This window comes from Medicago truncatula, chromosome 3 (assembly GCF_003473485.1).
Source record: "Medicago truncatula cultivar Jemalong A17 chromosome 3, MtrunA17r5.0-ANR, whole genome shotgun sequence".
Classification (NCBI taxonomy): Eukaryota; Viridiplantae; Streptophyta; class Magnoliopsida; order Fabales; family Fabaceae; genus Medicago; species Medicago truncatula.
The window spans coordinates 52859405-52984330 of NC_053044.1; the positions used below are offsets into that span (position 1 = coordinate 52859405).

The 124926-nt window shown below is 32.9% G+C and overlaps 13 protein-coding genes across 18 annotated transcripts; 5 read left to right on the forward strand and 8 right to left on the reverse strand.

Moving 5' to 3' along the window:
• Nucleotides 1-3617: 3617 nt before the first annotated feature.
• On the reverse strand, nucleotides 3618-5259 carry LOC11433520 (glycosyltransferase BC10). Its single transcript, XM_003603333.3, has one exon. The coding sequence runs from the start codon at nucleotides 5010-5012 to the stop codon at nucleotides 3879-3881; it is 1134 nt and encodes a 377-aa protein (XP_003603381.1). The 5' UTR covers nucleotides 5013-5259; the 3' UTR covers nucleotides 3618-3878.
• Nucleotides 5260-20002: 14743 nt separating this feature from the next.
• LOC120579622 (F-box/FBD/LRR-repeat protein At5g22660) lies at nucleotides 20003-28899 on the reverse strand. The gene is made up of 4 exons (XM_039832113.1): nucleotides 28473-28899; nucleotides 20614-21389; nucleotides 20370-20507; nucleotides 20003-20287 (listed from the first exon to the last, which is right to left on the reverse strand). The coding sequence occupies exons 1-4, from the start codon at nucleotides 28897-28899 to the stop codon at nucleotides 20003-20005; spliced, it is 1626 nt and encodes a 541-aa protein (XP_039688047.1).
• A 2298-nt stretch (nucleotides 28900-31197) lies between these two features.
• LOC11431961 (uncharacterized) lies at nucleotides 31198-41029 on the reverse strand. The gene is made up of 9 exons (XM_039832114.1): nucleotides 40684-41029; nucleotides 39553-40325; nucleotides 39268-39405; nucleotides 38843-39179; nucleotides 35655-35720; nucleotides 35151-35189; nucleotides 32035-32825; nucleotides 31760-31897; nucleotides 31198-31672 (listed from the first exon to the last, which is right to left on the reverse strand). Exons 2-9 carry the CDS (start codon nucleotides 40297-40299, stop codon nucleotides 31376-31378), a joined length of 2553 nt encoding a protein of 850 aa, XP_039688048.1. The 5' UTR covers nucleotides 40300-40325; nucleotides 40684-41029; the 3' UTR covers nucleotides 31198-31375.
• A 1342-nt stretch (nucleotides 41030-42371) lies between these two features.
• Nucleotides 42372-46099, reverse strand: LOC11431960 (uncharacterized). 2 transcript variants are annotated; one of them, XM_024779940.2, is made up of 4 exons: nucleotides 45473-46099; nucleotides 45234-45386; nucleotides 44345-44740; nucleotides 42372-43505 (listed from the first exon to the last, which is right to left on the reverse strand). In XM_024779940.2, exons 1-4 carry the CDS (start codon nucleotides 45830-45832, stop codon nucleotides 42561-42563), a joined length of 1854 nt encoding a protein of 617 aa, XP_024635708.1. In that variant the 5' UTR covers nucleotides 45833-46099; the 3' UTR covers nucleotides 42372-42560. The 2 variants fall into 2 exon arrangements, with proteins under 2 accessions (XP_024635708.1, XP_003603391.1); XM_003603343.4 differs by having other exon boundaries at nucleotides 45234-45392; nucleotides 45473-46097.
• Nucleotides 46100-49625: 3526 nt separating this feature from the next.
• On the forward strand, nucleotides 49626-50630 carry LOC112420282 (uncharacterized). Its single transcript, XM_024779065.1, has one exon. The coding sequence runs from the start codon at nucleotides 49626-49628 to the stop codon at nucleotides 50628-50630; it is 1005 nt and encodes a 334-aa protein (XP_024634833.1).
• Nucleotides 50631-55387: 4757 nt separating this feature from the next.
• On the forward strand, nucleotides 55388-58339 carry LOC11442261 (G-type lectin S-receptor-like serine/threonine-protein kinase SD2-5). Its single transcript, XM_003603342.4, has one exon. It carries the CDS (start codon nucleotides 55697-55699, stop codon nucleotides 58148-58150), a length of 2454 nt encoding a protein of 817 aa, XP_003603390.3. The 5' UTR covers nucleotides 55388-55696; the 3' UTR covers nucleotides 58151-58339.
• A 401-nt stretch (nucleotides 58340-58740) lies between these two features.
• On the forward strand, nucleotides 58741-63647 carry LOC11436614 (putative L-ascorbate peroxidase 6). The gene is made up of 10 exons (XM_003603341.4): nucleotides 58741-58911; nucleotides 59011-59119; nucleotides 59882-60009; nucleotides 60798-60868; nucleotides 61045-61087; nucleotides 61170-61266; nucleotides 61552-61635; nucleotides 62016-62137; nucleotides 62267-62333; nucleotides 63356-63647. Exons 1-10 carry the CDS (start codon nucleotides 58773-58775, stop codon nucleotides 63456-63458), a joined length of 963 nt encoding a protein of 320 aa, XP_003603389.1. The 5' UTR covers nucleotides 58741-58772; the 3' UTR covers nucleotides 63459-63647.
• Nucleotides 63648-65542: 1895 nt separating this feature from the next.
• LOC11428820 (protein WVD2-like 6) lies at nucleotides 65543-70161 on the forward strand. The gene is made up of 9 exons (XM_003603339.4): nucleotides 65543-65895; nucleotides 66114-66337; nucleotides 66429-66680; nucleotides 66822-66862; nucleotides 66954-67025; nucleotides 67514-67610; nucleotides 67708-67779; nucleotides 67863-67973; nucleotides 69183-70161. Exons 2-9 carry the CDS (start codon nucleotides 66128-66130, stop codon nucleotides 69687-69689), a joined length of 1362 nt encoding a protein of 453 aa, XP_003603387.2. The 5' UTR covers nucleotides 65543-65895; nucleotides 66114-66127; the 3' UTR covers nucleotides 69690-70161.
• A 7324-nt stretch (nucleotides 70162-77485) lies between these two features.
• LOC11421031 (EIN3-binding F-box protein 1) lies at nucleotides 77486-81008 on the reverse strand. The gene is made up of 2 exons (XM_003603350.4): nucleotides 80755-81008; nucleotides 77486-80172 (listed from the first exon to the last, which is right to left on the reverse strand). Exons 1-2 carry the CDS (start codon nucleotides 80777-80779, stop codon nucleotides 78272-78274), a joined length of 1926 nt encoding a protein of 641 aa, XP_003603398.2. The 5' UTR covers nucleotides 80780-81008; the 3' UTR covers nucleotides 77486-78271.
• Nucleotides 81009-97201: 16193 nt separating this feature from the next.
• On the reverse strand, nucleotides 97202-100472 carry LOC11436056 (uncharacterized). Of its 4 annotated transcripts, none has more exons than XM_003603352.4 (6): nucleotides 100255-100472; nucleotides 100067-100143; nucleotides 98974-99236; nucleotides 98608-98695; nucleotides 97545-97611; nucleotides 97202-97450 (listed from the first exon to the last, which is right to left on the reverse strand). In XM_003603352.4, exons 2-6 carry the CDS (start codon nucleotides 100123-100125, stop codon nucleotides 97397-97399), a joined length of 531 nt encoding a protein of 176 aa, XP_003603400.2. In that variant the 5' UTR covers nucleotides 100126-100143; nucleotides 100255-100472; the 3' UTR covers nucleotides 97202-97396. The 4 variants fall into 4 exon arrangements, with proteins under 4 accessions (XP_003603400.2, XP_024635638.1, XP_003603401.1 ...); XM_024779870.2 differs by having other exon boundaries at nucleotides 100067-100149; nucleotides 100255-100470; XM_003603353.4 differs by having other exon boundaries at nucleotides 98974-99241; nucleotides 100255-100467.
• A 2589-nt stretch (nucleotides 100473-103061) lies between these two features.
• LOC11426765 (phospholipase D alpha 1) lies at nucleotides 103062-106853 on the reverse strand. Its single transcript, XM_024777776.2, has 6 exons — nucleotides 106637-106853; nucleotides 106418-106548; nucleotides 106107-106187; nucleotides 104934-105963; nucleotides 103913-104740; nucleotides 103062-103676 (listed from the first exon to the last, which is right to left on the reverse strand). The coding sequence occupies exons 2-6, from the start codon at nucleotides 106511-106513 to the stop codon at nucleotides 103231-103233; spliced, it is 2481 nt and encodes an 826-aa protein (XP_024633544.2). The 5' UTR covers nucleotides 106514-106548; nucleotides 106637-106853; the 3' UTR covers nucleotides 103062-103230.
• Nucleotides 106854-107214: 361 nt separating this feature from the next.
• Nucleotides 107215-113741, forward strand: LOC11436057 (uncharacterized). 2 transcript variants are annotated; one of them, XR_003010306.2, is made up of 6 exons: nucleotides 107215-107980; nucleotides 108081-108158; nucleotides 108713-108869; nucleotides 108945-109073; nucleotides 112141-112830; nucleotides 113259-113741. XR_003010306.2 is itself a non-coding variant. In XM_039831831.1 (2 exons), the coding sequence occupies exons 1-2, from the start codon at nucleotides 112562-112564 to the stop codon at nucleotides 113521-113523; spliced, it is 534 nt and encodes a 177-aa protein (XP_039687765.1). In that variant the 5' UTR covers nucleotides 111784-112561; the 3' UTR covers nucleotides 113524-113741. The 2 variants fall into 2 exon arrangements, 1 of the variants encoding a protein (XP_039687765.1); XM_039831831.1 differs by lacking the exons at nucleotides 107215-107980; nucleotides 108081-108158; nucleotides 108713-108869; nucleotides 108945-109073 and having other exon boundaries at nucleotides 111784-112830.
• A 630-nt stretch (nucleotides 113742-114371) lies between these two features.
• Nucleotides 114372-117532, reverse strand: LOC11436615 (phospholipase D alpha 1). The gene is made up of 4 exons (XM_003603359.4): nucleotides 117339-117532; nucleotides 117028-117093; nucleotides 115059-116925; nucleotides 114372-114948 (listed from the first exon to the last, which is right to left on the reverse strand). Exons 1-4 carry the CDS (start codon nucleotides 117426-117428, stop codon nucleotides 114503-114505), a joined length of 2469 nt encoding a protein of 822 aa, XP_003603407.1. The 5' UTR covers nucleotides 117429-117532; the 3' UTR covers nucleotides 114372-114502.
• Nucleotides 117533-124926: the final 7394 nt, after the last annotated feature.

Consider the following 124926-nt stretch of genomic DNA (forward strand, 5'->3'; position numbering starts at 1 on the left):
TTTAAATAATAATTTTAGATTCATGATGAACCAAGTACTGGTGTGGACTACATCCTGTTGGTATTTGGCCGTTATGCTTCGTGTGATGAAAAATTCTTGCAATTTCCTTCATGTTCTATATTGTGGGATCTAATCTTTTAGGGAAGAAAGGAGGCAGGGTTTCAATACGAGCAAAGCAAAATATGCAAGTGTTGGCTAGACTTTTGATTTCCCTTTCTTTTTCTTATTTCATCATCAATGGTGTCATAAAAGACCATTTACAATGGCCTATTGAATGCCATTTTCAACATATTGAAACCATTGGAGCGGGGTATTGAAAATGAGAGAAGAGGAAAGAGGTGATGAAAGGGTTAAACATGTTGAAATTCTGACAGGAGAGGCCACGTGGCACGCTCGTATTGGACCAACCATGGCGCGTGGCATGTACGCGCTGACAGGGCGCGTGGGAGCAGGCTTCCGCAGAGAGATAAAGAGAAATGGATTAAATTAGTGACACGTGGCGCGTTTCGATTGACTGCATAGATTTTTATCATCTTAATAATTTGAACTCAATTATTTCATTGCAAATAATTTTTTTAAAATTTTTCTTTTTACCAAAATTCATAAAAAAAATTTCTCTATAAATAGAGACTGGACACAAAAAAAAAAATCAAGTTTTTCACCCTCTTAATCTTATTATTAGCTTTTCTTTTGAAGTTTTAGTCTTTATTTAGTGAAATGGATCTAATAATAATCAATTCTAACACCCAAAATTCTTCTGTATTGCATTTTAAGTTGAGAAAATAAAAATAAATTATTTTACAAAATTTTGTTTTTCCAAAAAAACTAAAAACTAAATAGTTAATTGTATTATTTTAATTTAATTATAATCGATAATTTTATGTAATTATAAAAACAAAAATTAAATAAGAATAAGAAATAAAAAGTGGTGGGGTAGGGTGTTGAATGAAAAACCATTGAAGAAGGTAAAAGTTGAATGAGTATTGAATAAAAGAGAGAAAATAAGGTGAAGTGTTCGAAATTGAAAAAGTGGATGTTGAAAGAAAAAAACCATTATAAATGGTCTAAGAGAATTGGTGTTGAGGGGACGTTAGTGCCTTTTTAATAAATAGAGGGTGTGTGTTACATTTTAACAAACCTTAAGAGAGGTCAATATAATTATCCCAATATAAAAAGGTATATAAGAAAGCCTAAACTAATATTTTTTTTGGTTGGTTAACGAAATTTATAACTATATATATATTTTTTTTTTGTAGATAGACAAAATGACAAAATCATTATAAACTTTCACACACATAAGTGGAGGTGTCGGGGTTTAAACCTTGAACATGACATCCGACCTAACAATTTTGACAATTTTTGCCAATTGGAATAGGACTCGTGGTTTTGTAGAAACTAAACATATTTAACCCTATATTATTTAGGCTTAATTACACTTTTGGTCCTCGCATTTTGACCAGCTCACGAAAATGGTCATGCCTCTTTCAAATAGAACAAAACCGTCCCTAAACTTTATGTTTTGTACAGTTTTAGTCATACCTCCTATTTTCAACTCCAAAAACGCAGAGAAATGACAATTTTAGACCTACCCCCTATGCTAAACCATGAAATAAACAAGGAATAAAACATGTGGGTACAAGGAATCCACTTTATTCAACACACTAAACAGAAAACCCTAATTTCTAAGACATGTTTCAAATTAAGGTTTTTTTTTGTTAGTGTGCTGAATAGAGTAGATTCTTTGTACCCACATGCTTTATTGCTTGTTTATTTCATGGTTGAGCATAGGTGTAGGTCTAAAACTGCCATTTCTTTGCGTTTCTGGAGTTGAAAATGAGGTAGGACTAAAACTGCAAAAAAACATGATAGTTTAGGACAGTTTTGTTCGATTTGAAAGAGACACAACCATTTTCGTGAGATGGTCAAAATGCGAGTACCAAAAGTGTAATTAAGCGTATTATTTATTAGCTTTGACTTTATTTACCTTCCGGTCGAACTCTAATCACAATGATCCTATTACCCTAAGAACCGAAGAGTTAACAAAAAAAAGGGTTAAATATGTTTTTGGTCCCTATAAATATACCAACTTTTCATTTTAGTCCCTCTAAATATTTACTTCAACTTTTAGTCCCTATAAAATTTTCAATCACTACTTTTAGTCCCTATTATTAAGTAAATTTTTATATTTTTTAATGAAATTATGCAGAAATGTGTAGAATACTTAACAAGAACACTTAAAACTATTTTTCTCTTTCCTTCATTTATAAATTATTCTTAATATGTATGAAATGAGCAAATGGTTCAATTAATCCAGGACGGAGAGAATAATGGAGATGCACTTATTTTTTATTTTATTTTATTTTTATCACGAAATAACAATATAAAATAGTTTTACCTCTATCCCCGTGAGCTTAGCTCAGCTGGTAGGGATATCGCATATTATATGCAGGAGTCGGGGTTCGAACCTCGGGCATTCCACTTCTCCAAAATTAAATTTTGTGAGCTCTAGCCACTGGGCTATTTGACAAAACAAAAAAGAATAGTTATACCTCTAAAAGAAAAAACTTTATATTGTCAAATTAAAATCCCATATTAGATGACATACGATATAAACAACATCATACATACATCATCGGTGTTGTCAAGTTAAGACTCGCACCCTTTTTTTTGAAGAAATATGATTTGAAATAAGACTCACATTCGATTCGATGAATAAGGTTTGAATATAGTATGTCTTAAAGAAGGGTTATGTTTCATAAACATCCCTAGGTGGCATCAAACTGATGTACACCCCCAGACTGTAACATTTTTTTGAATAAAAGTCAAAATAATAATAAAATAAAATAAAATTAAAGAAAATAAAAGTAAAACAACCACTCTCTCCTCTCACCTTCCTGCCTCCTCTGTGTCTCCCCTGTTCCTCTTCCTTCTCTCCAAAAACGCCACCAACAACAATATTTTCAACCACCCAAAAATCAAGTGAAAAACTTGTCTTATGTTTTTCTCTTCACGCATTCGGTGCTCCGTCATCGTCGTCTTCGCCGACCTTTCAATTTGATTCAAATCTTTCCTTTCTCAAGCACAATCAATGGCCCCTCCTCTTCTGATGCAAAACGTGGGTGGGACTTGTGGGTGTCTGTGATGGAGGATACGGTGAAAGCTTAACTTAACAATTTTGGTAGACCAGATGAACAAGGTCAGGACAGAAGATCGCGAGGAAGACGCTGGTACAAAGCTGATGAATTAATACAGTCATGATCGGAGATCGTGAGAAAAACGGTTGCCGCCGGTTGAGTGGGTTGTGAGGAGGTGGAGGAGAGAACACGACGGGGAGGGAGGAAGAGAGAGGCTTTCACGGTTCTTTCTTTTTTTCCTGTTTTTTTTTTTGTTTGTTTAACAGTTCATTGTTCACATACCAAAAAAATACCACGTGTCGCACATTGGTGTGGGTGTAGAAAAAGTGTGTACAAATGAAGTGTGTCGATGTATCAGTACTTAAAGAATTTCTTTTTCGGACACAGTATATGTCTTAAGATAAGCTCATATATATATGATGACTAGTTTTAACAAAAAAAAAAAAACAAATCAAATACTCAATATAAGCTCATATATATATCTATATTAATAAAATGAGGAGTTTTAAAGAAATGTCCTGAGCTCGATTGTGAAAATTAACATAACCACTAAAAAAGAGAAGATATTTACACTTTCCATTTACCCTCATCGATAACATTTTTCCTTAAGATCACCTAATTTCTTAATCAAGACTACGACTACAGCACCATAGGGGTCTAATTCCCTTTTTAGATTATTGCCAAACCTCTCCAATGGTTCTCCAACCTAAAACACTAGAAAGCCGCCATTGAGATTGCTACTCTCTAGTCCTTAAATATCACGCCATCAGCTATCTCCGTCAACAGTTGTAAACACTCAGCTGAAAATTTCCTTGCAAACAAAAACGGATCACGCCGTCTCCATCCACCGTTATCATCATCATCACCATATCTTGGTCTATCTCTTCTCAAAGACCAAATTAGTTCAGGACAAACTTCATCTGCCACGTAAGTCCGAGGATGTCCATCGTCTCTTCCTTCCCAATCCACGTGTGTGAGTGTAGCATGCACACAACCCTTCGGGTCCCACATGTTAATAAGGGTAGAAAAGTAATTCTCCTCCGGATAACACGAGTCCAAACGTATGCATGGTTTGTTGAATTTCGACCAAATTTTTCTATCGCTGACAACTAGTCTTGCATGCTTACGTGTCAGCGCCCAAAACTGCGATCCAATGCGAAAATCCTCAATTTTTACAGTGGGGAGCATTGCTTGTTCTCCACGCGCCGCCCAGCGGTCGTAAGAACTAGGTTCATTGTTGAGGATTTCGATGAAGCTTTTGTTTGAGTTAATAAGAGTGTGGTAAGTGAAATTGAAGGAGTGAAGAGGAATGCAAGAAGAGGATAGAAGGATGAAAATGTAATTTGAACGATCGTCGATGAGAGCCCGTGCGACTAATCGACGCGCCGCTGAGGTGAGAGTGGGGGAGAATCTAGCTGTTGGTTTTGAAGGAATGATACGGTTTGAGAAAACACCAGAAAAAGGAGGGTCGTAAGAGAATGTTGGGTCAGCATGAATGTAGATATTGTACAATTTTTTTGGGATTTGGTTGAAGTAAGATTCCCATAATGAAGCAAATGGAAGAGGAGTTGTTGTTAAGAACATGAATGCTAATTTTCTTGGCCATGTTGCTTTTCGCTTTGTATGGTTGGCTACAATGAACAACGTTTCCTCTTCTTTGTATTCGTCTATTGTTGTTGGTTTGTTTGATTGGTTGTTGTGTTGAGTATTTATACTTAAGAAAGTGGTTGTGAGGTTTGGGTTTGATTTTTTAGGGATGTGCATGGTGGAGGAGGAAGTGGTTGTTGTTGTAGTTGTGATTGTGATGGTGAAAAGAATGGCTAGGGGTAAGCATAGAAGTAGTGCACATAAAAGAGAAAGTGGGTTTGGTGATAGCATCGTTGGAGATGAGAGATGCTTTTAGAAGGAAGCTAGGGATGATGCAAAGATAATGCTATAAATTGATGTTGAAGGAAGATAAAATATCATATTATTAGCCAAAGCACTCATAATCTTAATCATTTTGTGATTTCTAGCTATTTACATTATGTGGTTTCGGGTTTGCATGCTTGATTTTTGTTTCCCTTTTCTAAGATTCAGAGGTACTATGGCCTCATTCAGAGGTACTAAGGGTGAAGTTGGAGCTGAAGTTTAAGCACGTACGTATCATGTGTTAAGACAATTGGACTGTTTAGACACGTGGCACCCAAGCTAATTTGTCAGTCTGCATGCCCCTGATAGGATAACACGTCACTTGGAAAGTCAAACTAAAACAATTATTTTTATGAGATTAATACATAACAACTTTGTTTTTGTCTCCACTAAATTTCCACCATGTCTTAACATTGCACATTCAAAATCTTAACTTTGATCAAATCGAAGGAGTTTAATTTTAGGGTGTGGTTGAATTGATTCTAATAGACAATCAATAAATAAAAATTTATAAAAGTATTCTAAAAATACTACTGTAAAAAATAAAAAATGATGGTTGAAACAGAAGCAGAATTTGTCAAGTCTAGTCAATCCAATTCAACCATATACAATGTTGTAGTAATCAGATCAAACCAACTGTAAACCTACTGATTTTCTGTTCAACCAGCTGAATTAGTCAGTGGCCAATCCAATTTTTAAAATGTTGATTAGAGCTAAAGTTTTGCAAACAAAAAAAAATCAATTGAAAAATGGTGCGACTATTAGAGATATTGCAATTTAATCATTTCAAATATCGCATTTGTTTAACATCGATCGACATAAAAACACCGGTTTTTGTTTGAAAAAATTAAGAAAATAAAATACACCCTCCAATCATTATTATAAGCAAAAACCTTATATTTTAAGTTTATTCAATTAATGATGTACATAATCTTTATTATAGACCAACCCTTTCTGACAAAAAAATGTAACGCAATTTTGAGCCTGAAGTGGGTTATTCTCGCGCTTATCCGGACTTTCCAACATGTTTTTGTATTTTTGAACTTGTCTCAACTAATTTCAGCTTTCATCAAACAAAGTTTTATCCTTACTAAATTTAGGAACGTTGTTAATTTTGATAAGTCTACATAACATATCAAATAGTCTTGGTTCTTATGATTTAAATTTCCTCGAGCGGGTGCCACTACCAAAGAGTATATGAATTTTTTTTTTCCTGAGTAAATATGAGTTATATTAAACCATTAAAAAGAAAGAGTAAGTATATTAAAGTTTGAAAATTATTGGATTTACATATTTATGAAACGTATTTTTTTTTATATATGTAGCAAATATTTATAAACAACACTATTGAGTCAAAAAAAAAATCACTTTGTTTCAAAGTATGACATAATTTTGACAAAGATATTTTTCTTTTTTAAAACTTGATATATGGCTAAAGATCGACTAATTCGATGACCAATCCCAGTGTACATTAGCGTAGTCCTAATTGAAGGCAGAGCAAAATCCATGTAATGGATCAATCCCAATGTATATTTATTAGAAAACAATTATCTTAAAGGTCATATTATTTTCTTAGAGTACTTCAAATTTTCCTCCAATGATAATAGCAGCAGCCGTAGGTTTTGGATGCGTGTTGTTCTGATGTGTTTTGGTTATACTGAACTATGGGGATGTGAATGCAATATAATTGCATGTTAAATAATTTCTAAGACTTTGTTTGTGAGTTTGAAGGTGAAGGCAGAGGAGAAGGTTTTAAAAAAAGAAGGAGCGGGTGAAAAAAATAGAGAACATCGGAAAGGGAGGACTTTGGAGGGTTTATTTTTCTTTATAATGCAAAACTCTTCATTTGGAAAACTAAAAGATTGCATTGGAGGAGTTTTGGGAGATTTGGAAGGATTTACATAAATTATTGAAATTTAATCTATGTTGTTATAGTATTGTTAAAACTAAAAATATATTAATCATAAGCATTAATTTAACATTCTTTAAAAAAAACACTCTTTCAACTTTTTTGAAAGATTTCTCCCTTTCCCTTATATTTTCCACCCCTAAAATTCTCCATTTCCCCTTCAAACTCCCAAACAAACAAAGCTTAAAGGCTAAATCGATGAGTCATGAGAGTTGGTTAAAAGTGAGCTTGATATCTGTGGCTTGACTGCACTAAGTTGCAACATGACAGTGAAAATGTGCAATGTGAAATCGTAAGTGTTAGCATAGGAAATGCTATCCTCTTGAAAGTTGAGTCTATCAACCATCTCATGAAAACCATCACAGAACATAAGTCACCTTAAGCGACATTCCAGCAGCACCATAGCCATCAACCTTCTCTAAATTCCCCCTCCTGCTTGTCATTTTTCCTCTTGACTATACTTCAACCGGTAATTCTGTTGTGTTTTGAAAGCAACAAAAGTAATAATCTAGGAGCTATAAAAACAGAGATGCAATGGAGAAGGGAGATTTCATTTCATCATCAACTTAGTAACTTAATAGAAAAACTTATCAACAACTGATGAAAATTTTAGCTGTTTGATGCATATCTTTCTCAAAAAGGAAAAAGGCCTGAAAATGGATAATTGGTGAACATTTAATTAAACTTATTTTTAAGAAAGTTTCGGCATTGTTGGTTTTCGATGTTATTCTTAACTACTTCAGTTGCCAACAAGCAAGTAATGCTGCATAAAGCAAAAAGATCAAATGCGGTTATTCACTAATTTCCACTCTATGTCGAACTAATTAACACATCATGTCTCAAATACTTTGAAGTAAATCACAGCTTGAATATCATTACACAACAACAATATTCAATTATACAACATCACCACCTAAAGGACATATGACATGTTAGGGTACTACAAACTTTCTTCCAATGACAATAGTAGTAGCTGTAGGTTTTGGATGGGATGTGATAGAATTGTATGTTAAACAGACGCTGTTACTTGCTAAAGGCTAAAGATTGATATTTGGCTAAGTTCAAGTGAGCTTGATATTTATGGGTTTTATTTATTTACAAAATTCTTTGCTTGACAGCATCAAGATGAAATATGACAGTGCAAATGTGCAATGTAAAAAATCTTAAGTGTTAGCAAACATTGTGACATTGTAATTGGCCAATGTCACCCAACTCTATGTCACCCAAGTGCTACCCCTACTGTGACTCTGCCGATGAATCCGAGTGAAGAAAAATAACTGGTTTTCTTCGCTGAACTACACAACATCATTTACGCGCTGTAAATGGAAAAAGAGTCGTCGAATGAATCTAGGTATTGTCTCTTTCGATTGTGCAATATGCTTGCTTTGAGTTGTGTGTTTATGTACAAAACTTTACAGAATTACTTGTATTTTGGTTGTTATGCATTTTGCAGAAAATTCAAGTCAGAAATGTCATCAACTGCGGCGGGTGATGATAATGATGTGATTAGCAGTTTACCAGATGCTGTCCTATGCCATATTCTCTCGTTTCTCCCAACCATTGTTTCAAAGAGGTGGACTTGATTGACGTGGAGTTGGATGACCAACAAGCCTATTTTCGCTTTAATGAGTTAGTGGACTCTGTTTTACTCGCACATAATATTCCGATCAAGAGTTCCATCCTCGACATTTCGTATGATCTTGCAGATCTTGGTTTTTCTAATGTCATCAAATGTATCGATGCATGCGTGTGTTTGATGATGAACTTATTGATGATGTTGACTTTCCTTTTCGCATACGCGAAGTTGACTTTCCTGTTAGCATTTTTAGTTGCAAGACTTTTGTTGTTCTCAACTTATATGGGCTCTTTGTCACGAGTTTTACTTCCGTTGGACTCCCCCTCCCTCAAAATCCTTCGTTTAGAACATTGTATATTTCTAAATGCTTGAAGAGTTATATGCATTTCGTTTAGAGTTCTATACTCCTGAGGAGGAATCTCTGTCATATCAAGAGTATGAAAGCTTAGACTTAAGGAAATTGACCATAGCGTGTATGCCTTCCACTTTTTGTCATTTTCCATTGAAAGCACTTCATAATGTGAAGGAACTGTACATAGAAATAAATCAGGTTTGAAATTTATTATTGCTATATGAATAGAATGATGTTGATGAAATACAAGATAAGAGTATTTTTGAGAATTTTAACCTTATCTTTTATAATAATATATGTTGTTCATTTATTCTTAGGTTTGAAATTCATTATCAAAATGATGCTACTTGATTTGTATTTTTGTTTTAGCAAATTTTACCTTAATTCTTACCGTATATCTTTATGTGTTTTGTGTTTTGATTTTTTAGGTGTATCGGGGTTTTATGAGATTCCCACTTTTCTTTCATAATTTGACCAACTTGGGACTTTACTCTATAAACTCTAATTGGCATTTGTTGGCACAAGTGCTCAACCACTGCCCCAGCCTTCAAAATGTTGAGCTTAGTGAGGTTTGTTAAGTTTAGGGGTCATATCTGATTTATCATTTCTTAACATGCCTTTGTGATTTATTTTATTTTATCTATTTTAAATTTTAATAGGGCACCGCCAATGGAATAAGGGAAGATGTCCATGAAAATTGGGAGGACCACCCAATATTTGTTCCACAAAGTCTTTCATTACAACTTAAAACTTGCAAACTTCTGAACTTCTTAGGCGAAGAAGGCGAGCTTCTATTGGCAAGATACATTTTGAAGAATGCTAGAGTTTTGCAAACCATGAAAATACATTGCAGCGATGACCCCAAAATCGGAAGAGAATTACTCTTGTGCCCAAGGGCCGGGCCTCTCCTACATGTGAAATTATTATTAAATGTGAATAAACTGTGTAAGTATCAGTTCTTCTATTAACTTTAACTTTACAAATGCTAGGTTTGAATTGTGAACCTTGATGGTCCTGATCTTTGACTTGGTGCACGGGTTTTAGGATAATATCAAACCTGTAGAGCTGTTTGTTTTAACTTGTTCGTGACATCCCATCAACTAAATCTATGTTATCCATTTTTTGGTTAGTTAGTTTAGTTGTATGCTAAGCTCTGATTAAATGCATGACCACTTGTAGGAGAGTCAAAGTTGTACATTAGTGTTTCTCATGTGTTAAATTCTGATATGATGCATGGACTATTTTCATCATGAATAGACCTAACTTAAACTGATAAGGTGAATCTAGTAAGGCTGATGGATTTGGTGCAGCTTGGATGACACTTACAGAGACTTCCGCTTCGTGGTGGTTTCATGAACGGAGTGATTATCCAGATTACCATTGATACGTTTGTATCAACTGCCACACTGAATGTATGGAGCCATTGAACTTTGGCACCAATTGCTCCTTCAACACTCAGCATGCATGTGAGAACTGAGTACTCACTTCTAATAAGTCTAATAAAGTTTTAAAAAATACTGCAATGAGAATGACAAGGGAGCTTTTGAAGTTTAAAAAAGGTTATTCAAGAGGAAAAATGGTGGGAAGTTCTTCTATCCTCCAATATCTCACTGCGTTTTTTTCTCTAAAATGAACATAATCTCTCATGGAAAAATATGATCTAATTGTTTCTTTCTTCCTACAGTCCATAGTCAAACTTTTTTTATAATTGTTAAACTCTGTTGTACTTATAAAACTTGAACTTGCATTTCTTGTTGTGGCTATTTTTAAAGAACCTATATTTTTCTGCTCAGATTTCATCCTTGTACAATACTCCAAGTTGTTACAGATTTGGTACTAGTTTTCCATCATTGATGGTACAAGTTAAATTGTTTTCCTCCTTCTCTTGACTATATCAATATTTAGTACCATGGTTGACCTATAAATGATATCCTTACCTTTTTTTTTCTTTTCCAACTAAAGTTGAAAATTCCTATACACACAGAGTTTTATGGTCTTTCCTTGTATCTTATAGTGTATTCTTGTTTGTCATAACACAGTTTGATGGAACACAGAACGAGTTCCAAGATGTAATTATTATTTATGGGGAAAATTGTGTTGACCTTCCCTAAGTTTTGGTGGACACTGAAATGTCATACACACCTTCTCTAGTTTTTAAGTTGACACTAATTAACCACCCTTATTTGTGTGACAGGTTAACCATTCCAGCCCTCTCTCCATGTCTCTTTGTTGACAGAAATGGATTAGTTATGAGAGGGCTAAGTAGTTGTGCTGTACCCGACTAATGTTTTTATTTGTAAAAATTATATATTTTGAAGAAGAGAAATGATATTTGAACATCTATTTTATGACAACTTTTGTGACAACTTTCTCTCTCATACTCACATTATTTTTTATTTTATCTCTCTATTGCTATGGTTTCCGTGCCAATACTACTTTTTCTTTGTAAATTTTGGTTGTTAAATAAGTTGTCACAAAATTGGTTGTTCAAATAACACTACTCTTTGAAGAATTGTCATACAAGAGTTGTGAGAATGTCAATTGGTGTAGCTGTTGCAAAACAAGCCAAGAAGACGATGTTTATTTTAGAATAGTTTGTCAAAATGGTTGGTGTGCATTGTTTGTAATCTAGATACCAAGTTCGATTACTACTCATAAAGAAAAGAAATCGTTACATGTCCAAGTCACAGAGTGATGCTTCTTTTAATATGAATGAAAATGGTTCTGCTTTAATTATGCGGTTTTATTTATTATTATGAAGTTTGTTAAGAACTAATTAGAAATTAAAAAATCATGTTATTTTTTGGGTTAATATTAGCGGTTTCTGTTTCTTTGTACAAATTTTTATTTAGATTTCAATATTGTAATTTAAAGAATCTTTGATGTTGGATCTTTATGAATTTTTTTGACCATACAAAATCGAATATATGATAGAGGTAAACTGAAATTCTTTCAACGCGCAAGTATTTTTTAAATTCCTTAACAAATAATAACATTTTCTAAAAAATTAAAGGATTAATTAAGCAAATGGTCCATAAGTATCCATTATTTTGTTTTTAATCCATAACAAAAATCGTACTTTTTAGTCCTTGTAACATTTATTTTTAGCGTAAAATTTTTGATGGAAAATTTACAAAACTAAAATATTATATATATTATGAGAAGTGCAAGCAACACTCTCTTTTGAACATTCTCTCTAGTATTCACTCTCTTATTGATTTAAATTTATTATGGGTCTAAACGTTGGAAATATAACCCACACAACATCGATGTTATCCAATAAAAGAGTGAATACTAAGAGAGTATTCAAAATTGAGTGTTGTTAGATGAATCCGAGTTAGTAGGGTTTCACCGGTCAGCCCGGTTTTCATTGATTTAGATTTTAGACACGTCCACGATGAAAGAGGACCAAAAACGAAAAACTCCATTGGAATGTGGTAGCACTTGGGTGACATAGAGTTGGGTGATATTGGTCAATCACAATGTCATAATATTTGTGAAAGAGAGAGAAACACAAGCATTATGATATTATAATTGACCAATGTCACCCAAGTGTTATTCCATAGTAGAAGAAGAAGATAAGATAGGATTCCTGAGCCAAAGGAAAATGACAAGTTGCAAGAATATTTTTTCTTATACCTAGGGAACAGAAAGAGAGTGAACGATGCTCCTTAGCTTTGTTTGGTCAACTTAAAAAAGGTTAAGAAGGAAAGTTTTAAGTGGGGTCCACTCAATATTCTTTCCTGGCTCAGTTGGAATGAAGTAGAGAAGGCCATTATTTTAAGAAACAATTTTGTTAACTGGTGCCATAAATAGAATTTTCTGTATTAGAAATATAAATTGTCACTTTTTATTAACTAATAATTACATAACTTTTTAATAAAATTGATTTTACTTGGTGTTTAACGAATGCCCTAGGAGCATCGGTTAACATTCTCCTTGCCACAAAAAGTTTGCCATCATTTTATGGATGTTAGTACATACCACCAAATACTTCAAAATGGATGACGTATCGTATCCCTTGCGTATCCTGCATCGATACCTGGGCTTGACCCAATGACAATCAACAACTGTCAAAATGGGTCAGGCCTACTGGGCTGGCCAATCGGCTCTCTATTTTTTTGTGAGTCGGGAACTTTAAAAGACACGAAAAATGACCATACCTTTTTGGGTCAGCCTATCGGGCCTGTATTTTACATGGGTTGGCATGGATTGGACCATTGGACTTGCGGGCCGGCCCTTTAAGAACACTAAAAAAAATATAGTTTATAAAATAGTCTTATTATGTAAGATCGAATTATTTTATTATGTAAAACTAAATTTTTATAGTCTTCAAAGTTGCATTTTGTGAATTGTGATCAATACTCTCTACTTTTGCATTGATGTTTTTGTGTCATTTACCTTTTCGGATGTTGATTTAATAGATGTTTCATACATCATTTGACTAAGTTTACAAACACAATTATTTATTTGACAGATAATAATTTATGCAATATGTTTCTAATAAAAAAAGTGATGGGAAGTTTTTTTTTAAGGAAAAAAGTGATAGGTAGTTGTATTGTTTTTTGCATCTTTATTTTTTATTTTTATAAAAAAATAAAAGAATACATTTTGAAATACAATATGGGCTGGTCCATCGGGCCATGTAGCCCACTACTAATTAGGTTGGGAAATTTTACTTGGTACCCCTACACTTATACCTTCATCCATACAAATATTTAAAAATGCCAATTTTATCCTTTTACACCCATACATTAGATTTAACATGAGTTCACCCCACATAAGTTTTTCCAACAAACTTCATAGAAGATTTCCGGTTTAAGAAATATTTGTCCGAAAAACATCAATGTGACATTTGCAAAGTTCTTCATCTCGATCAAAATCGTGACTCAAGTTTAAGATCTTTGAAAAAATCAAAACTAGATTGGAGAAACTCATCCAAATAAAAATGTCAGCGTGTTATTCACATGATAAATCTACCACTATTATGTCATTGTAACACAAAATCAAAATTTTGGTTTATGATTTTTGTTTATTCAAATTAAAGAGATGGGTGAAGATTGTTGGGTTCCTTGATTTTCTTCTAACCCATGAAAGCCACCTCCCATGGCTATGGATCGAATAGCTTTTATCCCTTAATTTTGGGATTTTAATTTATGTTTTTGATTGTGTTTTCTTTAAAATAACAGAGAATTCAATTTAATAATAGATCAATCAAAAGTCAAAACTCTAAATTAAAAACAAAAACAAAAAATCCTAAATGTGTCTCAACATCATCCATGGCAACTTTCATCATTTCCTTCCTCTACTTCAATAAACCCATTTTTATATCTATCGATTTTGATGTGTTGTAAGATAATAAAGTTGGATCATTATTTGAATGGAGATGAAGAACTTCTGATTTTGTATTTAGAAACTGAATCTCCATTTCTTTCCGTAAAACTTTCAAAAATGTGAGAAACTAAAGGAAAATGATTTTAGTTTGTTTCTGAGGGTAAAATGGACAATTAATGCAAAATGTAGGGGTGAAGGTATAATTGATAGGGTGCAAGGTAAAACCTTCATTAGGTTGGCTCAATTTTGGTAGTACATGAATCAAGTGGATCGACCCTCTCTGACCCATTTATATGAGCTAGCCCACCAAACCGAGGCAAACTGCGTCAGATCGGCCTAATTGACAACTCTAACTAATGTGTATGCCTTTTCGCTTTTATTAAGAATAACGATATATTGCTAAAAAAAATTATTTAAGTTAAGGGTAAAATTTAAAAAAAAAATGTTACATTAAAACACAATGTTTTTTGTATTAGATCAAAATAAGATTTTTCAAAGTGTCAAATATTATTCTTGTCGTTGTTCGTAAACTTATTTTATTTTTTTATAAAAAAAGATGCAATGAACAATACAGCTACATGTCACATTTGTTTAATGAAAAATGCTACCGTGCACGACAAATTATGTCGTCAAATATGCATGAATCACTATATAATTGTTTTTTGATGTTTATCTTAATTTTAATTTGATTCAAGTTGGCCAAATATGTCTTTAAAGTGTAAAAACACGTTTTCATGTTGTGTGTTTTCCAAATCATGCATGTCTTTGCACCACCTCATCATTGATACGTGGAAAGGTGGATATTATTAGAAGTGTATGATATCTCTTTGCTCACCTTTTTCTTTTTTTTACTATATATAAGAACACAAAAACACCAATAAGTTAGCCAATAAATCTAATAATAAAGTAAATTGCACGTGGTTTAACAAGTCGTGCGACTTCGTGCATTGAGGGCCTCGTGCTTTAGCATCGCTCTTTTTTAATAGAAATATATCGCATAAATTATAATCCATCAAATAAATTATTGTATTCGTAAACTTAGTCAAATGATGTATAAAACATCTATTAAATCAACATCCATCACATAAATCACTGTGTTTACATAAATCAAAATAATTTTAATCAAAATTTTATAAAAACTACATTTTATAATTTATACACATTTCCGAAATAAAAAGAGTGGACAATGGGTTGAAAAAAAAAACATTTCATAAAATAAAGAGCATTACAATTTAAGAGCTAATGATCCTTCAAAAAAATAAAATTACGAGCTAATGTTAAAATTAAAGGGGATTCCCCAACAAGTTAAAAGAGTAAATACTACAAAGATAATCTAATAAATCATGATGTAAATTAAAGTGGTTATTAAGGTGACAGCTCAATTAAATCCCCCATCGATGAAGCAAAAAAAAATACACCTTAAGATTTAATTGATGGTCTAAATTTATAGAAATAAAAATGATAGTAGAAACACATCTCCACACACAATTCAACCCTTTTTTTCTATCCAGTTACAGATCATTCTTATGCATCATACGCATTTCGACTATAATTGGTCTCAAGTTTGTTCATTTTGTCGCTCTTGATGAAAACCAATGGATGAAAGGCAAAGGTGATGAAGTCGGGAGCATCCTTAAAAAGAACCGCACACCATATGTGATTCCTAACATCAAAACTCGGTTGAGATTCACCCTTAAAACAAACTAGGGTTAATTAAGTTTTTAGTGCCTATAAATATTCACAGTTTTGTTTTTAATCCCTACAAAATAAAATCACATTTTTTAGTCCTTATAAAATTTTCCATCGGCATTTTTAGTCCCTATAAATTTTTCCATCAGCACTTTTAGTCCCTGTCAAAAATTTTCATCAATAGTTTTGGTCCCTAAAATGCTTAAGGAAAATGTCACAGGGACTAAAAAGTGTGATTTTATTTTGTAAGGACTAAAAACAAAACTGTGAATATTTATAGGGACTAAAAACTTATTTAACCCAACAAACTAACCTTAAACCCAAATACAACACAATAAAATTGAATTTCTCTATTTTATAATCCTTCTAAGAGGTTCTCATAAGGCCTGTGCTACAAGGTAAGGTGTGGGAAGTAGAAAACCAACACATATGAGTAGGGTGGGAATAATGGGGAACTTAATTGCAGCATAACATAATGCCTACATGGTAGTGATAATTGGCACTAAAATAAATGTTAGAGAAGAATGAGTATAAGGATGAAATCATTCATGGAATCAAAGCAGGAAAATATAGTTTCTTCAAAGATAGCCACATCAAGAAATGTCAGTTCAAATTTTATCAATACTTCAGATGTTCAACCAAGATATAAAGTTTGACAACAGCCTGTAGGAAGAAAGAAACGTTTAGTTCATATTTTTTCGGGCATGAGATTAAGTTCATATTTTAAAGGAAAAACAGCAGGTTATTGACTGATAGAAGAACTTTCTACCCTTCCTCCTCTTGAACAGCCTTTTCTTAAGCTTCACTTAATCGCTCCCTATACAGTATGCCATAGGGAGTATTTTAATCACTAGCTTCTACTCAATCCTAAGTCATACATCTTCCTGCATTTCGCGGAGCACTAGAATTTTGAAAGGGAACTACCTCGGATAATTACCGATTCCTTATGACTTAACTGCCCAGTGACGACTCACATTTCTCGATTCCTTTTAGAAATCAAATATTTGTTTAATTTTGTCCATTCTTCTGTGCCAAAAAGAAAAGATAGCACATGACAAAGATGAGAAAAACTAATATGCAACGTTTACCCTCAAAAAACATGGATCTAGGTAATTGAAATCATAAGGAAGAATAAAGAGGTTGACAAGTTTTAAGGATAATTTTTTTTCTTAACATATACAAGGAGACAAGGTTAGCAGTTCAATCCATCAAACCTAGCAGCTGCATGGTAGAACAAGTAAAACAGAGGATAGATGAACCATTATTTAAACTCAGCGGGCAAAAATCAATTGATGGAAATAGTTTGGGAGATCAACTACTCGTTTAATCTTTGTCCATGCTGTAAATCGAGTCATGGCAGTTAGAAAGGCTTCTGTGAGCTTGGTGTTTGTGTGTCTGTTGCTTTTATATTTCATGAAATAATTTGCTCGAGTGCATGAAGTTGTAACGTGATATTGCAAATCTGTAATGGCCGAAATTGTACGAGCATAAAAAATGTTATCCCTAATGTCTTGAAAGTTGAATCTATCAACCATCTCCAACTTTAAGTTTAAAATGAAGGTTGAACAATTGAATTAAAACACTGAACAAGCTTCCCCAAATGGCTTGTTAAGACAGTTCAAAAGCTTGATTCTCATTCCATTATTTTTTGAATTTATTAGACCTATAAGACGTGAGTTTCTCGGTTCTCCACAGGCATACTAAGTATTCAAGGAGCAGTTGATACAAACCTGTCATTAGTAATCTGGATAATCGCTCCATTCATGAAACCACCATGGAACGGAAGTCTCCGTAAGCGCCATCCAAGTTGCACCAGAACCACGAGCCTTGCTAGATTCATCTTTTGATTTGAAGTCTATTCATGATGATTCCCTTAGTTTATGATTAGTAATTTAGTAGTCTTTAAAAATATAATTCCAACTAATTTACATAAATTCCTTTGATGAATTCTCTGTGTCTAGATCGGTTATTTCCCTGCACACGACTAATGTTAAATATAAATTCTGTGTCTAGATCGGTTATTTCACACTGGTGACAATTTTAAAATTAAAACTACCCTTTGAGTTTGCACTTATTCTTTGGATAGTTGGTCCTCTATTTGAGGTTGAAAATAACTCAAGGATAACAACATACTTGATTTTTTAAAACTAATTTATTTTCCAGTGGTCCTGTGTTTGATTTGATTAAAAAAAAAAACTATCTGGCTTCTAAAATATGAACATCGTCTTCTTCGCTTGTTTTGCAATGGATACACTGCACCTATTGACATTCTCAAACTCTTGAACGTATCATAACAATCTTCAAATAATTTTTGTTTACGAATAAAAACACATTATTTTCATCAGATTTGTCTTCAATAAAACTAACTGTTCTGCCAGATTCATTCAGAAATGGGGTTAATGTCATTGACGATACAACCACAAATTTTAATAAAAAGAACAACCCCAAATATTTTCACTCAGGTGGCCCTCAAACAGTAGTATTGGTTCAGTGTTGCATCAAACCAGTTTTCCACAAACAAAAATGCAATATACTTCCTTTTCTACAGCAAGCATCTATCATGAACACAATCAACTAATGCCAACCGTAATTCAGTGCTCTATCATCTTGCTCGGGAAATCATAATCCTTCTACCAAAATAAATCAGCTCTTCCACCAAAGGATATAAGATGTGAGGAACACATCATAAATCTCACAATGTGTATAGGAGTTTTCAACTTCAGTTGGAAAAGAAAAAAAGGTAAGGATATCATAGGTCAACCATTTGGCGATGAAACCTGATATAGCCAAAAAAGGAAAAAAATAAGTTTGAGGCATCAATGATGGAAGATAGTAGTATATTTAGAAAAATCTAAAATTAACATGCAACCATAATTTTAATTACTTTGAAAAATATTAGTGCCAAATCTGTAACAACTTCAGCATGGTACAAGGATCAAATCAGAGCAGGAAAACATAGGTTCTTTGAATATAGCGGTGAGATGTTGGAGGATGTTAGAACTTTCTCCTCTTGAAGAACCTTTTCCTAAGTTCTTAATCACTCCCCGTCCTAGTGGTACTTACTTACATACTTAATAAACCAAATCTTCCGGAAAAAAACATTTAGTCTATAAGTCCTTTTGTAATGGAGCAATCAAAACATTAGTACAATCAAAATAAAGACAAATACAGATTCCTTTGAGAAATAAAATATTTGTTTAATCTTTGTCCATGCTTCTGTGTTAAAGAGAAAAGACAACATATGACAAAGATGAAAACATAAGTTAGCATAGAACTACAAAAAACATCGATCTGGCTTATTGAAGTCATTTGAGAGTCCAAGTCATAAACAAGCAAAAAGAGGTTGATGAGTTTTAAGTATAATATTTTCTTAACATGTGTACAAGCTAAGGTTCACAGTTCAATCCACCAAACCCAGCAGTTGCATGTTAGAAAATCAATTGATGAACAACTACTCGAATTCAAAGGGCAAAAAAATCAATTGATGAAAAATGTTTGAGATATCAACTACTCGTTTAATGGAAGTAAGTTAAGTTTTTATGAGCTTGGTGTTTGTGGCTTTTATGTTTTATGAAATAATTTGCTCGAGTACATGAAGTTGTAACATGACATTGCCAATATGAATTGGCGAAATCTTAAGAGCGTAAGAAATGCTATCCCTAATGTCTTGAAAGTTGAAACTATGAACCATCTCATACATTTAGTTTAAACTAGAGGTTGAACTATTGAATTGAAAAGCTGAACAAGTTTCCCCAAATGATTCATTAAGACAGTTCAAAAGCTCCCTTCTCATTCTCATAGCAGTATTTTTCAAAACTTATCAGACATTTTAGAAGTCAGTTCTCAGTTCTCACACATTTTACTCTCCTATCATGTGGTCATTCATGGAATCAGAATTTAGCATACAACTAACAAAAAAAAAATGGATAACATAGATTTTGTTGAAGTAATGAACAAGTAAAAAAAAAAGGTCTAAAGTTAAAGGATAATTTTTCTTAAACTTGTGAACTGATACAAAATTCAAGAGCATCAAGGTTCACTATTCAAACCATCAAACCTAACAGTTGCAAAGTAGAAGTGAATAGAAGAACTGCTACTTACATAGAACCTCGCTTGCAATCGATCACAACTTCACATATAGGGGAGGCCCTTGGGCATAATAATAACTCTCTATATGTTTTGAGTTCTTTACCACAATTGATTTTCATGGTTTGCAAAACTCTTGCATTCTTTAGAATATGTTTTGCCAATAGAAGCTCACTTTCTTGGCCCAAGAATTTCAAAATTGAGCAAGTTTGAAGTTTTAATGAAAGACAATGAGGAACAGATATTGGGTCCTCCCAATTTTCTTCGACTCCTTCTATTATCTCATTGTGGGTTCCCTATTAATATAGAAAAATTAAATAAATCAAAAAGGCATTCTAGGAAATGATAAATCAGATATGATCCCTATACCAAACAAACCTGACTGAGTTCAATATTTTGAAGGTTAGGGCAATGATTGAGCACTTGTGCCAACAAATGCCAGTTAGAGTTTATAGAGTAAAGTGCAAGGGTTGTCAAATTGTGAAAGGTAGGAATCTCATCACAACCTCGATACACCTAAACAAATAAACAACATGGAAAGGTATACCATGAAAAATAAGGTCAAAATTCCCAAAACAAAATTGCAAATCAAGTAGCATCATGTTCATAATAAAATTCAAACCTTATTTATTTCTATGAACAAAAGTTTCACATTATGAAGTGCTTTCAGTGGAAAGTGGCAATAAGTGCCCCACATTTTTGCTTTCGTCAATTTGTTTAAGCTTAAGCTTTGTAGCTCTTGATAGGTAAGAGAGTCTTCAGAGTGGAACTCTAGAAAAGTTGCACGTAAATTCTCAAGATTCGGACATCCTGCTAGAAGTAATATTAAATCTTGATAATTTAAGAAGTTAGTTTCTTCAAAATGAAGGATCTTGAGGGAGGGGAGTGTAATGGAAGAAAAATCCTTCACAATGAACTTATAGAAATCTAGATGAACAAGGGTCTTGCAAGTGAGGATGCTAATAGGGAATTTGAAAGGATGATCATCGTGCATGTTAGTGGAAATTTCAAGGTGCTCAACTCCACGTTGCACCACATGATTAATCCATTTGATGAAATTTCGAAAGCCAATATGGGAAAGATCATCATTATGATACCAAATGTCCATAATGCAACTCTTGTACTTGACGGAATCACGTGCTAGCAAAACAGAGTAGACGAACTCATTAAAGCAAAAAAGGGCTTCTCGGTGTTTCAAGTCCACATCCAATCTGAGAGTGGGGACAGAGAGCCAGAGATGCGTCCATCTCTTCGAAAGGACACTAGTGGCAACCGCCTGTTCGGTTGGGAGAAAAGAGATAATATGACAGATGACACGGTCTGGTAAATCGCTGATCACATCACGACGATCATCCCCGGTTGATGACATTTCTTCTAGCGTAAGAGAACTTGAATTTTCTACATAACATACAACATACTAACATTAACATTAGACCACAAAGGAAACTGATTATTGTTGAAGTGATAATTCCAAACCAACGAAAGAGACAAGTACACAAAGCAAAATACATCATCCAATATTTAGATCAATTAACGATGCCGTATAAATATATGAAGCTTTGTCGTCTTTGTTTGAAATTGATACAAATACTGACCACATGACAGGTACTAATATAATTGAATCATATTCATTGAATAAACGAAAATATGTTATGAATTTGTAAAGAGATGGAAAAGGAGACATACATACCTTGATTTGATTCGTACGAATACCAGCAGCAAGAGGGGGTCGTATTCCTATTTATATATATGTTGTAGCTTCCCTACTTCTACACCGGTGTGAACACTAACTTTTGAAAATTATTAAATGTGTTTTTTTTATGAAATTTTATTAAAACTAATAATATAAATGGTTGTTGCTCTCTAGTTATAACAAACCAAATTAAACATGATTATCTATTTCAATAACATCAACAACAATCTTTATTGTAGAAAAAGTTGTTTAAGGTATTAAAAAATTAAGTATAAATATACTCATTTAATTTGTTATACTTTTTAAATGATAAAGAAAAAAACCGACATATATCAATTCATATCGTGTTTGTTACATTTTTTAATATTTAAATTTATTCTTTTCAATTTGTTACATGTGTTGTTTATATTGAAAATTGAGGGCGTTTTTGAAAAGAAAAATCCAACTCAAAAGTGCTGAAAGAGATAGTTTTCTTTATATATAGGTATAGATAGTATAGATATATATAAATAAATTTTCGTATAACAATGTTATAATGTTATATTGTTGCTGTTATTAAAAAAGATAAGAATTTTTCTTATATTTGTTATATTATTGTTGTCATTAATAATGATAAATATTTGTTGAGTTTGTTACATTTGAAGGTCACAAATATCTATACTTTTTGTTTGACTAAAGATATCTATACTTATAATTTTAATTTATATAATTTTTTTAAATAAAACTAGCGAAAAGAGAGGCATTCACGTGTCTGTCGTTTCACTCTTTTTATTGCGCTAATATTTGAAAATTATGAACGGTATTTTTTTTTATAATAATTTTGATTTTGATTAAAAGTACAAATATAAATGCGTTTTGCTTTCAAATTATAACAAATCAAACCAACCACGATTGTTTATTTCATCTAGCGAAAAGACGGGCATTCACGTGCTCGTCTTTCCGCTTTTTTTTTATTGCGCTTACGTTTGAAAATTATGAATTGTGTTTTTTTTATGAATGTTTTTTTCCGAGCATAAATGTTTTTTTCAGAGCATAAAAATATAATTAAACCATGATTATCTATTTCAATTAAACCAATAATAGAATAAAAAAATATAATCTAAATTCTTAATTTTTTAATGACACCAACAACAATCTTTATTATAGACAAGGTTTTTGTTTTAGGGTATAATTGAAATAATAAAAAATGTAAGTATAAATACACTAATCTAGTTTGTTACATTTTTTAAATGATAAAGGAAAAATGTGGACATTTATGTTTGTTACACCCTTTCAAAAAAAAATGTTTGTTACACTTTTATTTTAATATTTCAATTTATTTTTATCTATTTATTAGATGTGTTGTTTATATTGAAAATTGAGAGCATTTTTGGAAAGAGAAAAAGTCAGCCCAAAAGGTCCCCATGAGCTTAACTCATTTGGTAAGGGATAATGCATTTGTATGCAGGGACCAGGGTTCGAACCCCGGACACCCCACTTATTCACCTTTAAGGTGAATTTCTCTAGCCGCTAAGCTATTTGACCAAAAAAAAAAAAGTCAGCCCAAAAGAGCTGAAAGGGGTTGTTTTCTTTATATATAGTATAAATATAAATGACATCAACACTATAACAAAAAAATATAATCTAAATTCTATTTTTTTTAATGACACCAACAATCTTTATTATAGAAAAAGTTGTTTAAGGGTATAATTGAGATAATGAAAAAGTAAGTATAAATATACTCATCCAGTTTGTTACACTTTTTAAAGGATAAATGAAAATAATTGGACTAACACACACACTCGTATCGTGTTTGTTACACTTTTATTTTAATTTTGAATTAACTTTATCTATTTGTTATATGTACTATTTCTATTGAAAGTTAAGGGTAATTTTAGAAAAAGAAAAAGTCGGCCTAAAATAGCCGAAACATCTTTATTATCATCAACTTTCAATACAAATATCATATATAACAAATACATAAGAGTAAATTCATAAATTTAACATAAAAATGTAACAAACACGATATGAGTATATATATATATATATATATATATATATATATATATATATATATATATATATATATATATATATATATATATATATATGTTCAGTTTTTTCTCTATCCTTTAAAAAGTATAACAAACTAGATGAATATATTTATACTTACTTTCCCATTATCCAAATTATGATCTTAAGTAACTTTTCCTGTTGGTATCATTAAAATAAAATAAGAATTTAGATTTTATTTTTTTTGGTATATCGTTGGTGTCATTAAAGTAGATAATCATAGTTAGTTTGATTTTTTATAATTTGAAAGCAAAAAACATTTATATTTATATTTTTAATCAAAATCAAAATTTCATAAAAAAATATCGTTCATAATTTCCAAACGTTAGTACAATGAAAAGAGCGGAAAAACAGACACGTAAGTGCCCGTGTTTTCGTTAATATTACATAAAATTTATGGCGTACAATCAGGGGCGGATCTAGAGAGTTGATATTGGTGTGACAAAATTTGTAAAGAAACTATATATATTAACAAAGTAAAGCTTTGACAACTTATAAACTACATCAAAGTGGTTTGGGTGAGAGCATTATATCATGGTGTTACAGATTCGATTCCCTGCAACTGGTGTGGCAACTGCCACACCATGTTTCAAAGTGGATCCGCCCCTGCGTACAATTTGAGTTTTGTGGAATATGGTTAAAAGCAACTAGGGTGTTTTTGAAATTTTGTGAAAATGTAGAATGGAAGGACCAATTATGTGGGCATGATAAAATCTTTCAAATATCAAAACTATGTTGACAAAATGTGCTCACTGTATTTTGTGCGTACTAATCCCCACTACAAAGTGGACAATACCATATGATGTGTAGAGGTGTTAAAAGAATCAAATCTGTTTAATCCATTATTTTAGGTGGGTCAAGTTGAAATTTTAAGCTCGACCGTTAAAGTTGGCATGTCACCTTTTGATCGGTTAGTCGTAAGGCGGTTTAAAATGGGGCGGACTGAGTCGTTTTCAATCCCTAATGAACAAGATATCATAAAGTAATATAAATGTTCTTACAAGGGAGTGAGAAACCATAATTTTTTATTGTCTCATGATAAACCAAACATATAATCAGGACAACTTAAAATCAAATTACAATGGAAAATGATACTACCTACTTCTGAGTGATTAATAAAAGAATGGACTTTTATATATACTTAGAACATGAATACCACAAAGTGATGAGTTTCTTTCACAAACCAGTTTCATTAATGTGAAAATTCAATCAAAACGAAATAAATTGGTTTAAAGTTCAAATCAAATTGAGCAGCACAAGATTAAGAACAAGTTAATTATACCGGCAAGTTTAATTAAGAATGCTACTCTCACTCCTTCCTCTTTGAAGCACCCAATTCCTCTTCAGCCTTTTGCCTCTGGCCTCGCACAAAATAATAATATCAAAGATAAATCCAACATCTTAAATGTTACTATTTTGTCGTTATATATTAATAGAAAAATATGATAAAAGTATGTAATTTGAATAGTGCATATTGTCAAACTAGATATCTTATTTTGGGACGAAGGTAGTAGGATGTTTCATATTCTTATGATACTTAATTTATGCGGATAAGTGAAATATTATTTACTCTGATGTTTCACTTTCTTATGATACTTGGCCTTTCTTCTTTTACTAAATTTTGGCATAACATAATGCCTACATGGTAGTGATAATTGGCACTAAAATAAATGTTAGAGAAGGGTGAGTTGGAATTATGTAGGAGTAGGAAGTTCTGTGAAAACTTTAGCACACTAGGGCAGGGGAGGTTGACAAACTCTCAATGGTCTTCAAATGTTACTATATTTTCTGTTTCAATAGTGAAGTCAGAATTTTATAAGTTAGCAGGAAAACTAATTGAAGTCATAAGCAAGCAAAAAGAAGTTGACAAGTTTTAAGGATAAATTTTTTCTTAACACGTACCAGGAGCTGCAATTGATGAAAATTGTTTGGGAGATCAACTACTCGTTTATTTTTTGTACATGCTTTAAATGAGTCATGGCAGTTAGATAGGATTCTGCAGCTTCGTGTTTGTGGCTTTTAAGCGTCATCCAATTCCAATCTGCAATGGAGCCATCGGCCGACCTAGATTCACCAGCCTTCTTACTAGATTCACCTTTTGAGTTTAAGTTAGGTCTATCAATGATTATTCCCTTAGTTTATGTTAGGTAGTTAATAAAATATAAATGCAATTAATTTTCACCAATTCATTTGAGAAAGTAACTACTCGATTCATCTATGGCCATGCTTTTGTGTCAAATAGGCCATGCTTCAAGGTAAAAAATCATAATTTAGCACATGAAAAACACTAATGTACAACTTTCACTATCCTACCATGTGGTCATGCATTCTATCCGAATTTAGCATACAACTAACAAAAAAATGGATAACATAGATTTAGTTGATGAGATGTTATGAACAAGTTAAAAAAACAGCTCTACAAATTTAAGGATAATTTTTCCTGGACTTGTGCACCGATACAAAGTTCAAGAACATCAAGGTTCACAACTCAAACTGTCGAACCTAACAGTTGCAAAGTAGAAGTTAATAGAAGAACTGCTATACTTACATAGGCTGTTTGCATTTAATAAGTAATAACTTCACATATAGGAGAAGCCCTATGGCATAAGAGTAACTCTCTTAATATTTCGAAGTCTTTACCACAATGGATTTTCATGGTTTACAAAACTCTTGAATTCTTTAGAATATATCTTGCCAATAGAAGCTCACTTTCTTGGCTGGAGAAATTAAGAATTTCGCATGTTTTAAGTTGATATGAAAAGCGATGCGGGACAAACATTGGCTCCACCCAATTTTCCAGGACACCTTCCATCATCCTATTGCCGGGCACTAAAAGAAATATTAGATTTTTCTACAAAATTTTACGACGAAGTTTCCTAGAAAGTAGTTTCCTACGAATTAGCGACGAAGTTTTCGTCGGAAAGCACTTGTCAGTAAAAAAGGACCATTATGCACAGAAAAGTGGGGCGTGGCAGCTTGTGATTGGCTGCCTTTACCGAGGAATACTTTCCTAGGAAAGCGGCGGCCCCACATGCAGAAAAAGAGCGCGTGAAAGCATGGGATTGGCCTACTTTACCGACGAATATTTTCCTAGGAAAGCTACGGCCCCACATGCAGAAAGCCGTTGAATAAAGGGTGTGTGGCTGGTTGTGATTGGTGGACATTACCTACGAAAATTTCGTCGGAAAACACGGGACCCACATGCTAACTAGCCGTTTGTTACGTTGCATCATCTCTGAGTATAAATATACAACTCTTTTCTCACATTTTCTTCACTCTATTTTCTTCCTTGCTGTCTTCACTCTATTCTCACTCAAAATTTTTTAATATCACTCAAATTTTATTCTCCATCATTTTATTATCATTGTTGAAGTTTCTAACAAAGGTAATTATTGATATTTTCTTATAATTGATTTCAATTTTACATGTGTTTGAATTTATAAATATTTAATTTAGTTATATATTAAAATAAGTTACATATTTTTTTTTTTTATAGTTATGTTGGTTCTGATCCATTTTGAGGTTGGTGTTGTTGTTCGTTGATGACAGTCCGTCATATCACATTTTTGGAATCTTTTTAATTAAGTTTTTAGTCTATTTTATTAGTCTAGTATTTCATTTAGAGTCATTTTAAATAAATTGTTGTTTTATTTATTAATTGAGTCAATTAGTATATTTTATTATTATTATTATTATAGTTAGTAGTCATAGGAGCAAAGAAATAAAACTTAATTGTGCTTCTATATATTTTATTTATGTGCCACTTGCCTTTAAATCATGGGTTGGTGTGAATAAGCAAATAAGGAGGTGCAACCACAAATAAGGGGCAATGGATTATTATGTGACAATTGGACTTTGGCCAAGAAACTATCTAGCTGACCCAAAAATGAAATGGAGAGGATTAAGGAGCTAGGAAAAAAAGGAAGCTGCGCAACACATGGGGAGGGAATGATGTTTTGGAACAACAAGCAGTAACATCATCTTTTGGAGATTTTTGGTTTATGAGAGAAAGATACTATTTCTAGAGAGAAACACAAAGCAAGGTGTTAGGAGTAGATTCTACCCAAGATTTGTTGAGATATTATGAGTTTAGGTATGTAATCTTTATCTTTCTTTCATCCTTTGCCAAGCTTGCATAGACATATGTAGCTACATTTATCTTGTGCGTTTTGAGGTATTCAAACAAGCTATTATGTAAACTCTTCATCTTTTAATATATAGTTCTAACTTATTTATTTAATATTGTTGTTATTCTTGTGTTTAATGTTTTATTGAGATTTAAAATGATATTGACAAATACTTTTGGGTCTAAGAAATAGAATAACAATCTATCTTAAGTTTACATTCTAGACATAGATGTTAATATTTGATAATCACTTTTAATCTAGAACTTAATGCTTTTGGGTCATTTAATCGGTTGGGAAATCGTCGATTAAACGATCCAATCGACTTTGTGATTATTTAAATGTTTGAGAAATCGACATTTAAACAATCCCTTAAAAATAACGATATCATTTGGACACGAATGATATTGTCGAGTGATTGTGATAATATCGTTTAAAAAGCTAGAACTATATAGGTTAGAGAGTCTTGAGAGAGGAACTCTATACCACGTGTATGTAAATCTTCTAGAATTGGACATCCAGCCAAAAGCAATACTAAATCTCTAGCATTTAGAAACGAACAAAGTTCTAAATAAAGGATTTTGAGGGAGGGAAGTCTAACAGAGGAAAAACCTTTCACATTAAATGAAAACAAGTGGAGCTCCACAAGGGTTTTGCAGTTCAAAATGCTAACGGGCAATTTCATATCAACGCCAGAGAAAAGAGTGAGAAGAATTCTCTCAACACCGCGTTTTACAACATGGTTGAGCCATTTAACTACGCTAGGAAAGCCAAGGTATGCAAGATCAGAACCATTATATCCAACCTTGAGCCAGAAACTCTTGATGGAATCTAGCTTGAACAAAACAGAGTACACAAACTCGTTGAAGCGAAAAAGGGTAGATTGATCATCCAATTCAATAGCATCGGTTTGCTGTACGTCTTGGTCGTCGGTTAAGTCGATATCAGGAACTGAGTGCCAGAGATCCGTCCACCTGTTTGGTTGGGAGAAAAGAGAGAATATGGCAGAGAATGGCATCTGGTAAACTACTGATGACATCATAACTCCTTGTTCTTGATGACATTTTAGGGTGTATCAAAGATTGAAATTCTACACAACAAAAATTGCATATTATGAAGAATAGAAGAGTGGTTAAAGAACAACAAGGTTAATTAAGGATGTTGTAACTTTCCTCTTTAAAGAACCGTAAACCTCGTATGTCTTTCGTATGTTTTTTCTTTGGAGTCGCACAGCACAGACACGAAAACACGAGAGAAGAGAGAAAAGAAAAGCAAGCTCTGCGGCTGTTGATTGCCTTTTTCTTTGAGTTAGGGTTTATTTATTTGTTACGAATATTACAAGTGCCATACTGTTGATACTATTTAGCCCATACATATTATTTTGCTTGTTTCCCAATTAATTGTATTTGAAAATTGCTCTTCCCCAAACCGTTTTGCTCATTCGCACACCAGATTTACATAAATAACCTCAACGTGAGTTAATTCACGCTGTGTTTTGACATGCTAATAGAACAACATTTGATGCTTCTAACCAAGCCATAAATAACTTGTAATCTATACACTCATAATTGATCTAAATTACACCAATTCAACAACAAGATTCACTCTTAATATGCATTATAACATAATCATTCATAATTGATCTAAATTATACAAATTCGTCATTACACACACAATCCACGAAGGATTGAATTTCGTTAAAAGGGCATCATTAAGGGTTTTTTCCGAACATATTACACGTCAATACATATTGCAGTTCAATGGAGGAGACACAAAGATGTAAGATATTGTTTTCAACCATCAGCCTAAACATGTAATCAACGTCGTCATCATCATGGATAACTTTTAGAAAATAAACGGTATTCCAACTGTCTTCATCTTTATCTGTCGTCGGATTCACGCATGACACCTATACAAATACATGAGATGTTCTTTGATTTTTACCAAGATTGACAAAATATATGTTAAGTTGTGCCTTCAACTTATCCAACTTATCGATGGGGGTTAAAAAAAACCTTAATTGTCCTCTTGAAGGCAGAGTATCGAACATGAGCTTCAACTTTAACTTGTGCATCTTTAGACATGTTTCACTTCACAAAAGTTTTTGGAATAACAAGTATAAGAATAAATCCAAATGAAAGATAAAATAAATAGTTGAATAATTAGATACATATATTTTTATTTGTTCAAAAAAAGATACATATATTTTTATAAAATGCGAGCAATAATAATAATAACAAATAAAATTGTTGATGCTTTGTCCATCACAAAAATGTCATATATTTATATAATCTATATAATTTTAGTTGCATATTGGCCACAAATATTAGCGTTACATAATCGACCACAAAAAAAAAATTGTTGGTGTAATACCGACAAAAAAAAATGTCATAGCCTATAGCTAGTGATAGGATCGCAACGTAAGTTAACCCACACTGACTTTTAACGTGAGTTAACTCACGCTCGATAGAACCAACATGAGTTAACTCACGTTGAGGTTACTTTAAGAAATTTGAGGTGGGAATGACCAAATTTGTTTGGGAGAAGAGCAAATTTCCAACAGGTGTCTACTACAAAAGTATCAAGAAAAGAAAAAAAACAATAATTTCTTTTTCCATCCTCTACTCTTACGCACTCTCCAAAATCTTAATTTCACTCCATATAAAATTTATAGTCTTACGCGGGTTTTGACTTTTTCAGATTATAAAATCCAAAATCATTTCGAACATGAAAAACATGCTATTAAATCACTAGAGAAATTCAACTATGAAGTTCTTCAATTAACTTTTCTAATGAAGCTACACTGAAGACAGTAAACATGCACCATGTTATTAAATGATGCCATGTCATCCTCAATGTACCCAATCCTGACAAGTGCACTAACACTGACGGGTTCCAACTAAGCTTTCCGATCTATATTATATTGCTAATAACAATTAACATATACTGGATCGAGCTCATTAGATACCTACTGATTCATAAGAAAGCAAAGGATTAGTATTCTGATAAGCTTTACTTGATATTATTTATTATGATGAAGGATTATCTTATGGTTTCTCTCGTATCAACGAACAATATAGAGTGTATTTTCTTGAACTCAAAAAACAGAGCTGTGGACCGATGAGCTAACCAAGGGTAAAAAACTATTTTAAAACATAAAGATCTTTCAAATGGAAGATCTTATTGAGATAGAATTCAAAGTTGCATATGTGTAGTTTATAAATGATCCTAAGACTATACATGATCATCCCCTTTGTTTTACCTCTAACAAATGGATAAAGTCATACACAAGGTCAACAAATTTAATTGAAGTATGATAAATGGATTCAACAAATTTATAAACCAAAAAATGGAAAGTTGTAGACTTAATTTCGGTAACAAACAAGTTTATAAAAAAAATGTCTACAAGTTTACGGGATAATTTTTCCTTCACTTGTGCACCAACACAAATTTCATGACAATCAAGGTTTCACATTACAAACCAACAAACCTAGCAGCTGCATCATAAAAGCAAATTAAAGTGAACTGTCTGGGGAGAACCTATATGCATTTAGTATAACTTCACATATAGGAGAGACCCTTGGGCATAAGGATAATTCTCTTTCAACTTCGAGAGCTTTAACACCACAGATTGACATTGTTTGCAAAACTCTTGCATTCTTCAGAATATATATTGTTGACATAAGCTCACCCTGTTGGCCTATGAAATTCTGAAATATGCAAGTTTTGAGGTGTAGTGAAAGGCATTGCGGAACAAATTTTGGGTCCTTCCAATTTTTCTGGACATGTAGTCTTCTATCAATAGTCGAGCCCTATTAATTAATATAGACAAAATAAATTAAATCATAAAATCATGTAAGATAGAATAAAATAACATATGATCCCTAAACTTAACAAACCTCATCTAGCTCAAGGTTTTCAAGCTTAGGGCAATGATTGAGCACTTGCACCAACAAATTCCAATTAGAGTTGATAGAGTGAAGTTTCAACTTGGTCAGATTATGAAAGGTAGGAATCTCATCAAAACTTCGATACATCTAAAAACAAGTAAACAACATAGAAATATATACCATCACTCATCAGAAATAAGGTCAACATTTTCAAAAGAAAAGCAAAAACAAAATCAACACATTTCACCATCAGTGTATTCATATAGCAATAATAAATTTCAAACCTTATTTAGTTCTATGTGCAGTTTCTCCACATTATGAAGTGCTTTCAACGGAAAATGACAATAAGTGTAAGGCATTTCTGCTTTAGTCAACTTGCTTAAGCTTAAGGTTTCACCCTCTTGATGGGTAAAAGAGTCCTTAAGCGAGAACTTTAAATGTTCTGTATGCAAATCTTCAAGAATTGGACATCCAGCCAGAAGCAACACTAAATCTCGATCATTTAGAAATGAACAAAGTTCTAAGCGAAGGATTTTGAGGGAGGGGAGTCTAACAGAAGAAAAATCCTTCGCATTAAATGAAAACAAGTCGAGCACAACAAGGGTTTTGCAGTTCAAAATGCTAACGGGCAATTTCATATCACTGTAAGTGAAAGGAAAGAGACGAAGGCTCTCAACACCATGGTGTACAACATGATCAACCCATTTGACCACACTGGGAAAGCCACGGGATCCAAGAGAAGAACTACCATATCCAACCTTGAGGTGAAAACTCTTGATGGAATCTAGCTTGAGCAGAATGGAGTACACAAACTCGTTAAAGCTATCAAGGGCATATTGAGTATTCAATGTTATTTCCTCGCAATACTCTCCATATTCTTTGCATATGCTGTTGGTTAAGTTGATATCGAAAACTGAGCGCCATTGATGCTTCCATCTCTTGGATAGGACGCTAGTGGCAACAACCTGTTTGGTTGGGAGAAAAGAGAGAATATGGCTGAGATCGGCATCTGGTAAACTGCTGATGACATCATAATTCCTTGTTCTTGCTGACATGTGTATCAAAACTTGAAATTCTGCACAACAAAAATAAACCAAAATGTCAAGTCTCAACTTCAACAAAAAAAAAAAAAAAAGATTGGTAATACACCAAATGGCAAATGTGTTGTGCAAAATATCAAACTTAAACACCACAAGTAATAGCATACTCCACATTCATGTTTACACCATAAAGAAAACTGGTCATCGTAAGTGCTGCAAAATTGTTAACATAAACGCATCAACTAAAAGGAGATTAGACCAAGGATAAATTATTGTATTAAAATAAACCATCGATTTAATGAGATGAAAACTTTGTTGTCAATGAGGTGCGGCCAACCCAAAAGTTGGGGCGGAGCAGAAGCGGGGAGCGGTATGGACACTATTTCAGCCATGCAAACACTAAAACTAACGAAAGTATGAAAAGTTACAGATGATTAATTGTTTTAGTATTAAAAATATAATGCATTTGGTGTAGCTTCGTGGCTATAAATTCATTTTTTGAAAGTGAATGAATAAAGTGTCCGGGGTTTAAACCACAATCTCTGCATATATTATCTAATGTCCATGTCAATTGAGTTAAGCTCACGAGGACAAAAATGAAAGGTATAATATAAATGAAACATATATTATTAATATGATTGAAAAATATATTTTTATTAATATTTGGTACTAATACCATTGATAGTTCCTTATTTAAATTAATTGATTTCATATAACAAAACAATAAAATAAAAAAACTATTACTTTTCCCACCCTATGCCTTTTTTAGCGCGCCCTATGTTTTAATTTACGTTAAATATGTTCATTTATTCGATAAAATAACCAAAGATGTGATTTCCAGATTAGGAAATCCAGATTTGCCTAGGGCGTATGTGTGTTCCGGAAAACGAAATCTGGAATACCTCAGCATAGGATTCTTTTATATGGACCACATTGCAACAATTTATGTTATCTACCTTTGTTCAATTTTTTTCCAAGGCATTTGCAACGAAAACGATCCAAACAAAAGGGTCTGATGCAATTCGGACTTTAAAATCCGGAATAGCTTCATGCATTCCGGATTATAAAATTCGGAAACCCTTAGTAACATTTTGGCCGGCGACATTTCACCAAAGGTTATGCCGGTTAGTGGAGTTTTAATACGTTTTTTTGAACGGTTTTGAATGAAAAACAAGTTTTCCTTGACTTCCAAATTACCTATGACTTGTTTTAGCCTATAATAAGGCTTGGATCTTCAACATTTTCCTTCATTCTTCTTCACCCTCATTTCTTACATTTTCTTCAAAACAAATTAGTTTTTTAGGTAGATTTTAGGAGTGTTAGTGGTGTCATGCTCATTGTTGGCCGCTCATACGACCCCTGCAATTGCATTGCAGCTTATGCGGGGGTCGTATAACGATCAACAGAGACCCTTGACATCAAAGAAAGACACAAAATATTCATATCGTATTTGTCCGGATTATATATTCCGGATACACTAACAATCTGGTCCGGATTACGTAATCCGGACCAGAGGTATTTATGAAATTTTTGCAGGGCGCGCGAGAAGGCAACAGGGTGGAAAAAGTAATAGTAAAAAAAAATGGTAACAACAAGAGGGCCCAATCTGTTAGCTTAGGTCATTGGACCTAGTCCAATCCAATCATCTACCCTAGTTTCTTTCTCTCTCCCATCGGCCGCCACAAATTCAGAATCCATCTTCATTCTTCTTCCTTTTTTCACGATTTGCTTTCCCGATTTCTTTATGAATGATTTGCATGTTAGCGACAAAAATAAATCCACCTTCTTCCTTTTTTCACGATTTGCTTTCCCCATTTTTTTGCACATTTTTCTTGTCTGTGACAGAAACAAATGCATGTAAATCAAAATCATCTCCATCGTACTTATACAGAGATATTCACTCCTTCTTTCACTTCTTCTTCACTTTGAGTGTGAAAAATGATCTACAGGTCGATATGACCAACGTCGCTCCCAAACGATCTTGGCAATAGCGGCCACTCCCACCACATCACCTGTTTGTGCCGCACTGACGTGATTGGGAGTGGGGGCTTTATTTCCCGCATTGCACCCCTATATCGTCCGGAGCGAACGCTTTTGACAACAGAGGTTGAAAATTGCTGATTTTTTTTAACTACAACACTCAAGAGATCAAAACCTAAGCTAGAATAACCAAGGGAACTCTAGATCTGGCTCGTTGAAAATCTTGTCATAAAACCCAAACCCTGAGGCATAAAATCTATCCAAAAAAACAGTACAAAGCAGACAAAAACATAAACAACAAAGAGAACCCTTGAAAAGGATGAAAAAGGAAGATTATGCAAGAATGAAAGAGTGATTAAGCACAAGTTATTTATACTCACCTTCCTCTTTAATTAAGGATTCTGAGAAAGTGTTCCGTTCTTGAAGGATTCACTGTAATCCATGGAATAAGATTCGTCAATGATAGAACGAAGGGGGTGTACCTACAAAAGACACTTCAACGCTCAAGTCAGCATGTTAATAAGAAGGGTGAGAGGTTTTGTGTGGATGAATAGACATACCTCGGTTATTCTTGGTGTGTTCTTTATATATGCATAAGATAGAATATTGGGCTTGACACCGTTGGTCATTACCTTATAAATGAAGTACTATCTTGTGGGTTGGGCCTATAGCCAGTCCAGGACAACAATCGAATGAAGCATAAATATAAAAGGCTATTATTTTCCCACCCTATGCGTTACTCATGCACCATATTTTTCTTTTTAAAATTACCCTTTGCTCAGCAAATATAATTTGAACCATATTTCGGATTATATAAGCTGAAACCTTATATTCCCATAATTGCAAGACATCACAACTGATTGATATCAAATGTCTCTGCTAACCATCGTACAATATCCACATAAACTGCAAAGCAATTGCAGGGATTGTATGAATGGGCAATAGTGACCCTGATATCATAAACCACTCAAAACTATAAAAAAAATGAATAGATGATAAGTGAAGAATGAATGAAAAGGTTGAAGGATACAAAGCTATTTATAGCGATAAAATGTCCAAGGAAACATGTTAACAATTTTAAACTCATTTAACACACCGCAAACCGTCTAAACCTTTGGTGTAACATCATCGTCCATATTCATATTATATATGTCAAATAGCTCTTAAAAATTTCAGTTTGTATAATCTAAATTGTCCCAAACTGTATTTAACCTTCATCTTTGGAGGCTTTTCATGGTGAATAACACGGAAAAAAGTAAACGACATAATTCAACAACGTAAAACAACATAATAAGAGAAGTGGTGATGAAAGGAAGGTAATCTAAGAGGTCTTTTTGAGCTTGATCATGATGTCTTGTCAACTGACATATTTCTATTGTCAGGGCAATGAGATCAAATTCAAAACAACCTCTTGGTGTTCAGATCTGCCGGATGATATTTCATAGTTCTTTGTTGTGCATTGTTGACCTCATAGACTGATGGTGCAATGTGGACCACAAAAAATCTTGTTTTGAACTAGTTCAGATTATATAATCTGAATACCCCTCACCCTATAATGAACGAATTTAACAAGGTCTTGAAACAATTTAGATTATATAAACTGAACAATTTTGTGAATAGTTTGGATTATATAATCTTAAATAGTTTAGAGTCTGGACCATTACTTGCTTAGTAAGAGTTACTCATTAAATACGTTTTTTCTTTAGTATTGACTGGTCAGACAACGTTTTACCAGTAATGATTTTATAAAATTACACAAACTATCACAAAATTTAACTCACCTCTTTGCAGAACTACCTAAAGAAGAGTGCGTGGAATGATCTCATTTGAGGGCTGAATGTATTATTTTTGAACGATTTTAATGTGTTATCATTTAAATACAATATTATTAAACTTCAAACATGTATAAGTTCGATTGTGTTTTTTTACAAGAGTAGTTATGTTTTTTTACAAGAGTAGTTATGTATATCATTATCCAGAAGTCTTAGCTCAATTGACAAAATGTCAAAATTTCAACTGATAAAATGTCGAAATTGTTAGGCATGATGTAATGACTGGAGTTCGAACCCCGGTACCTCCACTTATGTGTGAGTTTATAATGGCATTACCATTTCGTCTGTCTACCAAAAAAATTTATGTATATCATTAATAATCAAAACTGCAATATAATTCTATAAATATATATACACTATTCACTCCTACTGAAACATGATTAACTACGTAAACTTCCCTATTAAAAAGCTTAATCGTGTTTTCTTTTTTTTTGTCTAGTAGCCTAGTGGCTAGAGCTCACACATTTAAATGTGGAGAAGTGGGGTGTCCGGGGTTCGAACTCCGGCCCCTGCATAAATTATGCAATGTCCCTGCCAATTGAGCTAAACTCATGGGGACTTAATCGTGTTTTCTAATCATTCAGATTTTAGAAGTTACGTGAAACTGCCTTGAAGTCTCCATTTAAACATAAGATATTAAAAAATATATGAATAAACTCATGTATAAATAACACCACATTCATGACAGCATATCCATTTCCTAATAAGTGCAACATGGTTTTAATTTCAACAAGTAATGGGTTGTTCTTACTTGTACAAGATAAAATCTAAAAAAACATCAAGCATGTTGCAAAATCTATCTGGAGTTCATTTTCACTTCATCCCCTCTTCATACATACGTTCATAACATTAGTTGCCAGCTTACTTCTCATATAACAAACGTCAAACAATGCACTACATACACAGAACTTGAGAGGGCATCGTCGTGCATATACATATATCCCAAACTATTCTCTCAACAAAAAATAAACATTACTTACTTCCATACTTCCCTACACTATTAATACGAGAAAAATAAACACTACTTGAACATAGCACCACTGGAACATAGCCTTCCATTAAGCCCAGATGAAATCAAATTCCACTATGAAATACACTGCATCTCACAATCATTTTTCTCCCTGTTCTCTGAAATCATTAAAAAAGTTAAGTAAAAAACCAAGTAGAAATTTCATGTCTTTCTTTTTAATGCCAAGAACCATAAAAATTTTAGTTGTGGAACTCATGATAAACACCACCGACTTCCTGTTTATCAGTTTATCAAGGCAGGAAGAAAATTAAATTAAATCACAAGTTATGGCCTGGCTGCTGCGCAAACAGGAAAAATAATACCTTAGTATTGACTTGTTTCATCAAACCATTATATCACAAACCAGAATATACTATACATCTATTTTGACAGCATCGATTATGAACACAACCAACCAATAGTAAAGTCAACAGTAAAGGGAATAAACATTGTCCTAACAGTACCACGAGAACAAATCAATCCCTCCACCAGGATGCTAATACCATGGCCTTACCTCTTGGGATATTAGACCCTTTAAACAGACACATCATGTGGCTTGGCGTGGCGTGGCGTGGCATGGCATGGGCTTACCTTATGCCTGGGTATTAAATTTCTCTATCAAGTGGATCAAAGATTACAAACTTCCATTGCAAAAAGAGTAAAAGATCATGCATCTATTGCATTTTGTGGAGCAGTAGAATTTTGACAGCTTATCTGCCTAGTTAACTACCCCTTATAACTACTAATTCCATAAAGCTCTGCTTAGTGAAGTGACCCATGTCAAATAAACTAAAATATTTTAAAAAGATCATTTGGATATAAGTCCTCTACAAGGGGACAATCAAAAATTAATAAACAGAGACAAATAAAGATACCTTTGAAAAATCAACTATTTGTTTAGGCTTTGTCCATACTTCTGTGTCAAAGAGAAACACTAATTTGCAACTTTCACCCTCAAGCCATGAGGTTATGCATCAAATCATAATTTAACATACAACCACCCAAAAAAGGATAGACATAAATCTAGCTAATTGAATTCATAAACAAGTCAGAGAAACAGGCTGCCAGGGTGGCGAGTCTTAAGGAACAAATTTCCTAAACTTCTGCACTGACATAAAGTTCATGACCATAACGGTTCACAGTTTAAGCCACCAGTCCCAACAGTTGCCACAGTAGAAGTTAACAAACTGACAAACATAAGAGAGAAACTACCAGTTATTTATACCTTAACTATTCTCGAGAAACTCATAGTTGACATTCTCAATTGAAAGTTGACATGTAGCAGAGGCCCTTGGGAACGAGGATAATTCTCTTTCAATATACTGAAAATCGACATGTAGCATGGGCCCGGGAGGAAGAAGATAATCACAAGGCGAAGGTCCAGTGATTGTCATGGTTTGCAAAACTCTTGCATTCTTCAAAATATATTTTGCCATCAGAAGCTCACCATGCAGGCCTTTGAACCTCAAAAGAGTACAAGTTCTAAGGTTTAATGAAATGCAGTGTGGAACAAACTCTGGGTCAACCCAATTTTCCTGGACATCAGGTATCATACAATCTTCGGTGGCCTATTAATAATGATAAAATAAAATTAAACAAACCACAAAGGCATCTTAGGAAATAATAAATCACATACAATCCCTAAACTAAACAAACCTCACTAAGGTCAAGTTTTTGAAGCTTTGGGCAGTGACACAACACATGTACTAACAGCTTCCAGTTATAGTTGAGAGAGAGAAGCTTCAAGTGGGCCAAATTATGAAAGATGGGAATCTCGTCATGAGGGCGATACATCTAAACAACAATGTAGAAAGACAAACACTCAGAAATAAGGGAAAATTACCAAAACAAGGCATAATCGAAAATACACACCAATCAGGTTTTTCATCTCCTTTCGATTAGTGTTTTTCCGTAGCAACATATTCATAGTAAAATTCAAACCTCGTCTATTTGTATGCAGAGAAACTCCACATTACAGAGTGCCTTCAACGGAAAATCACAATAAAAGCAAACCATATTTGCTCTGGTCAACTTGCTTAAACTTAAGCTTGAGCTATTACGCTCTTGATATGTAATAGAATCCTCAGATCTGAAACCTATATGATGTGCTTGTAATTCTTCAAGAATTGGACATCCAGTCAAAAGCAACATGAAATCTTGAATATTAAAAAACCCAGATTCGCTGAGATGAAGGATTTTGAGGCAGGGAAGTCTAATGGAAGTAAAGCCCTTCACAGAGAAACGCTGAAATTTGAGAACAACAAGAGTCTTGCAGCTGAGAATGCTAATAGGCAATTTAGGACCACCACCAAACATAGTATCCACAAGGAGATCAATGGTCTCAACTCCGCTTTGTACAACATGGTTGACCCATTTGACGACATGGGGAAAGCCAATGATGCCCTCCTCACCATATGTAATGCCAAGGCAAAAACTTTTGATGGAATTACGTGAAAGCAAAACAGAATACACAGACTCGCTGAAGCGAAAACAGGCTTCTTGGTGATATAGCTCTGTGTTGCTGAAGTTGATAGCGAGAACTGAGCACCATAGATGTATCCACCTCTTTGCAAGGACACTAGTGGCAACAGCTTGTTTGGTAGGGAGAAAAGAGAGAATATGACAGATGAGAGTCTCCGGTAAATTGCTGATCCTATCATCGTCGTCGTTATCCGCAATTGATGACATTTCTGATGTAAGAAAACTTGAATTTTCTGCAGAATGCAAACAACCAAAATGTTATGTTTCAGCACATAACAACTAATACAGAAAATTTGTGATGGAAGATTTTGCACAGAAGTAAAAGCAGATTAGATATTTATCATTCCAAAAAATGAATAGTAAATCTAACAACTAACTGGTAACATTTGTCACTAAAAAAAAAAAATAATCTAACTGGATTGAGCTAAGTTAGAGGTCTTTGATCCAAACTCATACAAAAAGAGAAAATATTAATCTTAACCACTAACATTTTCCATTAATAATAATTAAACATGAATGTTGTTGAGAGAGAGAGAGAATTGGTGAGTACACAGAATGAAGTGATTAAGAAGAACAAGTTATATAACTTACTGAGTGGGTTGGTTAAGGATGCTGTATTTTTGCTACTTCAACTCCAATCTCTTCATCTTTCAGAAAACCCTATTATATTACTCTTCTTCGCATCCATTTACTGTACTACCTACCTGATCCCCGTGAGTATAGCTCAGTTGGTAGGGATATTGCATATTATATGCAGGAGCCGGGGTTCGAACCCCGGACACTCCACTTCTCCACAATTAAATTGTGTGACTTGACAAAAAAAACTGTACTACCTACCCAATTCTCGAGATCTGCGTCAGATATCTCTACTATCTAGTGTTCTCTTCTTAATTTTCTTAAGAATCAAGTACTAGCAGTAGTGCAACGGATATCATTTATAATGACATGGAAAAATATTTCTAAATTTCTGTTTTCTTTGTTAAATAGCAAAAGAGTGTGCGTCAAAAAACTAGTAAAAGAGTGAAAATATTGATTTTTATAGAATTCTCTTTATTACACGTTTTTTTGGTCAAGCTCTTTGTTAAACATTTAATAATTATTATTAATTTTTTTTGGGTAGTGTTAATTTGTGTCACATGTTAAGAAACTCAAAAGAAAAAATGTTCTTTAAAATATTGTGTATTCAATGCATTTAAAAGTTAAAGACTAAATAAAATGCACACATTCCAATAATTTATTTTTATATTTGAATCATTAATTTGTGTCTTAAAGGCACGAGTTAACATTTTTTTTTTTTTCAATGAGTAATTCTTCTAATTTACTCCATCTATCTCAAACTATTAGTCGTTTAATGTTTGTGTACGATAATTAACGAAATGATTAATTGTGTTGATTTCAACGAAAATAATATTATTTACCAAAATACCCTTATTAATTGTAGTTAGTAGAATAGTTAAATTTGATGAAATTTAATAAATAAGGGTATAATAGTAGAAAAAAATATATAAATAGTGCATTGATTTTCTAAAGTGACAGCTATTTTGAAACAGAGAAAAAATGTTAAAGGAACAATTATTATGAGACGGATGAAGTATATGAAACAGGGTAAATTATAGTTTAGTCGTTTAGTGTATGTGATGTTTCTACTTAATAAGAGTACTAGCAACTTTTTCTTTTCAACACTTACATTTTTCTTGGATGTAATCCACGTCGATCTGACCATTTTATATGAGACTCATTTCTAAAGTATGGGACCCACACAAATTTTAATCTATAAAAGAGTACATGTTAAAGAGAATGTTGAAAATGGGTACTCCTCATCTACTTGGCCGTGAAAGTTTGATTTTGTAGTTTCAAGTCACTTAATATTGTAGTTTGATTTTGTAGTGTCTCTGAATAATTTATTTTTCTCTTATTTTAGAAAAATATAAATTAATAATAGTTTAATAAAGTGTACAATATTTTTTAATAAACCTAACTTATAATATGAGGTAGATGAACCAATTGCGATTAAAACATGTGATTAAACATTTCACTCACACTCAAGTGCCTTGAATTTAACTTCACAGAATTGTACAATTAACATGTTATGATGCATAAATTCTATTGTGAATCTTTAATAATATTTTTTTTTCCTGAACAATAGTATTTGGCTTTTGATAAAATTAAAATTAATGCATCTCAAGATTTGGCTTTTCATAAACTTCTATAAATTTGCCTCAAAAAGAAATACACTTCTATCAACATTTATTAAGTTACAAAAGTTAAGGACAATTATATAGTAAGTGAAAAATCTTAAACTTAATTTAAAAGAAAAACTCTCACAATATTAAAATTGGACAATATTAAAATTCCAAAACATAGTTTAGAGATTATTTTATAAAGTCGTAATACAAGTTATTCAATCTTCATCCAACGGTCAAAATTCCTTAAATGTGTGACTGAGTTTTTCCTTCCTAGTCCAGTGGTTAGGCCTCTAGATGTTCATTTGTTAAGAAATACAACATAGAAGATGTTGAAAATGATAATGGAGAGCTAAAATGAAAATCAATCTGCAATTGCCGGTGAAGATAAGGATTTGAAACACTCCATTTCTTCTCCTCTTTCTCAAGTTGTCTTACGGATATTGCAGCAAGAAATCTTTTGATAAACTCTTTACAACACTCTTTTCCACGACAAACTATTTCAAAACTTTCCTCACCTCTTGAACTACTCTTTGTACCCACATCCTTATTAACTTCTTCTTCATTTTTATCTACTTTCCCATACATCACACATGAATCATCAAACTTCAACACAAATGCCCTTTGACACCCTTCAAAAAGTCTCTCACCCAATGAATCAATGATATAGTAAGCATCAACCTCTACCTTCAAAATAAAGAAATGATCATTCCAACTAACTATGTAAATTCTTGGTTCAAAATCAACCACCGTGTTCTTGTTGTTGATGTTGTTTATCTCATTCCATATTTCATCAAAAGACATGGCTCCTTCTAAGCAATGAAACTTCTCAGGGGAGAAAAAACCAGTGTATGATTTCTGAGGCAGAACAACTAAAGGTCTCAAATTGGCATCAATGACTGTCTCTAAATCAAAATGTTTATCTGGAAAATGTTTTGAGTAGTAATCATTTTTGCATAATTTTCTCCATTCAGATGAACCTTGTGTGATGAGGTTGTCAAATTGAGTTCTTGTTGGTATACCTTGATTTGAATGGAGCCAGTGAGATATTAGTGCAACTAAAACTGTGCATGCACTCTCACCAGAGGCCTTTTCACTTCGTTGATCAAAGGAAGCAAAAAACACATTAGTTTTGAGCTTTGATTGGCCATCTCTGCTTAAAATGTATTTCATTTCCCATTTACTTGAATTGCCTTGAAGGTTTGATCGTAGAGAAAGTTCATCTGATTTCTGCAAAATGAGAGGACCATCAATTTCCGTCATGCACTTCTTTTTTAAAACCCCCTAAACTAAATCAAGTAATTTTTTTTAAAAAAAAAAAAATAGTAATATTATTAAATTTGTTAGTAATTGATATTTTCTTTTAAAATTTTTTTGCTCATGTCTAACTTAATATTTACAAAATTAACTATTAAGGTGAGTACTATCCTCGCTTATAAAGACATGTTTAAGTATTATCTCATCGGATTATTAACACGTTCCTTCAAACCTATCTAACATTGATTTGGAGTGTGATTCGAGTAGTTCATAGTGGGTTATCCAATACATCTTTGATAGACCATATTAAAATTGAAGTGCGTCTAACTCAACTTTAAGAAATCCAATTTATAAGATAGAAACTGTCACATTTATAAACTATGTTCACGTATCTTATCTCATTGAATGTGCATGTACAACTCTTGATAATATTATACTTACGAGTTTAAGTTGTATTTACAAAAAAGATGTATAATAATTATGGAAATATTAAAAAAAAAACATAATTAATAAAGTTAAAATTTTATTTACAAAATTCAATATTTAAGGACATAAGTAGTACTAATAGTTTCTTCTTTTTTTTTTATTTATAAAGTACTAATAGCTCTTAGTCACTTCTTGGCTGCGGTTATGGTGCATAAGGAAATTATTATGCACCCAGCATATATTTCTGTAAGCTGTACTCTAAAATCATTTCTGAATTTATGCAGGGTGCATAAGGTTCCTTATGCACCATAAAAGTACCTTCACTACTTTGGAGTACAAATGAACAGTACATTAGAGTATATAGTGTTAGATTAGAATTGACATACCGTGAAAGGAGTTTGATGGATCGTAGAAGTTTCTAATTGAGCGGTTCCTGTCTTAAAGTCCCACCCCTTGAACCTTCTATTGCTATCCAAACTTGTCTTTATCCCTGAACTTGGAAAATTAACTCTTGACTCTGTGGGGCTATTGCTACTACTACTGGAACTGCCACCGCTTGTTGTGGATTCGTTCGATGACTCATCAGAGTCAAACACAGGGGACCCATCTGACTCATATGGATGTTCATCAAACTTCCCATTCTTTTTCTTTATCAAGCATGTCAAATACTTTCCTTTTTCTATAGTCCCGAGTTTCTTATCTGACTTTACCGTGTTTTCAAAGGTTATTGCCGAGTCATAATCAGAATTATTCCTAAGCTTCAATAACAACCTTAGACAAACCTGTAATAAAGTATTACTCGCCTTTGTTAAAAATTAATTAATTAATTTATGGGTGTTGGTTTCCACCTTGGTTTGCAAACAATTGATTTTTGGTGGATAAAAAGAGTTAATATGATTTCATTAACAATTTAAGATTTAATCACTAACGCAATTACTCAAATCTCTTAAAACTACACAAATCTTGGTGGTTTTGCTAAGAATTTAAGCTACAAATATTCATGTTATAGTTAAAAAGAAAAACAAAAGACAAGTCTTTCTGCCATTGATCCGATAAATATATGGAAAATCTTAAGATCCGACCACATATCATTTATGTCCATAAATCAAGTCTAATAATATTAGTCGTGAAGTGATGTGTTAAGTCGAATAGGAGATGACCTAAGAATGTATTTATAGTAATGAAGTGAGCTTGTGAAATGGGTTTGACCAATTAATAAAAAGCAATTAAAATTACATAATTAATTTTAGTAATGAAGAAAACAATGGAGCGTACCAAAAGGGTAGCTTCGATGATTAATCCATTGACCTTCAACCGTATAGGAAGCTTCCTTTGAACATTGGATTCGGTCTTCATCTCCTCCATCGCTAGAGTCATACAAACTTTTCCGACCACCACCATTTTACCTTTTGATTCTTCCCCACCACCCTGTCCCTATACACACATCAACTAAATAAACAAAATATTATATAGAAAAATGAAGTTAGAAACAGAACAAGATGTTCCTATCTTACATATAAGACATTAAATGTGACATGGCAGATATCTTTGAGACCAAGGTTGAAGGCACAGAGGTCATGATTGTCCCAAACGTGAGAAGGAGTTTTCCCAGCAGCGACGAATCTACGACAGGGAGTGATATGACTGCAGGGTGGTTTTAAGGTACGATGAAAGGGAATCATACAAGAAAAAGAAGAAGAAGAATTTTCATTGCATTTCTTAATCCATGTTATTTCAATGGCTAATTTGTCATTTACAGTAGTGGCCACGTTGACTCCAAAAAGTCCTAACTCAAGCTTTAATTGGTTCACCTTCACTGTGTGCTTGTTGCTTTGATTTGAGGCCAACCACCACTTCTTCATCATCATCGCCATGGCTCCTTCTTCTTCTTATTCTTCTTGCTAGCACAAGCTAGCTAGGGTAATAGTATTATATAAATTTGATTTGATGAACAAGTCATGGATTAATAATATATTTGATGAGTACAAAAACATTTAGGAATGAATTGACAAGCGTTCCAATGAATCTTACTTTGGCTATTCGCTGCTACGATCGCGTTTATAACTTATAGTCTATGTTATGTGTTTTTTTCTTCTTGTTTTTCTAACGAGTAAAAATTAAAAAATTAGAGAATGCAATGGTTTGTACACTCGCATTCAAATGGAATCAGTCACAGTTTTTTGGTTTTCCATATTTCCGTGTAAGAGGACCGCTACGGCCCCCACCCATCACATACGCACACGCTTACATTTTTATTTTTTTTTAAGAAACAATTAAAATATGGTCTTGTTAACCAGTGTCCCGGGGCATTGGTTAAAGAATCTAAATGTAGAAAAATTGTTTTGAAAATATAAACTGTTATTTTGACTAACTAATTATTACATCATTTTTTAATAAATTCTTACCTCTTTTAACTGCTTAACCAATGCTTCGGGGACACTGATTAACATTGTCCTTAAAATATATATTCATTCAAAAAACATTATTATACAAACATCAATTTTAATTTAATTTTTCAATAAAAAAAATATTTTAATTTAATTTAAAATCAATCTTACGAGTTGGAGTCAATTTTAATTTAATTTAACTCATTTGGGTTGCCCTAGTGGTATAGGCTTGGGAGTGTGCTCCTCCTCAAGGTCTCAGGTTCAATCCCTCTAGTGTCAATTTGGATGGGCTAATTTAACTTCTTCAAAAAAAAAATTAATTTAATTTTTCAATTAAAAAATTATTATAATATAATTTAAAATCAATCTTAGGAGTTGGACGGTTGAAATCGATCATACTTCATCTCAAGAAATTTCGTTATATTCTCATTTTTGTAATATTATTACAAGCGAGTCATTTATTTGTTTGGTGTTAAGCATTTCTTTGTGTTAATCTTTTTGTTAAGGGTTTGCCTTAATCATTTGATCTCTGATAATTTTATAACTTAAACTAGACCATCGACCTGTGCTATCGCGCGGGACATATTGAAGGTAATATTTTATAGTAATATGTAGCAAAATAGTTTAGTTAAATGTCATAATTGTTCTAATTAAATTCATAATATTAATTATCATAGACATTGGTATTGTATCATATCATATTATGTCCATGATATCGACCTTGATATTGTAACATGACATCGACCCGACACAGATTTTGATCTTTTAATTGGAATGAACTATAAATGCAATTATCATTGAAATTAGGAACATAATTTGACAAACTCAATAGCGAGACAGGTTAAGCTTTAAGTAATAGCGAGATGGGTTAAGCTTTATTAATAAGAGATTAATAAGAGATAGGGATAAAATAGTAAAATTAATAAGATAAATTAGGGCAAATCTATGGCAAAATATTACTTACGAGTTAACTTTAAGTAACAAGAGATAAGAGATAATATAAGAGATAGGGTTAATATAGTAAAATTAAGCAGAGAAATTCGGGTAAATCTAGGAAAAAATATTGTTTACGGGTTAACTTTAAGTAATAAGCGATAATAGAAGAGATAGGGTTAATATAGTAAAATTAAGCAGAGAAATTAGGGTAAATCTAGGAAAAAATATTGCTTACGGGTTAACTTTAAGTAATAAGAGATAATAGAAGAGATAGTGTTAATATAGTAAAATTAAACAGAGAAATTAGGATAAATTTAGGACAAAATATTGTTTACGGGTTAACTTTAAGTAATAAGAGATATTTACTATAATCAATTTGACATTCGTAAAAATTTATCAACCACTTGATTTTATATTTCCTATTATATTGAACAAATTTACAATAATAATTCTGTGTTATGTATAATTTTTTTATTAGTTTGGATTAATTACAATTTTTTTAATTGATATGGTCTTGGTGGGTTTAAAATGGGAAAGTGAAGTTTTTTCCCATCATGAAAAAGTTGATGTTTTAACCATTGATATATTAATATTGGCTGATTGGGAAGTAGATCTTCGGAAAACGAAGTTTGTCGAGTTGTGGAGAATCCTTAAGGCAAAAGATGCTTTGATAGCCCAAAGGTCAAGGTCTAAATGGCTTAAGGAGAGTCATGCAAATTCGAAGTTTTTTCACAAATGCATTAAGTTAAGGAAGAGTAGAAACTCCATCAAGGCTCTTAGGGAGAATGACGGTTGGTTGGTGTCCCCTTTTGAGGTTCGTAGAAAGGTGGTGAATTATTTCACATCTCATGTAGCGGAGGATAGGTGGGATCAACCGAAGATGGATGGGGTGGAGTTTGATAATCTAAGTGAGGCCGACAATGCTTTTTTGGTGGCTCCTTTCTCCTTATTGGAAATGGAGGCGGTGGTGAGAGATAGTGATGGTGGTAAAAGCCCGGGTCCGGATGCTTTTAATTTTGCTTTTATTAAAGAATTTTGGTACTTGATAAAAGATGAGGTTAGAATCATGTTCGATCAATTTTATGCTAATGAGGTCTTGCCGAAAAGTTTGTTGGTTTTTTTTTGTGACTTTAATTCCTAAAGTGTCATCCCTGTTGGAGTTGAAGGATTTTTGGCCAATATCTTTGCTAGGATGTCTTTACAAATTACTAGCTAAGGTTTTGGCAAGAAGGTTAGCTTGTGTGATGAATTCTATTATTTTCCTTCTCAATTGGCGTTCCTTAAGGGTAGACACTTGGTGGATGGAGTGTTGGTGATTAATGAATTGGTGTATTATGCGAAGAAAGCGAACAAAGAGTGTCTTATTTTTAAGTTGGACTTTGAGAAGGCTTATGATTCAGTCGATTGGGGCTTTTTGGTGTATATGATGAGAAGGGTGGGTATGTGTGAGAAGTGGGTGAATTGGATGAAGGCTTATGTGTGTGGAGGAAGTATGTCTATTCTTGTTAATGGGTCTCCAACGGAGGAAATTAGTATACAACGGGGTCTTAAACAAGGGGATCCATTAGCTCCGTTTTTGTTTTTGTTGGTGGCGGAAGGTTTTAGTGGGTTGATGAGAAATGCGGTGGAGCGTAATTTGTTTGAGGGCTTCACTTTCGATGGTAATGGGTTAATGGTGTCACACTTACAATATGCCGATGATACTCTTTGCATTGGGAAACCTATGGTGAACAATCTTTGGGCGATGAAATCCGTTCTTAGAGGTTTCGAGATGGTGTCGGGTCTAAAGATTAATTTCTATAAGAGCTAGTTGATAGGGGTTAATGTCCCTAGTGATTTTATGGCAATGGCTTGTAATTTTTTGAATTGTAGTGAGGGGTGTATTCCTTTCAAGTACTTGGGCCTTCCGGTAGGTGCTAATCCCAATAGTTTGTCAACTTGGGAGCCGTTGGTGGAGAGTATAAGTGGAAAGTTGAATTTGTGGGGACACAAGTATATTAGTTTTGGAGGTAGAATTGTTCTTTTGAATTCGGTGCTTAATGCTATTCCTATATTTTATTTGTCTTTTTTTAAGCTTCCGATGCAAGTTTGGAAGAGGATGGTGCGGATGCAAAGAGAATTCTTATGGGGTGGATTAGAAGGGGGTAAGAAGATTTGTTGGCTGAAGCGGGAGTCGGTTTGCCAAAGTAAAAGGAATGGGGGTTTGAGGGTGAATGATATCCGAGTAATGAATGTTAGTCTTTTGGCTAAATGGTGTTGGAGGTTGCTAGTTGGGGAAGATGCGTTATAGAAATATGTGTTGTTGGCTAAATATGGCGCTAGTGTGGGGGGATTGGTGTACGGAATGTCTAGTGGGGTGCCGAGATTATCTTCTCTTTCGTGGAAGGAGCTAATTAAGCTTGGTGATTTTGGTGAACTTAATTGGTTTAATTCCGGGCTTGAGCGGAAAATGGGCAATGGCCTCAATTCTAGTTTTTGGAGTGATACTTGGAGAGGGGAAAGAAGCTTCCGAAGTAAGTATCCTAGGCTTTTTTCTATCTCGGCCCAAATGGAGGCCTCGGTTGGAGAGGTGGGGGTGGAGCCGGAGTTAGGTACGGAGTGGAAATTCTTGTGGAAAAGACATCTTTTCATGTGGGAAGAGGAGGTGCTTTTGAGCCTTAAGGAGGACTTCGAAGGGGTGAGGTTGAATAATCAACCGGATAAGTGGAAGTGGAAGTTGGAAGATTCCAGTGTTTTTTCGATGAACTCGGCATACAAGAGGTTAGTGGGTAGTGTCCTTAATGAAGTGGCGTGGAGGGAGGATGAAAAGGGTGTTTTCGAGATGTTGTGGAAGTCTCCGGCACCGTCAAAGGTGGTGGCTTTCGCTTGGAGAGCATTCCTCAACCGGGTCCCTACCAAGGAAAATCTTGTTTTGAGAAATGTTCTAGCACCGGAGGAACAACCTTTTTGTGGTTTGTGTAATAGGATGGGTGAATCCACATTACATCTTTTCCTCCATTGCGATGTTGCTTGTGCGGTTTGGCTTAAGTTAATGCGGTGGTTAGATCAAATTTTTAATTCTCCGCCAAACCTTTTTATTCATTGGGAGTGTTGGCTTGGAAGAGAAAGAGATAAGAACATCAAAAATGGCAAGGGGATAATTTGGTTAGCAATAATTTGGGTGTTGTGGAAAACGCGGAATGACAAAATTTTCAATGACAATAACTTTGAGGTGGACGACATTGTGGAGGAGGTGAAAGTGTTGGCGTGGAAGTGGACAATGAGTAGAATGCACATTCCAACTTGTTTGTATTTTGAGTGGTGTTGGAACCCACAATGGTGTCTTAACCAAGCCCCTTTCAGGAGGTAATTGTCTAGAGCTGTTTTGGTGTTGTTTTTACTGTGTTTGGCAGCAGCTGTTCCTGTGGTTTGGCAGTAGTTTTTTGCGCTTCTGTTATGGTCCAGTAAGGGGCGTTGTTGTTGGCTTCAGGTGTGTGGGTTAGCAGCTTGGTGGTGGGGTTTTTCCTACGGTTTTGGTTGTGAGGCAGGGGTATGCCTGCGTTTTTGTACCGCACGTATATGTCAGCCTCAAGACCTGCCTCTTTTGTAAGGGGTGTTGTGGGGGTTTAGGTGTTTTGTATATTTGCGGCATCTCTTTTGTATGTTTATCCTTTTCACCGGGAGTTTTCTTAATGCTTCTTGCGTTAACTCGACGAGAATAAATTTGCTATTAAAAAAAATTCCTAAGAGTGTGTTTGGATGGGGGAATGTTTTGAGGGAATGTAATGTTTTGAGGGAATTCAACCACTTTAAGGTGAATTCTATTGGCGAAATTTATATATCATTTATTTCAAATGGCGAAATTTATTAATCAAACAATAGAAACTAGCTTGTGCATGATGCAAGTCTCAATTGTTCATCGTATAATTGAGAGTAAATTATATCTTGTTTATAAGGGTTTTGTTTAAGAGAAATGATATTTGTACAACCACTTTTTGACAACATTGATGCAACTTTCTCTCTCATATTCACATTATATTTTTACTCCCTCTCTTCATTTTTCTCTCTCCATTGTTTTTGACCAATGAAAAGAGAGAAAAATGAGGTTGTCATAGAAGTTATTAGCAAATGTTTGTTCAAATATCATTGCTCTTTGTCCAACATGTACAAATAAGATGATCTTGCATCATGCACAAATGTATTTTTTATTATTTGATCCAAAAACCAAATCTTATTTCATTTAATATAATGATAAGATTTATTAATTTAATGGTAAAAACCAACTTGCTTATGATGTAAGATTTGTTTAAGTCATTCACCATAGAATCGGTCGTTTTTAAGTTGTTTGAAAAATTTGTCTGTTAATTTCGGGTCTATTTGTGTCGAACTCATGAAACTTTTTTTTTTGTCCAAGCCTCGTTTGGTTTAGACCGTGAGCTAAGAATCAATGGACCTAAATGGTTCAGTAATAAGTGGACGATACTAGAAGATAGACAGTTCACATCAAGCCAACATCAATGATTGACTTAATGTTAACGATAATCACATTATTTAAAGTAAAAAGGGTACGAGTTTGCTGCACTAATGACCGGTAAAATATTAAGATTATGATATCTACCAATTTGTTATCGCACACTTGATGAATGACATATTTTTTACGGCAATAACAGCAAGTAGCTCAGCATTGAATTGAAAATGTTGGGCTGAATCTAGAACAGGTTGTATAGGTTTAAATGTTCTGCAAATCGAATATTAACTCTTCGAGTTTACGTGTTTAGGTATCAAAATTGTGTTAACTCTGAAGTAAACTCGATTTCTGGTAAAATCGGAAGGTTTGACGAGTTTGACCAAATTAACACTCAGTAAACTCGTGTAAACTCGACCGAGTTTTACGAGTTTACATCTAAAGAAAAATGAAAATTGGCCCTTTTTTTGGTCCATTTTTTTCAAAACCAAATTCATTTTCTACAAGTCCAAAGACTGAAACGTTTAATGAATAGTTACATTTACATTAACACGTTGTTTCTAAAATGAAACATTTCTTTTTCTTTCCTCTCTGAGTTCTCAAACCATGAAAATGGAAGCACATACCAGTTAGGGTTGCCGACGGTGGAAATTCATATATCGACGTCGGTGATTGCGTCGCCGGTTAGGGTTGTGGTGGTAGTGTTTGTTGACCTTTTGAAGAAATTAACTAGTTTATTTTTTAGATAGTTTTATTAACAACTTTAGGAACTTGTGAAACTTGATTTTTTGGATGGTTTTATGGATGACTTAAACTTAGAGACTTATGAAATTTATGATTTTGTGCGTTAATTTTTGTATTTTGATGCTAAGTTGAGCATAATGTTTTACTATGGTAGTTTGATATAATTTCCCTTTGTAATTAAGTCATATTTTGCACTATTGACCTATTTACAATATTATATTAGCTTATATATATGGCTTGCATATAATAAATTTTATATAATTTTAATTTTAGGTAAACTCGTACGAATTCTCGAGTCAAGTTTACGAGTCAAATTTACCTAGACGAAACGAGTTGAGGTAAACTCTCGAGTTGCAAAACCTTGATATTAAGTTTGATATTTGACAACCCAAAAAGCTTAACGACGTGCTAAGTTTCACAAGAGACAGAAGTGGCATAAATATATTGTTAATAGTAATTATTATGCTGTCAAAAAAACAATGTATGTTAATAATTACTATATACATCGGTCATTTAATTTGAAGAAAGTATCAATGGGTGTATCTAGAGCAATCTTTAAGGACCTTAAATGACAATGAGTATATTTAGAGCAAACATTATATTTCTAATGAACGAGAAAATGGTAAAAAACAAACTGTCCCATGATGAAAAAATCTTAATTTTCCCAGGCTAACGTCACCTTAAATGGACTTTGGAATCCAGAGTTGTCTTCATAATCCCTAATCTAGCTTCTTTCATGCCGCAATATGAGTTCTCTTGAATGGATGTGCGTCAATTTAAATTCATGCAATTGCAAGTCCGATTATGGTCAATTTGAATTCATATGATATTGTTGAAAATTATTCGTACTTACATGTACAAATTAATATCTTATTGATAAAATTATAGTCTATTTAAACCACTCTCTTGATCGTACAATTGTACCCCATTAAAAAACAAAAGTTACTTGTAATGCCGTGGTAGTTATATACTTATATCATTATATGTCCATAATTCTACCAAACACGGAAGAAAAATTATGCATTAATCCACCTTATTAAATCTTAATAACGTTATCATCCAGTATCGTGTGAATCTGTTATAAGGTTATCTTGATTGATTTGCAATTGACAATTATACATAGTATTATGTGTTTTTCTACCCAAATGGATTATGTTAATAGAGAAATGGTAGAAAGTGAAAAACTGGGACCTATAGTGGGGCATAACCATCGACTAGCATATCCCACTCCACCAATTAATTATTAGCTAGAAATTACTAGGATTTAGTGAATACAAAAATCAACATCTTTTAGCTGCTTTAAAACGTAATTAAATTGATTTTATAAAGAATAATAATTAAAACAAAGTTTAAGGATGTCCTAATCTGTTGGTGCATCTAGCTAAGCATAGTAGGTACGGAGGAGTAAATGTTAGAGATGAGATGAAACTGGGGAAATGGACCCACACATGACACACCCATGCAACTTGAGTTGGCTGCATATGAACTTTGATGCTTTCCTCATGTTTGTCCACATCTGCATTATTCTAAACTTCCGTGTTTTTTGTTTTTAAGTATCATGCGATAAAGTTTTGTTTAGATTAACTTATTTGATTTTATTTGATCATATAACTTTTGTGACACTGTTTAAAAGAAGTTATGAAAAGCTTGAGCAAATTTCACAATTTTTTTTTGTTGCTTATTTTTAAAATTTATCCAATATAGTTTATAAAAGTAGTTTATAGCATATACAAAATGCGTAAAAAAAAGCATATGCAATTTTTTTTTAACATTTTCTTAATATCGTTCTATAAAAATAGTTTATGTAAATTTGTGCGTAAGCCGTTATACTATAAACTGCAAATAAACTGTTTATCCAATCTGATTCTATGTGCAAGAGAATTTTATCTCTTATCCATAAATGGGCAATAACTCGATTTCTCCTCCAACGCTTTTGAAAAATCACATAACAAAAAAAGTTTTATGTATAGCCCACTTTTCAAATTCAAAAAGTTTCGATACAAAAAATCTTATGTACGGGTGTGTGAAAAAATGTAAGATTTTCTGCGCAAGGATATTTTGGAGAGTTTACGGTGTTTTGTGGGATAGAGGTATAAGTATAATAGTAGAGGTATGAGGTAAAATATTCTAAGTGTTGCAAGTTTGAATTCGCCATATAACTTATCAAATTTTTCATGTTTTTCATTTTGGAAATCTTTGAGTCGACAAATTTGTGATTGTCAAATTAAGATTAGACGATCAAGATTTTAATATTGTATTTTTTGATTTAATAAAAATAAAACCATCTTTAAAAAGTCTTGCTTGTCTGGTCTTATCCTAACAACAATAAATGTAATGTTGCATGCAGTTTTGATCGCATGAAATATAGCTCGCGTATTAGATATCTCATTTGCATTACTTATTTATCTCGTATTTGTCATTTTAAAATAGCTATCAAGTATGGTTAACTTTTTTTTTTTAACTATCATACTCTTATTTTTGAAATTGATCTTCCTAACTCCCCCTAAACAAAAATCCTTATTTTAGAATACTCATCAAGTATGGTTAACATTTCCTTTTATAATCTCCTAATTAATGCTTTTAGGAACACCGACCAACATTGCCCTTTTATACAACTTAGAGCATCCAAGCAGCCCCACACCAAAAACATCTCTAAATTTACTTACTTGAATTTATCGACTGACTGATTAGTATAATTTTTTTTAGTCTGTTTAAGAAAAGAGAACTTATAAACATGACAATTTTTAAAAAGTTTTTTTCAACTTATACTCACAAGTTATAACGGAAAGTGAATTAAAAATAAAATAATGTAGCCACCACATTTTTCCACACATAGTACATAAAAAGGGCAGCAGTTGGTTCGTGGATCGTCAATTCGTCAACGCGCACACACAACTAGTAATAAAAAACAACTAAAATATAGACAAGTAGGAATAGAAGAAGAAGAAGAATAAGAATAAAAAGTGAAAAAACACCGTCTTCCATTAATGTGTTTCACGGCCAACAACACAACCTCTTAAACGACGGTGATGAAATGAAACAACCAAAGTCAAAGTCAGATCTACATACTTTATGACGTCATAATTCCAACCCAGTTCAATTTTTTTTTTTTTTTTTTACTTTCTCATCTACTTCATTCATTTCCATACTCATCCTCCAGCTATCACTCTTGTTTATTATCATTCTCAACCCAATTTCATTTTTTACAAAACACTTCCAAACCAAACATGATTATAACAAAACATGTTATTATTCTTTCTATGTTCATCTTTATTTTCTTCTTCATGTCAAAACCATGTTTATGTGGTCTTCAATATATTGGTTCAATCTCACCTGGTACGGATGGTTCACAAATGGATTGGATTGACAGAGAAGGAAAATTTCTTCTCTCCAAAACCCAAAATTTCGCTTTAGGTTTCGTCACCACTGCGAACGACACCACCAAGTTTCTATTAGTTATTGTTCATTTAGCTAGCTCCACTGTGATTTGGACTGCTAATAGAGGAAAACCAGTTTCTAATTCTGATAATTTTGTCTTTGATAAAAAGGGTAATGCTTTTTTACAAAAAGATGGAATTTTGATTTGGTCTACCAATACAACCAATAAAGGGGCTTCTTTAATGGTGTTGGAAGATAGTGGGAATTTGGTTTTGCTTGGGAAGGATAATAGTACGGTAATTTGGCAAAGTTTTGATTTTCCTACTGATACTTTGATGCCTCAACAGGTTTTTAAGGAAGGAATGAAGATTACTAGTGAACCTAGTTCAAATAATTTGACCTATGTTCTTGAGATTAAATCTGGTAATGTTGTTCTTTCTGCTGGTTTTAAAATTCCACAGGTTTATTGGACTATGCAGGAGGATAACAGGAAAACCATTGATAAGGATGGTCATGTTGTGGTTTCGGCGAATCTTAGTGACAATTCTTGGAGATTTTATGATGACAAGAAGTCTTTGTTGTGGCAATTCATTTTCTCTGATGATGTAGGTGTAAATGCAACTTGGATTGCTGTTTTGGGAAGGGATGGTGTTATTACTTTCTCTAATCTCAACAGTGGTGGGTCGAATGGTGATTCTTCGACTAGGATACCACAAGATCCTTGTGGGACACCGGAGCCATGCGATCCTTATAGCATATGCACGAACAACCGAAGGTGTAGCTGTCCTTCTATTATTCCTAATTGTAAACCTGGTTTTTTTTCTCCTTGTGATGATAAATCAGAAAACTCTATCCAATTTTTGAAAGGTGATGACGGACTTGGTTACTTTGCACTTGATTTTCTTCAGCCCTTTTCGAAAACCGATTTGGCTGGTTGTCAAACATCGTGCCGGGGAAATTGCTCTTGTCTTGCAATGTTCTTTCATAAAAGTTCCGGAAACTGCTTCCTGTTGGAAAGTGTAGGAAGTTTTAAGAAATCTGATGATGGTGCTGATTCTGGTTATGTTTCTTACATTAAGGTCTCAAGTGATGCAGGCAAAAAAGGAGGTGGAACCAGCAATAAACACATCATTGTTGTTGTTGTTATTGTCATATTAACTTTGTTTGTGATTTCCCTTCTGCTCTTTGTTGGGGTTAGATACTACAGAAAAAAGAAAATGTTACCTGAATCTCCAAAAGAGAATTCAGAAGAGGACAATTTCCTGGAGAATTTAACCGGTATGCCAGTTCGCTACCGCTACAAAGATCTCGAAGTTGCAACTAGTAACTTCTCAACGAAGCTTGGTCAAGGAGGTTTTGGTTCAGTTTATAGAGGAGTTCTACCTGATGGAACTCAATTAGCCGTGAAGCAGCTGGAAGGTATTGGTCAAGGAAAGAAAGAGTTCAGAGCCGAAGTTAGCATCATTGGAAGCATTCATCACCTTAATTTGGTAAGACTTAAAGGATTTTGTGCAGATGGAACACATAGGCTTTTAGTTTATGAGTATATGGCTAATAACTCGTTGGATAAATGGATATTCAAGAAGAAAAAAGGTGATTTTCTTTTGGATTGGGATACAAGGTATAATATAGCAGTAGGAACGGCAAAAGGGCTAGCTTATCTACATGAAGATTGTGATTCAAAGATTGTTCATTGTGACATCAAACCTGAAAATGTGCTTCTAGATGACCATTTCATGGCCAAAGTTTCAGATTTTGGTTTAGCCAAACTCATGAATAGAGAACAAAGTCATGTTTTTACAACAATGCGAGGAACACGTGGATACCTTGCACCTGAATGGATAACAAGCTATGCTATATCAGAGAAAAGTGATGTATACAGCTATGGGATGGTATTGCTAGAGATTATTGGTGGAAGGAAGAACTATGATACTAATGAGAGTTCAGAGAAAAGTTATTTCCCTAGTTTTGCTTTTAAGATGATGGAAGAAGGGAAAGTGAGAGATATACTTGATTCCGAGCTGAAAATTGATGAGCATGATGATAGGGTTCAATGTGCTATAAGGGTTGCATTGTGGTGTATACAAGAAGACATGTCTATGAGACCTTCAATGACCAAAGTTGTTCAAATGTTGGAGGGTCTCTGCACTGTTCCTAAACCACCAACTAGTTCTTACTTGAGTACTCGTCTTTATTCTACTATGTTCAAATCATCTACTAGTGAAGGAGGAACCTCTTCTGGACCATCAGATTGTAATAGTGATGCTTATTTATCAGCAGTTCGTCTTTCTGGCCCAAGATAACACAGCAACAATTGCTCTATGTATTTTTATTTTTTGTATTGTATTGTAATGTAATATTATTGAGGAAATTAGTTGATATGTAATTAATCTTGGTATAGGACTTTTACTCTTGTAAATTTTGTCTTTTAAGTTTCTCAAATCTTGCTATTAGCCTATTTCCTACAAATATGAAATTGGATTTTGCAGTCACCAATGGATTTTTTTTCCCCAACTTCGCACTCTAATATACTCTTTTATAATTGATTGATATTCAAATAAAATACAGTCTCACATAAAGTGGAATTCCAATGAATTTCAACTAATAACATTTGTTAGAATAACTTTTTTTGTTATATTTTTTATTATTTTTAAAAAGTGTGTAAAACCTAACTCAATTTACAATGTCGATATTGTTAGATTAGACACATTTTTCTGTTGAGTCATGCGTGTGTTGAATTTTAGATTTTAGATGGTATTCACCACTTCTATACAAAAGTGAAATAAAAATTATTTGTCTAAGAAAAAAAGAAATTACTTATTTTCCTTAAAAAAAAAAAAAAAGGAAATTACTTATTTAGTGGCAATAAGTAGAGATAATATATCCTAAAAGGAAGAAAAAAAAAAAAAAGAGAGAGAGAGAGAGATGATGTGTTCAAGAGTGAGTAACCGTATTGTGCGGTGCGCATCAGGTGGCGAAAACAGTTATCCCGCCAAATTACAACCGTCATGTTTGTCAACTGTTAAGTTTCGCTCCAACAAGCCCAACGACCATGCTTCTTCAGGTGAGTGAGGCAACCTTGTACCTCCGAATTTGCTGGGTAGTGTTTTTTTTTTTTTTTTTTTATAATTAATCTACACTAATGATTTTGATTATGTTGTAGATGTTTCAAGTAGCAGTAGGAGAGCGGTCATATTCAGCAGCATAGCTACGTTGCCATGTCTTCTTCCCCTCACTCATATATTTGGTTCTCTTCAAGCTAACGCCATGCCGTAAGCACCTAATCATATTTCTGTATTAATTAATTAAATCTATATTATAATCATGATCACAAGTTAGCTTAGTACAATGCCTAAAATTATAATCACCCTTTCATTTCATTCATGTTTTAGGGCCTATTTGGATTGACTTATTTCAGTTTATTTACTACCATAAGCACTTGTGATATTGTTTCGGAGAACTTATGAAAACAGCTTATTACATGTTCATTAGGTTTTTTAAGCTTATTTCCATAAGTTCTCCAGTATAGCTTATGAAAACAACATTTAGCTATACGAAAAAAATTAACTTTATTTTATCTTTTGTTATAAAAATAGCTTACACATAAGCGTTTCTCATGATAAGTGATTATGCTATAAACTGCAAATTAAGTTATTTGTCCACATAGCGCCTTAAATTGTTTTATTTGAGCTTATCCATTAGCATAAACACTTGTGAGAGTTTTGTGAGAGCTTATAGAAACAACTTATGACATGTCCATGAACTATTTTCAACTTATTTCCATAAACTCTTTAGGATAGATTAAGGATGCAATCTTTTATTTTATTTTATTTTATGATAAGCACTTTTGCTATAAGCGCTTAATTCTAAACAAATGGTTTTCTAAAATTCATTCTTTTTTTAGTTTATTTTATTGGGGCATTGTGTTACTATTGGATTGGAGGGAGTGAGAAGAAGATAGTTGAGTTCAATTTTGCTATAATTGACATGCTGTTTGGTGTACTGTTTGTGTCCTGCTTTTACCCATTATGAAGACCAGGTACAAAAGAATATCTTCTGATTAAAGAAGAGTTGAGGAAGGTATTGACAAAGGGAAAGGCTGCAGGTGTGCTTCGTTTGGTTTTCCATGATGCTGGAACTTTTGAAATTGATGACAACACAGGTATACATCTAGCTCAGGGGATTAATTTCTAAAATAAGAATGCTGTTAGTTTTCACACAGTTTCCAGCAAAATCAACCAATGAATAAATCTGAATCTTGTATAATGGATAAAATACTTGCGTTGAAAGGACTGACATTATCAATATTGAAGATTATTTTCAGTTTTAGGCATCAATTAAATCTTTAGATACTCCACATTTCTGGTGCCAGTACCATTGTTTCGTTTTTTTTACTGAAATAGTGAAGCTTGCATTGTATAGTCCTCTTAATTTCTTGATCACCTAATTTAGCATCAAGCACATGGCCTGTACTATGTAAAACTCCATGGTGAATCTGATTTTATACTGCCAAGTCGTAAGTTTTATATCATAAAAGTTTTTTTTAGTCTCATATAGAAATATCAATAAAGTAGTGATGGCCTTTTCAGATATAAAGTAATTAGAGAGTCTCATCACTCATGGCTGATGCCTTTCAAACAATATTATCATGTGATCATTTTCCTATGTAATGTCTGTATCTATTATCAATATGGAAAAGTTCAGCTCAGTCCGCATGCTATGTAAGTCAAGCGTTTTCTCAGCAATTGCATCTATATGGGTAAATTTGCACAAGGTCTGAACAAAAAAAAAATTGGAAAAATTGTGATATTTTTTTATGTTTTCTTGGTAATAGTTTCATCACAAGTAACAAGTGTATTTCTATAATTCTTTTCAGAGATTTAATTAACGAATTCAATTCTCTCTTTTTGTTTTCAAATTTTAAAAAATTGTCTGTTCATGTTGTTGTAGGTGGTATGAATGGTTCTATAGTCTATGAACTTGAAAGACCTGAAAATACTGGTCTGAAAAAATCAGTAAAGGCATGCTCTGTCTCACTATTTTCTCAGACCCCTTCTTCTCCTTTTCGTTTATTACTTGAATAATTCCGCATGATGTATGCACCAGACTTTTTGAATTTCTTGATCAAGTTAGACATCTTATATTTTAATCACCAGGCTCAGCTAACGTCTCAGTGGATTTATCACATGTTGTTTAGGTTCTACAAAAAGCAAAGACTCAGATAGATGCTATCCATCCAGGTCCTTGTTTTCTCTGGTAATTTGTGCTAATAGTAAGTGTTGATTTGATCTAGACCAATAAAATTTACTTTACCTTTGTTAGTATCCTGGGCGGACGTTATTGCTGTGGCTGGAACTGAAGCAGTTGAAGTATGTGGAGGTCCTACTATCACAGTTTCGCTCGGCAGACAAGACTCGCCGTAAGTTGATGATTGTCTAGTACTCTAGTCTGTATATAGGATATGACAAGCAACCGCGATCTTTTCTCCCAAGGATGACAAACAACAAGTTATTATATGTTATTTCAAGATATCATCTAACCTACTTTTGAGTTATGTCCATGCTGTTGGATAAAGAACAATTGACCATTTTACTTAAGAAGTAGAAAGAAACAGCTTCATGTAGATTTAATTCATAGGTTGTTACATAAGAAAAAACTGTTTTTGCCTTTGCCTATAATATTTTCATTCATTTTAATGGTATAGGGGGCCTGATCCTGAAGGGAAACTTCCTGAGGAAACTCTTGATGCTTCTGGTTTGAAGAGATGCTTCCATAAAAAAGGATTTTCGTGAGTATGAGAAAAAATCCCATTTACTTTGCATTTGTGTTATGCATGGATGATTTTGGCCTCTTAAAAAAAAAGTTATGATTTGTTTAATACTTGATTTTTTTTTTCTTTTCGCAAATATTCTTTCTATACAAGTTGTCCAATTGCTGATCATCCATAACTTAACATGAGAGTCGTAACATTATATAGACATACAGAATCTGATATCTTATTTAAGTCCTAATTCAAAACCAGAGCAACAAAGGAGGAAAATAGTGATTTACTGAACAAAATTATTGACCATGTGCTAATATTTGTCACTGGGATAAAATCTTCAGCATATTGCACCAGAATTAGTTTTGCTTATGCATTGTTATCCATTTGGAACTTTTCTTTCACAGAACACAAGAACTAGTAGCTTTGTCTGGAGCCCACACTCTTGGAAGTAAAGGTTTTGGAAGCCCTACTTCTTTTGACAATTCATATTATAAGGTTCTTTTGGAGAAGCCATGGACGCCTTCTGGTAAAATAACAACTTAGAGCATCTGATTTAAAAGTTTGATTTGCCTAACATATTTATTAGCTTGTTCTTGTCACACTTTTAATTAATAATGTTTTTTTCACTCTCACCTACTGGTTCTCTTTTATACAGGTGGTATGTCGACTATGATTGGTCTTCCTTCAGATCACGCACTGGTTGAGGACGATGAATGCTTAAGGTTATTTATCGTTTAACAAGCTCTTATGTTACCCTTACTATAACATTGTCCCCACTGCAGTTATTTTTTGTGAAGCAGGCAAGCACTAGGATCTCAATTCAAAAAGGAATCCTTTAAATAATATTTAGATTAAAATACAAGATTCTAGAAAATAACAGTTAATGCAGATACTCTAACAATTGAAAACAATACTTTGGATATGAACTGTACGTCAATTAGTTTATGGATTCGTCTGACACTACAAGTTAATTAGTTCTTAATTACTTCTTGGCTCTTGTTCTTGTTAGTAAGTTCCTTGTGTCTGGAGTATCAGTTTACACTGTTACACATAGTACTATTTAACTGAATTTTCCCGTTCTAGTTGAAATTTAAAATGTCAGTTTTCAAATAGCAAGGCCATAAAAATTTCCTTAACCAAAATACAGTGATGGAATGGAACCAGAAACTTGTGTCAGAAGTCAAACACATACAATATGGGGAAAACATTACTGTATGAAAAATTTACTTTTTTTTTAGAATTATTAAGTAAATATATAAAAGGAGTATACAGGGAAAATTACAGAGTTGGGAATGTCATGCAATACCCAATACCATGCATTTCCCTTGAAAATGCATACCCTGGTTAAAGGGGGCAAGTTTCCCCACCTCTACATTTCTAAAATACCATACATGTTTTCAGAAGTGCATTTCTAAACGGCATAGTTTGTCCGGAAGTGTGCTTTGAGATGACACAGGTTCACATTTTTTCACATGTATAAACATCTGAAAAAATGTTGAGGGGCATGGAAAGTTTTAAAATGCTCACATGTGTTTGTTGGGCTTAGCCTTATGATTCATTTTTTTATGTTTTTATCCATATAAGCAAACAACGAGGTGCCTAAAAGAACCTCTTATTCAGTAAAGACTAAAAAATTCACTTTGCATGTGACAATTAATATCCCAGTGCACGGCATGTGTATGTGTCTGCTTATTTCTTATTACCTCAATTTGCATTACTTACGAGAACTTCATTTATTGAACAGATGGATTAAAAAATACGCAGAGAATGAGAATATGTTCTTTGAAGATTTCAAAAACGTGTATGTCAAGCTGGTGAATTCTGGTGTGAAGTGGAATAGCTTATAAATCAGGAGTTGAAAGTTCCAACTCAAGGGACAGCTTGTTTTTTATTTGAGAGTTGTACTAAGATTTTGAACATCAAGATTTACTACCCCAAAAAGTTAACCAAAGTATTTACATCAAGGGTGATTAACTTTGTGTATCAAAGTGTTTATATTAATTTGTTGGTCTGATGGACATGCTTCGTTCTTCTAATACTCTGCTTCAAAACCAGCACACAAAGGAGCAAGAAAAAGTTATCATCATCACATATCCATCTTTTTATTTTTTTTTATTTTTATAATTACATCCCCATCTTTAGACTAGGATTAGTTTGGATTTACTATGAACTCTTTTACTTTTAACTGCGCTTGCTTTAAAGTTAATATCTAGTATCTAACTATGGATAAGTTTTGCATAATTATTTAAAGAAAACAACTGCAAAAATCATCAATCCACGATCGGGGAGTATCTGAACAGGAGGTAGAAGGCAGAAAGCTTGTCTGACAATAACTAAATTAATGTATGCGGTGTGGTATACAATTTGGCTTTGAGATGTGTCTAAAGTGACTTGTGATTTAGAGAAAGGATATAAGGATCGAAGTGATGAAGAGATTAAGAATTTAGCTCCTTTACTAATAAAAATAACAACTAATGACACTTAATATTTTGTCATTGAACCTAATGTTTGTCATGTTGGTATTACTACCCGTTAATTATGTTCGGAAATGTGGTAGAACTGAAAAACTGTCTTTCCAAACACACGCTCAATTTAACCAAAGCTCACAATCCAGTTGTGATGCTTCTGTTGTTTCAAGGAAGCTATACAAGTAAGTGTATGTTTGACATCACGGTAGATATATCATAGTGATCCACCGTAATTTTGGTATACCACGGTCCAAAATAAACGTGAAAACGTTGTTAACGAAGTTGTGGTTTTGAGCTAATGCAGAAAACTTGAACTTAATTAATTACTCTCTCCGTTTTAAAATAAGTGTCGCTTTAGCAAAAAAAAATTGTTTCAAAATGAATGTCGTTTTACATTTTCAATACAACTTTAATTTTTTTCATCCAAATTTAGCCACAATAAATACTCCAACTTTTCTCTCTTACACAATTTTCAATGCAGCTTTAAGTTTGTCTTATTCTTAGTAAAAATTGCTATGACATTTGACTATTTTATTCAATTCTTTAATTTGTGTGCAATTATTTAAAACGATACTCATTTTAAAACGGAGAGAGTATTTTTTAAAATCAATTCAAGCTAAATTAATTAGTTCGAGTTGAAACATAAAATCTATCAACTCATTTGAATGATTTACCGTAGATCTGTTTTCTCTTTTTCTAATTTTTCTTACATCTTTATTCATTTGTACCAAATAATAACTACGTAATTGAATTATTACTTTTAATATGAACATTTAAAAGATAATTGACATGCTAAATTCAGATATACAAAATTCTATATAAAAAAATCACATATATAAAAAACCAAACATTCTCCGTGTTCAACACACATTGATTTGCTTGGTTCAAATAAGTCATATTGCTTATTTTCCTTCTTTCTCCGTAGAAAGTTACTTTTACTAATTTTGTGGCAAAGAACATTGGAGCATGATACATGATTTTATTTTATTTTTTATAAATAAAAGTTTAGATGAATTAAACTATAAGGCTCACGACAATATTTAAGACTTGTCTAATTCTAATAGTTTCTCGTTTAAAATGTTGATATGATTTAAACAAGAAAATAAACACATGCTTAATATTTTAATTAAATAATATGGTAAACAAGTTTTACTAGCTGAAAGACATACACTTTTTTACTGGATGGCTTAATCATATAACATATTCATATGCAAAAAGATATATATCAATTAAATATTTTTGAAAATAATATTTTTTTAGGTGTACTATTTTTAGAAAATAAGATTACATGAAGTATTCCATTAGTACCAATTTGAATTCTCTCAAACAAATTGTTATCAATTTTTCATTGGATAAAAAAAAGAAAATGAAATAAGTTATTAATATAAAGATTGAGAGTAAAAAACAAAAAATTGAGAAACATAAGAGGAAAAAGAGAGAGAGAGAGAGAGAGAGAGAGAATTGATTGCACATACATACCCATCACCCACCCCGTAGAAAGAATGTGACCTTGTGCGACTATTAGTGGAAAGCGACATGATCTGATCTGGACAATTAAATTTCAACTTGAAGGAAAGAAGGAAGGAACCCCGTTTTCTCCTGTACTCTACTGTTTCTTTAATTATCACTCACTCCTCTCACTGTTAAGTTTCATTTCATTTTATTTTATTTTAAATAAATAAAAATAGATAGAAGAAGATAAATCAAAACAACTGTTTGAATCTTTCGGATCTTGTTGGTCGGTCTCTCAGATCTCTCACCACTATGTTGCTGCTGCTATTCCTCTTTTCATAGATACATACATACATAACCTCAGGTTTGTTTTCTTCTTCTCATCGCTAACATAACATTCTAATCTACTTCTTTTCTATCATTTCATATTCTCTTTCAAAATGTAACCTTTTCTTGTTTTAATAAATCACATAGTGTTGCCTCTTTTATTTACTAATTACTATACTATCCCCTTATTTCATTTCATTTGTTTACTTCATTCATACCCTAAGTTGAGTTTCATTGCTTCTATATAACTTGTAGTGTTGGTGTAAACGATGGATCCAGTTAACACTTCACTGGAAGATGGACTTCATCAACAACAACTCTTTAATTCACAACAGGATGCTGTTGATTTCAATGTTGTTACTCAAATTAAACAAACTGTACTGTCTAATGGAAATTTCAACGATAATGTCTCTATGGAAGAAGAAGAAGAAGAAGGATCAAATGGCAAAATAGAGGGAAACAATGTTAATGTTTCTAAGGTACGAGAACCCCCCCGACACCGACTTGGTTCATCGATTTATCTTTTGTTATTTGAATGCCTCATGTATTTTGAAATTATTATTATTGTAGGAAGTGGAAATTGAAATCGTTGATGAAACGGAGAAATCTAGGACAAAAAAGGATCTTGTCAAGAATAACAATTCAAAATTGCCAAGTCCTAGAGGTCTTCGTATGACTTCGGTGAGAAAGAACAAAGACGGAAAAGATGAAGAGGCTGCAGTAGCATCATCTGTTTCAAATGGTACTTCCACTTTCGACTCTCATCCAAGACAGCCGGTTAACAACAGGGCAGTCAATGACAAGCAGACCCACCTGTCCAAGGTAATCTTTGTTGTTTACACTGGTAGTCAGTCAGACATTGATATTATTATGCTTCCTCAGTTTCTTCTTTAATCTTTTTGGTTCTGTAATGAAAATTATGGTATTGGCATTCCTTGATCTTTTTTTTACATTTTCTCTCAGCACTCTGGAAAGACTGATGCTGCATCTACTGAAGCACCAATGTATGAAACAATTTGTATTTATTTTGAATACGGTGTAAAGATTTGATCCTCTTCATTATTTGATGTGTGGATTGCAATTTATTGAATACAGGGAGAAGACTAGACCACACTTGATAAAGAAAGAACCCCTTGATAATCTTCCAGGAAAAGCTGAATCATCTTTGTATCCTTTTTTTTTTTGTAGTCAAGATTTTATTCTTCTTACTCGTGAGTGGAAACAGGGAGCACAGGGAGATTTCTTTTTATCACGATAGTAAGTTTATGGGTAAATTACATTTCCCTTAGATGCTTGAATGATATTTTCTTTGGAGATGAAAATGAAATGTGCTACATTTTAGCCAATTTTTAACGCAGTAAGCTTCTTAGGGACATCATTGATGCCTCATTTTGAACCCTTCTGCTAATTGTAGGTCATCTATAAAATGACAAGGAAGAAAATAACATCCTTACGATGTTTGTTCAAATTAAAATAGACCAAAGTGTTGCAGATATTCATCTCTCAAGAGAGAGTAATTTTTAAAATTAGAGAGAAGGGCAGTGTGATTTGCGCATGTCTTATGGGAGGGGAGTGTAACTTATTGTAAATTTATTATTGAGTATAATGTAGTTTACAATTATGGTTTAATGGTTTATCCTTAATCCACTTATTAGTCCTACATCAGAAGATGCCAAACCTCGTAGAGTTGGGACAATGCCAACTTATGGATTCAGTTTCAAATGTAATGAGCGAGCTGAGAGAAGAAAAGAGGTAAATAATTATTACTTGCTTCTTCCTTGGGCTAACATGATGGTTCCTTTTGAATAAGCTTGTAGTTTTAAAAAAAAGTTCATATTTTGGTGGCCAGTTTTACTCTAAGCTTGAGGAAAGGATTCATGCGAAGGAAGTGGAGGAGAGCAACATTCAAGCAAAAACCAAGGTGATAACATATGATAGCTAGGCTGAAAACTTGCAGCCAGTGCCTTTTTTAAGCACATCTCAACCTTTGATTTCTTTTTATAGGAGAGCCAAGAAGCTGAGATTAAGAGGCTTAGGAAAAAACTAGCATTTAAAGCAACTCCAATGCCAAGCTTCTACCAGGAGCCTACTCCTTCTAGGGTGGAGTTGAAGAAGGTTAGTTTCTGTTTGTGCATATAGGGATGCTTGTCTGCCTGATTGCATGCAAGCCCTTTGTCTAATTATTTTCGGTTTTTTTAACTATAGGCAATGTATTTTCTGTTGGCATGTCGATGCCCAAGTGCACAGATGTGCATGCACGCACCCACATGCTTGACTTGGGCAATCTTCTGAATTGTTTTTGAAAAGATCAATATCTGCTGATTGAAGCTTTCTTCTCACTGTTTCCACTTCACCCTATCAATTGGTGTTTGTCTAATCGAATGTCTTGCTTGTTCTGAAATATTCCATGGTTAAGAATGATTTGTCTCCACTCATTATATAAAATCTCAATCACGTATAGATGTTAATTACTCTCTGTGGTGGTCTTTCTAGTTTATGGAATGTTTATTGTGGAGATTGAGTGTGCTATTAACATTATAAAACTTGTATTTTCTGGGATCCTTGGAACAACACTAGCTAGGAGGTGAAATTTTTAAAATGTAAGCCTATTATATTTTATATATAAGTTCAAACTACTGCTATATATATTGGATATTCAATAACTATGATTTCAATTTGAATGGATGAATCTGATTATTTATTTTATAAGATTAAAGACTTTTTTTAGAGTGTTGAAACTACTTTTCAGTTACCTGCTTTCATTGAAATCCATCTGGAACCTTTAAATTTGGTTTGTGTTTTGGTGACTTGTACATGTCGTGTGGGTTCTGAAATTTAGGTAGTTATGATAATTCTAAACTGATTCTGATATTATATCTGATTCTAAAAATGAATGGTTCATAATTTGTTATTCTAGAAGACTTTTGACTTATCTAGGCATAGGTGTGTGGTAAAGTGCATCTAATCTGGTTTTACTTATGTAATCAGATGATTTATCATCTCCTCATCCAAAAACCACGTCAACATCACAACAGAATTGCTTAGCTCCAGTTAGAGGAGATATTTAAAGTTAGCTAGTTGGTTAAACTCTATTGTCAGTGTCAATTAATTGAGCAGAACTATTGATCTTCTAAATCTAACTAGAAAGTGATTCTAAAACCCGGTTTTCTCTCGACAGAGTTTTTTTTGTTTTGCTATTTAAACTTGTCATTAGGCATGTAGTTTTAACAAACTGATGATATGCTCCATGAACTTTTTTGAGTTAGCAAGTTTGTCCATGATTTAGAAATTGAAATCCTTGAGCATTTGGACTTGTGAATTTAGATACCAACTACAAGAGCAAAATCTCCCAAGCTTGGTCGTAAGAAGAGTTCAACAATGTCCTCAGAGCTAGATGTAAACAGTAACAGCAGTGCTCAACAATGCCGTTTAAGTCTGGATGAGAAAGTGTCTCAGAATAATCCCACTAAAGGAATTAGTCATGTTCAGCCAAAGAAGCCACAAAGAAGATCTCTCCCTCCTCGACTGACTCCTGAAAGGATCAGTTCATCCAATTCAGTGACTGCACGGACTTCATCTAAGGCGGTGCATGACGAGAAAACCTCCTTATCTAGTGTAACAACTGAAGTTACCACCTTGTCCGTTGCAACAAGGGAAGAGAAAGTTGAAGCAGCTGCAGCTATTGAGGAGAACAGTGCCTTCTCTGATGAGACAAGTGGAACTCCGTCTCTGAACATAGAGCCGGATGTAGCAGAATCTCAATTGAATGGTGATATAGTGATTGAAGACAAACCACAACTCATTTTGGTACAAGAACCCATAGCAGGATAGCATTAAGCAAACAGCAGGAACATAATCTGGTGTCAGCTATCACAGCAATTGATTCATCTCGTGAATATATAGAAGCATATGACTGAGATTATTTGACAATGAAGGCCTGCATATTTGCATTATGTTTTATGATGTAAGTTTGTCCAAGCAGCATTGTATCTTTTGTGTTTACTCCCAAGCTTGCTGGTTTATCCTTATGATTCTCCTCGCAGCATTATATGTAATAATAATAATATAAATATTTGTCAGGTTGTTCCAGTTGATGTTAGGTATGCAACACTTATCTATTTGGACATGTTACCGAAAATTTTGAGAATGTTTGGCATCAGTGGTTGCATTACATTTTGTTTAGGCATTGCTCTGTTAAACAGTTGGCATTGTCACATTAAATTAGCTGTTTGTGTTGTGGACACCATTCTGATTAGTCGTATTACAGCTATGCTTTGTTATGCAACAAAATGTATTGTCACTATCTCAATTAATTTTCAACTCCTACTATATCCTATAGCAACATATCCACATGTTCCACACAGGCAATCAAATAAGTAAAGTACATTAAATTCTTCATCTTATTTGGTACAGTGAGACAGGGAAACTGATCTCAAATTTCTCTTGAATCCTCTTTCAATTTGAGTTATGAAGGGTTTGCTTGCGGATTTATTTAGTAATTCCCAGAACAAATGTGTTGGATTTAAAAATGTCTCAATGAGTGTTACCGTACAAACATAAATACTCCTGTTTTTTTTCAATTAACAACTAATAAACTGTTTACCTTCAATACAATTACTTATCTTTTTTTTCTATAGTAACTTTAATCATTCCCTTTGTAAACAATAATAAATGTTACATTAAACTTTGAAAGTTATAACAGTTTTCTCTCTCTTTTAGATGCAACAATTGAAAAAGACAAAGAGGGAGCAAATACGAAGGAACAATAACATGTTTTCAATCATATACACATTTCATCTATGAAAGAGAAACGTCTTTGATACTTGCATGGTAGTTGGTTAATAGGTGTGCTGGAAACGATTGAGGAGTTTTATTGTATGTTCATTAGTTGCCCAAACAAATGTGAATAATAAGGGAAACTCTGCATTTCACAATTGGCATTGAATTATCATCACAAATAAACAAGCTATTAGTCAATGGCATTGCTGGCCCTTTTGAATGTTGGGTAATGCCAGGGGACTCACCTGTTGTTTGTTATGTCTAAAACCAAATATTTTAGAATTTGTGTCTTGTTGATCGGGAAGATTCCTTGGTACTCTGAAAGCATTTTATTTAAACAATCGATAACTGTTGCGAAAAACCCAAGTTTTAGATAAGACTCTTGAGAAAAGTTTATAAAGAGGAGGCAATCCTCACCTTACAAGCCGGTTTTGTAAGGATGAGTTAGGCCCCAATTTACAACATGATATCAAAGCTTGTCGAATTCAAGGGCCGCCTAAACCTATTCACGCACCAAGCCCAAAGAGTGCTGGGCGTGAGGGGGGTGTGTTGGGAAAAACCCAAGTCCCACATCGGATAGATAAGACTCTTGAGAAGAGTTTATAAAGAGGAGGCAATCCTCACCTTACAAGCCGGTTTTGTAAGGATGAGTTAGGCCCCAATTTACAACAATAACAATATGATTTTTTTTTAATTGATAAAAAAGGGTGATCTCATTTAATATTCGTGCAAAATTCAAATGAGACAGCCCTTACTCACACCTAATCTTCTTATATATTAAAGTTAACCCAACAAAGCAAATCGGCATCGCTTTATTTCCTCTATTTCTTCAATACAAATCGCCATATTTCTTCAACAAAACAAATCGCCCTATTGGAATAAAAGGGTTTTGAAAGATTATAGCAACATTTTTTTTTTTTTAATATTACACTTTTCATCCAAATTAGAACTGAACTCTCTTTGTTAAATATCTACCACAAAATGCACCAGAATTTTGCAATCTATATAAACAGGTGGAAGAAACATTTCAACAAACAGTTAAAGGGTATCATTTACGGTAAAGGCCAAATATTCGATAAAAGGAAAATTATTTAAATAAAACATTTTACATGTTGAGGTTAAGAATGAGCTAATTTTAACCTAAACCCTATTGCATAATTTTACTGTTTCAAACCCTAATGCTCACACCTAATCTCCTATTTTCATGAACAACCCTAATGCTCACACATAATCTTCTTATTATATATTAAAGTTAACCCGTAAACCCTAAATTTAACCTAAATCCTATTGCATAATTTTACTGTTTTAACCCTAATGCTCACACCTAATCTCATATTTTCATGAACAACCATAATGCTCACACCTAATCTTCTTATCTTCTTATATATTAAAATTAACTCGTAAGCTCTAATTTTAACCTAAACCCTATTGCATAATTTTATTGTTTTAACCCTAATGCTCACACATAATCTCCTATTTTGATGAACAACCCTAATGCTCACACCTAATCTTCTTATATATTAAAGTTAACCCGTAAGCCCTAATTTTAACCTAAACCCTATTGCATAATTTTACTGTTTTAACCCTAATACTCACATCTAATCTCCTATTTTCATGAACAACCCTAATGCTCACACCTAATCTCCTATTTTCATGAACAAAGCAAATCGGCATCGCTTTATTTCCCCTATTTCTTCAAAACAAATCGCCCTATTGGAATAAAAGGGTTCTGAAAGATTATAGCAACATTTTTTTTTAATATTACATTTTTCATCCAAATTAGAACTGAACTCTCTTTGTTAAATATCTACCACAAAATGCACCAGAATTTTGCAATCTATATAAACAGGTGGAAGAAAAATTTCAACAAACAGTTAAAGGGTATCATTTACGGTAAAGGCCAAATATTCGATAAAAGGAAAATTATTTAAATAAAACATTTTACATGTTGAGGTTAAGAATGAGCTATTTTTAGGTACATAATATAACATTAACATATAATTTTTACAAAAGAATGAAGTAACATTTTGTCAAAAAAAAAAAAAAAAAGATGAAATAACATACCAATAATATAACATTGACATATAATTTTAATAAAAGAATGAAGTAACACACGATTGATAAAAATTAATATTTTTAAGGTGAATAAGTGTGGTGTCTGAGGTTCGAATTCCAACATTTGCATATATTTGGGACCACATATTTCATTATCTTTGATATGTATTGAGATTTGTTTTTATCTACTACGTCTACAATGTAAATGACTCGTGCGGCAGCACGGGTGGAAAGTCTAGTGTAATATAAATTTTACTTACTTGATCTCATTTAACACTTTGATAGGTTCTTCATTAAGGTAACCCTGACGACAACCTAACAACCTTAACACCAATGGTTTCTATTAGATCTAGTTCTTTAGAAAAAGAGGTTATGGTAATCCAAAATCTGGTCATAATGTAAGTAAAGTCTAACTCATGATTGTTCATTCTATAATTAAAATTTGAACACAAGTTCTTCTAAATATTTCAACACTAATAAAAGTTCTTTAACCATTTGAGTTCAATTATTTAAATAGTAACTAGTAAGTCTCTCGTTTTAAGTATACAATATTCTTCGTTAAATAACTAATAAACAATATCTCTTGGTGTTTTGTTTGTGTTCGGCTGTGGGAGGTGGTGGCTCAGCTATGGGTTTGAATTTTGATGCTGTTATTAGATTTCAAAGTCTTAGCTTCGGCCATGCTTTTTTTGGTTGTAGTTTTTTAGGGGCTTCTTCGTCGTACTCGTGTCGGATATGATGAGGTAGTTGTGTATGGGTGGATGTTACACCTATAGGCGGCATTTTGTTTTGTTCCGTTTTGCCGTCTCTTTGCATCTTGTAAGAGTTTTGGCCTAATAAAATTTGCCGATTAAAAAAAAACAATATATCTAAAAAACTAATAAATAATTTCTTCCATTGAGAAATTAGTTTAGAGAAAATACTAGCTCAACATTTTCGAACACATTTTTATGATGCACTCATTATTATTTGACGAGACTCAAGAAATCTCATCACTTTATAACAAATACGAAACGAGACCAACATTAGTTAAGTATAGTCTCATACATTTCACTCAATAACAAGTAATACTATATATACTCTGTTAAATCTATTGAATCCAATGATTTAAAAAATTAACCTCCTTTTTTAAGATACATATAATCAACCACTTCATACATGTCAATAGTCAATACACAACTTTAAATATTAATATATTTAATTATCTACAATAAAAGATTATAAAAAATTGTTATTTTAAAAATATTCATTAAAATAAATCGAACAACATTTTATATGCTAATATGTATTCAGAAAAGAGGAAACGGCACGTTGTTGCCACCCATTATTTCCACCATAGCAGCCACCTTATTTTAAGAATTTTTCTATTAAATTGAAGTTTAAGTACTGTTGTAATATACATTTCACTTTTATATATATATATATATATATATATATATATATATATATATATATATATATATATATATATATATATTTTTGTCTACATTTCACTTTTATTTCATCTACTTGGAAAAAGAAATAGGTTGCGTGCATCGAGCCCTCAAGCAGATCCTACAAAAGGGAGTGTAACCTCCATTTTATAACAAAAAAGTAGTACGAAAATGGTCAATTTCATTTTATTGCGTTGTTAAAAAACCTTTTGTGGTGCCTGTGGGCCTGGATGATTGTTGAGTGTTTTTAAACAAATCAAGTTCTCTGTTGAAAAATCAATTCATCTTCTTGTTTATTTGATTTGATGCTGGTGGTATGGAACCATTATACATCCATTTGAATGTGTCACCTTCGGTGCAAGTAGACCAAAAATTTGTTTTCACAACCCAAAAATTATCGTACATCGTATTGTTATAAAGTTGTTTAAAAAGTTATCATATTTTGATTGTTCGAATATCATTATTCAAAATAGATTACGTGTCAAAACCCGTATATGGTTTCACATTTGAAACTATTAGACATGGGTTTAAGTTGTCAAACTCAATTTTGGTAGTAAACACATATCCATGTTTATTGACATGATTTTGATTCTAAGTATATTTATGAATTAGCTTTTGCACCGCAAATTTCACATCCCAAGACAAGTTAGACGTGGAAATCGTGAAATTATAAAAGCAAATTTTTTTGTGAAAATGTGAAGATTTACTATGATATTATAGAAACCACTCCTAAACAAAACGAGCACCAAATGCATGTTTGATTCCACAATAAGAAAAATTGATTAAGTAAATTGATTCAAACTAAATTTGAGTTGAAAGTAAGTTTGAATACATTAATGTTAAAGTGATTTGAACAATAAATTTAAATTTAAAAAATCATAAACTATAATTTAGCTCCTCAAAGAATGAAACGAAACATACACTAAAATTATGTTCAAGTTCTAGTTAAAGACTTAAACCCGGTAGGAGTACGTACATAATAATCTATTCTCAAATTTGGTCTTCTCTTATTAGGGTCACATGGAATAAACATCACTTTTTTTTGACATAATTATTTAAATTGACTATAGGTTTATCATTAAATTAATTTGGACATAAAAAACCACAAATCTTCAATGTAGATTAGTTACTGATAACATATAAAAAAATTGTATATTCGAGTCATTATGCTTAAATAATTTTGTCAACAAAATTAAACTTACATACTTAGAAACCTAAACTACTAAATATGATAAAAAAAAAAAAAAAAAAAAAAAAACACACTACAAAATTACTTAAATTTATTTAAATAGATCGTCTTTTTTTTTTTTAAAAGATTATATTTATTTAAAGTAGACCGTCTATTAGGTTTACCAACTAAATTTTTTAGATGGTATTTATCTTGATCTATTTAGTTAAATATAAATAGACTTTTTTAAATGGTCTTTTTTTAAGGGTTTTCAAAATCGTCATCCCTAAAAAAAGAGACTTTGAAAATGGTCTTAATCATTTAAAGAAAAGTGGGGTCTGGCCAGAACATGAACAAAGTCCCACCTGACCATACAATCACAACCATATGGAAAATTCAATAAGTAAAAATAGAACTTTTATACCATAGAAAAAAAAAATCTATGAAAAAAAGAGGCAAACAAAAATAAAGAACTACTACTATTATTTTCTCTAACAACATATCAAAGGTCAGAAAAGAATCTCTTTGTGATGCACATAAATCTCTTGATGGAGTCGTGGGTTAAAAGATTTGATCATAAGAGAACAAACATCAAAGAAGAATTGACAAAAAGAGAAGCTTTTGATTCATTGGATTTGGACATCCATTTCAACCACTACAGATTTTCCACTAAAAGCTCATCAATCGAGTTGTTGAACAAATTAAATTTAAAAGTGCTTCTATAATTAAAGACCTTGAGATATTTTGTCTCCCATCAATCTGTCTATATTATACTATATCACAAAGTTACAAAAGAAATTGCAGCTAAAATAGATCTGGATGAAAGCCTGTAATGAGTCTATAAATACCATGTTTGTGTTACTATCATTTTTGTTTAACAAATTAACCATCATCCTATCATAAAAAGGATCAAGCCTGTACTTTAGGTATGTCCCTTGTTTTGGGTAACTCTCTTTCAGTAAATATAATTTAGGATTTTAGATCTGAAATTGTAAGAGACTTGAAATAAAATTAACATTTTTTTTTATATTAAAATTGGGATGGAATTTAATTTAGTTCTAAAGAAATTATGGTTGGACCAGTTGTGTGTGTAGCTTGTATTAGTCGGCCTTACCAAATATCTTGTCAACTATTAAGTTATCTAGTGTGCTTCAAAAAATAAAGAGTGGAAGTGTAAAAATCAACAGTTAATTTAAACAGCTATTTTTTCTTGTAATAATTAATAGTTAAACAACTTTATCATTCACTAGTGGTGAATGATAAAGATAAAGATCAAAGATATTATCATTGATCTTTATCTTTAAAATACATTATTTATTTATTAATTTTAGAGAATCAAATCCATGCCTATTCAGGCTGCTGGGAGGATGATCATGATAATTAAATTAATTAACTAACAAACAAAAAGATTAAGAAAAATAAAAATAAAAAAGTCTTAGAACCGAGGTGTACTATTCATTCATATGGAAACTTCGCTTCCAAAACTTGAAAAAGGAGGAAAAAACGTGTGATGGCTTGACAAATAATGCATCAATAATTAATTGCTTTACGTTATGAGAAAGAATGCACATGTGAAGTACATACATTACATTACATGTGCCATCATCATACAGTATCGTACTAATCAATCTTCTGCGAACCAACCTAACAATTTTATTTTACGCAAGCTTTGTCCTCTTCTCTATTCCAAATATCTCATTCTCAGGACTACAATACACGCTTAAATAATAATGAAGAAAACGTTCAATTAATTTTTATTTTAATATATAAGTATTTACTCTTTCATCTAAGTTTGAAGCAAGACTTACAACAACTTCTTGAACCCTTTAAACTCAAATTTGAATAACATACCACCAATTTCTTTATCTTTTAGCTCAAATAATAATAATAATCCCCAAAGGTTTTTTTTTTTTTTTTTATAATTTTATGAGAGGAATAATCCCCTAAAGGTTGTTACTTCAAAGAATAATAAAATGGCTAATTTAGTTAGATTAGTATCTGATAAAATCAAAGTTAGGTCAGGTCAAGGTCAACTATTAGTATTATAGTGTCAAGAAAAATAAAATAAACTAGCAGAAAGACCATTTCAACATTTTAATTTATGTTATGTTATCTTATGAATTAAATCCCAATTTATCGTATAGCTCATATAATTCAGTATGCAATAAAATTATGGAATGAAACACCAAAAGTACAAACCATTATTCATTAATTTTCATAATATAACTACCATTATTCAGTACAAAGGGCAAATATCAGTATCATTACATAACATAAGATAGAGGTTAGTGTGACAAGTTCAGAAAAAAAAGAAGCCTAAAAAAACTAGGGCTTGGTAGAAAAAACAATCCTTCCCAATGGAAAAAGATTGTGGCGACAGACTTGCTGTCATAGCCAAAACCCTAGAGAAGACTAAAGGCCCCAAGTAACTCTGAACTGTCAATAGTAACCAAGATAACAAAATCACATAAGCTGGAACTTCAAGACGCCCCTTGACTAAAACTGCGACCACAAACATCGCGTACAGAACATAGTTCAAATACGCGAAAAATTGGGTTAACACCAACCACTCTGGACAAACATTGGTACAGACTGCTGTGAAAACACGGGAACAACGAAACATGGTGGCAAAACCGATGCAAAATGGAGCAAAAAAACATCAGGTGCCAACACCAGAAAGAAACCTAAATTCAGGACCCAGTAACTATGTTCTCAGAGATAATCAGTCATTCTAAAAGCAGCATCCCGTCAACAGGATGCCAAAAAAATCTTTCAACAGATTTCCTTTCAATTATAAGGAAACCTGCAAAAATAAAGATTGAACAACTGTATGCTCTGGAAAAAGAGAACTGGGTACTGCGACAACCAAGACCCACCGATAACTGATGGACCCAAAAACACTACCTCGCCAACACTGATAATAAAATCTGGAGCTCGGGCTACCCAGACTTTGCGGTATAGATATCAAGGCTACCTGCTCAGAAGAGGATGTCACACATCCAGAGATGTTCCACAAGCTTGTTAACTGTGCGGCTGCTGATCGACTTGCAATTTTTGATATTTAATCCCTCGAGGGAATCACCCAATTTTTTCAAAGCAGACAAGCTCTTGTTTGAAACCAATGAGCAACCTGCCAAAGAAAGTACATCCAGATTGAACAGGACTCCACGAGTAAGGGCAGAAATCCCTGCATCGGTGATTGCACACTCGGAAACATCAAGATCACTCAAGACAATGCAATTGTCTGCAATTGCTGTCAAGGAAGCATCCCCGACCTTTTTACAACCATTAAGGTTTAGCACTCCAAGAGTCGAACAATGCAACTTGACCATGGACAAAACTCCTACATCTGTCAGATTGATGCAACCACTTAGATTAACATTACCCAAACTGGCCTTAGACCTCTGAAGCAGTGAAATAAACCCTGGGTCTGTTATTCCCTCAAGTCCAATCAATTCAAGACACTGAAGCGTAGGACAGAGCTTCCCAAGGACGTTGAGAGTAAAATTACCAACTCCAGGGCAGTTACGGATTGATAATGACGAAATTGTCTGACATGGAGGTACTGCTGGCAAATTGAGATTCAGATCTTTGATCCCGTAGCAGCTTACCAGAGTAAGAACCTTCAATTTTGTACCACGGTTTAAAATGGCACCGGCAACCCCAAATTGGGTAATCCTATGGCACTCTTCCAATTGTAGGCTCACAATTGATGGAGCAGCCTTGGTGAACGATACCAGCCCATTGTCTGACAGAAATGAACACCTACGAAGCTGAAAGTTTTTCACATTTGGACAACCCTTTCCTACAGCATGAAGCCCGATATCTGTTACTCCAGGGCACAGCCCAATTGTGAGCGACGTTAGTTGCTGCAGTGCATGGCCATTACCCATCACCCAGAATCCTTTCTCGGTTACATTTGGAAGGAAATTTAGGACAAGATCAGTAACTACAAAGCCATATTGTCCAATAACTGCTAGTGAGTAATCAGAAACAGCTAGCGATTCAAGTGTCAGCTTTTTTAGAATAATGGATGCTGAACATAAAAGGCCAGCAATTCCCTGATCACGAACTCCAGGACAGTTTTTAATTGATACGGACCTTAGATTTGGACACAACTTTCCAATAGCATGTAGACCTTCATTACCGATGCTAGGACATGACTCTATCGATAACTCAGTCAGATTCGGACAGTGCTTTGCAACTGCAATCAAAGCCTTGTCAGAAATTGTTGGCAACTTGCATAGGTCAAGATTCTCTATCTGATGACAACCATTAGCAATCTCGATCAAGCCTGCGTCGCTAATGGTAGCAACATCCCAAAGAGTGAAAGACTTCAGAGAAGGGCAGCCATGAGCAACTGCCTTGAGACCTACATCAGTCAAGGCACGATCTGGATTACTTCCATGAATTGAAAGCTTCCCTAATCCTCCTCGAGATTGTGTGCCAACAGCAATGGCAGCTAGTCTAACATCTGTTGCCTTTTTCCCCTCTAAGCTTCGAGAAAGATAGCCTTCATCACCAAATTCTTGATTGTCACTGTCCTTGTTTCCAGAACTTGCGTTGCTGCAGATTTCATTCTTGGAAATACTGCTTAGAAGCGTAAGCCAGCGCTTGGATACAGAAGCACATAAACTCCTATCTTGTCCTTCAGGCAACCTTCTAAGGATCTCAAAGAGGCATTCATCAGGCAATGTTTCAATAGATGTCTCTGGCTTCAGATCAAACCATTTTTCTCCACTGAAATCAAATGGAACATTGAAGCGAGATCTCTTTTGAAGAGGTCTGTAAGCATATTCTTGACGGCCAAGAGACAAGAAGAGACTCGCCTCCTTCGGGTTAAGGTACATCGACCTTCCAGTACAAAAATCATCACCTCCTGAGAAATCAAACACACACAAGGTCAATATACATAAATCCAAACATATAAAAAAAATTAGAGAAACATAACAGCTCTACAGTAATATTATATATTCTGAGTAAAAGATTTGAACACAACCAAACAAAAAAAGACCAAATCATATAAACTAGACATATTAATGAAATCCAACACAAATCTTCGAGCAAAATTACTGATCAAATCAATTTTGAGCAAAATTACTGATCTCATATGCATACAAAACTATCTATCTTATATGTGAACATGATTCATTTCCCACAAAATACATAAAACAACTACCAGTAAAATTATCTCTTATCAATAAAAGCAAATTATTAAAACAATTTCATGCCAAATTATATACTATCTCAAAATAAAATAAAATAAAATTGTTCATATCACTAATCAGATCCACCAAAAAAAGGTAGATTTAATTTACAAAACCAAAATAAAAATCATAACAAATCAATATAGAAAACTAAAATCAAAACATCAAATTCATATCTATGATAACAAACTTCATCAATTAACAGAATCAAAAACCAATAATCAGATGAAACATGAACCAAATTAAAAGCTTACCGGTAAAGCTGAGAACTTTAGACATGGGTATAGCTCAAAAAACAACACAAGGTAAAATCTGAAGAGTTGTTAACAAAAGAAACCTCAAAGAAGAGGGAAAAAGAAGAAGAACTCTTGAGAGAGAAAAAAAAAAAGAGAGGGAGAGGGAGAGAACCCTATGAGATAGGGCAAAAAAAAAAAGGGAGAGAGAAAAAATGAAAGTGAAGGTTAAGGATTGTCAAAGGTGTGGTTTTTATTAGGAGTGAAAAAAGAAGAGATTGTTGGGTACATTGAGTGTGACAGGATCAAATTCAATGTATCAGAACATGAAAGTGGGGTTTCTTTCTTTCTTTGTATTATTCTTCCCACCAAATCAATACCAGAAACCAGACCCTGGTTTTATTTATTTTTAATTATTTTTTCTAACATTTTTTTTTTTTTTTTTATGAATACAAGTAAATAGAGATGATAATAATAGAGAGGAGAAGAAGAGAGAATAGGAGCAGTATTCTTATTCACTGATGTGTGTATCTCAATGTTACAAATGAGCTCTATTTATAGAGAAATAGAGTAGCCTATGAATTAAGCTCAATAACCTAATAGTATGGCCCACTAACACATTTGCTATTTGGACATCCACTATTAATATTTATAACACTCCCCCTTGGATGTCCATTGAGGATATGCCTCATTAAAACCTTACTAGAGAAAAACCTAATAGAAGAAAAATTCTAGTGAAGGAAAAAGAGTACAATATCCCTTTTGTGTATGATAATCTGCCTCGTTAAAAACCTTACCAGGAAAACCCAATGGGACAAAACCATGGTTAAGGGAAAAAGAGTGCAGAACACATTTATGTCTACCCCTCATAAAGACAATCATCTATGAGACGAAGAAAGTCAAATAATATTTGTTCTAGTTACTCAAAAGTTTACTTGGAGCGACTTTGTTGAAATATCTGGTTTATCTTCATAGTCTTCTTCAAATTAGTAGTGCTTGAGAAGTTTCTTCATATTGAGTTGTTGCAAGACCCCCTTTAAGAAATCAACAAGTTTCTTGTACTTGTAAAATCATCATCCTTAATAAAAGAGCGTTCTTCACTTCCTTGATTATGTTGCTTCTTTAAGATACAAAATATATGCTTGACTTTGTTTTGATATCTGTATTTACTAACATTGCCAAAGCAAAATACCACAATAAATATCATTAACAAAATACATTGATGTCCTCGTTTGAACTAAGATATGGTACTTCAGGACCAATTCAAGTTGTTTATCATTTTCTTGAGGACATGATCTATACTAATATCAAGTGACATCACAATCATTATAGTACACAGTCAACTAGATGTGTCCATATCAAATACATTTGTTATATAAGTTTCTTGATGCACAAAATCTCGTTTAAATGATAAATCTGCAAATCCAAACAAACTTTGTGCATGCAACATATTTAATTTCAAATATTTCTATAATCAATAGATGTTAGAATCTCTTCAGGAGTTCAATAATATTTATACCATCATCATTAAAATGATTATAACAAATTTATTTTCAAAGATTTAGAATGGACATATGATGTCATTCCTTCAATATCTCACGAAAATTAATTTTACCGGAGAGTTTCATATACTCATCACTATCACGTGAGTCATACAACTATATTGCAACACATCTTTCATATAAATTGAGCCTTCCATGTAATACTAAACTTAATCAAGCAAGAAAAAGTTCTTGAATTCACTTCAGGTAAATACGTCTCTTAAACATAAACGTTAGACATATATCAGCTCACTTCCGGTGAGCATATCAAACTCTTTACATATGTATTTTATCAATGTAATTCTCTTTCGCGCGAAAAATCTTATATATCTAATTAACTTCACATCTTCAAGTGTGCGGACCACAAGTCCAAAAAATTCGACTTTACAAAGCGAGTTTGATATCATGTTTTAATCCTTGATCCTCGTTAACACTCATCACATATAGCGCTATGTTATAAGCAAAAACATCGTCAACGTTGACTTTAAATTTTGTTCCACCTCATTCCATTCATGACATAATTTATTGAGATCTCTTTATTTTTCATACATCTCAGGTACCTGGTCGGTTCTTCTGGAACTTAAAATCAAATATGTCAGATGACTCTTTTAGAGTTTACACATCCTTAATTGGGTTATCTTTACTTTTAGCTCCTTTTCTTGTTTGAGGATTTTATATGTGGAACTGATTGGTCTACCACGCTTCATGCGCGGTTGGGACTCATTTGCAATAATCGACAGGGACATCTATTTCGATTGGAGCATTAGCAGCTGCTTATTTTATTTGTTTAACTTTGCAAACGAGTTATATTTTGAGGATCAAGATGAGACAATAATATTTTCTTTCAAATAATTCATTTGAACTTCAGGTTCACATTTTCAGCTGCTTATTCTCTCCCCCTAATATTGGGAAAACTAATCAGCCTACTAGGCTGTAAACAAGTTGGCTCAATACAATTTATAATAGATGAAGATTCATATCAAATAGATTTTTTCAATATTCTATCATATTCAATCTAAGTGCATTATATTGGAGCAATTGTGATAGACACAACACATCCAAAAAATTTACTTAGATGAGAAATATTAAGTTCTTAACCAAAATATAAATTATAAAATAAGGGGATGACTTACATATGGTAACTTGTTGGCTTGATGCGAATCAATATTTCAACATACATGATTGGTTATTCCCAAAGTAGAGTTTTGAAGGTATGGTCTTATAAGTATCAATCATACAATTAACTTTAGACGTCTAAAGAATGGATCTTCAAGTCCATTTTATGAGCATATGCTACAAGTTGTTTAATATCAGTTTCGATTGATAAATGATACTTATCAAATGCTTTTTGAAAAGTTCATAAAATAAACTCTTTGTCAAATTTGTTAACAAGATAATCGCACAAACTTCTGGTTTGTGGGTTAATAATAACCATACATGTCATTTAGTTCATCTACACTTTCGATGTATTGATTCACAAATATCAACTTATACGCATTTACATATATTGAGAGACCAAAATTCTCAAATTTTCTACTTTGAAAAAAATAGTTAAGACACAAAAAGTATTTTATTGAAGAATCTTCTGGCTCTTCAATACAAATTCATTAAAATTTATTTATTTTTCGCATCATAACGAATCCGGGATAAACCAACCGGTATTGCCAACTACAAACTTAATATAATTTGTAAACTTCTGGTTTACAATAATATGTGTTTCCGTTGCACTAATATAAGTGTAGTACAAATCAGAGGAAAATAACTTTTCCACAACACTTATTTTCTTCAGAGTATATTTCACCGAATAACAAAAGAAAAAAATCATGCTCTTCAGAAGCCTTCATTAATCATGTAGTTCTTGAGGAACTATATCATAAATGATCAAGGTAAATCATTATTTTGAGCAATCTTTAATACACTCAAAATGAGCATTCTAAATATGATTTGTAAACTTCTGGTTTACAATATTACGTGTTTCATATGTTCTTATCTATTTGAAACAATAATGACAAAAAAAAATATATCCAAGTGAAACAATATAATAAATATTCTAAATTTATCTTTTGCATTACCATAAATAGAAATATAGATTAACACAAAAATTCTCCAATAAACAAGACTTTATAAATCATACATATTTCTCAGGTGAGTAATAAGGCAACACAAACTGTCAATAAGATATATTTTCAAAGTTTGATATAAGAAAATATGGATATCTCTCATGTAATATTTACGAGATAAAAATCTTGTGGAATAAGGAAGAAGAAAATCTTAATCAAATATATTTTTGTTCATAGAATAAGAGAACAATCTTGCAAGTTTATGAAAGAAAACAAAGCATAGAAGTTTAAAATATTACCTCAAACAAAAATTCTTTGATACTAATTTTCAACTCATCTAAGTTCATACTAGTGGAACTTTATGACTTTGACATTTATCAGATTAATAGTAATCTCTGCTAAAGAAATTACTATAACCAAAACATCTGTTATATAAAACAAATAGCATGAATCATTTACTTCTGGAAACAAAGTTCAATTTATAATGTGGCCTTTTAGTATTTTAATCAATAACCACTCTTTTCTCAATTATAAATTTTAACTAATATTTCAAAAATTCTTGAAGATATTTTCTCAATTTTGAAGGAGCATATTTGAGTGGTTCTTCAATATGAAGATCAAATGGCTTAAATGTGTGGTTCTTCATGAACGCATCATCTAACCTTCATGACTTTTGAGGTTAACAAATAGATCTTCTGAATTATGATCATGGTTTAAATGTATAGTTCTATCAAAACTCAAACACATATATAATATATTCATAGCTGTGGTGTAGTTCCTCAGGAAGTTACAATCAAATCTATACATTATTCTTAAAAATAATAAATAAAAATCAGATTTATTATGGAGAAATTAGCTGCCAAGGATTAAGGAAACAAACAACCACTTTTAAGATATCCAGTGACGTGCCAAATTTAATCCATAATATTAGGGGAATTAATTTTCGATTTTCAAAACAGAACAAAAATGTCAAACACATGCTTTCAAACTATTTATTTATATATTTATTTATTTATTTATTTATTTACAGCTCAAATGAATGTTTGATATTAAAGTATTAGTTCTTCAGGAACTATGCCTCAAATCTTCATGAACAATGATTGAGATAATTCATTCCTTAATAGTCCTTCAGGTATGCTTTTAATAATATGTTTATTTTAGTTCTTCAAGAACTATATCACAAATGTTTATAACCAATGATCTTTTAAAAAAATTATTCTTTAAGTAATCCTTCAAGAATGTGCTAATAATAAACAATTGTAGTTCTTTGGGACTAAATCATAAATAATAGCAAAACAAACCACGAATCAGTTAAATAGATTATATTAATACCTTAGAGCGTGCTGATAACGTGTTATGAATACAAGTAAATAGAGAGGAGAAGAAGAGAGAATATGAGCAGTATTCTTATTCACTGATGTGTGTATCTCAATGTTACAAATGAGCTCTATTTATAGAGAAATAGAGTAGCCTATGAATTAAGCTCAATAACCTAATAGTATGGCCCACTAACACATTTGCTATTTGGACATCCACTATTAATATTTATAACAATTTTTGGTATTTTTTGTTATATTTTTACTTTAATTGATTGTTTGTTTGACAGCTGGTTCATCAGGAGTTTTTTTTTTTTTTTTTTTTTTTTTTTTTTTTTTTTTTTTGTGGATACAATGAATCTTGCAAGAATGTTAATCTGCCCTTGTATTGGAAAAGGAAAAACTGTTAAATTAGATGCAGTGCCAGTACATATGTGACAGTTTCTTTTGTTTTTTTATAAAATAATTTTTTATGAGGAATACAATAATTATTTTTGTATGAATTAGAAGAAAATACAGCTGTACATTTAAAAAGTATATATTTTATTTTCAAGAATTAAGAATAGGAAAAATATTTAAAAAACTATATGAAAATAAATAGTAATTAAAAGATTAAATTATTCAATTTTTTTACTAGTAATAAATTATTCAACGTTAATAAGATTAATTGGTAATATTTTGGGTGTTATTTAATTTATTCAACGATAATGTGTAGAATATTGTAAAAATCTCTCAAAAAATAGAATTTTTTTAACAAAATATCATAAATTAAATATGAATTTTAAACCACCAAAAATATAAAAATTCATAGTTTGTTAAAAAAAATCTATTTTTTTTTTAGAAATTCTTATAATATTATAACTTTTTTGTAAAATTTTGATAACAAATATGAATTCTACACATGAGTTTACTTAAAAGAAGAGACCAAAAGTGAAGATAAAAAACTTTTGGAGGACTAAAAGTCAAAGAAAATTTCTAGAGGGACTAAAACAAAAAGTTGTCATATTTATAGGGATCAAAAACATATTTAACCCTAATAAGTTTTATCAATAAGCATTGATAATATAATTAAAAATAAAATGAGTTTTTTTTACTGAACCAAGAGTGAGGATGAAATCAAGGAGCCGATGGACATCCCGACTAGGTCGGCACCCTAGAGAACTCCAATCCTCAGACCTATAATATATATATATATATATATATATATATATATATATATATATATATATATATAAAGGAAAATATGTACAAGAAAATAAATGAGTGAATCACCTAAAAAATCATATTCAACATTTAACCAATACAATGAACTGTTTTTTTTTTATAGGGACTAAAACAATGATTTTTTCTTCTCATTTTAATTAAGTGATTTGTTCAAGTGTTTGAACTATGAGTTGAACAAAATTTAAATTCTTTGAAGAGTTCATATAATCATCACTATAAAGTGAGTTATACATACACTATGACACTTTTTTCAAATAAATTGAGATTTTCAAACATAAAAAACCACGTAAAAAAATAAAAAAAAGGACATTTTTAATTCATAATAAAATATTGTCTAACCTGTTTGGGTCTGGTGTTTGAGTCGGTTTGAAGTTGTTTGGATTTCGTCTAACAATTGATTTCTCGCTGTTCCCCTATTGCTGCCGATCTTCACTGCTTGTTTCATGGTTGAAGTTTGTTTTGTTGGATGCATCCCATGATCTGCATTCAACATGACTTGTTGCATTGTGTTTGTGTATCTGGTTGGTGGTTGGGTTCCCGATCTTTGATTCTTTAATTGTTTCGAGATTTGCTGAGATCCGCATGTTCCAAAGTTTGCCTCCATTACGTCAGTGTCGTCTTAATATTTATATTTGACCTGGTGATTGATTTTCAGACTGTTGCAATATCCTCGTGATTGTTATTACTTATTGTTGTTTTTTATAGGGTGGAGAAACCTGGACTTGTATTTCCTGCTGTTACAGCAAAACGCTGTAACAGCCCGATTTAACCAAATGGTTAAGATCATAAAGCTGATGTGTAACCTGGACCATTTGATATCATATCAACAGTTGTGATTGATTACAGTGTGAAACTGTGTGCTTTTTTACGGCACCAAATCCGAATCCGGAGAAACCTATATGCCTAATATATATTCCGTCGCTAAATATATAAACCTTTAGAGTTTTTTTTCTCTCTTTTTATAAGTTTCTTTTTAATTTTCAATTTCATTAATTACTTATATTACCTTTTTTTTTGTAATTTGTAATAATTATTTATGAAAATAGTATTTACTAATTCTCTCACTTGAAAGATAAACCTGTAAACATATACCAATTGGCAACAATTTTTTTGGACATTTTTTTAAAAAAAAAATGGACAAATGTAGTAGCTTTAGAGTTTGAATGGCTTCCTTATAAAAAAGCTTGTTTGATTGGTTAAATAATTTTTGCATTGAGACAGATTAAAAAATAGCCGGACAAAAATAGTACACGATCATGAGTTATTCTCCTATTGACAACCTTATTATCTTTACAAGACCCATGTAAATCGACAAACATGGATTATCGTTGTCTTCTCAATGTACACAATAGTCAGTCAAGAGAACAAATACAAGAAAGAAAGAAGAAGAAAAAAGAAAAAAAAAACTAGGGGTTGTATATGTTTATGGAAAACGTTAATAACATGAGTCGGTTAATCAGCATCTTGGTCCAATTTGGAGGCTACATGCATAGTATTATTTTTCAATGCTCGCTTTCACTCGTTTTTCTTGACTTACTCTCACCTGTTTGTTTTGACTCCAAGGTTCTTCTCCCCTTTGCTGCCTTTGAACCAACATCATCAACAAAGCATCCTTAATTTGACACAACGTGCCACTCCATCTATATACTTATTCTCATTTCATGCAACATTAAGTCACCATCACCACTCGCTTAAATTCTTCATTTCATACCTGCTATTACGTTTTTTTTTTTTTTTAAGAAGCTAAATTAATCTATCTAGATTGGCATCAGGGAGAATCAAACCTGAGACCTCGAGGAAGAGCACACTCCCAAATTTCAAGTCAATACCACTAGGCTAACCCAAGTGAGTTATACATGCTATTACGGTTAACAATTATTTTTTAGGAGTATTAACAAGACTCAACTTTTTATTACATATTCTTTTATCGGTTGAGGATCAATGCTCACGACAACAAGATAGACACCACATCTTCATTTAGAATCTTAAAACATTAGCTTTAGTAGCTTAGGTAAATGAGTTGTCTCTTTCATATATCCAACGTTTTATTTCTTTGTAATCGATGTGAGATTAACACGATTTTTCCTTTTTCAATGATAAAAGTAAAGTGAATCATCAACTTCGTCCCTGAATTTGCAAGCATCAATCAAAATCGTCCCCAAATTTTACGAAATATCAATTTCATCCCTGAATTTGTAAAATGTCAATCAATTTTGTCCTTTCCAATTAACTGGAGTGTTAGCGGAGCTGATGTGGCCGTTAACCTCTCACATTGACTGCCATGTCAAACGCCACACAAGCAGGGACTAATATGGCCGATTGTAACCAACATTTTCAAGGACTAATTTGGCTGATTTGCAGAAAATGTAAGAATGTCATCTTCCCCAACGTCCCTCTTCCCCAATGGCTATTTTTTTTCCCCAAATGTATAAAATTGGAACCCTAATTTTACAATCATTAATCCACACTCCAAAATTCCCAAAAATTCTTCCAATAATTAGTGGTAACGTTCTTCCCCAATTCAAATAACCTCAAACCCTAATTTTTTGATTGAATCCGAAATAAAAAAATCCCGAAAATTCCTTCAAACAAAACTGTTATAATTGAATCTGAAATGATGGGGGTGGGTGTATGGGCAAAAAATGTTTAGAAAATCGATCTTCATGTTCTAGTCAAAGGAAAGTGAGAATGAAGTTGTTTGGAGGGTGAGGTAGATGGACAAAGTTGATATTTTAGGAACTGAGCTTAGGTTGATTAAGTTTTTGATAGTCATGGTTTACTTGTTTGAGTTTATGAACATGCTTCTGAATTGTACTAGACGTGTGTAATGTTTTAATGAAAAGAGGTTGAAGATGAATCTTCATGTAACCTTTCTGTCAAAATATTTACATCAGATTAGTCCTTAAATTTTATGGCTATCTATCAAATCGATCCCTAGATTATGTTTAAAAACATCAAATCAGTCCTTGAATTATATAACTAACTATCAGTTTGGTCCTTGAAAGACCAGCTTTGCAGAACAAAATACAAAACGCAGAAAACACAACTTGATCTTTGCAACATTTACAACATTTGTAGCATCAACGTTTCCATCATTTGCAGCATCAACATTTACAACATTTCCACCATTTGCAACATCAACATTTTATGCATTTCCACCATTATGAACATTAACATTTTCTGCATTTCCACCATTATCAAATATAATAACCAACCAGAACAAAAATCATCTTTCTATTTTTTAAATCGAACACCCTAATAAGGCTAATCTAAACAACAACAAAAAAACTAAAAACTTGAAAACAAAATCATTAAAAATGAAAACGAAATCATTAAAACTAAAAACGAAAAATAAAAAAACAGCCAAAAAAATGGTGAAAACGAACAAGATGAGAAGGTGAGATGGACGTGAGACTTACCTTAACCAAAGACCGTTTCGTTTTTCAAAAACCCACCGTCGATCGCCAGCGATGATGATGATTTTGGAGAGGAGAAGGTGATGAAGGTTTTGCGGGAAGGAGAAAGGTCGGGGACTGTTTTGATGGGTATGACTGAAATCTGAGGGTGGAAATAAAACAGGGGTAAAAATGAAAAAGCAGAAAAAAAAATTGCATTTGCAAAATTTGGGGACGATGTTTGCAAATTCAAGGACGAAGTTGATGATTCACTCGATAAAAGTATTTGTGTAATAGAAATACGTATCAAACTATGAAGAGTTTAACCTTAAAACCGTCCTTTAAAATTATCTCAGATGTTAAAGACGAGTGACATTGCACTCTATATGTATCAAGTAAAAACTCACAATCCTCATCATTCACAATATTGAGAAGTGATTTGATCAATGCTTTTTAATAAGAAGAATGAAAAACAAATGATTTTTTTTAAGAAGCAAACTATCAAAATGACCCCAGATTTTAAAATGCGCTTTCAATTTGGTCCATGAAATTTCAAACATTTCAATTTAATCTTCAAAAAAAATCTTCGACTCTGTAAAATATTTCTCAAATTCATCTTTCTATCAACCAATGTCTATTACTAAACACAGTTAAGGGTGTTGACATATTCGTTAAGTATAATATTGACAATTAAAATGGTCTCTGACTTTATATAACACTCGCAATGAAGATTTCAATTTAATCCTTGACTTCGTAAAACTTTTCTCAAATCCTTCTTTATGTGAATGTTCGTTGCTAAACACCGTCGTAATCACGGATAAAATCAATATTCGAAAGAGTAAAATAAATAAAGAAAATAATTATGTGTTCCCTACCAGTGCGATGAAGTTGACCGGAAGAAAATATTTGTAACTTGTCTCACAAACACCACTACACAAATAGGTATTTTACCGACGTCTTCACATAATTAGAACAATTTCCGGTAACACATTTAATAAATATCTTATTTTTTTATTACATAAATTATCAAATGAAAAAAAAATAAAATGTAAGATACACCATTATACCAGTCATATCATTTTAAACTAAAATGATCACAATCTGTTATTTCAAAAATTATTTTCCCACAAATTGAAATGGAAGAAGATAAAGAACGAACAACATATACATTTCCCACCGCTTCACAGTAAACCACGGAGCAATCATTTACTTTACAAATGCACAACGTCACAAATACTCTAAAATGAATTTAAATCGTTCTCTCTATTTTATTGTTTCAAATAGTTTGTTTAAATATTCTGTTTTCTTCTCTTTGTGATCAATACCGTAATGAACACATAATCACCATCCATTATGTTTAGTAACATGCATTCTTAGAAGGATGCATTTGAGAAACGTTTACAGAATCAGAATCGAAATTGAAATATTCATATTCGTAGGGTCAAAATTAAGAGTGCTGCAAAGTCATAGACAATTTTAGGTGCAAATATTTCACTTAACAATTACGTCATCGCTATTAACAGTAATAGACACTGACAAAAAGATAGAATGTAGAATTGAGTCGATGATCTAATTAAAATATTCGTAGTATTATGGACCAAGTTCATAGCACCTTAAACCGTCAAAAAGACCCTTTCGGTGGTTTACTCAAATTTTAACATATACGTATCTATTTTCTATTGCTTTTGTCAAACTAAAAATCAGTTAAGTGAGTGTATTAAAAATTGCAACAACAAAAAGGTAGCGATGTTGATAATTACTCTATGTGTCACATGGTTGCTCATTGCTCAACCTCTGGAATAAACTGATGAGGAGTTTTACTATGAGATCCAAAAAACACCCATCAAATTGTAACTTCCTATAAGTTTTTGCTTCTTAATAAAAAAACTTCCTATAAATATTTGGGTTTACCATCTATGATCGGGGGATCGTAATGTAACTTTTGTTTTTATCAAAGATCGAGTTTGGCAGGAAATTAATTCTTGGAGTAGTAAATGTTTATCTAAGGCAGGGCGTGAGGTTATGATTAAATATGTCTTGCAGGCCATTACTTCGTATGTTATGAGCATTTTTCAGTTACCAACTACTTTAATTAATATTATCGAAAAGATGATGAATTCCTTCTGGTGGGGTCATGGTAGAACTACTCAACGCGGTATTAACTGGAGGAGTTGGGAGAAGTTGTCAATGCACAAGGTTCACGGGGGTATGGGTTTTAAAGACCTATCCGCTTTCAACTTGGCTATGTTGGGTAAACAGGGTTGGAATTTTCTTATAGAACCTGAATCTCTTGTCACTCGTATTTTTAAAGCACGATATTTTCCCTCACATACCTATCTTACGACACAGCTTGGCCACAATCCTAGCCATGTGTGGCGCAGCATTATGCGCGCCCGATTTATTGTTCGTGGAGGTGCTCGGTGGAGTATTGGTTCCGACTCTTCTATTTCTATTTTGAATGACCCTTGGTTATCTAACGGGGAGTGTATTGATGGAAGTATTGTAGGTGCTCATTTTGTTCAGAATGTTACCATTAATAATTTGATGAATCTATACAACAAGAGCAGGAAAGAAGAGGTAGTTCGCCAGATTTTTAGTGTTGATATAGCTGCTAAGATTCTTAACACGCCACTTATTGCTCAGGTTCAAGATGACCGTTTAATCTGGAAAGCAGAAAAAAATGGTCGTTATTCTGTACGTAGTGCTTATCGGCTATGTGTTAATGAGTTAATTGATTCTTCTCATCTCCGTCGTCCAGGTTCTTGGTCAGGAATTTGGAAGCTTAAAGTTCCTCCTAAAGTTAAAAATTTAGTGTGGCGTATGTGTCGGGGCTGCCTACCAACTCGTGTTCGTCTCCTTGACAAAGGAGTCCAATGTTCTACACATTGTGTTAGTTGTAACTCGAACCATGAAGATCTTGCTCACTTAATTTTTTATTGTCCTTTTGTTGTCCAAGTTTGGCATATGACAGGTATTTGGGGAGCTATTCAACATGCTATTCAATCTACTGCTTCAGCTGTTGAAACTATCTTTTTGTTATTGGATACGTTGTCCGCCGAACAAAACCAACAGTTGGCAGCAACTTTATGGAGTCTTTGGAAGCATCGTAATCTAAAAGTTTGGGATGATGCCACGGAGGTAAGTGCCACGGTTGTTGAGCGTGCAAAGAATTTGGTAGACAATTGGCATATTGCAAACACCTCTAGCATAGCTGCTCTCGCAACTCAGCAGCAAGCACAACAACCTCATGGTGGGGAGCATTCAGCTGTAACTTTGGATAACAGTACGACACCTGCGGTCTGGCAGCGTCCTTTGTCAGGCAGGTATAAGTGTAACATCGACACTGCGTTCTCATCTAGTCTTAACCGAACTGGAATGGAATTGACATTTGTGTTCGGGATTCTGACGGTACATTTGTCTTGGCAAAAGCTGTCAGTTTTCCATGTATTTACTCGGTTGATGTTGGCGAAGCATTGAGGTTACATAGTGCTATGCAGTGGTTAAGTGATTTGCAATTTGACGATGTTGATTTTGAAATCGATTCCAAGATTACTCGTGACGCTTTTCATTCTACTCAAGAAGACATTTCAGAATTCGGGTGCATTATTTCTTCTTGTCGATCTCTGTTCAGCTCTTTTTTTACCAACTCTAGGGTGGAGTTTGCTAGGCGACAAGCAAATGTGGCTGCTCATGTTCTTGCAAGAGAAGCCACGTTTCTAGCTAGTCTCGTTATTTATTTTAACATATCCGATTGTATTGAATCTCTTATTATTAATGAAATGCTATAAACATATTTTTTTCAAAAAAAAAAAAAAACAATCCGATAAACCCAAGAAGCTTTTGAGCAATGAATGGGGCACATAGAATAATTCACGGTGATATTTTATATAGAATTCTACTCTTCACCCAACACATTTCGTTCGCACCCTGCAGCCATGCCCAAAATGCCCCTGCGCTAGTTAACTAGTGCAAGTGTAAACTAGTGCGCAAGTTAAGTAGCATTGCGCACGTTAAGTGGCACAAGTGTAAACTAGTGCGCATGTTAAGTGGCGCAAAGTGGCTACTTTTTTTTTTAGGCTTAAATATGGAAATGGTCCTTGCAAATATCTGGTGTTTTGGTTTTAGTCCCTATAAAAATATTTTTTGGGTTTTAGTCCCTGCAAATATATAATATTTGGTTTTGGTCCTTGGTATTTTGTTTTAATCCTTGTAAAATCATTTCATATTGAAATTGGTCCCTATAATATTCATTTTAGTCCTCGTTTTGAGGGACTAAAATCAAATATTCTACATATTACAAGGACCAAATCCAATATAAATCAATTTTACAAGGATTAAAACAAAATACCAAGGACCAAAACCAAATTTTTTATATTTGCAAGGACTAAAACCAAAAAAATATTTTTACAGGGACTAAAACCAAAATATCAAATATTTGCAGGGACTATTTTCATATTTAAGCCTTTTTTTTTTATTCTAAAATATTTTATTTACTTTATTCTAAATTATTTGGTCACTTTATTCTAATTTATTTATGCACTTAAAATAAATTCGATTTTATACTAATTCAATTTTCATTCTAATTTATTTATTTATTAAATACAAAATTAGAAAATAAAATCATTTTATTTATTCAATACATAAGCATAAACATAAAATAAATGTGAAAATAAATACAAATAAAAAACAAAATTAATAAAAATATATTCATCCTGGTTGCTTCGTGACAGATTGCCAACTAAGTCCAACCTCGTTCATAGACGGGTTATTTCTTCAGAGGCTTCTTTGTGTGTTTCAAAGTGTGGCCCCTAGTGTGTCATTGGTTGGGCATTACAGGTGTCGACACTAATGTTATAGCCGATCATTTTCTTCAATTCGTGCATTTAACAGGTGGTGGCAGAGCAAAACGGTCATTCCTTCAGCTTATTTGGCTATTGTGCGTTTGGGTCTTATGGAATGAGCGCAATAATAGGTTTTTCAATAATGTTGTAACCCCTATTCCCAGGTTGTTATATAAAGTGAAATATATGCCTTTAGCCTGGATGAAAGCCAAGAAGGCTACCTTTAAGTTTGGCATCAATAGGTGGTGTTCGAGCCTGTTTCAATGCTTGGGTATCACATAATGGTTTGTTTGATGGTTGTGTAATTGAAACTATGTTCCTTTAGTAATTCTTTTGGCACATCTTGTGCTAGAGGAGTTGCTTTTTGTGGTTAATATATATTCCATTTTTGCTTGTTAAAAAAAAAAACTCTCATTTTATTAATATGATTCAAACATTACATTATATAATACATATATTTTACCCTCTTCGGTATATGCCAATCGCTCTTGGGAAAAACAGTGATCCGTCCTGTTGGGGAAAACGACATCAAGACCCCTTGAGTTAAATTTAAATTTGGTTTCTTTTATACCCCATATTGATTCTTTTTACCGTGGGTAAAAAGATTTTGGAAGTAAAAGGAAGCAAATCTAATTTTACCTCAAGGGATGATGTCTTTTTCCCCAACCTAACAGACCACTACTTCCCACAAAAGCCACTGGTATTTACCTAAAGGGGTACAAAGATCCTAGAGACTATAGAAGCAAAGAAGAAGAAGAGAAAGAGGGGTAGAGAGTGGGAGGAGAAAATGTGAGGAAAAGAGGAAGTATGTGAGGGTTTTTATAGGTGGTATAAGGTATATGACACTTAATGAGGTTCAAAAACGTGTGAAAAACTTAAGAAAAACGTGTAAAATCTAATCAAAATCATTGACTACCGTCCAAGAAACGTTTGTGCTTCAGTTTTTACCACCGACCAACTTGCGCAAGTTAACTCACGCATAAGCTCAGTGGTGCGTGACTTAAGTCACGCAGAGCTTGTGAGGTGCGTGAGTTAAGTCTCGCTGTGTGACTTAACTCACGCAGGGTTATATTTGGAAAAAATGCAGGACGCGAACAAAATGTACAGGGTGAAGAGCAGAATTCTTTTATATAAGAATAAGAAAGACAACTACTTTAGATGATTTTTAGGTACGGTCCACGGTGGGCCTAGAACTTGTCTCAAGGATAAAATTAAAAATGGTTTTATACATACGTTTATTGACTTTCTTTGCATATCCTCCGTAGGATGCTTCTTTCAAATAACATATGTTCAAAAATGCTTTTCATGGTCAACAAAAATGTTTTGGAATATCTAAGGGGGTGACCATATGCATGCAATGAAAGAATATATAGACGATAATATTCTGAATTTTTTTAGATTGAAGCATCGTATAATGACTCAGTTTTATTTTTTATTTTTTTTTATCATATTATCAAATATATATAAAAGAACATCATTACATGTTTCCTTTATGACAAAAATTGAAACTACAATAATAATATTTATAATCAAATCATACTGTCTTTTTTATATGTTCCATTCCATCTTGGAGATCATCACTGAGGTAGAAAACAAAGAATTGATTCTCTATAGTCCTGAATTGCAGACTATTCGATCAAGATCAGACAGCTAACAATTCAATATTGTGTATTTTGACTGAGATCATGGACTTAAAATGTGAGTCATTCAATTATGATAGACAAACTATGATCCACAACTGCTTAGTTGTGGAAAAAAAAAATACAGCAGCATTGAATTAGCACCCGCACCTGAAAACAGAACAACTTTGTGAAATTTCTTCATCAAAGCCTCACCGATGTCACGATATGAGATGATTCCCACGGCAGCGGCAGCATCGGAAGGAAATGTTAATCTTGGAGGCATTGGTCCGAGATCATAAATACAAGTGTCCTTCCCGTGAAAACATAACACCTATAGGGTAGCAGCGCTTAGGAGTGAAGCTTGTCTAAGTTGAGGGATTAGTCTCCGCAGTTACGCGCGGAAGATATTTGGTTTACACAAAAAGACTTGGTACCTACTTTGGTGCAGATTGTTTGTTCATAAACCAACTTAATAGAAAATCAGGAAGCATCACACAGTTGATGTAATAATCTTACTAAATGTAGAACGCACCACACAGAAAAAATAAAAACAACTAGACATAGTTAACTCATTTACAACTATCCAATAAACATTAGGAGGATGAATACCACACCTTCCCTCTCCTGCAAAATCTAGAGGGGAATAAAAACCTGTTTCGCCTGTTCAATCATACATGCCCTCTAATTCCCATATATCAACAAGAAAGTCAATCATTTCCTGTCACGAATGATATTACCATCAGTTGCGGTTAGGGAGCATGTATACCAGAAAATGAGCAGATAAAAAAACAAGTTTGAATGAAAGAACTTACTCCAAGAGGAATGCGCTCAGGAAAAGGCTTGTTAGTCCCAAGTAGACTCTCGTAGGTGGCATTCCAACTAGGAACATAAAACTGAAAATTAGAACTTGACAAAAGATCTTAAAAAGTACGCCTTCTGGTCCCAATTATGAAAACAAAAAAACATCAAAACTGTGAACTTATTTATTACTATAACTTTTTGAATGATTTTCCAAAAATAGAATCATGGGAAATTAGGAGATGTTAATTAGGACAGGAGGGTGGGATAACTTCGAAATTTGAACTGAATGCTATTGCTAAGCTATAAACCAAGTTTAACTCCCTCCACCTCTCAATTAATTTCTCTACTTGTTATGAGACTGTTGTTGCACCTTATCACTCATGCATTTTTTGCAAAAGATTTTTATGGTCTAAGCAATGAAAAAAGGAGAAATGTTCTGTTCGATAATTGTACAATGTATATTGCAGAAACCTAGTAAAAGAGAATAAGCACAGACAGTACGGAAAAAAATGTACAGGCAAGGGCATAAATGATACAACAACAACAACCAAGCCTTATCCCACTAAGTAGGGTCGGCTACATGGATCAAATTACGCCATAATATTATATCCAAAACCATATTTGGACCCAACTCATTAACCGTTAAATCTTTCCTAATAGTTTCTAGGTCTTCCTCTACATCTTCTAATCAGACTCCCCTCCATCTGATCTACTGTTTGTATTACAACATCTATTGGTCTTCTCTCTACATGCCCAAACCACCTAAGCCTATTTTCTACCATCTTTTCTACTATAGGTGCTACCTGAACTCTCTCTCTAATGGTGTCATTCCCAATCCTATCTCGTCTAGTCTTACCACTCATCCAATCCAACGCAACATCCTTATCTCCGCTACACTTACTTGATTTTCATGTTGATTCTTAACCGTCCAACACTCCATACCATACATCATGCAAGGGCATAAATGATCAAATGGAAAAATCATGCAATACTGTACTTGCCCTAGTAATGTTAATCTGTTCATTTTACAATTCAATACTTGAAACTTCATGCAGAAACCTTATATTTATCTACCTTAGTTTGGGTTCCCCAACTTGTTTTGGACGCCCGGACCTTTTATTTCCAACCCATTGTTGCCTTGTTTGGTTCCACAGAAGAAGACCTGCATACATCAAAATTTACGTCGTTATTACAAACAGTTGATAAAGATGGAACAAAATGTAATAAAAAGACAAGGATATCCTATAAAATCGATAGAAGAAAAAAATAAAAAGATCAAAGAATAGCTTAGACACTAGTTTTTAACTTTAAGCAGCATGAACAGAAAGCAACCACATATATTTAAAGCGATTCCATCAAGATAAAAGAAACAAAATTTAAAATAACATATGCAAATAGAGGGGTGATAATAGATAAACTGAAATATAACAGCAAACTTGCCATGATTGACAAATTCTGGAGAATCAGTCTGAATGCCATCACTACTTTGAGGATCAGAAGGATGGTTTGACACGGAAATGGATGAAATGCTTCTCTGGGACTGAATTGCACCGTGATCCAATTCAATAGCACTGCTGCTCCAAAAAAAATCATCAGACCTGTTGTCGTTGTTCATTGTTTGGGCTTGAGTTTTTAGTCCCTTAGATGCATCGGCCTCACCCATTGAAATAACAAGGGGTTTTGAGAAACATCCAAGACAACCTCTGCTCTGTTGCAAAGCAGGTTTAACCACAATCATGATTAACACAACTATTAACTAATAACTATAAATAATAATCAGTCTACCAGCTTGGTCTAAATGAAGACGACATTGATGATAAAAAACTTGATTTGATCATAAACACAGATTTAATAGCATAATCTGTAGGTATCCTCGTCTGTTGAATATTTTGGTATGATAGTTTGTTGGAGATTTCTCAGACCAATTAACACATTGAAAATATGAATTTCCTCGTAGTCTTTCACGTTTGCACGATAAAAGAACAGGTCAAAGTTCTGAATTCTGATTTTGGTTATTCTGTTACAAACTACAGTCAATTACAACAAATGTTCGACTTGCGTGATAAGTTATTAGAGGCAAAAATTAACTATGAAGCATGGACGTTCCTCAGGTTAGGCGTGTCCGACACTGACACATATAATTACACTAAATTATGTGATTTTCTCAAATTATTAGCGGTCTCTGCGTGTCGGTGTCCGTTTCCATATCCGTGCTACAATGAAAATCAACCAAAGTTGTACCCAAGCTTAAGAGAGGTGAAAATTACAAGCTCAAGTTCGTAATTGAAACTTGTTGAAATTTGGAGCCTAACTCATCCTTACAGAACAGGTCCATAAGGTGAGTCTTAACTATCTCATCCCACGTGGGATTTGGGTTTTTTCCCAATAAAAACTATAAGAGGTGATTAAAAACAGTTCCTTTGAATTTTTATTCAATTTTTTACCAAAAATTAATGATATTTAGTAGAAAAATTGGGTTTAAGTTGGGAAAGGCAAATAGCAGAAGATGAGAAAAGTAAAACGATTGACGTACCCCATGCAGTCGAGAATGTGACAGAGCCACGATGGAACATATCTACCGATCATATGCATTTACAGATCTACCGTCACCTGAAACTTAACATAAACAATCTTTCAGAATTTAATGAAGAGAATAAACAAACTATTTCAGTAAATAAATGAACCTAAAAAAAAACTATTAAGAGTAAAGAGTAAAGAAACCTCAAAGATGACATGGTTGGTTGGATGAATTGCAGAGGTTTGTTTGTTTGGGTTTTGGTTTTCAAATCAAAAATCAAAAAGGTTTGTTGTGCCTTGTATTGGACTCTCATATCATATCATACTTTGGATTGGATAAGATCAATGGACTTTTTGTTTATGCCAATTGCGTGCTTTTACTTTCACTTCCTTGTCCCATTCATTCACTCTTTGCCAAAGCCTTTTGCTTCTTTTGGCGAGTCATCGTATTCTTTTACTTTATCCAATTAACATATGACAACTCATCCCAGTTAGTACAACAACAAGCATCACTCTTCAATGGGGTCCCTTAAACAGACTATGGTCCCTATTGAGCTGTCAAAACGGGTCGGGCTGTATGGACCGGCCCGTTTAGCCCGATTAATTATAGGGTTTGGGCCTTAAATATTGAGCCTGAATTTTAATAGGGCTTTTTAGTCCGGCCTTAAAAAGCCCGCTAGCCCGCATAACAAAAAAAATCTTATAAATTATATATATTTTTCAAATAATTTTTTACTTAGTTGATTATCAAAGTAATAAATAAAAGTGAAAATTCAATGAATTAACACAAATATACATGTAACTAGACTTTCCACCCGTACTGCCGCACGGGTCATATACATTGTAGATATAGTAGACAAAAACAAATCTCAATGCATATCAAAGAGAATGAAATATGTGGTCCCAAATATATGCAGATGTTGGAATTCGAACCTCAGACACCACGCTTATTCACCAAAAAAATATTAATTTTTATCAATCGTGTGGTACTTCATTCTTTTGTTAAAATTATATGTCAATATTATATTATTGGTATGTTACTTCATATTTTTCTTTTTTTTTTTGAAAAAATTTTACTTCATTCTTTTGTAAAAATTATATTATGTACCTAAAAATAGTTCATTCTTAAACTCAACATGTAAAATGTTTTATTTAAATAATTTTCCTTTTATCGAATATTTGGTCTTTACCGTAAATGATACCCTTTAACTGTTTGTTGAAATGTTTCTTCCACCTGTTTAAATAGATTGCAAAATTCAGGTGCATTTTGTGGTAAATATTTAACAAAGAGAGTTCAGTTCTAATTTGGATGAAAAGTGTAATATTAACAAAAAAAAAATGTTGCTATAATCTTTCAAAACCCTTTTATTTCAATAGGGCGATTTGTTTTGTTGAAGAAATAGGGCGATTTGTTTTGAAGAAATAGGGGAAATAAAGCGATGCCAATTTGCTTTGTTCATGAAAATAGGAGATTAGGTGTGAGCATTAGCGTTATTCATAAAAATAGAAGATTAGGTGTGAGCATTAGGGTTAAAACGGTAAAATTATGCAACAGGGTTTAGGTTAAAATTAGGGCTCATGAAAATATGAGATTAGGTGTGAGCATTAGGGTTGTTCATGAAAATATAAGATTAGGTGTGAGCATTAGGGTTAAAACGGTAAAATTATGCAACAGGGTTTAGGTTAAAATTATGGCTCATGAAAATATGAGATTAGGTGTGAGCATTAGGGTTGTTCATGAAAATATAAGATTAGGTGTGAGCATTCGGGTTAAAACGGTAAAATTATGCAATAGGGTTTAGGTTAAAATTAGGGCTTACGGGTTACCTTTAATATATAAGAAGATTAGGTGAGAGCAATAGGATTGTTCATGAAAATAGGAGATTAGGTGTGAACATTAGGGTTAAAACAGTAAAATTATGCAATAGGGTTTAGGTTAAAATTAGGGCTTACTTGTTAACTTTAATATATAAGAAGATTAGGGTTAAAACAGTAAAATTATGCAATAGGGTTTAGGTTAAAATTAGGGCTTACTTGTTAACTTTAATATATAAGAAGATATAAAATTATATTTACTCGTTTCGTTATTTATAATTTTAAAAATCGAAAATATAAATATCTATAACCATAATGTGTCTAATTTATTTAAAATTGTTTTCCTCGCCGTTTTAGTTTACGACGTTTGTACAAAAATGTTTACAATTTATATTTGTTCTAGGCATTATTTAAACATATTAAAAATATTATTTATATAAAAAAAAATTATAGGAGTATTTTATAGTACTTTTTTTTTTTAAAAAAATATAATTTTTAATACGGGTCGGCCCGTTAAACCCACAGCCCGTGTAGTATATTTCAAGCCCGTTTTTCAACCGGGCTTTTTGGCCCGGCCCGATAAAGCCCGAAGCCCGTTAGGGCCGGCCCTAGACGGGCCGGGCCGCCCGTTTTGACAGCTCTAGATCCCTATGAAGTCTAGATACGTGACGATATACGAAAATTTTAAAATTTAGAATACGATACGTCTAAGATACTTTAACAAATTTTATGTAAAGGAAATAAAAGAAGGGGAATGGTTAACTCAATTATTTGAGTAAGAGATTAGAAAGTTAAAAGTATAAAGTTGGAATCATGGCTAAGGAAAAAATGTTAACATAATAATTAACATTTGTTATTTAAAAAACTTCAATCCATGTGTTAAACATATTTCAAATACATATTATTCTTAGAGAAGAAGGTGGTTGCGGAGTTATCTATCACAATAATATGTATAAATCTCAAAGGTGCAACGAGTCTCGGTTAACATTATAGTGTGATCTATCTTATATACTTGTTGGTTGTAATGTTCGTATTGCATGGCACTTGTGAGTTCATTTAAAATGATGCCAATTGTTAACAAAATTTAAGGTTCATGATATTATAACTCTCACTATCTATATCGTACATTTTTATAAGAAAATAACAAATCATACTCAATCCATGATTTTGATCATAGGATAGGAGTAACTAGTATGTTTAAGGATCATGTAATTAAATTTTTTTTTAACTTCAAATTTTATAGTAGTAGATTTGTGATAAATACATCAAAGATTCCTGCTTAAAACAAGGTGTTACTTGATAGAATTAATCAGCAATGATAATTATTTACTTGAATGCATGCACATTCAGTTTCTCTCCACATGGTTAGGTGGTGAGAATTGGAGGAAGGTACTCAGATTTGGAACCTAGAATCTTAGCCTTAGTATCAGGAAAACATTCAAATCCTGGAAGAGCTGTTATGGTTCCATTGTTGGTTACTTGTATTGGATACTGCATGAGGTGATGAAATGATCTGTATTCATCAAATGCATCCTTTGAGTATATGTCCCAATTGGTCTTAGCAAAACCATTTACAAGGTTAATGCAATCCAAACTTTCTGGATTTTCATAGAAGCTTGTATTACCAATATCTCCAAGGTGCTCATGCCATAGTGCACGTCTAAATCCATATATTTGTCCTTTTGGTGGTCTATTATTGGTTGCTATATGGTTTGGTTGAAATGCACCTATTGCAATCTCACTGTCTCTTGCACCATCCATTGATCTTTGATTTATGTTGGCAGAACCAATGATTATGTATTCATCATCAACTGAGTGAAGAAGCAAAAAAACAAAAATAAATCACAAGAATGTGTTAATAAATTTTCTTTTGCAAAGGCGTATGTGCTAATTAATTGGAAAGTGTCAATTCAATGGTAAGAATTTGATCATGTAATCTCAATGAACGAAGTAAGTTCAAATATCTTCGGGAACAGTTGTAAAATAGTTAGCAGTGTCACTAATAAATGTAAATAGAAACAGATGATATTTATGTTGGATCCCTTACCTATCATCATTTTGGCATGAACATATATCATGAATCTTCTAGAATTTTGTGCTCTACTATAATCACTGTCAGGTTCTGGTGCTTCTGTAGAAGTATATTCATTCATTTTCTTACCCTCTCGGTTTCCAAGGCAATAAAATGACAAGTAATCTCTTGGGTTGGCTCTGATCCCCTTTCTTTGAAGGGCTTCAGCAATGTCAGAATACATCATCTCCATAGTCCTTCTTTGCCAATCTAATATTGCTTGAACTGAAGCACTTTCAGGTATACCTTCTGGCCACATTGGAATGACAATGTACACAGAAAATCTCTCTCCAGCTTCAATCTTGCTAACAATCTTCAGCGACAACTCTTTTGGTATGAGGTGCAAAGCACCAATATCCTCAACTTTAATATCAGACGATTTCCAACCATATGAACTACCTAGAAAATACTGATTTTCAATGTAGATGAAATTCTTAGCTCGTCGAATAGCGTTTATGTAGGCATCTTGAATGCTTCTATCAATGATGTTATCTTTTCCAGTAACAAGACCTTTTTCGGCGGCTTCTGTTGGATCTTGAGGGAAGCCAGAAGCAGCACCAGCATCGATTGATCTAAACAACTGAACATTCCATGTATTGTTTTGATTTGCCGTGGCAACATTCGATACACGAGCAATATCATATTCACGAAACATGCTCGAAGGTAGTGGAATTAATTGTTTTCCAACTTGCTTTTCCCATCTTTGCTCAAAATTGCACAACACATCCCAAGCAACAGGTCCTTCTAGTTTACAATGAATATCATGCCATGGCTCTCTAGGACCACCTTTATTAATAGAAGCACCTGTTGGAATATTTTATATTTTATTTAATTATATTTGATAAACCAACATTTCGTAATTAAGTCCTAATAAGATTGTAGATATGCATGCTCATATGTTTATTTGACTTCTACACTAATATATGATTGTAATATTATATCTATGTATCAAACATATCTTTTATGTGATTAATTATAAAACTAGTTCCAAAATCACCTGGGAAATTTGGTTGATGAAAATCATCATGATGAATTGTATTCAGAGTTGAAAACAAAGGATGTTCCATGGTATCATATCTCCCATCACAAAGATCAATACCACCAACAAAACTTGTGATTGTTCTCTTCTCCCATTGTGCAGAACTAGCGACTTTGCTGTCAACAATTATAGTCTTCTGGTGATGAGTGAACATAGTTGAAATTTCAAAACCTTGAACTATACTTCTTCCATCACCAGGGTTACGCGGGCACAAAACACAATGGACATTTGTGTTTCTAAAATACTCTGCTGTTTCTTGATCATGAGTTGCCATCAAGCCATCTTTCTTAAAGTCAGGAACAGAAGTTCTGTCATCCCAAACAAGCATAAGAACATTAACACCTTCATTGGCTTTCTTCTTAAGAAGCTCCCCAAGAGTGATGGTTGCTCTTGTTGACTCGTTTGGATCTCTAATCAAGGTTATTTCCGTGTAAACAGACCAACCAGTTATGCAAATAAAATGCTTAGCATCATTAATTGCATTGCAAGTATCTTCCCAACATTTTCCCGGCACATACCGTTCTGCTCCATCCAATGGAATATACGGAACAGAACCATCTAGAAAATGTGCATCTTGGTAAAGAGTAATTTGGCAACCATTATTTTGTTTAAAGAATGTGCGAGGAACTCCTTGATATCCTGGACTCTTTAGTCCTTGTGACCAGTTTGGATCATTTTTAACATGTGAGAATTGTATTTGAACATGAATTTTGGAACCGCCTTGTATTGGATGATGATCTACATCTAATATATTAACCCATGTATTCACTATGTTGCCCTTTATGACTTGTTCAACTGGAACATAAGCTCTTCCAATTAGAGTTGCTCCAATGGGGTTATCTTGTTTGACAGTGAATATAATGTTGGAGATTGAATGTGCAGAGTAAATGTGAAAGGTTTCGTTCCATTTGGGGCTACCTATCATTCTAGTTCTTCCAACTCTTGCTTTGTCTAAATCAACTGTTGCATATAGACCCATCCCAATAATCTGTGAAATGTTTTTAAATGTTGTTAGGTGTTAGAATGTATAAAGGGAACTTTATGTGATTAGAAAAATAATGAAGTATGTTACATAATTACATTACATATTATATAGTCAACAAGGAAATAAAATAATATGTGAAGATATACCTCTGGCTTGCATTGCCATTGACACAGAAAACAACTCTTGACTTGTGACAGAATTTTCTTCCCCATGCTTGTGCATGTTCCCTTGTTTACGAAATTTGAAAGCCGAAATCAACAAATACACAGAGACTGTACTATAATGCAATTTAAACTTGACTTGTACAAAAATATAAGTACACTTTGTGTGATGACAAATTCATTGGAAAAAGGATTTTAATAAATATGATAACAATTTTAAAATTGAGAAGCTTAAGTCAATCTACTTAAAACGAAATTGGAAAATTAACATAGAGACATGTTGTGATTAAGGGCACCTTGTTGCAGAGATCGAAATTGCATCCGGCAAGAGTTTGTAGTGTATCGACCTCATATATAGTCACATCGAGCTTCCCGTGTAGTAAGTGCAACATGACGTTATATATAGTTTATGTTTCTTTTACCCTTGCTTTGTGCAATCAAAACAAGTGTCATACATATATGAAATAATGCAAAAGTGAAATTTTCATGTAGACGTAATAAGTAAGAGTACTTACATGGAGATGGAGGTTAAGGAGGGAAAATTTTGATGATGATATTGTCGTTATCCTTATGATGAAGGCATTGGTTTGGTTTGAATTGGTATATTTATAGGCAGAGACTTAAAGATGGGAAAGGAGAGGGGAGAATCTGATCAATCTATTGTCTTAAACTCTCAAGTCAAGGAAGAGATGTTTATGTAACATTTGTAAGTTTAAAGGGTGATTCCTTTAATTTATATTTTCACAAGTATGTTGGAATCAGTTCCAGCCTTAACTTTCAAGGAAGAGGTATTCTGCAAGAAAGAACCAGGTTACCATTTAACTAATATTTCAATATCACTTTGTTCATGCATCTTCCCTCTCATGCTATGAGTACTGATTGGAGTTGACTCATGGGAATTGGTCCTTTGGTAAAATAACCAATAAACATATTGTCATATTGAAATTGCTTACGCTTTTCTATACAACATTAACAATAAAATGACTCACAATTACTCTTTCGACGGAGGGTGTAATTAGGAGTCAAAAACAATAAAATTGGAGGGTTTTTTTTTTTTTTGGCAAAAGACATCGTAAAAAATTACGCCCATATCACAATACAACACTCAACGTAGAACTTCTTTTTGGTGCAATATCATTCGTACGTACCAAAATATACACATTGCAATTTGCATTCACCATCACCTTCTTTTTGTAAAACTTGTCTATTACGCACCTCTATAAATATCATGCTATCAATTACGTTTTGCTCCAATTCTCACCAGGATCGCATCTCGATTGTCAATTGTAGATCAAACGGTTGAAATTAATAAAGTTAAAAGATTGATATAAACGATCTCGGTCGCTGACTTGAGATCGAAAGGCGTATAACTCTTAAAGCGTCTGGTGTTACATCAAAGAAAATCAAAATCCAAGTAAGTTAGCCTACTATAGGATCGAAAACACTTTAAACTGTGAAATTAGGGTTAGGTTAACCTACTACACACCTTCTTTTTGTGTTATCAAGGCCGATAATTCGACAAAAGGTAAATAAAGTGGTGTCAAAAAATTGTTGCAGGTGAAACTAAGATTTTGTTACAACACATATTTGGTATGAAGTCGTGGTTGTTGTTTTCAATGAAAGAAAAACAACATAAGAAGAGGAAGAAGAAGCTTATCAATGATCCTCGGTTTGTAGGAGTGCTCACAGACCCTCTTTTTCGACAAGAGAGGTGCCCGTAGAAAACAACCTCACTTTTAAATCTGATTTTCTTCGCCATTACTACAAAGTAGAAGAAGAACAAGAGGGATTGATGGAGGAGCATGTTAAAGGAGTAGAGAATGAATCAAATTCTACTACAGATGAAGATACTGATGCAGGTACTGTTATGAGCAAAATTCGAAATGTCTCGTCTGGTATTTTCAAATCTATCACTTCTTTTTAATCATTATTAGTGTTGTTGTTGTTGTTATAAAATAGGAACACGAAGAGGTATCAGTGATTGAGAAAGATACTCATAGGCTGGCTGTTGTCTACATGGACTGGAACTATGTGAAGGTGTGTATGTAAGTCAACATTTGGAATTTAATATTGTTAAACTTCCCTTTAAGAATTCATTATATCAAGCTGTAAGTATTGCATGATGTTCCAAACATACTTTAACACTCAAAAGTAATGTGTAAACATGGTGAATAAGACAACATCATTCTTTTTTCTTCTTCCTACCTTTTTTGTCCTCTTTTCTTGTAATGTAGCATGTGGTCGTTGTGGTCTAATATGTTTTAGTGTTGTGCATCCTTTATTTGATAGAGGATTACACTCCCAAAAATACATGGTAAGCTGTGAAGGCAAACATGATTCACTTTCGTATTTCATAAGTCAAGACCTATGTCTCACGTGTAATTCAGATTATTAATTTTCTTCCACAGCATAGATTTTTTATCCGTAACGATGATAAGTATACTCGTATCCGCAATGTATATCTTAGAATTATAACTTTTTCTGCATTCCTGGTTCAATATTGTATTATTTATGTTTACTATGCCATATGTGCACCTCTCTTTTTTCCTCTTTTATAATCCTGCAACTTAGTTCCTTATCTGCCTCTGCAGGTTCTATCATGCTGTGGTGGAATGTGACTCAAGTACCACAGCAGCTCACATTTACAAAGAATGTAATGGTCTTGAGTTTTTATCTAGTCCATTTGATTTAAGGTTTATTCCTGACATTTGGGAATTCAAGCAGGAGCCTATGGATGTTGTGACAAAGGTATAAAACATTTGTAAATGCTTAGTTATGCTGTATGATAATAATTGGTTGATTTTAACTCCTTCCAATACTCAGGTACCTACGAACTACGTAGTCAAAGATTTCGGTCCTCGAGCACTTCAGCACAGTAAAGTTGATTTTGATTGGGAGGATGATGATCCCTTTCGCAAAAGGACCTTGAGTCGAAAATTTACTGATGAGCAGGTCAGCACTGCCCTAGCCTATGGTAAACATCTGATGGATAACATAAAAAATGGGGTAAAATATAGTATTGTAATTCACTATATTAATTGTGGAAATCCAAGCTTGCATCACCATGATATCAGGTCTTGGTTTCTTAAGACAATAGGAAATGCAGAAACAAGGAAATACATGGTCTGGGAAATTTGAGAGTCCTCTCCCGAAAGTCTCAACTGTTTCTAGCCTAACTCCGTAGTTTCCACTCACCAGATACCCCCAACAACTGAATCACACACCAACTAGCCTCTGATACCAATTGATGGGAACCAATTGACTAGACAAAAGAAAGTTAGTAAAACTATATTGGAATGAATAAACTCCCACGGTATTCGAGAGAGTTTGGACTCTCCTAATGCCAAAAAGGCCCCAAGTCTATACAAATGATAAAATAGATTTCCAATCACTACTCTCTATTTATAGGCAACATGTATCATCTATTTATTCTAACAAACTCCCTATTTTAGCCACAACTAACTAACTAACTTAACTGCAGTAACAGTTCTATCAAAACCTTTTCATTTTCTCTCTATTAGCTATTACTTATAATTCCACATCCATCACGTCACATCTTTCTCCTTAATATTCATGGGTTTTTATCAGTACTTAGCTTCCTAATGAGACACTTTGTCCTCAAGCTTGTAGTAAGGAAAATGTTACTCGGCCCATATAGGTAGCTCAGTTGGTGAGCTAAGGGACATCTAAGGAGTTTGAGTAGGTCCAGGTCTCTATCCATGTAAACTAACATTTCCCCTTACCTGCTAGCATTTTCTTTTCTTCTCTTTTTTTTAAAAAAAAAAATGCTACTCATGTACAGATAAAGAATAAAGTCCTAAAATTTATTATTAGGATTGGACATATCAAATGTGGACCTTATTAAGGTGAACATAATTTGGTGGACTGGTGGATGCTGCTCCGACAAGTATGCAACAACATAATTCATATAAGCAACAAGTATAATATAATGACCATCAAACTGACACACAACTTGAGGAAAAGTTGCCGAGTCATTCAGATGTCTCAATGATATCAATTTGTGCCACCGGTAAACAATTTTTTTATTATCTGATTGATCATAATTATTCTGTGATGATGAAGTCGACAACAGAAGCTCCATATTCAAGCTTGGCTTCGATTGACACAATTATTGGTCCCTAATTCATATCTGGATAGAAACTTTCTGTTATAGTTGATACTATTGCAGAATAGCAAGAAGTAGATCCATTACTTATCACGTTTCTGAATGTACAATAGATCTTTCCTATCTCAGGAGCAATAGTTAAAAGTTCTTCTGACTCTAATTTGTTAAGGAACCATCCAAATTTACAGGCATTTTTGACAGATATCATTAAAACCATCACACTTGCTAATTCATCATCACACTTTCTTTTATAATGCATCTTCTTCAACAAGTGCATAATCAATATTGGCAAGTGCATAATCAATCCCTCGGGAGACAAGGAGAGCCATAGCTTAAAAAATTTGATAGTTCGACTTGATAGTTGGGTTGAAGGTTCCTAGCCAAATGCTCCACAACCTTCGTGATTCTATAAATGTTGATGGCCTGAATCCCCGCAGGGTTTACAGTTTGAAGGGAACCGTAAGCCCAAAATGGAATCGGGTCATCGCCTTTTATAGGATAACCAAATTTGTGGAGCGTTTGACTTGACACCTTTAACCCGAATATCAAATCGACTCTGTCGATTTTTTATGCTATGCCTTTCCCTCTCTCGAGGGATTGATTTTGAACTTGCCAATGTTGAGATATTAAACATCTATCTATGTTGTTGAAGCGGATGTATTATCAAAGAAAGTGGGATGATGAACTATCAGGTGCAATGATTTTAGTGATATCTTTCAAGAATGCCTTTAAATTGGACGGTTTCTTATCAAATTAGAGTCAAAAGTACTTTTAACTATTGCTCGTGAGATAGGAAAGATCAACTGCACCCTTGGAAATGTGACGTAACGGACCTAGTTCTTGCTATTATGCAGTAGTATCAACTATAATCGAAAGGTTCTATCCAAATATGAAAATGTCCAATAATTGTGTAAATCATTATGGAGCTTCTGTTGTGACTTCATTTTCAAAATGAATACTTATGTTAAATCAGATGATAAAAAAATTTGTTTATTGGTGGCACGAACTGATAACATTGAGACATTTGAATGCATCAGCAAGTAGACTATTTTCTCATGAATGGAAAAACAATTAACACAAGGACTAAGCTTTGAATGGATCATGGACCACAGATGACCACTTGTGTGAATAGTATGCTTAACCTTGGGGTAAATCTTCAAGATGGAGTCAGTTCAATGGTCATTATACTATACTTTTTACCTATAGGAATTATGTTGTTGCATCCTTGCTGGAGCAGCATCCACCAATAGATTATGTTAAACATAATAAGGTCCACAATTGTGAAAAGTAACTACAAGAGTATTGGATTAAACAAAAGTCATTGTTCATTCCATTCCACTAGCAGCTGCTTGTATTCTAAATAATACCTCTTACCTTAATCTTGCAAGGCCTTCCCTTAGTCATGGTTCACACTTCACAGAAAAGCTTGTGCTTTACTAGGGGAAGCCTTCAGAAACATCTTACGCCCTCGTTTCTCCAATTTAATAGATAAATTTCAAAATTAGGCTCAATATCCCCTGAACCAGCTTACCTTGTGTGCAACATACCTTTTGTCGTTGTTTTATCATTCAATGCAATTTTTTTTTGCGTTGGAAATATAATCAATCCTTCAGTGATCTATGTCTGTAAATATCCATGTCATGCACATACATATAAGCTGACTAGTTGCAAACTCTCTTTATAACATGCTTAAGTGTGCGAATAACTTGCAGTATTGATGTATCTTGTACATGTGTCTATTTTGTTGATTGTTACATTTTTTTTTTTTGAGAAATTGTTACATATAAATCGGGAAGCATTCATATACTCATGTATTGTTTTTTATATTTATGTTTTGAAATTTGTTTCATACTGAAATGTACTTTTTTCTTCTTTTCCCTTCTGCTTTAATAGCTTGCTCAGTTGGAATAGAAAGAATACTTGGCTTCTGATGCGAGTGAAAGTGATGATAACAGTGAGACTGATGATCAGCTTGATGAGAAGGCTAGAAAACAAGATATGTATCTTAGTTTGGTCTATTCAGGCAATGGTTCAAATGAAGATGCTGAACATGACGCTAGCCAAGAGATGGAGGTGACCTTCCATTCAGGATTGGAATGTCTAAATAAAAAATTAACGGAAAAGAAGGACAAAAGATCGGAAACAGTTTGGGAAGAATTTCGGAGGAAAAGGCGTGAGAAAAAGAAGGCCAAGAAAAATAAATTGAAGTATTCATCAGATGATGATAGTGATCAACAAGCTAATGAAGAAGCAGATGAGTTCCTCATTGAGGAACCTTGTGTTAAGAAGAGGAAGAAAGCACAAATGAGTAAAAATGACAAAGATCATAATAACCTCCAACACATGGATATGGTTGCTGTTGACAAAGCTTGAACTATTGCTTCCTGATGACAAGGGGATAGAAACTGGTCTCAAGGGATATAATCTAAAATTTAAAAAAAGGAAGGACAAAATGGGGAAGGAGAATGTTATTATTGATGAGGGTAAAGTACCAAACAGTACATATAGTGATGATCAACGTTTTGTTGCACTTCTTTTCTCTCCTGACTATGCTATTGATCCCACCGATCCACAATATAAAAGGTATTTTCTGTGTTTTATAAACAGTGTATAGTTGCTACTATTAAAGTTATTACAAACAGCTGCCAACCAAACTTTAATTGATTACTAATTATAATTTGTCAGTTACCATGTTTTTACTTTTTATCGCTTAACTCCTATTCGGTTCGGATTTTCTACAGCAAGCAACTCACTTAATATCCACCCACCATTGATGAAAACATCAATGGTTTATCTTGTTAGCACATGTATAATAAATCATGAGTGTATTTAATATTCACTTTAGAGTACTCAAATTTGTTCATAACCGATCATCCGATACTATTCTCTTGCTTAACTTCAAGGTGACGTTGAAATGGCATCTACAATGTATTTTCTGCAGTTCAAGTTGATTGTATATGCTGTTTTTCTTTTCATATAGAAAACTAACTTTTAATTGTGGATGTTATCAGGAGTGCTGCATATGCCAGGCAGCAGCTAGCACACAAGCAGAAGGGTCAAATGGAACTATCAGTTCCCAAAGTAATGCAAATGTCTTTTGAAGACTCTGGCTATGGCATGATGCAGAAGGATAAGAAAGAAGGATTGGTTGTTGTTAACTCAAAAAAAGAAGATAAAGATAAGCTCTTATTTCTTGTTAAATCAGTCAAGATGAAATCAAAGCACATCCTTGATGGTAAGACAAAGAAAGATGGAAAACACAATTTGAAGGTGTAGAGAAAAAAAAGGAAGCACTAGTTCTCCCCAATCTTATGCCCCAACTCCAATCAACACGATAGATAGATAAATGAATGACTTTATTGCAATTTTAGTTCCCATATTTCAACATTTTGCAGAGGTCGCCCTATTTAAAATTATGACAATCTTGGTCCATGTATAATTTTTTTAACTAAAAAATTGGTGATGTGATATGTTTTAAATGATGTGATATATGATTATGAAGAAAAAAAATCAACATTCATGAAATTGTAAAAAAAAAATCCCTACAAAACCATCCAATTTTAAACCAAATATGTAATGGGTGAATCAAAATTGTCAAATTTTAAAGTGATTTTAGATCAAATTACATTTTAGGAAGAAATTAATAGATTATGAAAGTATCATATGCTATGCTATTTAAAGAGAGCAAGTGACACATGTCACTCAAAGTAAGCATCACACTTAAACGAACCAATCTGATCTAAGACCATCAACAATGGGTTGGAGAGTCATTCCTTATTTAGCACCATGCTATTATTTGTGGGTTTTTATATTATTTAAATATTAAAAATAAAATGAGGGGATGTAAGTGTTTGTTATGGACAATTTTTTTTATAAACATTACCATTTAATTTTTTTTTAATTAAATTAATGGTCATTTTTTTTCTCTACTCCAATATATAGTTCATTGTTGCATAATTATTGTTGGTGTGATTGAAAACGATAAACTTGATTTATGATAATTTAAAAGTCACAAACATTATACATATACTTATCAAAATCAAAGTTTTATAAAAATAAAAATAAAAACAAGGTTATGTTTTTTCAGCTAGTGTTTATAATAAAGTGAAGGTAAATTAGCAATGTGGGTGCAAATCAACAAATATTTGCTCCAAATGAAAATGTACACACGTTATATAGACACACGCGCAAGGTTTTTATGTTTGAATGAACATACGTATAACATGTATTGGCCGTCAAGCCTTGTGCTAGCTAGCTAGGTGGTAAGTATGGGAGGAAGGTAATCAGATTTTGAACCAAGAATCAAAGCCATTGTATCAGGAAAATATTGCATCCCTGAAAGTGATGTTACACTTCCATCTTCACCCACTTCAACAGGATATCGCAAAAGGTGAGTATTTACACTTTCATCTAATGCATCATCACAGTATAATTTCCAATTCCTCTCAGCAACGCGGTTCAAAAGTTTTACACATTCCAGCCTTTCAGGCTCGTCAAAATCATCGCTGTTATCTCCAATGTGTTCATACCATAATGCTCTCCTGAAGCCATATACCTGACCTTGTGGTCTTTGTGAGCCATTGGATGTGGATGCTAGATGATGAGGTTGAAATGCACCCATTGCAATCTCTGTGTCTCTTCCACCATCCATTGATCTTTGGTTTATGTTTGCTGAACCAATCACTATGTATTCATCATCCACTACAGGAACAAAATAAAGCAAACAATCAATGTTAGTCTCTATGCACAATTCGATGCTCAAAAATGTAAATTATGCCAAATATATATTATAGGATTATTTAGCATCTTACCTATCATCATCTTGGAATGAACATAGATCATGAATCTTCTAGACTTTTGTGCTCTATGATAATCACTGTCAGGCGCTGGTTCCTCTGGAGGAGTGTACTCTCCATCTTTCTTACTCTCCCTTTTACCAAGACAATAAAATGTCAAATAATCACGAGGGTGTGCTTCAATGTTCTTCTTTTTTATGGCATCAGCAATCTCAGTATACATCATCTCCATGGTCCTTCTTTGCCAATCTAATATTGCCTGAACTGATGCACTCTCAGGTATACCTTCTGGCCACATTGGAATCACCACATACACGACAAACCTCTCTCCGGCTTCAATTTTGCTAATGATCTTCAATGACAACTCCTTTGGTATGAGATGCAATGCACCAATATCCTCAACTTTAATATCAGTTGAATGCCAACCATAGGAACTCCCTAGGAAATACTGATTTTCAATGTAGATGAAGTTTTTTGCTCTTCGTATAGCATTTATATAGGCATCTTGAATGCTTCTATCAATGATGTTGTCTTTTCCACTAACAAGGCCTAATTCTATAACTTCATTTGGTGCTTGAGGGAAGTTAGAAACAGCACCACCATCAATGGATCTAAACAACTGAACACTCCAAGTTTCGCCATCTTCTTCTGATAGCATTGCATCAGAAGGGTGGATTAGAATTCTATCAAGCACTTCAATTGGGAATAGGAATTGCTTCCCAACTTGCTTTTCCCACCTCTGCTCAAAATTGTACAACACATCCCATGCAATAGGTCCTTCTAGCTTGCAGTGAATATCATGCCACGGTTCTCTAGGACCACCTTTCTTAATAGAAGCACCTGGGAAATTTGGTTGATGAAAATCATCATGATGGATTGTATTCAATGTTGAAAACAAAGGATGTTCCATTGTATCATATCTTCCATCGCAAAGATCAATACCGCCTATGAAACTGATAACTGTTCGCTTCTGCGATGCTTCAACATGATGGCCATCAACAACTATAGTCTTTTGGTGATGAGTGAACATAGTTGAAGTTTCAAAACCTTGAACTATGCTTTTTCCACCATCAGGGTTACGCGGACATAAAACACAATGTACCTTTGTGTTCTTAAAATACTCTGCAGTTTCTTGGTCATGTGTTCCCATCAAACCGTCTTTCTTAAAAGCCGGAACAGAGGTTCTGTCATCCCAAACAAGCACAAGAACATTAACACCTTCGTTGGCTTTTTTCTTGAGCATTTCTCCTAGGGTGATACTACTTTCTGTTGTCTTGTTTGGGTCCCTAATCAAGGTTATTTCTGTATGAACAGACCAACCAGTTATGTAAATAAAGACTTTAGCATTCATAATGGCATTGTAAATATCTTCCCAACATCTTCCAGGTACATAATATTTTGTTCCAGATATTGGAATCCACGGATGAACACTCTCAGGGACGTGAGCGTCTTGGTATAAAGTAACACTACAACCTTGTCTCTGGTCGAAAAATGTACGCTGAACTCCCAAAAATGGCATGTGTATTCCTTGAGACCATAGACATTTTCTATCCTCAATGACACTAGAGAATTGCATGCTGACACGAATTTTAGAACCGCCTGGTACAGGACGATGATCTTCTTCGTCTAATATCTCAACCCATCTGTCAATTATCGGTCCTTTGAGAATTTTTTCAGAAGGGATGTAAGCTCTTCCTATTAGAGTTGCACCAATCGGATTATCATCTTTGACAGTGAATACAATGTTTGATATGTAATGAGCACAATAGATTTCAAAGGTCTCATTCCATTTCGGGTTTGAGGGTTGATTCCCTATCATTCTGGTTCGTCCAACCCTTGCTTTATCTAAATCAACTGTTGCATAGAGTCTTGTCCCAACAATCTTCATCACAAGTGGTTTTGCATGTTAAGTTTTGAAGAAACTATTTTGCATTAAAACGAAGAAGTGCATAAAAGTGGTAGAAAGTTTGGTGAAAATGTGTACCTCAGGCCGGCACAAGATACAACCCTTGACTTGGGCTAGAAATCTCTTCCCCTTGTGTGTTGTTCCCTTTATTCCACAATATTTGACAGAAGAAAAAATACAGTGCCACAGATTAAATTAAATGAATTTCCAATTCATTGAATACACAAATTTTCATAACAATTACTCCTATTATTTAAAGTCTTTAAAAAGTGTGTGCTTATTAGTTAGCATTTTCCAATACAGCATAATATATTTTGCCATTTATGAATTTAAACTCTTGTTTTTCCCTTTAATTATTAAAACACTGGAGAGATTTTTTATGAACATACCTTTCGAATGAAATCCAAATTACATCCAGCTTGTAACCTATCAACTTCACTTATGGTTACCTTAAGTGTTCCGTGTAGCAGCTGAGGCATTTTGTGTCACACTTTCCTAAATTAAAATTCAATTTTTTACAAAATGTAGGGTGCTGCTGGAGAGGAATAATGGCTGAAAAAACGGGAACTATTTCTTTGGTAAATGTATGTAATGAAATAAAGGTATCTTTAAGTTGTTATTCACATATTTATATGTGGACAGGACAGAGACATGAAGAAAGAATCTAGGGAATATTTTGTTTCAAGAAAGAGAAGTCTCTTTGGAGGACAAAAACCATAATCATTTACCTTCTTGACTTGTAAGAAGCACTTGCTTTAGCTTACTTGGAATGGACTAGAAGCCCGTTTTGACAAGCCAAGTTACCGTTTGAATTAGTTTTTGTATGTTTGTTTGTTGAGGAAGCCATTTGAATTAATTAATTTGTGAAAGTGTGTATCATATTATTATTATTATTTTATTATTGTTATGCAGTTATCACACTTTTATTAAAGAAACTTTTTAACCAACTTAAAGAAACAACTGAGTTAAAGAAATAAAAATTAGAGTTAATAAGCCTTTATCCTCTGTAATATAGGTCACTTATGGTTTTCCCCCTATAAATTTTTTTTGTTAGATTTCATCCTTGTAAAAAAAATTTGTTTTAGAATACCCTCTAGCCATGCTGACTGTGAATTTTTGCTGATGATGCATGTTGTGTCACCTTTTTCTGTGGCGTGCTGACTGTATAAACTTTTTTTATTTTTTATTTCTTTATTAGATACACTTAGCATTTGTGATTTTTTTTAAATAATAATAAAAAAGTTCTTAAAAAAAATTAAAAATGAAAAAATATATTTAAAAACTAATAAAAATTTAAAAAAAACTCTGGAAATTTTATGAAAAAACACCGAAATTTTTTTGAAAATCTAGGAAAATTAATAAAAATAAAAAAATCTGGTAAATAGAAAAATTTGGGAAAAATTAAAAAAAAATCTGAAAAAGATTAATATATATTGAAATTTTTGAATTTTTTTTTCCACAATATCATATTTAAAAAATTAAAAAGATTAATCATCTTTAAAAAAAAATCCGAAAGATTAATCATATTTAAATAAAACTTCTTACTTTTGAAAAAAAATATGAATTTTTTCCGTTTTTCCAGAATTTTTTAATTTTACCAGTATTGGAAAAATCTGGAAATTTGATTTAGAAATAAATCAATTTTAGTTTTATTTAAATTCATATTTAAAATTCATATTTTTTTTCAAAAGTAAGAAGTTTTATTTAAATTTATTCCATAATTTAGTTTTTTTTAAATATGATTAATCTTTCAGATTTTTTTTTTTAAAGATGATTAATCTTTTTAATTTTTTAAATATGATATTCTGGAAAAAAAATTCAAAAATTTCAATATATATTAATCTTTTCCACAATTATTTTTAAATATTTCCAAAAAAAAATTATAATTTTTCCAGATTTTTTTCATTATTTTTCATTTTAACCAACTTAAAGAAACAACTAAGTTAAAGAAATAAAAATTATTTCATTTTCCATTACATACAGCAGTACATATCACACAGTCCTTAAATATTTATCAACGCTTTGGGGATTTTTTTTTTTTACAGAAATAAAAAGTAATTGATGTCATTAACAGTCAAATAGCAAGCAAAAGATAATAATATCACAGATTAATTCGGCTTGTTCAAAAAAAAAAAATCCAGATTTGAAATATATAGTCATTTTTATCAAACAGTGATTCTGTGAAAAATATATGTCGTTGTTTTTCTCTCGTACACTTAAGGTGCCTAACATCCACGTTATTTAAACAAGAGTTTGGAAATTGCTCGTTAAGCACCAAACATTTGTTCACAAACACTTGTTAGTCTAGTTAGAAACTATTCGCTACTTTTTAGAGTGGTTAGACGTGTTACCCTTGTAACAGATTGTTGTTTAAAATAGCGAATTATGACTTTTTAGCGCGGTTATATGTGTAACCGATCTAAAAAGTCGCTGAGATTGGTTTTTCATTTAGTTCGTTGCCCAACGGTTTGTAACTTCTGGTGGAGATATTTTCAAAAGTTTGGGGTGCTTATGAGCAATTATCAGGTGTTTAAAGAGCAACCTTCCAAATTTTTTTTTTTTTTTACGAAAGCAAACTTAATGCATATCATTACTTAAAATAGAGTCAATACAAGGAGGACAAATCTCAAAAATATGGTGACTAGTCCAAGAACAGACCGCCCTAGCAAGGGTGTGAGCAGCCATGTTCGCTTGTCGCCTAACAAACTTTACCTCAAAATTGGAATGTAAAACTAAAATAGACTTAATAAAAGAAACTAATGCATGAAACTCGGATCTGCCACGTGTTGGGGAAGAGATACAATCCACAAGCATATTTGAATCTGATTCAAAAATTACTCTATGCCAACCTTCGTCAATGGCTACCTGAATAGCATGTTGCAGAGCCCAAGCTTCCCCTTTGAGAACCGTTAAATTCGCATCCTTCCATGCGGACTGAGCATGAACAAACCGCCCCTCAGAATTCTGGAAACAACACCTTGTGGAATAAGTACCTCCAACATGGTGTACTGCCGTGTTGACGTTACATTTCAGCCATCCGTAACCCGGCGGTTCCCAACTATTGTTAGATTGCAAAGGCATAGTTGTAGGATTGCTCGACTCCCGCACAGTCTTCACTTGATTCCATTGCTGCCATTCATTGAACGCCAGTCCACCAATTGTAAGTGAAGTTTCACGAGTATCATTCCACACAACATCATTTCTGGCTGACCAAATATGCCATGACAGTACCGCAACCCGGCCTGTTGCTTCTGCACTCTCACGACAACCTTCCAAAAGCTTTAGACCTCTCAAAAAACTGTTTTTTTTTTCTTGTATTAAAAATCATCTCTCATTGGCTTAGGCCCTCTTTGTTTAAAAAAAATAAAAAATCATCTCACCAAAAATGTATTAAAAATCCTAAAAACAACTAAATCATTTAACTACAACAACTAAAAGACCTCTATTTTTTGTCAATGAATTTCATTGGAGTTTATTTTTAGCCTTAATAAGAGTTTCGTCGGCCCTGCTTTGAGTATGTCTTAAGTTGGATTTTGGAGATTAAAGTTTTTGAGGGTTAAGTCCATATTTTAAATTATATGTGATTTAAAAAAATAAGAAAGAAACAATGAGTGACCATATAACATTTCAATCAAGGTTAATTTATATTTAGAAACCTTTTATAGCTTAATTAAAAAAAAAGTCATCTCCTCCCTTCTAAAACCATCATTTCAAACGTATCATTGGAGTATGACAAAGCATAACAAGATTTAGCTTTAATTTATTTATTTTTTAATTAATTGTCGATTCTAAGAAGAAAGAGACTAGTAATCCGAAGTTTGATAAAAAATGTAAGTAAAATCTTACTGAGAATGGTTCGAACTCGTATTCTCACAAAAGATTTGTTATTTGATAAATCTCATTAACCATTTGTAGTCAAATTACTTGATCAATTTTGAAAAATTATTATTACTTATCACGTAAAACAGCTCAATTTATCAAAAGAGGCATCAATATTGATAACCCATCCCCAAACCAATTCATTGAGATGTCGTACAACGCCTGATGGCTTTGATGGAAGACATCTCGGTCCCATATCTAAATAAGGTGGAGCATCCATGGAGTTTGTAGACAAATGCACAGGGACTTTGCGGCAACACTATGGTGGTGTCAACATAATGGATTAAAGAAGTTAAGGGTGTGTTTGGTTCTGCGGTAGCAAGAATTGAGTTTGATGAAATTGATTTTGATAGAATTGATTTTGATTAAAAGTGAATTGATTGTAAATTGATTTATGTTTGGATACATTCATGTAAAATTGATTCTTATCAATTTATGTTGTTTAAATAGTCTAAATCAAAATTGCTTTTGAATGTGTAATTACTAAAAAGGGTTTTGATTGTATTTAAAACTGGGTGCATATTTTTTAGAGGAATTCAATTGTGTACATATTATTATTTAATTTTTGAAGAACTATTATGACATTTAGATATTATACTTTATTTTTGACGGAAACAATCCATATTATACTCCACTAAAAAAAAATCCATATTATACCAGTAGTTATTTTTTGTCAAATTATATAATAAACTTAAAATTATAATAGAAAATATTTATTTTTTTGTTTGGAATATAACAGAAAATAATTTAAAGTTAATAATAAGTATGGATCGTGAGTAAAAAAATAGAAGTATGGTTCCGTGTAAGAAATAGTTGGCCATAATTACATAAAAATAAATAATGTTATAGTTCCATAAGCAAAATAACAATAATCATACTTCGTGTAAATTATATACAAATAAGGGCAAAATAAATAATGCTATCACTAGGCTACTTGACAAAAAAAAAAAAAAATAATGTTATAGTTCCATAAGCAAAATAACAATAATCATACTTCGTGTAAATTACATACAAATAAGGGCAAAATAAATAATGTTATCACTAGGCTACTTGACAAAAAAAAATAAAAAAAATAAATAATGTTATAGTTCCATAAGCAAAATAACAATAATCATACTTCGTGTAAATTACATACAAATAAGGGCAATATAGACAAATAAAGACATAATATAAAATATTTGCTCAACAAAGCAGTAGAATTGATTCCACTGAAGCTAAGAATACAAGCTTCTTGCTAACTCAATTCTAGGTTTCAAAATCAATTATCTTTTGTTGAAGCCAAACATAAATATTATGGGCAAATCACATTTCTATTTCATAGACGTACGTTTTGGAGGTTGCAACGTGCAACCAAACAGGTATTAAGTAATTAAAGGTTTAAAATTTGAATTTGGACAAGAAAGATTGTGGCTCATACCAACAAGTGAGTCTCACCATCATTTATTATTTTTATGTTTTATTTTATCTTTATTTCTTCAAATGAACTATAAATTGTTTGTCTTTAAGAAAAAAATAATATAAATTTTGAAGTTTGGGGGACATTTTGCACATAAGTGCAAAACTTTAAGGGGGTATTTGCAAAACGTCATGTTCACTAACAAAAAAATTTGACGGAGGGGGTAAATTGATTAACGTTGTGAAATTTCATGACGGTAATTGAAGTTTTGTTAATATTAGAGAGATAATTGATGAAACTTACAATTTTAGAGGATAATTGTCTATTTACTCATTAAAAATTACAACAATGATATGCATTTAGTATTCTTCAACGTACTATTTTAATTAACATCTCACTTTATCTTTATCTCTTTAGTTCTAGGCTTAATTACCTTTTTGGTCCTCTAACTATTTAATTGGTATCGGTTTGGTCCTCTAGCTAAAAATTGATTTATTTTGGTCCTCTAAGTTTATCACCGTTACTATATTTCGTCCTTTCTGTTAGTTTTAATAGAAGAAACGTTAGGGTTTGTACAACATCATCAACAACAGCAAGGAAAAACCCAAAAATTCATAAAATTCATACACAAACCCAGAACTTCATAAACAACAAAAAATCCAAATTTCATAACAAAAACCTTAAACAAGAAAATCATGTTTCTATGTATAACCTAACTCATCTTCTTCCCAATATCCTTTCCATACAAATTCCAAAACTATATCTCTTTCAATACAAATTCCAGAACCATATCTCTTTAAAACTCTATCTCTTTAAAACTCTATCTCTTTCCATGTTGCCTTCCCATTATTTATAATTGTACTGTTGTTGCACTTATTTGCTTTAATTTAAACGACAATTTCATATTGATGCATGCCCTTTCTTTCGAATTGAATTTCTTAGGCTATGAATCAACATTGTGTCGTGCCCTTTTGATTTGTTGTGGTTGTCGTGGCTATTTTGTTTCAATGAGTTTGTTTTTTATGAAGGATTGGTGATGATGAGTTTAGATCCGAAAATGGTTTTTTTTTAAGGAATGATGATGATGGGTTTAGATTTGAAAATGGGTTTTTGTGAAGGATTGGTGGTGGTGATGATGATAGATTAGATTTAATTTTTGAATTGGATCCAAAAATGGGTTTCTGGATTTGTATTTGTAGAAGAAGAAATGATGATGATGATGAATAATTGATGAAGAGATGTTGATTTGTTTTGCTGAGTTTTTTTTTATAAGGTTGATGAAGGTGGATGGGGAAGATGATGAAGAAGTTGAATGCAGATGATGATTGTATAAACCCTAACTTTTTATTAATAAAATTAACGGAAAGGACTAAAAGTAGTAACAGAGAGAAATTTAAGGGACCAAAATAAATCAAATTTTAGTTAGGGGACCAAACCGATACTAATTAAATAGTTAAGGGACCAAAAATGCAATTTAGTCTTAGTTCTATTATATCACGAACATGTCACTTCTATGGTATGTTTATCATGTAAAATATTAAAGGTCTTGCTAACCGGTGCCCCCGGCACTGGTTAAACATACCATAAAAGGAAATTATTACCATAAAAGGAAAATGTTTTTGACTTTATTATAAATTAATTACATAATTTCAATGCATTAACTACTAGTATATAATTTTCTTTTTCATATCCTTAATCAGTGCCCCGGGGCACCGATTATCATTTTCCATAAATTAATTATGTGTGTTTGTGTATATGTATATATAGTTAAAACTCTAGAACTTAATAATGTCAGGACTGGAGAAATTTATTAATTTAGAGAGTTATTAATTTATCAATAAATTAATAACTATTAATTTAAAGAGTTTTTAAGTAATTATACTAAACATGCCAACCAAAAAGGCAAATTAGTCTATGCCTCTTAGAATTACGTTGCAGCGAATCTTGGGACTCAACGTAAATTAGTAACTAGTGTGTTTATATGCATTGAAAATCAATAATGACTTTTGAAGTACAGTAAATGTAAACAAGATGAACAAATGTGTTCAATGTATTCTTAAGCAAGTTTCTATGAATTATTAATTTATGATTTTCTTGGGATCAAAAATTATAAAGGGATCTCCCGAAAAATTATTATCTTATTATTTTATCGAGTTTTCAATTTTTTACATTGGCCCAAGTCGGGACCTGACAAATTTATTATTTTAGAGAGTTTATTAATTTACCGAGTATTAATTTAAAGAGTTTCTACTGTATATATATTTATGCATTGACATGTGTAAAGTAATTAACTTAAACATGTATTTTGAAACGGAGAGAGAATCTGGGGATGGGGGGTGTTGTGTTATTAGTATTTTAACGCCGTTATATTAATGTGTTATATTTAAAGTTGTAAAGTGTGAATAAATGTTTAAGCAAATTATTAAACAAAAGTTTAAGCTTTCTCTTCTTTTTTAAGAGACTTGTCCCTTCCGTAATTGAGATAATTGCTACTATTTTAAACAATATTCTATCAATCAAATCATGCATTTTATCTATTTTTCTTTCAAGGTCCATACCTTATGGAGTGTTCAATTATTTTCCTAAAGTTTAACAGATAATAAAAAGATTTGCTAAAATAATATCATTACCCTACTTCATTACTGAGGTCCCAATTATGTATTTTTCGATGTCTCTCATGTCCCAAATTACTACGTTCAAGA

What these genes read in the sequence shown, in the direction of transcription:
- LOC11433520 (XM_003603333.3), bottom strand. Translation starts at nt 5,012, where the DNA reads ATGCTATCACCAAACCCACTTTCTCTTTTATGTGCACTACTTCTATGC.
- LOC120579622 (XM_039832113.1), bottom strand. Translation starts at nt 28,899, where the DNA reads ATGTCATCAGTAGTTTACCAGATGCCATTCTCTGCCATATTCTCTCTT. An exon ending in GTTTTCATTTAATGTGAAAG is followed by an intron (nt 21,390 to 28,472) that starts GTTTTTCCTCTG and finishes TATGTTATGTAG; the next exon opens with AAAATTCAAGTTCTCTTACG. An exon ending in AAAATATTGAACTCAGTCAG is followed by an intron (nt 20,288 to 20,369) that starts GTTTGTTTGGTA and finishes CTATATTAATAG; the next exon opens with GGAACCCACAATGAGATAAT.
- LOC11431961 (XM_039832114.1), bottom strand. Translation starts at nt 40,299, where the DNA reads ATGTCATCAATTGCGGATAACGACGACGATGATAGGATCAGCAATTTA. An exon ending in TGCACATAGAACTAAATAAG is followed by an intron (nt 31,898 to 32,034) that starts GTTTGAAATTTA and finishes ACTTGTTTTTAG; the next exon opens with ATGTATCGAAGTTTTGATGA. An exon ending in AAAACCTTGAGCTAGATGAG is followed by an intron (nt 31,673 to 31,759) that starts GTTTGTTAAGTT and finishes ATTAATTAATAG; the next exon opens with GGCTCGACTATTGATAGAAG.
- LOC11431960 (XM_003603343.4), bottom strand. Translation starts at nt 45,832, where the DNA reads ATGGCGATGATGATGAAGAAGTGGTGGTTGGCCTCAAATCAAAGCAAC. An exon ending in TCACATTTAATGTCTTATAT is followed by an intron (nt 45,393 to 45,472) that starts GTAAGATAGGAA and finishes ATGTGTGTATAG; the next exon opens with GGACAGGGTGGTGGGGAAGA. An exon ending in TCCATCAAACTCCTTTCACG is followed by an intron (nt 43,506 to 44,344) that starts GTATGTCAATTC and finishes CTCATTTTGCAG; the next exon opens with AAATCAGATGAACTTTCTCT.
- LOC112420282 (XM_024779065.1), top strand. Translation starts at nt 49,626, where the DNA reads ATGTCTAGTGGGGTGCCGAGATTATCTTCTCTTTCGTGGAAGGAGCTA.
- LOC11442261 (XM_003603342.4), top strand. Translation starts at nt 55,697, where the DNA reads ATGATTATAACAAAACATGTTATTATTCTTTCTATGTTCATCTTTATT.
- LOC11436614 (XM_003603341.4), top strand. Translation starts at nt 58,773, where the DNA reads ATGATGTGTTCAAGAGTGAGTAACCGTATTGTGCGGTGCGCATCAGGT. An exon ending in CAACGACCATGCTTCTTCAG is followed by an intron (nt 58,912 to 59,010) that starts GTGAGTGAGGCA and finishes ATTATGTTGTAG; the next exon opens with ATGTTTCAAGTAGCAGTAGG. An exon ending in GAAGCCATGGACGCCTTCTG is followed by an intron (nt 62,138 to 62,266) that starts GTAAAATAACAA and finishes TCTTTTATACAG; the next exon opens with GTGGTATGTCGACTATGATT.
- LOC11428820 (XM_003603339.4), top strand. Translation starts at nt 66,128, where the DNA reads ATGGATCCAGTTAACACTTCACTGGAAGATGGACTTCATCAACAACAA. An exon ending in AGCAGACCCACCTGTCCAAG is followed by an intron (nt 66,681 to 66,821) that starts GTAATCTTTGTT and finishes ATTTTCTCTCAG; the next exon opens with CACTCTGGAAAGACTGATGC. An exon ending in CTAGGGTGGAGTTGAAGAAG is followed by an intron (nt 67,974 to 69,182) that starts GTTAGTTTCTGT and finishes TTGTGAATTTAG; the next exon opens with ATACCAACTACAAGAGCAAA.
- LOC11421031 (XM_003603350.4), bottom strand. Translation starts at nt 80,779, where the DNA reads ATGTCTAAAGTTCTCAGCTTTACCG. An exon ending in TAAAGTTCTCAGCTTTACCG is followed by an intron (nt 80,173 to 80,754) that starts GTAAGCTTTTAA and finishes TTGATTTCTCAG; the next exon opens with GAGGTGATGATTTTTGTACT.
- LOC11436056 (XM_003603352.4), bottom strand. Translation starts at nt 100,125, where the DNA reads ATGCATATGATCGGTAGATATGTTCCATCGTGGCTCTGTCACATTCTC. An exon ending in CACATTCTCGACTGCATGGG is followed by an intron (nt 99,237 to 100,066) that starts GTACGTCAATCG and finishes GCAACAGAGCAG; the next exon opens with AGGTTGTCTTGGATGTTTCT. An exon ending in GTTGGGGAACCCAAACTAAG is followed by an intron (nt 97,612 to 98,607) that starts GTAGATAAATAT and finishes TTATGTTCCTAG; the next exon opens with TTGGAATGCCACCTACGAGA.
- LOC11426765 (XM_024777776.2), bottom strand. Translation starts at nt 106,513, where the DNA reads ATGTTGCACTTACTACACGGGAAGCTCGATGTGACTATATATGAGGTC. An exon ending in AATGGCAATGCAAGCCAGAG is followed by an intron (nt 105,964 to 106,106) that starts GTATATCTTCAC and finishes AACATTTCACAG; the next exon opens with ATTATTGGGATGGGTCTATA. An exon ending in TCATGCCAAAATGATGATAG is followed by an intron (nt 103,677 to 103,912) that starts GTAAGGGATCCA and finishes TTCTTCACTCAG; the next exon opens with TTGATGATGAATACATAATC.
- LOC11436057 (XM_039831831.1), top strand. Translation starts at nt 112,562, where the DNA reads ATGACAAAGATCATAATAACCTCCAACACATGGATATGGTTGCTGTTG. An exon ending in ACCGATCCACAATATAAAAG is followed by an intron (nt 112,831 to 113,258) that starts GTATTTTCTGTG and finishes GGATGTTATCAG; the next exon opens with GAGTGCTGCATATGCCAGGC.
- LOC11436615 (XM_003603359.4), bottom strand. Translation starts at nt 117,428, where the DNA reads ATGCCTCAGCTGCTACACGGAACACTTAAGGTAACCATAAGTGAAGTT. An exon ending in GTATCTTGTGCCGGCCTGAG is followed by an intron (nt 116,926 to 117,027) that starts GTACACATTTTC and finishes CTTGTGATGAAG; the next exon opens with ATTGTTGGGACAAGACTCTA. An exon ending in TCATTCCAAGATGATGATAG is followed by an intron (nt 114,949 to 115,058) that starts GTAAGATGCTAA and finishes TTGTTCCTGTAG; the next exon opens with TGGATGATGAATACATAGTG.